The following is a 144179-nucleotide window of genomic DNA, read 5'->3' on the forward strand; positions in this document are numbered from 1 at the left end:
TGTCACCGAATAAGGTAACCATGGCTTGTTTTATTACAGCCACAAATATATTAATTTATAGTTATGGCCTTAAAGGGTATCTCCTGAACTTTTTGAAAATGTGCTAACCTACCTGCCTGTTGTGCTCCGCACCATTCTTCCCCAACACGAACCGGTCACAGACTGCTCTTGCCAACGATTCAGCTTCTTCTGTTGACGTCACGTCGACAGAGAGACAGATTCTTTTCCACTCCGCTCTGTCGACAGTGCGGGATTTCCGACATCATTCTGATTGACAGCCAGATTCCCTCTGTCTAATTGGGGAAGCCGGCTGTCAATCAGAATTACGTCAGAAGTCCCGCCCTGTCGACAGAGCAGGGCAGAAAAGAAGCCTCCGCTCTGTCTACGTCACATCAGCAGAGGCAGCTGAATCACTGGCAGGAGCGGTCTGTGACCGCTCTATGTTGGGGAAGAAAAGCATCGGGCACAACAGGCAGGTAATGTGCTTGGGCACATTTTTGTTTTTCAGAAAGGCCTGGATATACCCTTTAAAGGGATATTTCCATCTTTCTAAATGAATATTGTTAAAAACAAGCACTTTTGCAATTTACAGTTTATTAAAATTTTAAGTCGTTCTTCAGATATTGACGTTTTTTCTTTTTGTTTTTAGTTTGCTGCCTAGGAGACCGACCACCAGTGCTGTTTAGCTAGAACATAGCTCCACAAAATGCTTATAAGTTCCATAGAAAAGAGATCATAAGCAATGCGCTTGTTCTGATGTCTAGCCTTGATGGTCGGTCTCCAAAGCAACAAGCTGTAAACAAATGAAGTGTTAATATCTCAAGAACAGCTAAAAATTTTAACAAGCAGGAAATTGCAAAATTGCTTGTTTTAAAATGCTCTATCCGACAATGCCCATTCATGAAGTTGAGAATAACCTTCTGTCAAGAGTTAGGCAGCTGAACTAAGTCCTAGAGGGTAAGCTGGCCTACAGAAGATGCTTTATTGGGCCCACAAGACATCAAACACACTACAAACCCAACTCCCCTATCAGCTGATCTTTGACTGTGAAACGGCTGTCCAAACGCCAACAGACACCATCGACTGGCTCAGAAAACTACTGATCATCTAAGCCTTATGGTTATTGACAGACCAATGAGGATACTGTCATGAGGGAACCGATCAGCCAGTCAAATGAATGGTCACCCATGTAATAAATGGACAGGTGAGATCCACCAGAACGGGAATCACTTGCTGGTGTCTCTAGCTCTGGCCAAGTTGGGGCCTCTCGTGAATGACAGCCATATACTCTTTAAGGACATATGGACCTCATGTGTTCATGTCTGTGGTTGCTTCCTCTGGTCGCCCGCTTGCTCACTTTCTTCAACTCTTCCAAGTATCCTCCCTGGGTGTGCTCATAATATAAGTACGTCTGACTCTTTGGCTGTGACATGATCTCATCGTTTTTCCAAAATAATATAAAACGTTCCTGTCATTGGATCTTTCATAATTTACATAATTTGGTCAAGGATCCGCTTATTTCTTCTACTTGTTCTAAAAGGTGTTGAGTCAAAGCTCTTCAAGTCTGGCTTTTTTATTCTCATAATCCCCTTTTTAACATTTTTTTTTATGCTAAGATCTTGTCTGGTGTTCTGTGTCTCCAGGAAACGGCAGGATTAAAGGTTGGCGTCTCAAGCCGTATTAATGAATGGCTTACAAAAACTCCAGAGAACAACAAAACGCCTTCTTCGAAACCTTCAGTAAGTGCTAAAGCTCAATGTGATCTACAGCCATCTTACCTACCATATTTCCACGTGTGAATTCAGGTTAACACAGTGATTAAAGGGCTTGTCCAGGATTACAAAACGTGACTACTTTTTTTTCTAGTGATGCAGTCCCACAAACAACCTGTGTACAGGTGTGGCGCTATAGTTAGGGGAAAGCAGACATTCTAATCCCTTCAGTAGAGTTGTACAGGACTTAGATGTTGATGGTCATCAATATCAGATCAGTGGCGGTCCGATAACCATTTCCCCACCACTGCTCAGCTGTTCAGCTCCCATGTTGGCTAAGCCTAAACAGTCTATGGAGTTGAAACATCACTCCTCCATATATCATGTGGTTGCTATTCCCTAGTATCACGTCTTCGATCACATTAACTTCTATAGACGCCGAGCTGCAGTACCCAGCAATGGCGACTACGCAGTGTATGGAGCTGTGCGTTCCCAACTCTATAGACTATGCACTTCTGACCGCTGTGGGGCCTTCAACAGATGATCGGTGGGAGTGCAGGTGGTCGGATCCTCACCGGTCTGATTGAGTGATTACATTGCTAGGGATACACTATACCAGTGTTCCCCAACTCCAGTCCTCAAGAGCCACCAACAGGTCGTGTTTTCAGGATTTCCTTAGTATGGCCCAGGTGATGGAATTGTTGCCTGTCTAGATGATGGATTTCTCACCTGGGCCATACTAAGGAAATTCTGAAAACATGACCCGTTGGTGGCTCTTGAGGACCGAACTTGGGGAACACTGCACTATACTGTAAGTCAAGGAGTTTTCTTAGAAAACCAGGTTGTCTAAATCGGTACTGAGGTCTTTTTCTTTTATGATTACTCAATAATTCAGTATTTTAATATTTTTTTTCTCTTTTGTTATGTTCACCTTTTGACTCCTGTCTTTTTCTCGCTCGATCAGTTGATTTTCTTTCCTTGTTCGTCTATCCATCTGCCCCCTCTCGAAGAAATCTCCTCTCTGATGCCTTCTTCTTCCTTCTTCTTCTTACCTTATTGGATCTTTTCACTAAGCTGATCAGGTAACAGTGTGTTCATAACAATGGGATTGAAGGGCCAAAATCCATATTTTGAAAGCTTTGGGACACAACCATCCATGAAGAAAGAGTAGACTAAGCTACCTGATTCTCCTGGCCTATACCGATGGTCTTTCTTCAGGATGCGTTTGGCTTTATCTTCTTCTCCCTTCCATAGACCTATGGAAGTAATAGTAGATTTTGCTAGTTATAATTTGCCTAAGGCAGTCCCAAATTTTGGTCATTGTACTCTGACCCATGTAGAACAGAGCTAGTAGACTAAATTTCAAGAACACATGTCTGGTTTTGGACATCCTTACAAGGAATTGTTGCCAACATCTAGAAGGCTCCCAGAATAAGATGAGACCTCCCAAACTTCGGGGAGAGTAAGCAAATCTCCCACACCCCACCGAACCTGCCTGAAGCCAACCAGTAAGCAGGGATTCTGGGATGCTTCTTCATGGAGGGACCAGAGCTGGGAGAGGCAAGGATTAAGCAGAGGGATGCGACTATGGTCAAAATCTGCTGGTAGATGTTAGCGGTGAAAAGTTGCTAAGCATGACTATTGATAGTACATTTTTGGCATACTTGCCAACTTTTTGAAATGGTCTTACAGGAGATTATGGATTTCACCTCCCTTAACATGGAGGTAAAATTTTTCCACAGCCATGTCGACCACTCTCCTTAAATGCCTCTATTTCCCACCTCCTGAATGTGAATCTGGCCCCCAGGGCATCTTGCTACCATGCATTCAAGATCTGCTGCCACTTACAATGGGGTTCCAAGAGGATTTTAGTGCTCCTGGGAAATTTGCCAACTCTCCAGTAGTCAGGGAGGTCTCCCATTTTCCAGGAAAGTTGACAAGTATGCTTTTTGTAGATGGATGCCTTTTGTTTTGGGGAATCCAGCAATATTCAGTTCCCCACATGGAAAATTATGGATAACCGTTTCAACCAAAAATTAATGGGCGGTGAGACTGTCCATGTAGACTTTCACAGAAGATGGACTGCCTTCAAAGGGATTGTCTCACAAAAGACTTCTATGGCATATCCAAAGGATAAACATTACCATAAATGTTGGATAGATGCTCCTGTCTCCACAACGGAGATCCACCACACCTCACTGTCCGACCACCAGTGAATGGAGAGATGGTATTGTCTCCATTCATTGCTATAGTTGTTCTCTCATACTCCCCGTGCAATGAATGCAGAGAAAGCTCCCTCTCCACTCACAGGAGGTAAAACAATGACCAGAACAGGGGAATCAAGAAAGACCGCCATTCTGGAGATGGGTATGGGCATGGGTGTCAAACTGCATTTCTCGAGGGCCTCAAACCATGCGTGTTTTCAAGATTTCCTTAGCATTGCACAAGGTGCAGGAATCATTATCTGTGCAGGTGGTTAAATTATCACCTGTGCAATACAAGGAAATCCTGAAAACATGACCTGTTTGCGGCCCTCGAGGAATGCAGTTTGACACCCCTGGGTATGGGTCAAGATGGTGTATTAAATGTCTCTCGGGACAATCCCTTTAACTCAAAATACCAGGATATTTCGTTTATATGCCCCATTAGGACATACAGATATTATAGATTGGGGTCCCCCTTTCTGACCCCCTCAATCAGAACCATGATGGCTTTCATGACCTATGTAAGATCTGTAATAACTTTTATATTTTTCACCTTTTAGGATTTAAGACCTGGAGATGTATCCGGCAAGCGTAATATCTGGGAAAAGCAACAAACGGAGAAACCTGGGTCACCAACTAAGGTGATTGGTTGCTAGAGACATCAAACAGGATCTTTTTTTTTTTTTTTTAGACAAGATCTCCCCAATATTATGTATGCTGCAAAATAGCTGCCATATTAGCGCTGTGATAAATTTTTAACCGTCTAATTTTAAGACCATTTTAGTAAATCTGCCCCCGTTTTGTAATGGCTATGAATTGTCTTGCAAGTTCTCCTAATTCACTAGAATGGGGAAAAAAGCTGGCAGCGCTAGTCATGGCCACTATATGATGTATAGAGCTGTGCCATTTCCAGTGTACCACAGCAACTGTAACTACTTCAGGACCTATAGACAATAAACATCTGGGCAGTCCACGTTCTACTCTGCAGTGACGTTTTAGAATGTCACTGCAGAGTAAAACAGCTACACGCGATCGTGCAACAATGGGAGTAGGAAGCAAGCTTTCAGACTCAGCCTGACTCCTTATAGGGAAGGGAGAAAGGCTTTATTATTGTCTATGCATTCCCGATTACTGAGCAAGCGCCGTGTATAGAGTATAAGAAGAACTGACAGTGCTTCCGTCTCTGGACCCTGCAAACATGTGATCACCAGGTACAAGGAGGGAGCAGGAACTGCTTTGTCCCAGGAGACCCAGTCAGTTCTGCTATGCAGCTAGGATGTTCTCCTGTAACTGGGGCTAATATACCTGCCCCAGTTATAAGAGAATCAAGGTAGAAAAAGGTATTTACATGTTGATTAACCCTAACCCTGATAAAAAAATAAATAAAAAACGTAAACAAAAGCCGCTGCCAATTCAAATCCCTCTTACGAGACTCATCTCCGTGGAGAGAAAATAAACAACCAATCTTAAAACTGCATGAACAAAAAAAAAAGCAAATATGTGAAATGGTCAGGAATGGGGGAAAATAGTCTGGTCTTTAACTGGTTAATTAATTGATTGCTTGGGAGCTCTAAGATTCGGACCCTAGCAGTTGGACATTGATTACCTAAGGATGAACCTAGGGATGAACAATATTTCTAATATTTTTTAACAGATGACAACTGGAGGGAAAAAGTCTGACTCTAATGGTAAGTAACATTTCTCATCGTATTTTTGTTCTTGCTACAATGTAATTTGCCTTAGAGATTAACCGATGTTTTTATTTTTATTTTATAAATCAGTAGTACACATAAAAATATGAGACTTTGTAATATATCTTATCAGAGAAATCTGCTTCTTTCTCCCTCTGGACTGATTTTGTAACAACTGTATTAAGTGAAGACAGATTTCCCCATTACTGAGATAGGAGATGACAGTTGGTGCTTATAAAGTTCTATGGAAGAGGGAGGAGCTAGAGGCAGACACAGACATTCTAGGGAGGAGCTAGAGGCAGACAAAGACATTCTAGGGAGGAGCTAGAGGCAGACACAGACATTCTAGGGAGGAGCTAGAGGCAGACACAGACATTCTAGGGAGGAGCTAGAGGAGACACAGACATTCTAGGGAGGAGATAGAGGCAGATACAGACATTCTAGGGAGGAGCTGGAGGCAGACACAGACATTCTAGGGAGGAGCTAGAGGCAGACACAGACATTCTAGGGAGGAGCTAGAGGCAGACACAGACATTCTAGGGAGGAGCTAGAGGCAGACAAAGACATTCTAGGGAGGAGCTAGAGGAGACACAGACATTCTAGGGAGGAGATAGAGGCAGATACAGACATTCTAGGGAGGAGCTAGAGGCAGACACAGACATTCTAGGGAGGAGCTAGAGGCAGACAAAGACATTCTAGGGAGGAGCTAGAGGAGACACAGACATTCTAGGGAGGAGCTAGAGGCAGACAAAGACATTCTAGGGAGGAGCTAGAGGCAGACACAGACATTCTAGGGAGGAGCTAGAGGCAGACACAGACATTCTAGGGAGGAGCTAGAGGAGACACAGACATTCTAGGGAGGAGCTAGAGGCAGATACAGACATTCTAGGGAGGAGCTAGAGGCAGACACAGACATTCTAGGGAGGAGCTAGAGGCAGACACAGACATTCTAGGGAGGAGCTAGAGGCAGACACAGACATTCTAGGGAGGAGCTAGAGGCAGACAAAGACATTCTAGGGAGGAGCTAGAGGCAGACACAGACATTCTAGGGAGGAGCTAGAGGCATACACAGACATTCTAGGGAGGAGCTAGAGGCAGACAGACATTCTAGGGTGGAGCTAGAGGCAGACAGACATTCTAGGGAGGAGCTAGAGGAGACACAGACATTCTAGGGAGGAGATAGAGGCAGATACAGACATTCTAGGGAGGAGCTGGAGGCAGACACAGACATTCTAGGGAGGAGCTGGAGGCAGACACAGACATTCTAGGGAGGAGCTAGAGGCAGACACAGACATTCTAGGGAAGAGCTAGAGGCAGACACAGACATTCTAGGGTGGAGCTAGAGGCAGACACAGACATTCTAGGGAGGAGCTAGAGGCAGACACAGACATTCTAGGGTGGAGCTAGAGGCAGACACAGACATTCTAGGGAGGAGCTAGAGGCAGATACAGACATTCTAGGGAGGAGCTAGAGGCAGTCACAGGCATTCTAGGGAGGAGCTAGAGGCAGATACAGACATTCTAGGGAGGAGCTAGAGGCAGACACAGACATTCTAGGGAGGAGCTAGAGGCAGACATAGACATTCTAGGGTGGAGCTAGAGGCAGACACAGACATTCTAGGGAGGAGCTAGAAGAGACACAGACATTCTAGGGAGGAGCTAGAGGCAGACACAGACATTCTAGGGAGGAGCTAGAGGCAGACACAGACATTCTAGGGAGGAGCTAGAGGCAGACACATACATTCTAGGGAGGAGCTAGAGGCAGACACAGACATTCTAGGGAGGAGCTAGAGGCAGACAGACATTCTAGGGTGGAGCTAGAGGCAGACAGACATTCTAGGGAGGAGCTAGAGGAGACACAGACATTCTAGGGAGGAGATAGAGGCAGATACAGACATTCTAGGGAGGAGCTGGAGGCAGACACAGACATTCTAGGGAGGAGCTGGAGGCAGACACAGACATTCTAGGGAGGAGCTAGAGGCAGACACAGACATTCTAGGGAAGAGCTAGAGGCAGACACAGACATTCTAGGGTGGAGCTAGAGGCAGACACAGACATTCTAGGGAGGAGCTAGAGGCAGACACAGACATTCTAGGGTGGAGCTAGAGGCAGACACAGACATTCTAGGGAGGAGCTAGAGGCAGATACAGACATTCTAGGGAGGAGCTAGAGGCAGTCACAGGCATTCTAGGGAGGAGCTAGAGGCAGATACAGACATTCTAGGGAGGAGCTAGAGGCAGACACAGACATTCTAGGGAGGAGCTAGAGGCAGACATAGACATTCTAGGGTGGAGCTAGAGGCAGACACAGACATTCTAGGGAGGAGCTAGAAGAGACACAGACATTCTAGGGAGGAGCTAGAGGCAGACACAGACATTCTAGGGAGGAGCTAGAGGCAGACACAGACATTCTAGGGAGGAGCTAGAGGCAGACACATACATTCTAGGGAGGAGCTAGAGGCAGACACAGACATTCTAGGGAGGAGCTAGAGGCAGACACAGATATTCTTGGGAGGAGCTAGAGGCAGACACAGACATTCTAGGGAGGAGCTAGAGGCAGACAGACATTTTACTGCAAGTTATCCCAAAACGACGTTCTCCATGGAACTTTATAAGCACCAACTGTCAACTTGTCTCAGTATTGGAAGAATCTGTATTCACTGAAGACCTATTTTACAGGTGAGTTGTAAATTTTGAGAAGGAAAGATCAGTCCAGGACGATGTAATCAGTGAAGACAGATTTCCCCATTACTGAGATAGGAGATGACAGTTGGTGCTTATAAAGTTCTATGGAAGAGGGAGGAGCTAGAGGCAGACACAGACATTCTAGGGAGGAGCTAGAGGCAGACACAGACATTCTAGGGAGGAGCTAGAGGTAGATACAGGCATTCTAGGGAGGAGCTAGAGGCAGACACAGACATTCTAGGGAGGAGCTAGAGGCAGACACGGACATTCTAGAGAGGAGCCAGAGGCAGACACAGACATTCTAGGGAGGAGATAGAGGCAGACACAGACATTCTAGGGAGGAGCTAGAGGCAGATACAGACATTTCATAGAGGAGCTAGAGGCAGTCACAGGCATTCTAGGGAGGAGCTAGAGGCAGATACAGACATTCTAGGGAGGAGCTAGAGGCAGATAGACATTCTAGAGAGGAGCTAGAGGCAGACACAGACATTCTAAGGAGGAGCTAGAGGCAGACACATACATTCTAGGGAGGAGCTAGAGGCAGACAGACATTTTACTGCAAGTTATCCCAAAACGACGTTCTCCATGGAACTTTATAAGCACCAACTGTCAACTTGTCTCAGTATTGGAAGAATCTGTATTCACTGAAGACCTATTTTACAGGTGAGTTGTAAATTTTGAGAAGGAAAGATCAGTCCAGGAGGAAAAAGAAGCAGATTTACTTTGTAGCATTGGAAGTTCAGTCTTTCTAACAGAAAGCAAGTCCTCTAGGTACACATAACACTAAATTATTCAGTTCTTGCTGCCTGCACTCACCACTAGAGGGAGCCTTAGAGCCAGCTGCATACTGGTTTCTTATTGAATTCTATTTTATACACTGTATGCAGTAAGTTCCCTCTAGTGGTGGCTACAGATAACCAGAAAATGGATCTGGATATTTCTACCTCTGTATCACAATGAGCACCCCCTAGTGGTTTCCAGAAATGTTATTAAACACTAGATTCATTATTTATCTAGTTTTTATTGTTTTTTATCTGTACTTTAATTTTCTTTAAATGTGCACCTTTTTAAAGCATTTTATGTGTTCACTTGTGTTTTTTTATGGTTGTTATTGTCATCAGTGCTTGTGGTTCTCATGTAATTTTGTCTGATTTTTATCAATTGAAACTTTTAAAAAGTCAGCACATTTTTTTCAAATGTTGTCTAGTACCCATCTGGAGTGATTTTATAAACTTTTTTATTTTTTTGGCACATTTTTCGACCTTTAACCTTTTTTTGCAACTTTTAAGTAAAAAATAAAAAACATTTTTTATTTAATCTAAAACTCACGAGCCAGGCGCATTTTTCTCAGTATTTTCTTCTTTTTTTTTTTCCCGCAGGTTTAAGATTCGAAAAGGAGCCATAAAACGCTTTAGAAACCACCGGACCAACTCTGATATATAAAGTGCTAAAATTAAAAAAAGAAAAAAATTGTCATTTTTCTATTTATGTTTACCAAAAAAAAAAATGTGTTTCTCATTACGCTGAATCAAACCATGTATATTAGCACTGTATTTAATAGGCCACCTCTCCAGACGGCGAACCCTCCAGTACAGCACTGCCTTTGCACAAGATCTTCAGGAATCTCAGCTGTGAAACAAACCGATTTCTACTGATACAATTATATTTACGGAAATTTTTACGGAAATTTTTAGTGGCAGCAAAAGTAAAAAAAAGTTCATCATGAGATTATGCACCAGCAGAATCGCGCTGCACTTTAGAGTATTACACGGTTTACTTTTTTTTTTTTTCTTGTGTCCATTAAAAAAAATACTATTTTTTTTTTGTTTGTTTTTTTTTTGCTTTTTTAATTCTTATTATATTTTTTATTCTATTGCAAACTGCTTAGAAAAAAAAGAAAAATCATCCTCTTCATTCTGTTACAGGTATTGCCAAAAATTTTGGCTTTTATTAGCCAGCAGTGGTACTTTTATGGTTGACCTTATAGTGTTATAATAGTTCAACTGTTTGTTTTGTTTTGTTTTTTTTGTTTTTTATACACATTATATATTACCGGTAGCTTTAAATCTGACAACACTATTAAATGCAGAACGCTTTTATATGTGCTAAAATATATCTATATTTTTTTTCTTTACATACTAGCCAATATCACAGCTTTTATTATTTCACTTTTTTTAGTTTTAGACTTTTTTTTTTTTTTTTTATTTCGATAACCTATAAAAAAAAAATTTTTACACCTATAAGCCCAAAAAACATCCTGGAATTAAAAAGTAAAAATTAAAATATATATGTATAAAACAAAAAAAAAATCATAGGTACATTATATTAAAAAAAAAAAAAGTACAGATTAGCTCAGATTTGGGAGAGTGGGGTAACAAATTTTTAATTAATTTATAAAAACAGAATAAAAAAAAATATTTTAAAAAATTGGCATGAATTTGGAAATCCTGCCCATTGGGGATCACAGCACTCATTTAAATATATAGTATTATTATTATTTTTTTTTTCATTCTTTTATTAATCCGTCTTCAAAGTTTTTCGACAGGCAGGTTTCATTTTATTTGTATATAGTTTCCATGTGTCATCATTATAAGGAATAAATTTCGATATTTTTTGACAGTCTTGGTTATATACGCCAAATGTAATTTTTTTTTTCTACTGGCCGCAATAATGAGTCCACATTTTAGCGTCCATTGTACAGACACAAGCATCCCCCCTCCTTGGATTCAGGCTTAGTATAGTGGCGGTAATATGGACGCCATGGCTAAATCTGGCTGTTATTAATATCACCATATATCAACCTTAAAAAAAATTTAAAAAAAATATTAAAACCACTGCTTTGCCTAAATATTGTATGCTTTTAATAAATCCGTCAAATGCACTCAGTTATCTTCTGGGGTAAATGTCCCAATTGAAAATTGGCTTTTATTTCTTCAGAGCTATTAAATTTCAACATTTCAGCTGCTTAAGATATTTTTTTTTCCAACAATGTATTATGAAACTGCAACCACAATAAAATGATAAATGTAACATAATTGTCAGCGCCTGTCTCTTTAAAAAAAAAATTATGTTTATACTTGTAATACCACATTTGTCCACACGGAGTGCCGTGAATGGAAATCTTGTGTATGAGGATACATGAGCAGGTTTGTCCTGACATATCACCATAGAGACATATAAATCGATCAAATCATAGAGTTTGTAAGGTTGTTCTTGACCACAGCCCCTTAATTAATTCTGGAAATGAATGGTGGGCAAAGGTTATGGATCACACACATGCCCACCATAGATAGATGGCTGCTCACAGTTGAAAATGAATATGGTTACAACCGCACATTTTCTGCACCATTCTGGTCAGTCCGCTAAAAAAAAGCACGTTCCAAAAAGGGTGCGGGGCCTGGAGCCTCACAGCACCCATGCTTCAAGATTAAGTCCCATGGGTGGTGTGAGGCACCAGGCCACCCGCCGTGCTTATGCATTGTTGCTGCGATGTTGGTTAATGCACAATGCTGTTCCTTTAAGACTATAAAAGTTAGGACCCACTGAGAGTTTCGCCCTGACATAGCAGTCTGCTTCATACAGTCTGATCACAATGGTAAACTAAGAACCTCATGTTCAGTTATATATTTTTGCCTAGCGGCATTAGATCAATGTATGATTTTTTTGAGGTGCGGTCCATGTCACATCTCAAGGACAAGCCCTGAGGCAGAGAAGTCAAGGAGTCCGAGGACAAAAGCCAGGGGTGTACATCACAAACAGAGGGAAGAGACAAAGGCGTAGTCAGATCACAGTCCGGGGTCAGAATTCCAAAGTCAGAGTGCATCAAGGCAAAAGGGGTAATACAAATATTTAGTTAAAAGGCAAATCCAAGGTCTGACAACAAAAGATCAGAATGTAGACGAGCACAGAGCAAACACACTACTGAGCTGAAAGCTATGACTAGTAGAGGTCTCGAACAGACAGCTTAGCTAAATAGCTGGGTAATCACTAAGAAAAGGGAGCATATGAAGGAAGCTCAGCACCAGTCTCAGACTGAACAGCTGAGCTGTCAATCAAAATACTTGGCAGCCCAGCCAGCTCCTGCACTAGATTAGATGACTGAGCTGTCGATCAAAATACAGACCGCTCAGCACGCCCCTACAAAAGATTTGATGACTGAGCTGTCACTCACCAAACAGAGCTCAGCACAACCCTAATTCTATAAGGCAGCAAAACTGTCGCTCACTTCATCCAAGACTCACCAAGTGGAGGAATTGTGACACAATTACAACAAATTTGGGAGTATCCTAGGTCCAAAATGTTTTTGTAATCCATTCTTAAAATTGTCCATTCCCATCTGGTTTGGGTTGCTCAGGGGCGGGACATTTTATTTTATAAATATCCATATTTTGCTAACCTATATGGTGGTTAGAATGTCAGATCAAGCAGAAAAAATGTTGACGCTATCACTAAGGTGTCATTATGTAGTCATGCAGATTTGTTGCCCAGGACTATCCTGTCATTGCATTTTTATGTCCACTTGGGCACCTGGATATGGATACAATTATTACCTCTGCCCCCCCCCCTTAAAGTTCTACCTTTGACCATAACAACCTAGGCAGAGTTGGTGCACTTGTAAGAGAGTATTACATCCTCACTAGGGACGTTACTATGTTGGGATCCAGGGTTGCAGTTGCATCCAGGCACTGGAGTCTAGGGTGAAATTTTCCGTGACCAAGATGAGCAGAGCAACCCTGATAGTTGGGGCCCCATTGAAGATTTTACATTGGGGCCAACAAGCATTCAATTACACCAATGACTCTTATTAATTTAGGCACCACCCATGCTTAGTTATCTCCTTTATCCTTGTTATTCCTTGTAGTAGTATAACATTGATTCCTGGCTTTTGTCTGCGTGGACTAAAGGAGAGACCTGACATCAATGCTCTGCCATTTCAGGAAGCCAAGAGGGAAGTATTTTAAAGATGTGATGCCACGAAGTGCGGACAGTGCAACTCAAACAAAGGGTATAGTAACGAGCACCTAATAGTAGTGCCAGACCCCATTCTGCCCCATGAGACAAGCCAGAGCCTGGTAATCTGGGGCTGACCACAGGTCAGATGTAAAAGCCTGGTAATCTTGAGGATGACCACAGATAAGACTTATGGCTTTTGAGAAAAAGTCTCCTGAACAATGTATTTGGGACTTCAACCCTCAGGCAGGTGGGAAATGGGATGCTCTTTGTCCCTTACTCACTTCAAATCAATCCAACTCGTTGGGAACTCATGTGGAGTTGAGATCCTTCAAACCCAATGAGGACCACACTGAGATAAGCAAATTAATAAAGCTGTTGGACTCCAATGTCTATGGTGCACTCCATAAACCCATCTGAAATGTTTCCCAAGAACATGTCTCTCTGTTAATTCAGGGTACTGTTAAAGGTCCTCTCCACATTCGGGGACCATTAACAGTGGATTTCTTGTTCCTTACTCACTTCAACTCAACCCAACTTGGTGGGAACTCCAGTAGAGTTGAGATCTTCCAAGCCAAGAGGACCACACGGAGATTGGCAAATTAATAAAGTTGTTGGACTCCAATGTTTATGGTGCTCTCCAGAAACCCATCTCAAACACTACCTACATATGTCTCTCTGTTAATTCAGGGTACTCTTAAGGGTCCTCTACATATAAGAGAAAAATGTAATGCCTTTTCCAATCCAGATAGGATTAGTTGACTATCCAATGTGTCAGGAACCCCCTTCACAACTGTAGATGTGAGGAAGAGGAGGTTCAAACTAGAGATGAGCACATTGATTGCGCGACCACAGTCTATGGTCCAGATCAGTAGTCTCTGGCCATGGACAGGAGCGGCATGAATATTCTGAGCTTCTGGGTTGTCCGGCACAGCGTTTGATTTACCGGCCTATAACGATATCGTATGTGCTGCTCACAGGTGAGATCTCGACAGACCGGCTAATTATAAATCAAGACCAGGATTCCCGAGGGTAAGGAATTTAAAGCCAGCGCCAGCGACTACAGATGTGGACCACAGACCAGGGTCATGCGAAGCTATCCGCACAAATCAAGACATTTTGCATTTCAGCCAACAGTTGGGTGCCTTTAAGTATATGATGGGTGCCATAGCGCATGGAGGATCTAATATCTCAGCGACCATCATACACCAATTCTATTGGCCATACTACTTTTTGCAATCTGGATGCTACATTTGGATTTCTAAATTTCCTCTCTTTGGTTCCTTTTCAAAACTTTTTTTGACATTGTTGAAATTTTTAAGTATTAAGTATTTTTTTAAGTATTTTTTAAGTATTTTGTCTTCAAACGTACAAGTCATTTCAGCATTAATTATTACAGAATATTTTGTGTTGATCCAATAAATCCCAAGAAATTACACATTTTGTGATATTTCGTGCAATTTCTTTGGCACACAACCTCTAAAGATTACTGAACTGTTTTTATAGTAGGGATGGTTATTACACATGGGACCAATAGTTCTTTTTGTTTCTTGTAACAAATTGCTACATTTGACTAAATTAAATTATAAAAAGTAGAAACCAGCCCAACATAAATTATGACAAAATACAAGAATGTTTCTAAAAAGTTGTAAAGTAAATACTGACTGGGAATGGACAAATTTTGGAAGGATTTACAAAACATTTTTGGATCAGAACATTAACATCTGGTCTATATGGTAGGTATGGTTGTGCTTATAAGTTTACATACATATTTTTTTTTATTTATGGATCTCTTCTTTAACTCAGATGGATTGACATCCATTTTGTTTATGTTTACTATATACTATGTACAGAGTTCCTGTGTATAATGTAACTGGTGATCGCTGAATTACCTGTACACTGACACTATATACAGAGCTCCGGTGTATAATGTCACCAGTGAGCACTGCATTCCCTGTACACTGACAATATACACAGGGCTCCCGTATATAATGTAACTGGTGATCGTATTACCTGTACACTGACACTATATACAGAGCTCCTGTGTATAATGTCTCTTATGGTAATATTAGTATTGTGGGGGGTTTATTAATGATCATTACTGTAGTATTCCGTCACTATGTGGTGTAATATATAGTCTGGTCATGATGTGGTGCTATTTGTTCCTTGTATGTGACATTATTGGTCACTGTGTGGTAGTAATATGTGGTCTGGTCATAGTGTGACAGCAATTGTCCCCTGTATGTGGTATTATTCGATTACTATGTGGTGGTAATATGTGATCTTGTCATGATGTGACAGTATTTGTTCCTTGTATGTGGTATTATTCAGTTACTATGTGGTGGTAACATGTGGTCTGGTCATGGTGTGGTGGTATTTGTTCCTTTTATGCGGTGTTATTTGGTCATTATGTGGTGGTAATGTGCGATCTGGTCATAATGTGGCGGTATTTCTCCCTTGTACATGGTATTATTTGGTCACTATGTGGTGGTAATATGTGATCTGGTCATGATGTGACAGTATTTGCCCCTTGTATGTAGTATTATTTGGTCACTATGAGGTGGTAATATGTAGACTGGTCATGGTGTGGCTGTATTTGTTCCTGTATGTGGTATTATTTAGTCACTATGTGATGGTAACATGTGGTCCTGCCATTGTGTGATGGCATTTGTCCTTGTATGTGGTATTATTGGTCATTTTAAAAAATGCATGTGACACATTCCCTTAAAGAAAAAGAAATAAAAATATGCCTAAAAAGAGTATTGGATATTTTAACAACTATTTAATAGGTTAGATTAGAGTAGGGCTCAGTCAAATGAGTCTATTTTGTTGTGACGGCTTAAAAAATCTTTTGGCCAAAACAAAAGTTGATGGCTATGTATGTGATTTGTATGTGTTCGATGGGAACTATTAATGCGTGATTGGTGAGAACGTGGTGCAGAACTGGAGTTTCCAAGAGTGGGTGGTTGGACTGTGGAAGTTTTGCGGGGTGGAGGCAGAGCTAGGGTGGAGCCTGGGCGGAGTATCAAGGGGGCCAAAAAAATGTGCCAGCATAGGGTCCTGAAATTCCTGGTGCTAGCCCTGTGTATGAGATAGACAAGATGATTGTCTATAAAATGACGGTAGTCTCACGTTCGAAGCAGTAGTGGATGGTGAGATATGGAGCCAGAAAGTCAAAAGTTCAAAACATTGCTCCCCTTTTGCTCATCAATGTACCTTTGCACCCACCTGACACACTCCTGGCGCTCTCTTATGCAGTCCCGTAACATCACATTGTGACATACTGCAGCCTAAATTCATATCTTAAAGTCTAAGTGTCTTATGCCAAACAATAATTTAGCTTTGCTGCATTATGTATATGTAGGCATAACGTGTCGAAAAATGTACAGTAATCCAGGGAATGTTTTTTATCATCTTTTGTTCCATATGATTGTCGATTCTAAAAGTTGATGTCAATGCAAGAACCTAAAATGATTCCTATCAACCTGGGATTACCGATTTCCAAAATCAGATCCTTGGGGGTTGGTCCAGGACAAACATCAAAGCCAGTGTTAAGCAGGGGACGGATAGGTGATTTTTTAATTTTAAAATCTTCCTCCTTTCTTCAAGTTTTGGAAATACTAACTGAGGCAATGTTTTTGAAGCATCTTTTGTCGCATAGAGTTGGTGATCCTAAAAGTTGATGGCCATAAAGGAACCTACAAGAAGTCCTATCTACTCAGAGTTGCCCATTTCTGAAACCAGTACCTTGGGGGTAGTTTGGGACAAACAGCTAAGCCAGCGTTAAGCAGGGGTCAAGCAGGGTGTTTTAAAGCTTCCTCCTACCCCCCAATTTTGGACATAAATGACCTCCAGAAGTAAGACTCTAGTTGACCATAGTTGTCCAATCAAAACTGTAAAAAAAAGTCGTTGAGTCACTGAAAATTGAATTTGAATCTAATAAATATAATGGTGTCAGTGGTTCTTTAATACACAGTTATTTTCTTTCTATTTTCTTCTTCCACACAATTATTTTCTTCCTCCTTTGGGTATGAAGACAGCTGGATGACCTCTCAACACCCTCTCCGATTGTGCAACTTCTTGTTGAGTCAGGAGAATAACATGTAGAAAACTGTGGCCATGAAAAAGGAAAAATATTGCTTCTTTTATAACTTTTTTATCTGCTGGTCCAATTTAATTTTTTTCATTAAAATAGGAGGCAAAGTTGCAATATCAAGCCTGACCACTACCGAACGTAAAAAGCTGGACTTGGAAAACAACCACGTGGACGCTTTGCTTGATGGATCACTGCGGCACTTCAGCCAGCTACTCGTGGAGGTGGCAGGACTCCAACCAATCTAATTTATTTTTTTTTTACATTATTTTCACAAATAATTTATACATAAAGAAGAGTGATTAAATTAACAAACCCAGCAACCACTTCTAATCCGGGAAGAGGAGGGTAAAATAAAAGATTAATTTTCAGAGTCCATCAGTATCAAAGCCCTGTAAAACCACCTTGGCGCAATTATTCGCAAACTAATTTCCCTGCAGCACACCCGCAGGCGAACAGTGGTATTACACCGTTCCTTTTGGACAGCAGTGCAAGAGTCAACTCTTCTCCCTGGTTAACAGATGAAGTTTCTGATTTAGGGCCTCCTTTATTTAATATACTCTCTTATGCAATATTTTATTTTTTAATACAGTACGCCCACATTTACACGTAACCAGATTTTGAGGCCAACTTGATCCCCAAATCCATTTGCTTCATTATGGCTACTTTACCATAACACCCCATTTTTTTTTTTTTATTTGCAAATATAAATTATTTACAAATATTTTTTAATGCCTCCAAGTTATGTTTTTTTCAGTTTCACTTCTTTAGTGACACAATTCAAAAATAAAAAGTTCTTAGAATTTTATTCACTTTTTTTTTTTTTTTTTTTTCTGTTTGCCTAGTAAAAAAAAGGAAGCACAAACAATTTTATGGTACTTTTTTTTTTGCTGACTTGGCGTTTGAGGAAGTCAATATATCTGTGTAAAAGTGGCTGAGTCATTAAATATTACACTGACAAATTCCTCAACACTTTACAGAAGAGGCAGAAATGAAAATAACCTCTGATGAAGAAACAGGGTAGCTACAAAGAACAAACTATACCTAGAATCCAGCTGCGAAAAATCAGGAAGGTTAATTTCTATATTTACAATATTGGAAGCAATTTTTATGAAGATTTGCGCTGTAATGAACATTTCTAGTCAAAATAGTAGCTCGGGGGCGTATACAATTGAAAGAGGTGGGGCCAGCTCTAGACACCTGACTAGCCCACCCACGCAGAACTACAAACAGCAGAATCTTGACAAATTATATCACCTGAATGGCAAATATGGATTATTCGGATTCGGCGATTGTTTTCCTAACATATTCGCTCATCTCTACTCTTCACCTCCTGATATAAACTGTTATCTCCAAAGTCATCTCTCCAGCCCTAGACAATATCATTGATCTTCTCTTCTACGCCCTCATTTTTTTTGATTTTCTTATAAAACCAAACTCCAACTCATCCCATAAATTCAAAAACAGTGTCAGGAGGCTAGATGTACCATTACCAGGGGTCCATGATGGATTACCGCAGATTGCAAGGAGACCTTCTTCAGGACTGATGTTTCTATTGGCTCCTCTTTTCCTCCACTGATGACTGAGATGTTAGTCCTCATTTTCCTGATGCCCAATGTAGGCCACGTAATACACACATTTCACAACAGAAGGCGCTAATTAGACTAGAGCACATAGACATCTACTGTACCCACATTTTGGGGCTCAGTACAAGCACATTGTGAATTTTTTTTACGCACATGTCACATCAGAAGCTCAATTCCTCCAGTATGTTCTCATCCTGTAGCTCTTCCTGCACAGATTGGCCGCTGCGTATCCGCAGAAGCCCAGCACAAGCTCACCAGGAATGTGATGAATGATCCCCCAATAAAGAAGAATTAAAGGGGTGTTCCCTTCTCCAAGATACTATCCCAATATGTAGTTGGCGTAATAATATTAGCAAATACCTCCAATTAGAAATGTAGTATAGTTTTTCTGATTCGCTATGTCTCTTTCTTCATGTGCAGATTTTGCAGGACCTTAGGAATCCATGGTTACATCCACTAGGAACTAGCTAACTATCTATCACTATATTAGTGGTTGTAACCATGGATACCTAAGGTCCTGCAATGCCCTGCACATGGAGTAAGCGACATAGCTAATCAGAAGAACTATGCCACATTTATAATTGGAGGTATTGGCTAATATTATTATTACTGCACCTACTACATATTGGAATAGGATCTTGGAGATGGAAACACCCCTTATTTTCACATCAAATACTTTTATCACCATTCCACAGAATGTATCCCATTGCTTGGACATCCATTTATCAACAGATCCCCCATTCCAGTAGGCAGCGGAGATCCCAGACATGAGGCCACCAGTAAGCTTACACTTAATTGCTTTTTCTATGAACAGATGATAAATGTGTTTATTGGGAAAGCAACTTCAAAGTCAATGGGCGCATTTATATTTGTACAAATCGGACCGCAGTGCACAGACTGGACAGCGGGTCTCCCTACACGCTCGGGTAGGGAGACCCGCCGGCCAGTTCGATCTCGGACCGATTTGTATGGCCGTCTAAATGCACCCTAATCAATGATAAGACAGAGCGAGACATTTTTTTTTAGTAGTTCTCAACTCTGGCCAAAAGAATGAGGATCCTGAATAAGGACCCTACGCGGTTAAATCACAGTTCACTAAATGTGAAGTTGGTTTTCTAGACAACCTCGTTAATGTTGGTGCCAAAAAGGCCTAAAACCACTAAACAGATAATAAAGGAGAAAATACTAAAGCGAACATAAGACTATATGGTGCATACTAACAAAACCCAACACAAAAGGACTAAAACACATAAAACACAAAGGCAATAATAGCAGCTCAGTTTGATAATCGTGTTCTCTATGTACGGTACATAGTTTTTTTTCCTGGACTGGTTGAGATCACAAGAAAAACCAGCGAAGCAGCCACCTCATACTTCATAAATGTGAGTAACTCCGATGTAGGTGACATAAGACAGGAAGGAATCCACGCCCGTGCATCTGCACCCACAGAGCGCCATGTTCTCCGTAACAAGCATGCCGCACCGGCCTGGCCAGAGGACATGTGTTTTACATTATGCCGTATCCTGTCTGTGGTATGAGGCTGGACGCTTAGGCAATGCACTAAGTCTGCTGTTAACCCTTTAAATACTAATGAAATAAAACATTATTAAATATTTAAAGGGTTATCCATTATTTACATATTAATCACCTATCCTACAGCCTTGTTAGTTCTGATTTCACTGCAGAGCTGTGTGTGATTGAGAGCAAACTGTCAGTCATAACATGTCTCACACTGGTAACTCCCCCTTTCATGTATAATAAGCTCTGGAGGCACATTCTTCAAGAGATCTATGTCCGGCCCATAGATCTTAACAGCTCATTTACATATTAAGTAAAATGTGGGTTTCTCTGGAATAATTGTGTGATTGAGAATAGACAATGAGTCATTACATGTCTCACACTGGTAACTCTCCCTTTCATGTAAAATAAGCTTTGGAGGCAGATTCTTCAAGAGATCTATGCCCGGCCCATAGATCTTAACAGCTCATTTACATGTTAAGTAAAATGTGGGTTTCTCTGGAATAATTGTGTGATTGAGAATAGACAATCAGTCATTACATGTCTCACACTGGTAACTCTCCCCTTCATGTAAAATAAGCTCTGGAGGCAGATTCTTCAAGAGATCTATGCCTGGCCCATAGATCTTAACAGCTCATTTACATGTTAAGTAAAATGTGGATTTCTCTGGAATAATTGTGTGATTGAGAACAATTGTGGGTGATTGAGAACAGACTGTAGGTAATCACATGTCTCACACTGGTAACTCTCCCTTTCATGTAAAAATAAGCTCTGGAGGCAGATTCTTCAAGAGATCTATTTCCGACCCATAGATCTTAACAGCTCATTTACATATTAAGTAAAATGTGGGTTTCTCTGGAATAATTGTGTGATTGAGAATAGACAATGAGTCATTGCATGTCTCACACTGGTAACTCTCCCTTTCATGTAAAATAAGCTCTGGAGGCAGATTCTTCAAGAAATCTATGTAAGGCCCATAGATCGTAACAGCTCATTTACATATTAAGTAAAATGTGGGTTTCTCTGGAATAATTGTGTGATTGAGAATAGACAATGAGTCATTGCATGTCTCACACTGGTAACTCTCCCTTTCATGTAAAATAAGCTCTGGAGGCAGATTCTTCAAGAAATCTATGTAAGGCCCATAGATCGTAACAGCTCATTTACATGTTGAGTAAAATGTAAATTTCTCTGGAAAAATTGTGTGATTGAGAACAATTGTGGGTGATTGAGAACAGACTGTAGGTAATCACATGTCTCACACTGGTAACTCTCCCTTTCATGTAAAATAAGCTCTGGAGGCAGATTCTTTGAGAGATCTATGTCCGACCCATAGATCTTAGCAGCTCATGTACATGTTAAGTTAAATGTGGATTTCTCTGGAATAATTGTGTGATTGAGAACAATTGTGTGTTATTGAGAACAGACTAAGTAATCATGTCTCACACTGGTAACTCTCCCTTTCATGTAAAAATAAGCTCTGGAGGCAGATCTTCAAGAGATCTATTTCTGACCCATAGATCTTAACAGCTTATTTACATATTAACCCCTTTCTGACATCTGACGTACTATCCCGTCGAGCTGGGGTGGGCCCGTATGACCACCGACGGGATAGTACGTCATACACGATCGGCCGCGCTCACGGGGGGAGCACAGCCGATCGCGGCCGGGTGTCAGCTGCATATCGCAGCTGACATCTGGCACTATGTGCCGGGAGCGGTCACGGTACGCCCCCGGCACATTAACCCCCGGCACACCGCGATCAAACATGATCGCGGTGTACCGGCGGTATAGGGAAGCATCGCGCAGGGAGGGGGCTCCCTGCGGGCTTCCCTGAGACCCCCGCAGCAACGCGATGTGATCGCGTTGCTCTGAGGGTCTCCTACCTCCCTTCTCGCCGCAGGTCCCGGATCCAAGATGGCCGTGGCATCCGGGTCCTGCAGGGAGGGAGGTGGCTTACCGAGTGCCTGCTCAGAGCAGGCGCTGGTAAGCCTGCAGCCCTGCACAGCAGATCGCCGATCTGACAGAGTGCTGTGCACACTGTCAGATCAACGATCTGTAATGTCCCCCCCTGGGACAAAGTAAAAAAGTAAAAAGAAAAAATTTCCACATGTGTAAAAAAAATAAATAAAAAATAAATTCCTAAATAAAGAAAAAAAAAATATTATTCGCATAAATACATTTCTTTATCTAAATAAAAAAAAAAACAATAAAAGTACACATATTTAGTATTGCCGCGTCCATAACGACCCCACCTATAAAACTGTACCACTAGTTAACCCCTTCAGTAAACACCGTGAGAAAAAAAAAACCGAGGCAAAAAACAACGCTTTATTACCATACCGCCGAACAAAAAGTGGAATAACACGCGATCAAAAAGACAGATATAAATAACCATGGTACCGCTGAAAACGTCATCTTGTCCCGCAAAAAACAAGCCACCATACAGCATCATCAGCAAAAAAATAAAAAAGTTATAGTCCTGAGAATAAAGCGATACCAAAATGATTATTTTTTCTATAAAATAGCTTTTATCGTATAAAAGCGCCAAAACATAAAAAAATGATATAAATGATGTATTGCCGTAATCGTACTGACCCGACGAATAAAACTGCTTTATCAATTTTACCAAACGCGGAACTGTATAAACGCCTCCCCCAAAAGAAATTCATGAATAGCTGGTTTTTGATCATTCTGCCTCACAAAAATCGGAATAAAAAGCGATCAAAAAATGTCATATGCCCGAAAATGTTACCAATAAAAACGTCAACTCGTCCCGCAAAAAACAAAACCTCACATGACTCTGTGGACTCAAATATGGAAAAATTATAGCTCTCAAAATGTGGTAACGCAAAAAATATTTTTTGCAATAAAAAGCGTCTTTCAGTGTGTGACGGCTGCCAATCATAAAAATCCGCTAAATAACCCACTATAAAAGTAAATCAAACCCCCCTTCATCACCCCCTTAGTTAGGGAAAAATAAAAAAATAAAAAAAATGTATTTATTTCCATTTTCCCATTAGGGTTAGGGTTAGGGCTAGGGTTAGGGTTAGGGCTAGGGTTAGGGATAGGGTTATTGCTAGGGTTAGGGTTAGGGCTAGGTTTAGGGCTAAGGTTATTGCTAGGGTTATTGCTAGGGTTAGGGCTAGGGTTATTGCTAGAGTTAGGGCTAGGGTTAGGGCTAGGGTTAGGGCTAGGGTTAGGGTTATTGCTAGGGTTAGGGCTAGGGTTAGGGCTAGGGTTAGGGCTAGGGTTGGGGCTAGGGTTAAGGCTACAGATATTGTTGGGGCTAAAGTTAGGGTTAGGGTTTGGATTACATTTACGGTTGGGAATAGGGTTGTGATTAGGGTTTGGAGTGTGTCAGGGTTAGGGGTGTGGTTAGGGTTACCGTTGGTATTAGGGTAAGGGGTGTGTTTGGATTAGGGTTTCAGTTATAATTGGGGGGTTTCCACTGTTTAGGCACATCAGGGGCTCTCCAAACGGGACATGGCATCCGATCTCAATTCCAGACAATTCTGCGTTGAAAAAGTAAAACAGTGCTCCTTCCCTTCAGAGCTCTCCCGTGTACCCAAACAGGGGTTTACCCCAACATATGGGGTATCAGCATACTCAGGACAAATTGGACAACATCTTTTGGGGTCCAATTTCTCCTGTTACCCTTGGGAAAATACAAAACTGGGGGCTAAAAAATAAGTTTTGTGGGAAAAAAAGGATTTTTTATTTTCACGGCTCTGCGTTGTAAACTGTAGTGAAACACTTGGGGGTTCAAAGTTTTCACAACACATCTAGATAAGTTCCTTGGGGGGTCTAATTTCCAATATGGGGTCACTTGTGGGGGGTTTCTACTGTTTAGGTACATCAGGGGCTCTGCAAATGCAACGTGACGCCTGCAGACCAATCCATCTAAGTCTGCATTCCAAACGGCGCTCCTTCCCTTCCGAGCTCTGCCATGCACCCAAACAGTGGTTTACCCCCACATATGGGGTATCAGCGTACACAGGACAAATTGGACAACAACTTTTGTGGTCCAATTTATCCTGTTACCCTTGTGAAAATACAAAACTGGGGGCTAAAAAATCATTTTTGTGAAAAAAAAATAATTGTTATTTTCACTGCTCTGCGTTATAAACTGTAGTGAAACACTTGGGGGTTAAAAGTTCTCACAACACATCTAGATAAATTCCTTGGGAGGTCTAGTTTTTAATTTGGGGTCACTTGTGGGGGGTTTCTACTATTTGGGTACATCAGGGGCTCTGCAAATGCAACGTGACGCCTGCAGACCAATCCATTTAAGTCTGCATTCCAAATGGCGTTCCTTCCCTTCCGAGCTCTGTCATGCGCCCAAACAGTGGTTCCCCCCCACATATGGGGTATCAGCGTACTCAGGACAAATTGGACAACAACTTTTGGGGTCCAATTTATTATGTTACCCTTGTAAAAATACAAAGCTGGGGGCTAAAAAATAATTTCTGTGAAAAAAAAGAGGAATTTTTATTTTCACGGCTCTGCGTTATAAACTGTAGTGAAACACTTGGGGGTTCAAAGCTCTCAAAACACATCTAGATAAGTTCCTTAGGGGGTCTAATTTCCAAAATGGTGTCACTTGTGGGGGGTTTTAATGTTTAGGCACATCAGGGGCTCTCCAAACGCAACATGACGTCCCATCTTAATTCCAGTCAATTTTGCATTGAAAAGTAAAATAGCGCTCCTTCCCTTCCGAGCTCTGCTATGTGCCCAAACAGTGGTTTACCCCCACATATGGGGTATCGTCGTACTCAGGACAAATTGCACAACAACTTTTGTGGTCTAATTTCTTTTCTTACCCTTGGGAAAATAAAAAAATGGGGGCAAAAAGATCATTTTTGTGAAAAAATATGATTTTTTATTTTTACGGCTCTGCATTATAAACTTCTGAGAAGCACTTGTTGGGTCAAAGTGCTCAACACACATCTAGATAAGTTCCTTAGGGGGTCTACTTTCCAAAATGGTGTCACTTGTGGGGGGTTTCAATGTTTAGGCACATCAGGGGCTCTGCAAACGCAACATGGCGTCCCATCTCAATTCCAGTCAATTTTGCATTGAAAAGTCAAATGGCGCTCCTTCCCTTCCGAGCTCTGCCCTGCGCCCAAACAATGGTTTACACCAACATATGGGGTATCGTCGTACTCAGGACAAATTGCACAACAACTTTTGTGGTCTAATTTCTTCTCTTACCCTTGGGAAAATAAAAAAATGGGGGCAAAAAGATCATTTTTGTGAAAAAATATGATTTTTTATTTTTACGGCTCTGCATTATAAACTTCTGTGAAGCACTTGTTGGGTCAAAGTGCTCACCACACATCTAGATAAGTTCCTTAGGGGGTCTACTTTCCAAAATGGTGTCACATGTGGGGGGTTTCAATGTTTAGGCACATCAGGGGCTCTCCAAATGCAACATGGCGTCCCATCTCAATTCCAGTCAATTTTGCATTGAAAAGTCAAATGGCGCTCCTTTCCTTCCGAGCTCTGCCATGCGCCCAAACAGTGGTTTACCCCCACATATGGGGTATCAGCGTACTCAGGACAAATTGTACAACAACTTTTGGGGTCCATTTTCTCCTGTTACCCTTGGTAAAATAAAACAAATTGGAGCTGAAATAAATTTTGTGTGAAAAAAAAGTTAAATGTTCATTTTTATTTAAACATTCCAAAAATTCCTGTGAAACACCTGAAGGGTTAATAAATTTCTTGAATGTGGTTTTGAGCACCTTGACGGGTGCAGTTTTTAGAATGGTGTCACACTTGGGTATTTTCTGTCATATAGACCCCTCAAAATGACTTCAACTGAGATGTGGTCCCTAAAAAAAATGGTGTTGTGTTGTGAAATTGGATTCTGGGCTCCCCCTGTGGCCACTTGTGGAATTTAACTTGTGTGCATCATCCCCTCTGTTCACCTGCTCCTATCAGGATGTGGGAGTCGCTATATAACCTTGCTCCTCTGTCAGTTTCATGCCGGTCAACAATGTAATCAGTAGCCTTTCTGTGCATGTTCCTGCTACTAGACAACTCCCAGCTAAGTTGGACTTTTGTCCTTGTGTGTTTTTGCATTTTGTTCCTGTTCACAGCTGCTGTTTCGTTACTGTGTCTGGAATGCTCTTGTGAGCGGAAATTGCCACTCTGGTGTTATGAGTTAATGCTAGAGTCTTAAAGTAATTTCTGGATGGTGTTTTGATAGGGTTTTCTGCTGACCATGAAAGTGCCCTTTCTGTCTTCATGCTATCTAGTAAGCGGACCTCGATTTTGCTAGACCTGTTTTCATACTACGTTTGTCATTTCATCTTAAATCACCGCCAATATATGTGGGGGCCTCTGTCTGCCTTTTGGGAAAATTTCTCTAGAGGTGAGCCAGGACTGTCTTTTCCTCTGCTAGGATTAGGTAGTTCTCCGGCTGGCGCTGGGCATCTAGGGATAAAAAAACGTAGGCATGCTACCCGGCCACTTCTAGTTGTGCGGCAGGTTTAGTTCATGGTCAGTATAGTTTCCATCTTCCAAGAGCTAGTTCTCATATATGCTGGGCTATGTTCTCTCGCCATTGAGAATCATGACAGTGTTGTAAAAATGAGAAATTTCTGGTCAACTTTTAACCCTTATAACTCCCTAACAAAAAAAAATTTGGTTCCAAAATTGTGCTGATGTAAAGTAGACATGTGGGAAATGTTACTTATTAAGTATTTTGTGTGACATATGTCTGTGATTTAAGGGTATAAAAATTCAAAGTTGGAAAATTGCGAAATGTTCAAAATTTTCGCCAAATATCCGTTTTTTTCACAAATAAACGCAAGTTATATCGAAGAAATTTTACCACTACCATGAAGTACAATATGTCACGAGAAAACAATGTCAGAATCGCCAAGATCTGTTTAAGCGTTCCAGAGTTATAACCTCATAAAGGGACAGTGGTCAGAATTGTAAAAATTGGCCCGGTCATTAACGTGCAAACTACCCTTGGGGGTGAAGGGGTTAAGTAATATGTGGGTTTCTCTGGAATAATTGTGTGATTGAGAACAATTGTGTGTGATTGAGAACAGACAATCAGTCATTACATGTCTCACACTGGTAACTCTCCCTTTCATGTAAAATAAGCTCTGGAGGCAGATTCTTCAAGAGATCTATGCCCAGCCCATAGATCTTAACAGCTCATTTACATATTAAGTAATATGTGGGTTTCTCTGGAATAATTGTGTGATTGAGAACAATTGTGTGTGATTGACAACAGACAATCAGTCATTACGTGTCTCACACTGGTAACTCTCCCTTTCATGTAAAATAAGCTCTGGAGGCAGATTATTCAAGAGATCTATGCCCGGCCCATAGATCTTAACAGCTCATTTACATATTAAGTAATATGTGGGTTTCTCTGGAATAATTGTGTGATTGAGAACAATTGTGTGTGATTGACAACAGACAATCAGTCATTACGTGTCTCACACTGGTAACTCTCCCTTTCATGTAAAATAAGCTCTGGAGGCAGATTATTCAAGAGATCTATGTAAGGCCCATAGATCTTAACAGCTCATTTACATATTAAGAAAAATGTGGATTTCTCTGGAATAAGGCATCGGATCGCAGATATCAAAGTGTCATATTATTCAGTTTCCTATGACCTACATGCCTATATAGATGACTTTGTAGGGTTGATCTTAATGACACATTCTGTTTAAATGTGTTTACTTTATTTATTGAGGGCATTGCTTTAGTTTGAGTTTTTCTGTGATATATTTATTATTACCAGTTGACTTAAGAAGAGGTTGAAACGGTGTAACAGAGATGATGAAGCTATTTGATGCAGTTAATAAAGTTTTTAGAGGAAAAGCAATAAAGAGGGACACTAATTACAGTACACAGTAGGGATCACAGACAGTAAGGAGTTCCCAAGCTGGTCCTATGATTTGTCCTGAATGATGAATCAGTGGCTGTTCTGTGGGAGCAAAAATGTCCTCTAGCTTACTGCTATTTGGGGATCTAGCAAAATGCAAACTCTGTGAACCCAATGGCTTCGTGGTTAAAGGGGTTGTCTGGCCAAAGGCTACAAGTCTGCCGTCACTTTAGGTGATTGCAGACATGTCTATCCTCACTGCATGAATTGAGGATTCTTTGGTGGCAAGAGTGGGCAGGCGCGTGACCTGAAGTATGTGATTTGCATACACGCGGTCACTTGACGACTAGACGTCAAAGGAAATTAATTGAGTGGGTCTGGAAAAAGTCTAGTTGGAATGTGGCCGGCAGTATGCAAATCATAAAAAAAGTCTGCTCTCGGCATCGAAGAATCCTCACAGCTTACAGTGCTCGTAATGTGAGGATTTACAAGTTTGCAGTCATATAGAGTGACTGCAGACTCGTAACCTAAGGCTGTACAACACAGTGCACTAGGGACGTGGGTTCAAATCCCACCAATGATGACATCTGCCAGCAGATTGTATGTTCTCCATATTGTTCTTACTTGGGTCCTTTTTTCTTACACTACAAAAACTTACTTAGGCTACGTTCACATTTGCGTTGTGCGCCGCAGCGTCGACGCCGCAACGCACAACGCAAACAAAAACGCAGCAAAACGCATGCACAACGCTGCGTTTTGCGCCGCATGCGCCCTTTTTTTCATTGATTTTGGATGCAGCAAAAATGCAACTTGCTGCGTCCTCTGCGCCCGGACGCGGGCGCCGCAGTGACGCATGCGGCGCAAAACGCAAGTGCGACGCATGTCCATGCGCCCCCATGTTAAATATAGGGGCGCATGGCGCATGCGGCGACGCTGCGGCGCCCGACGCTGCGGCGCTGACCGCAAATGTGAACGTAGCCTTAGATATTTGGCATTTGACTATGTACATGACGTAGGGGAAATCAATTGTGACTTAGCCTGATAAGGGAGGACAATCTCCGTACAGCGCCGCCGAATTGGTTGACATCTGCTTTCTAACCACTAAAAATGTCCTCTTGCCAGGACTGAAGAGATTTACTTTAAAGAGCTGCCTAAATGTGAAAGTCTCGCAGAAACCAAAATCAACTCAAAACTAAAGGATCTGTTCCTGTTTTTCTGAAGTCCAGCTAATGGAGAATCACAAGACCAGAAATTTTGCTGATAACTGCAGGATATATACCAACCCCTAGAAAAGAAATAGGATCATTTATAAAGTTTTTTTTACTGGCCCCTTTCTGTAATAATGTCCCCCAAACTGGCCCCTTTCTGTAATAATGTCCCCCATACTGGTCTCTTTCTGTAATAATGTCCGCCATACTGGCACTTTCCTGTAATAATGTCCCCCATACTGGCTCCTTTCTGTAATAATGTCCCCCATACTGGCCCCTTTCTGTAATAATGTCCCACATACTGGCCCCTTTCTGTAATAATGTCCCCCATACTGGCCCCTTTCTGTAATAATGTCCCACATACTGGCCCCTTTCTGTAATAATGTCCCCCATACTGGCCCCTTTCTGTAATAATGTCCCACATACTGGCCCCTTTCTGTAATAATGTCCCCCATACTGGCCATTTCCTGTAATAATGTCCCCCATACTGGCCCCTTTCTGTAATAATGTCCCACATACTGGCCCCTTTCTGTAATAATGTCCCCCATACTGGCCCTTTCCTGTAATAATGTCCCCCATGCTGGCTCCTTTCTGCAATAATGTCCCCCATACTGGCCGCTTCCTGTAATAATGTCCGCCATACTGGCACTTTCCTGTAATAATGTCCCCCATACTGACCCCTTTCTTCAATAATGTCCCCAGTCTTGTAATACTGTCCCCCATTTTGTGATAATAACCCCTATCCTCTACTAATGTTATTATTAGTATTTATTTTTAGAGCACCACTGATTCCAGGCGCTGTCAATGTACATGTCTCCCATTCTGGGCCCATCCTATATAAATGTCCCCTCACTTGGGCCCCATCCTGTAATAGTGCCCTCTTCCTCCTCCATAATTGGTGCATGGTGGTAGGCACTTTGACTAGCTGCGCTTAGTTGCACACGTTACGTATTACCATCACTAAGCGCCTGACCATAAGGTGCTGTACAATATGCTTTTCATAGTTCAGATCTACCTCCACAAGTCTATCAAAACTGTGAATCCACTTAGTAAAAATTTTTGGGGCTGTCTCCTGTTGATTGCTAGGGGGCTGTGCATTCCTAATTGATCGATAGTTCAGACCAGTTACTCTGCGGCATCGGAGGCGCCCATGGACTATGAACCAGGCCGGATTGATCTTCAGAGATGCGCTTACAAGCTCCATTAGAAAAAGCTTGTAAGCGCTGCTCTCCTTGTCCGATAGACTGCAGAGATGGCCGGTAACCTAGGTAATGAGTAATTGTGCATGTTTTACACAAAGTGCCCAATGACTTAAAGGCTTTAAGGGCCAATATCCGCATTTCCACTTGAAGGACCACCGTCCATAACAAGCAAGCCCCTTTTTATGGTCATCGTCCCTAAGCACCTGGACACCCAGGAGGACAAGGGGCTAATATATTTATGATCTGAATAGTCTTATTATTTTAGAACACAACCTTTCTTCCCTCCTCTTCGGAGCTCAGTCCAGCAGCCCCTCCGAGCCCCAGAGCCAGCACTGATGTCATGGATGATGGAGGGACTAGAAGAAGCAGCTTTGGTCTCAGTGTAAAGTCACTCTGCTGCACATTTTCCCTTATAGGACACAATCATTTCCATATGTGCATATATATATGTCCCCTCCTATGTAGAGCATACATATATGTCTTATATGTTCCTGGCGATGACATGTGCTGCTGTGGGAGGAGGGACCTCCTCCATGTGAAGGCCATCAGGAGCTGTCAGCCCTGCAGAAGTCACCAGCGCTGCAACAGTCAGGATGAAGCTGTGCACAAGTTGGAGGAAGAGTCTACAAGTTTCCATCCTCCTCCTCCTCAGCTCAGGTAAGAGCAATGAACATTCTGCATTTCTACAATTCTCACCCTCCTTTTCTTCCAAGACATCTTTAAAAAAAAACTTTGTTTTTATGCATGATGAGACTGCTGGACCCTGGATCCTGCAAACAGGAAAACAGGCAAAAAAAAAATCAGCTCTGCTATGTCTGTATCCGCATTATTGTAATTTTATAATGTGTATAACTAAACCCTGCATGGATGTACCCCAATACGTAATGGCAAATAGGAGGTCGCAGCATGTACAGTATATGTTAGGGAGAGAGAGAGAGAGAAAGAAAGAAAGAAAGAAAGAAAGAAAGAAAGAAAGAGAGAGAAAGAGAGAAGAAAGAAAGAGAGAAAGAGAGAAGAAAGAAAGAGAGAAAGAGAGAGAAAGAAAGAAAGAAAGAAAGAAAGAGAGAAGAAAGAAAGAGAGAAAGAAAGAAAGAAAGAAAGAAAGAAAGAAAGAAAGAAAGAGAAAGAAAGAAAGAGAGAGAAAGAAAGAAAGAAAGAGAGAAAGAAAGAAAGAAAGAAAGAAAGAAAGAAAGAAAGAAAGAAAGAAAGAGAAAGAAACAATAGATACTGTATGTGGAATAGATAGTTGGAAAGAAAGAAAAAGGAAAGAAGAAATAACGAAAGGAAGGAAGGAACAATAGATAAGTGTTAGAAGATAGAAAATATATAGATAGATAGATAGATGATAGATAATAGATAGATAGATAATAGATAGATGGTAGATAGATAATAGATAGATGATAGATAGATGATAGATAATAGATAGATAATAGATAGACAATAGATAATAGATGATAGAGAGATAGATAATAGATAAATAATAGATAATCGATAGATAAATAAGTATTCTAAAATAGATACATAGATAAATAGAAAGAGAAAAAATGAAAAGTGGTAAGAAAAATTGATATGGAAAGAATAAAAATAAAAAAATGGAACATTAGATAAGTGCTAGAATATAGGTAGATGGATAAATATGAAAAGACAGACAAATAATAAATAGAAAGGTAATAGAATAGTTACAAAAATATGGAAGAGAAAAATATAAAAAGTAAAGAAAAGAAGGAGAAATGATATTATTAATAAATTAATAATAATAATAACAATAATGATAATTTCTGCTGTGCAGGAGAAAGATGCTAAATAACAAAAGGCTCTGTAAAGGAATGTGCCATTTACAAGGAGAAGGGGCCGCAGTGCGGGGTCTCCTCTTCTATGTGGAGGGATCTGGTAACAGCTTAACCTCATCACTGTCAGGGGTGCTGGAATGCATACTAACCATCTGGGAGCCTAAAGGTTAACGTGCTAGAATTTGGGAGATGATGTTGTCTAGTGGTCTGGGATATTTCCTTTACAGATACCCAAGTACCAGGGGGTCCGTGCCCAGGAAGTGTGACCATGACCAGCCTCGCACAGGAGGGGCCCACCGGTGGCCTCCACTATTCTCAACAGAAGATGTGTCCGAGGAGATACATCCAGTTTGTTGCGGAGCAGAGAGTCACTGATTTCTTCCCTAGTATCAGGGGCGGACATACCATTGGTGCAACCTGTTCAGCCACACAGGGGCCCAAGAAGTAAGGGGGCCACTGCCACCTCCAAAACAGGTGTAACTGTGCATTGGAAGGAGTCATGGGTCTGCACAGGGGCCCTCTCCTGTCTGTGTCCGCTCCTGCCTAATATTCCCTATTCAAGCCCAAAGAAGCATGATAGGGCGCCGGTGACCCCTCGTGGGCGGTACAATAAGGTCACGCCATTATGCCGCTTTCTCTGAGGGAAAAGGAAGATAGAGACACTTATGAAAGCAAGAAAAGGTGAAAGGCGTGGAATTTTTTTTTTCTTTTAGTTTGTTGTTACCGCTAATGGGGCCACAAATGGGGATATTAGTAATATATGGCTTCAAAAAAAGGGGCATTGTTACTGTATCGGTGCAAAAAAGATCAGTATTATTGATATACAGGAGCCACAATGCCACTATATGCTTCATGTAGAAGAGATGGGAAAAACTTGGGGAGAAGCGATATCTGTGTGTTATATTGTGCAGAGATGAGTTGTGGTCAGAAGTCATAGCGGTCTGTCCGAATGGAGAATAAAAGAGAAAATTGATAACTTCATTGGGTGTAGAGTGTTTTTTTATATTAATGATCAGTATGGTGGTAATGTGTTGTGGTTGTACTGTATGATCAAGGTGTGGTGGCATTATTTTGCCCATGTTTTATTTAGTCACCACTGTGTATGTTGGTACTCTGTGGTCATGGTGTGGTGGTACTGGTATAGTGGTATTATTATTGGTATATTGGTCTTGATACAGTGAATTTTGTTCAGTAACAGGATGATGGTTATAGTCAGAAACTATGTGGTAGAAATATATATGGTCATGGTGTGGCGGCATTATTTTGCCCATGTTTTATTTAGTCACCACTGCGTATGTTGGTACTCTGTGGTCATGGTGTGGTGGTACTGGCATAGTGGTATTATTATTGGTATATTGGTCTTGATACAGTGAATTTTGTTCAGTAACAGGATGATGGTTATAGTCAGAAACTATGTGGTAGAAATATATATGGTCATGGTGTGGCGGCATTATTTTGCCCATGTTTTATTCAGTCACTACTGTGTATGTTGGTACTCTGTGGTCATGGTGTGGTGGTACTGGCATAGTGGTATTATTGATATAGTAATCTTAGTATAGTGGGTTTTCCATAGTAACAGTATGGTGATAATATTTGTTATTTGGTATCTATGTCTGTATTATTTAGACCATTATCTTATTCCTGAGTTTTCTAAGTGATTTATATATATATAATATTTTAATTATTTTTTGCGGGGGCCGGACTTTGGCCTTTATTGACTCTAACAACACCCATAGGGCTCACAAATCTGAGCAATAGCTGGTGGGGTGGACGTAGACAGCCAGGTCCAAATTTACACAGGATTGTAGTCAGGTTCAGCTTAATATGACATGATCTGCCAGGATACTTCAGTTTCCACTAGTGGCCTTCAGTCCTTCAGATGTTCTCATGGGAGTTTCCATCATTTCTTGGACGAATTGTCACTGAAGAATTTTAATTGTCAGTTCTGTGAAGAAGAAGATAGATTGATATCACATAGCAGTTCTTTCTCTAATGCATCCCATCCGTGGAGCGCAGGCATGACTAATCTATCCTGCTGAGAAGGGCGATCGCTGCGATCTCACAGATTAGCGATCAGGAGCAGCAGCAGTTTTTCTGTTTTCTTCCTTCTATCTTTGCTGTTTTGTTATTCTTAATCCCCTTCTTACAAAATTTAGGGGAGACGTCATGAAGATCGGTATTTCATATGTCAGTCTTGCTCAAAAAGGCCGTTATAGTAAGGTCCGTCAAATTTTTTTAAGAGGCACAAGTCTCTCGATAAGTTTGACCGGTCTTTGCGCACATAGCCGAAAACGTTGCCTCTTCTGATGCAAATTATGGCAACTCTGTGTGGACACCTCTCCTGCTAAAGTCGCTCACTTTTTAGAACATTTTTTGAGGAGAAATCACAAAAAAAAAACCCTCAAATGTTGTGACTTCCTGTTTGCCTCATTTAAGGTTCTTTCAGGCATCTGTGATCATGGGTCAAATCTTGGATCTCAGTGCACGGACTGGCCTCTCTTTTCCCGAGCGTGACCGCCTCGTAGAAATATATGAAGCTGTCATGCTCGGGCCAGGAGAAGCGCGGCCAGTCAGAGCATTGTGATCCTCGACCGGACTGTTAATTATGGACGTCTGAAAAAACAGTTAAGGAGAGATATTGCCTCCCTGTTGTGATCCTAATGGCAGAGGATCTCAGGGTCTTCAGCAAAGTCTGCAAACATAAAAACTAGCTCTTAGGGAGGTGGTAACTGAGCTGACCACATACCTGATCCTAGCCCACAAATAATAGTAGCCGGGGAACGTGCCTACGTTGGTTCTAGACGTCTCGCGCCAGCCAGAGATCTAACTAACCCTTTCAGAGAAAATACAGACTTCACTTGCCTCCAGAGAAATACCCCAAAGTAGATACAGGCCCCCAACAAATAATAACGGTGAGGTAAGAGGAAAGGACAAACGTAAGTATGAACTAGATTCAGCAAAGAGAGGCCCACTAAATAATAGCAGAAATATAGAAAGCGGACTTATGTGGTCAGCGAAAAACCCTACTAAAATATCCACGCTGAATATCCAAGAACCCCCGTACCGACTAACGGTATGGGGGGAGAATATCAGCCCCCTAAGAGCTTCCAGCAAAATCAGGAATCACATTATGAACAAGCTGGACAAAAAACAGAATAATACAAATAAACAAAAAACAAGAAAGCAGGACTTAGCTTATGTTGCAAAAATCAGGACCAGTAGACAAGAGCAACCAGACAAGGACTGATTACATGGATGCCAGGCAATGGACTAAGACTCCAGGAAGTTTAAATAGAAACACCCAGAGTCTTAACGAACAGGTGACTACCAAGCTGAGGAAAGAGAATCCAAGAGCCATACCGCGAGTGACCACAAGAGGGAGCCAAAAGTATAGTTCATAACACCTCCCTATGTCTAAATTATAGGTAGTGTCAGACTGAAGAAAATGGGGCCCACCAGTGAATTTGATTCTGAGGGCCCATCTTTCTCCCACACTCTGCCCCTTTCACACTATGAACTCTCCTGAAGAAGAAGCCAGGGCCCGCCTGAGAAATCTCCGGTTCTCTGGTGGGCCAGTCTGACCCTGAAGTGTAGGAAATATTTCTTCAGAATGAGGCCTTTTTACAGTAATTCTACACCAATCCTTTGCAAATAATTAGCTTTAATCCCTTAAAATGTCAATGCAGATTAAGAAAAGATAATAATATGAATCGTAATACACGTAGTCGCGAAGGGATGACTTTTACGTTTTTTTAATCAAAACAATGTTAACTAAGTCCCCTATGTTATTTATATCTACTATTACTATTACTGCGTATTTGCTCATGTTGTATTTATCTTAGGTTCTGCTTGTTAAATGGCCACAGCTATGCATTGCACTTATACCAACATGTACACTGGCTCACATTTTCGAGGTTTAACATTCAGTAAAGATAGAGCGCAGTTCAACAGTTCAATACAGGTGGATGATGCACAAGAAGAGCAGTACTGTACATATAGTATAGATTAAAAGGAGTACAGTACATGTGGTGCAGGTAAAAAGCTGTACCATACATGTAGTATAAGGAGATAGCAGTACAGTAAATAACATATAGCATAGGTAAAGAGGACAACAGTACATGTAATACTTGTAGTGTGCAAATACACATTGTACTATATTTGCACACTACAAGAGAGATAGAGAGCAGTACAGCACATAACGTACAGGTAGACAGCAGCAGAGTACATATAGTACAGTTCTAGAGCTCTACAGCACATATCATGCAGGTAGAGACCAGTATAGTACATATAGTACAGTTCTAGAGTGCTACAGCCCACATATCGTTCAGGTAGAAGCAGCACAGCACATATAGTACATTTCTAGTACATATAGTACAGTTCTAGAGCTCTACAGCACATATCATGCAGGTAGAGACCAATATAGTACATATAGTACAGTTCTAGTACATATAGTACAGTTCTAGAGCCCTACAGCACATATCGTGCAGGTAGAATGCAGCACAGCACATATAGTACAGTTCTATTACATATAGTACAGTTCTAGAGCTCTACAGCACATATCGTGCAGGTAGAGAGCAGCACACTACATATTGTACAGGTGGAGAGCCTCTACAGCACATATTGTGCAGGTATAGAGCAGTACAGCACATATTGTACAGGTAGGGAGTAGTAGAGTACATGTAGTACAGGTGGAGGGAAGTACAGTTCAAGTGAAGCCAATTTTGTGAACATGCTATGAGTTTTGATGGCCCAGGAAACACTCTTGTAAGATGGAACTATTGTGATCCGAGGTCATCGTCGTCACTTGGGGAACTTGTGAATGATTAATAAAATTAATCGTCTTCAAGGTTCCATCCTGCTCTTTCTATTGTGGACAGGGCATATCTTTGATAACAGCATTTTACCCAATATCTTGGGTTCAGGACCCTCCCCCCCTGACCTTTATCCCAAAGATACAACCAAACTCCTAGCACGTGACGTGGTCAAACATTGTGGTTACTGTTTAGGTATATTTGGCAATTTTTATTATCAAGATTTGTGAAACTTCCTTAAATACGTGTAAGGAAGCGAATTTGCTGATTTCCACTTTCTCTTCTCCTGCAGTGTCCTCCTCAGGAAGTTACATTTTTCATATTACAGCCATTATGGAGCCAGGATTCAACTATCTCCTCAGACTTTGTCGCTTATGTTAGTTTCCTGTTTTTTTTTTATTTTTTGTTTTTGACTTTTGAGATAATGTTATTGACTCTCAATATCACTGTCATTTACTTCCTCCGCACATGTAATGATTTACATTCTTTGAATTCTGTTGACAGATGGACCCTGTTAAGGCATTCTACATAGAGCCTTAAAGAGTCCAAAAATTACACCCAAATTCCCCAAAAATTATCATAGTATCAACCAATGATAATAAGGACTAAATCAATATTTCAGACAACTTACTACAGTTAGCTATTGATTGCCCAGTCCATATACCATCAAGAAAATAAATCGTCTTGAATTTGGGCTCTAGACAGTTCTTGCTTTGACCTTTTACATTACTGCATAACATAAAACTTTGCTGTAACTGTTAGAGGGTCTGGTCACCTTATGAAGATTCATCACTGAATGACTCTCCATCATGGTGATTTTTCAAAAACTTGGCTAGACATACAAAGGTCTATAAAGATATTTCAGACATCTGACTGGACTAAGATGCCTACAACCTTGGCTGCACCCTACTAAAAGGGAACATTAGGTGGGAATACCATGGGGCTCATCAAGAGTTTGGAAGACAATCTGGTTCTGCTTTGACAGTTTATATAGATATATCACCTACATTTAGCATTTCCAAAAAACCTTTGGTCAAAATGTTGGTACGACTAGCACCTTATCAAGATTCACTTTTGTTTCCCTTGACGAAAGATACTTCAAGACCTCCAAGTCGGTGTTTTGCCAAAACCTTGCCCAACTTGCTTGCTGTCAGATGTCTACTGCCCAGGCCCTGAGTATCATGAGGCTCACTGAAAGTTTTGGCAGTGGGCATAGGGCACTATTTATCTCCAAGGTTAGCAAGCAAACAATGTGGAATCGTTAATGAATGACACCATTCGCTTCTGGAAGAGTTGGAGGTCAAACAAGGTATGGTCCTCAAGATAATACTGCTTATGTACAGTGATTTATTTCTCTTTGTTGCAGTGACGGTGCTATGCCAAAGAACAATAGTGGGAATCGAAGGACAATCGGTCACTTTGCCATGTTCATACAAAGTAAAACGAAGCAGTGACCTCACCAGCATGTGCTGGGGTAAAGGAAGTTGTCCGAATTCAAAGTGTAATCAAGAACTCATCTGGACTGACGGCAGCAAGGTCACTTTTCGATCATCTTCACGCTACCAACTGAATGGTAGAATCAGACAAGGAACGGTGTCTCTGACCATTGATGAAGCAAGTCTGAATGATGCCGGGACGTATTGCTGCCGAATTGAACATTCGGGGTGGTTCAATGACGAGAAGATCAACATTAGGCTAGTAGTTGAAGAAGGTGCCTGTATTTTATAAAAAAATATTCAATGTGATTGCGTAGATATTTTGACAAATTTGGGTAGCAACATTATTGGCTCCAAAATGCAGAACCTATAAAATTCCTTCTCAAGGGTCTTTTACATGAGGGAACAAATCGCCTGAACATTTCCTCGTATAAATGAGCATTCACCATGATTGCCCAGTTTCTACATGTCCAGTGATCAAGCGACCAACAATAATTCCCTTTTGTTTGACGTAGACTTTGATCCTGACAAAACTGAATAGGGGAGGACAATTAAATGATCATTTGTTTGAAATCCTCACCATCATTCAAACATAAACACAAGAAAACACGTGCCGATCAATCTTCTAAATCATCGATCGAAGATCATTATGGGCAATTTAACTTCCCATGTAAGAAAACAAAGACCAGCTTCTTAAGTAATAACTTGATAAATGAAAATGTAGAGCTCTTTCCCCTTGGGCAATTATGATTAATGTATCTACCCTAGGTCTTGAAATCTTGACCATCGATAAATTTCCCATAGACATGAATCTATACTATACACACTCATATTGATGCATGGCTTATCTGGCTGTAACTCTGGTAGACTAGGTTGCAATGAACCACTTTTGGATGGGCTTGTCAAAATTTTACGTTTTAAAGGTCTATAAGTAGACAACCCTATTAGGATCTCCGTTGCCAGTAGGTTATTCTTCATATGGGTCCATCCATAAATTAACTAGCAGATCTCAGCTGATATGTTTGACAACTTTATTTGACTGGTTATCTTTTGATCAATAGTCCTTGACGTAAAGGTATTTGCTCTTTTGTAGCACCTACAACAACAGTGAGAACTACTACTCCAGCACCCACCACTAAGAAGACAACTCAAGCACCTACCACTAAGAAGACAACTCAAGCACCCACCACTAAGAAGACAACTCAAGCACCCACCACTAAGAAGACAACTCAAGAACCCACCACTAAGAAGACAACTCAAGAACCCACCACTAAGAAGACAACTCAAGCAACTTCAACTAGGAAGACAACTCCAGAACCACCAGGTTTTACAACTACTCCAGAACCTTCCTATATTTGGACCAATTCATTTAATATACCTGCAGAAGAAACTACTCAATTACTTCCATCTGTTCTGAAAAATACTTCACCGGCACTTATCAGGCCAGATACTCTACCTTCTCGTACGGCAAAAACGATTGACTTGTCATCAAAGGTCTTCCCTCTTGGTTCGACAGAACATGCAGAACTGACAGCAAGGAGCACAGGTAAAATCAGCAATATTTATTTCATATATAAGTGAATTTTCAAACTCAACTTTTTCAAAAGGTTTTGGTTTCAGCCTTTAGGCAGAACTTCATCAGGAACAACATGATCATCTTACAAATCTTAAATATGATAGGTTACAGGTTGAACTCAATGGACTTATATCTACCTTCAACCTTAAAAACTATGAAGCTGAACGATTCTTATTTTTTTCTCTTAGAATTCCCAGCAGCGACAACTGAAAATGAATCTATTGTCGATGAGCCCTCAGGTAAATCACTGGCATTTCCCCTTTTTTCCAAAGACATGACTACATACCCTACTGATATAATTTTCATAAACCTGCAATATGTGTGAATATAGAAATTGTAATGTATTCTAAAATGCCTGTAGTCTTGGTAAATGTTCAGAAAACTTCTCAGCCAACAAAAAAATCCATCTAACGTACAAACAGTAGTCACTAGAAAAAAAGTGAGGGGAGAGGAGGGAGATGCAGCTGCACTTTCTATTTTAGTGAAATAAGAAGAAAACGATGGGGAGATATTCTACTTTTACTAAAAAATTAAAGATAGAATTACTGTTTACTTGGATAAAGAATATTATTACTTTTAATATTCTTATACCTTATACTGTTTTGCACTTTTTTTTTAGTTGTGCCCAATTTTATTCCTGATCATCATGAACTTCCCTCTTCTGAAGAATCGAAGGAAGAAGACCAGGAATATATACCTTTATTGACTGAGAGTGTTTCTCCAAATAATAATGGTAAGACTGCGACCAGATTATTTGGGGGGGGGGAGATTTTATTTTTTATGTTCAGTAAAGGAAAGTAAGTTGCAGCGAGAAAATAGACCCCCTAAAAAACAAACTATAGCTCTGTTGTATTATTGGATCCATCATCAAGGTTGTAATCTCATCTGATTGGCTTTGAATTCCTAAGAATTATATTAACTTATTATTTTGGGGATTTTTTGTTTAGTTTTATAGAAATATTTGGCTTATTCATTACTGCACACACCCAAAATTTCGGTCAAAACCCCAAACAGCTGAGCAGATCTTATGATATTTTTGTTTTGAGGCCAACATAATGCAATTTGGTGACTACTGGCTAATGATGGGGGGCTTGATCCTAAAGGGCTGAGGTCTCCTGTAACATAAGAAAAATGGCGCTGTACCTATCATCGGGGCCCTATTATTAATATAATCCCTTATGAACCAATTTAGTGAATAAGAACAGTAATTGGTTTAGGGATATTCATGCCATTGTTGTGTGAACTGTTACATTAATAATTTTTTTATTTGTAGGAATCTCAGACTTGTTTCAAGGAAATGTCACAAAATCACCAAAAAAGGTAAAAATTGAACAAATTTTGGCCAAATTTTATCCTGATAATCAACATTAGTCCCAACTTTATAGTATAAATTACCGGTAGCTGATGGGTCCTCTATCAGTAGTAACCGTACAGTATGGGGCTGGTACCGCTACTGTGATAAGGCCATTGTTGACCTGTTGTTGATCAACAGAGAATGTACCGCTGCCAATAAACCCCAAAGTACTGACTAATCTGTATACTGTGTATGCATGTGTCGGTATGTATGAGTATATATGTATGTATGGTTATGGTATTTAGCCCTTTCACGACATATGACGTACATTTACATCATATGTCATGTCAATGACTTTGATGGCGGGCTCGTACGCCGAGTCTGCATCTTTCCCCGCACCTGATGGCTGATTTAATCAGCCATCATGTGCCTTTAACAGTATTGGGTGGAGAATCGCTATTAACCTGTTAAATCCCACTCTCAATAACTGACAGCATAATTTAACGCGCGTCGACACGCGGGGGGCATCATTCTACTTTTTCATAGGCACGCCCCTGAGGGGAAGTCGAAGGGTTGCCATTACGGCCAGAGGTCTGCTGATGACCCCCGTGCCTGTATTGACGATCCTTCGGTAAAAGTCAACCCGTGGCTGCCGTTCATAGAAGATCGTGATTTTCTCTATACATAGCTCAAGCGATCAGTGCTTCAAGTCCCCTAAGGGGACTGATAAATACAGTAAAAAGTGAAATTTAAAAAAAAAATGAAAAAAATATATTTGGTATCGCTGCGTTCGAAAAAGTCCGATCTATCAAAATATAAAATATATTAATCTGATCGGTAAATGGCGTAATAAAAAAAATCAAACGTCAAAAGTTCGTTTTTTGGGGCCTCTGCATCATTGCAATAAAATACGATAAAAACATCGTATCTACCCCAAAATGGTATTTGTATAAACATCAGCTCAGAGTGAAAAAAAAATAACCCCTAATACAGGCCTATATTTTGGAGAATGAAAACATTAGAGGTCTCGAAAAATGGTGACAAAAGATAATTTTTTTATTTTTTTACAAATTTCATAATTCTTTTTCATCACTTAAATAAAAAAAAATATATATACATGTTTGGTATCTGCGTAATCGCACTGATCTCGAGAATCATATTACCAGGTCAGTTTTACCATATAGTGAACATGGTAAATGAAAAACCAAAACATTTTTTATTGTGGTATAACACTTTTTTTTTGCAATTTCACTGCACTTGGAATTTTTTTTTCACATTTTCCAGTACACTATATGATAGAGGGAGTGGTGTCGTTCAAAAGTACAACTCGTCCCGCAAAAAAAAAAAAACAAGCACTAATATGTCATTTTTATGGAAAAAAATTAAAAGAAAAAGTTATGGCTTTTCGAATAAGGGGAGGTAAAAAAAAAAAACGGAAACGGAAAAATGGAAAATCGCGTGTCGTGAAGGGGTTAAATGTCTTTTAACTTAGAAATTGTGATAAAAAAAATTCTCACGTCCTTCCCAATCTACAGATATCAGACACTGTATGGGATTTCAAACAGGTACAGGTCACTTGAATGAGGGGTTATGTTAAAATTTATGGTAAAGGAGGTTTCTATCCACTGAGATCAATGATTGCTAATTGATATATCATCAAATCACTTTGTAGAAAAAAAAAACTACATTGAAAAATTTGAAAATTTTTTGGAATTATTGGAGAGCATAGATCTAGTAAATCAGTGTTCTGACATTTCTTTCTTCTGCAGGATACAAGTATTGTCATCATTGCTATCAGCTTATCGGTAATTGCGCTGATAGTGATCTGTGTGATACTTCTACAATTGAAAGGTAAGCCAAAAAAATAAAAAAAATACTGTATATAAACACATTTAGGAAATCCATCCATTAGCCAGAGCATCTCTGAGTTGGAGGACTCAAAATGTCCACACGATGTAATACCTTGCTTTCCCTGCGGGGGTGCTGTAGGGAAATACAACAGTTCAAATGGAATTCAACTACACCTGATCACTAGGGTTCTAGTTTAGAACATGTTTTATGGGGGCTCTTCCAAGAAAAAGGATAGTTAAAAACGGATATTCTAAAACTTAAGAGGCTTTAGGCTCTTGATATCTAGAAAGTGGAGACAAAGTGTTCAGAATAAGGCAACGTGGGGTGAGGGAGTATGATTTTGCTTAGTTTTTGGAAGGATTGCGGCGCAAACCAAAAATCTTCCTACTGAAGTTTTTTTTTCTTCTATTAGGCCGGAAAAGAGTGCGTTACCTGTTAGGCTTTGATCTTCGGTAAGTAGGAGTTCAACTGATGATGTTCTATCCTGCAATCCTTCTTAAAGGGGATGACCACTATTTTTTACTATTGACCTACTGATCTAACAATGGAAAAAAAAAAGATTTTTCGAAATTAATTAATTAATTAATGATCCATTCCCAATGGTAATTTAGTTGTCACATGTTTTCGAGAGTGACCATCGTTTTCATTTTTATTTGATAACTTAATAGTAGATATAAAAATAAGCACATTTTGTAATAAATCTTATCAGATAAATTTGCTTCTTTCTCCTCCTGGACTGAACTTTCACTCAATTCGTGGGTAAAATCTGTAAAATATTTATTCAGTAATGTTATTGAAATAGGAGATGACAGTTGGTGCTTTTAAAATTCTATGCAGGAGGGAGGAGCTAGAATAATTCATGGATGTAAATGAGAATTGTGTAATGTTTAATTTCACCTGTGGAGGCGCCATAGAGAAATAGAGAAGTTCCTCCCCAGATTATGGGTGATTGCAGGGCTCCTAGCAGCAGGACACCCTGTATTCAGTTTAGAACAAGGGACTGTCTATTGTATTATGAATGGTGCTGGGATAGCGGGATATTGATACTATCAGGCAGTGCCTCCTCATAGCTTCAGGTGAGTTGAAGATCTAATTTGAAGGATTAAGAATTTGGAGATATCTTGGGTGTTTTGCACACATCCATATAATAGAACAGCCAATATGAATTAAGCAAAGGTCTAAATAAAACTATCTGTTCCAAATATAATATTTCAAAAAAATGACCTTGATATATATAAGTTTTTTTTACATGGTATAAATGCCGCTCTTCTCCTGAATCTGGCGATGTTTTTCTTTTCGTCCTGCGCCTCTCCGTTTCTGAGATATGGCCTCTTCTTTCCTGTATATAAATCTAGCCTTTTTAGGCAAATGGGAGTAGTTATCATAAACACACCCACAAGGAGCAGCTGAGGATCACGCCCACTTGGATTAAAAGATGAGATTGATATGCAATAAAAAGGAGGCCATATCTCAGGAATGGAGAGGCGCAGGACGAAAAGAAAAACATCGCCGGATTCAGGAGAACAGCGGCATTCATACCAGGTAAAGAAATTACAATTTTATGGCAAGTGACCGGTCCTTGTTAACAGGGTTCCCAATTATTATTCAGCAGAGGGATCTTTAGAACTTTAGGGCCCTGGTGTGACTGCAATCCTGTGCACCCCCGACAGCAGAGGCCAATGTAAAAATCTCACGTATAAAAACTACGTGGGTAGAGGAAGCAATTCAACATAATCACTACTAGATAATTAAAATAAAAAAGTCCCAGGTCTCAGAAAATGATGACATAAACTCATTACAATTCATCTTTTGCTTTTTATTAAGTTACGGTACCTATCTTCTTTTGTTCTCTAGTAATTTTTGACATTTCACACCAAATTCTTGCATTGGTTTTCTTGATTTTTTTTTTTTTTTGCAAAATCAAAATTGTTCTTTGTTTTTGTCTTTTTTTCAATTTTTGGGTGGCAAAATTTATGCAAAAAAATTCATGAATTTTTTTTTGCAAAATCATAACAGCTCATTATTTTTGTCTTTTTTTCTCTTTCTTTGTGACAAAGTTTGTGTAAAAAAAAGTCATGATTTTTTTGGAAAATTCAAAACGGCTCTTTACTGTTGTCCTTTTTTTATCCTTTTTGTGGCAAAATTTGGGCAAAAAATTCATGATTTTTTGCAAAATCATAACAGCTCTTTATTTTTGTCTTTTTTTCTCATTCTTTGTGACAAAGTTTGTGTAAAAAAGTCATGATTTTTTTTTTGCAAAATCAAAACGGCTCTTACTGTTGTCCTTTTTTTTTAAATCTTTTTTTTGTGGCAAAATTTGGCCAAAAAATTCATGATTTTTTGCAAAATCAAAATGGCTCTCTATTTTTGTCTTTTTTTCTTTTTTCGTGACGAAATTTGTGTGAAAAAAAAATCATGATTTTTTTTTTGCAAAATCAAAACGGCTCTTTATTTTTGTCTTTTTTTTTTTCACTTTTTTTTTATGACAAAATTTGAAAAAAAAAATCATGAGTACCAGTACATAAAATTACTCCGGGGACAGGAAGAAGTGAAGTACTTTTTGCACAAAGATTTAGGTTTATAAACAAAAGAGGAGCCCACATTGACGAAGATAAAAAAGCACAAAACAGAAAATAGACTTAAAAAGTGCAAAATACCATAAAAGAAGAATTTAGTGGAAATAAAAAAGGCGAAAAACAACAAAAACTATAAAAAAAAACCCCCACAAATATGTGCAAAGTTCTGAATTTTTCAAATTGCTAAAATATTTTTAAAAATCCTACCGCATATAAGCTTGGTATTGCCATAATTGTAGTGTTCTGAAGAATCATATTGTTGGATCTTGCAGAACCTGGAATGCTGAATTTGGAATGCTGAGCCTTGTATAACTCCGCCCACACCACTGATTGGCTGCTGTTTGTGAGCACTGTATATTGATATAAAACATATATTGGATTACTACATATGAAGTCTTGATTTACCTTTTACGGTGCACCGCCCTCACTTGCTGAAATCTCGGAAATGTGGAAGTCTGCTTATATATTGCCGAATGAAATTAACCTGTGAAGAGAAATTCACCTAGTGCCGCAGATTATTCTGAATCTCGTAGTTTTTCATTGACATAAAACAGCCAATCACTGGATGGGGCGTGGTTGGACTACGAGGCATAAGACACCTAGTCCTCTAGTGATAATCTCCTGCTGATAAAACACTGATTGTATTGAAACAAAAACAGCCTAGTAAGTGACACATCACTGGAATCAGGGTCTCAGCCCCTACATCATGCTACTCTCAGATTACATATCAAAATCCTCCCTTTAAGAAAAGCTTATTGGTCATATTTTTTTTGCCTCAGTACATTAGTTCCCATATAATGACCTCTTCATTTCTTGTCCCCAGTCTCGAACTTGTCACCCAACCATTGACCGAACTACCAACTGAAGAGAGGGACCCCGAAAAAGATGAGGAAGACAGAGCTGAAACCAATCACATAAGAAATATAAGTGAAGCTGCAGATGATTCATAACCAGCATGGAGATTTCTGTCTTTCCCATTTCCTTGGACCGTCCGTATATATCTTCTAGGAAAACCAAGAACATCTTGACCTCATGCTTCATTTCTCACGTCTGAGATGGATCATCTGGAACCATAAATCCTCTGGGGGCGTCCTATGTAAAAAAGTGTCTAAAGAGTAATTCTAATTAAATAAGGTCATTTTTCTACACGTTCTTGTCACTAGGTGGCAGTGTTGTAACATATAAGCATAAAATCATTAATATCACACAACTCCTCTCCCAGCAGGGGGCGACAAAGACCACAGGAGATTAAAGTACATAGGGAATAAATGCTGTAGCCCGATGCATGATGGGAGAGATATATATGCAAATACCTTCTTTTTTTTTTTTTATAAGAATTTATTATATAATTGTACACTTCAATGGAATTACACTTTAACCCCTTCCCGACCGGGCGATTTTGCATTTTTGTGCTTTTGTTTTTTTTTTTTCCCTCCCTTTGTTCCAAGAGCCGTCACTTTTTTATTTTTTCCATCGACATTTGTTTGTTTTTTTTGCAAAAGAAGTTAGACTTTTTTAAATGACATCATCCAATTGAACCAGGTGATGTACCGGAAAACAGGAACAAAAAAAATCCAAATGTGATGAAAATTGCAAAAAAAAAAACCCCTCTTTATGGCATTTATCGATCTGGTTAATTAATTTTATATTTTAATAGATCGGACTTTTACGGGTGTGGAATTACAACACATGTATATTTTTTTTATTTCTTTATTCTTAATAGAGGGAAAAAAAAGGTTCAGCCCTCATCAAAGCCAGGGGGGCGACACTGTACTAACGGGTGAAAGAGAAGAAAAAAACAATTTCCAATAAGGTCCCCTTGTTCCGAACCTCTATTTTGTATGGTAGAGGATGCACCTAGTCCATTTAATTGATTTTAATAGGAATTGTGTAATACTTTTTTTCCCCTCCGGGGGCGCTGTGGGGAAATTGGTTCTACCACAGATTGCAGCTGATTGCTTTGATTTCCAAAAGCAGAAAACAAGTGATCACCTAATTGTTCAGGAACCTAAGAAAAAGTTAATTCGCAAATCAGAGTATCCCTTTAAATTAGACCAGTGTCCACTTAAAGGGGACCTGTCAGCAAGTTTTTAAATATAAAAGTAATGATATAGCTGTGTAGGTCTGTGTCCCCCAATGAAAACAATACCTTTTTTGTATGGATCTGATGTACCAGTCATGAGAAATCTACTGTAAAAGCCATATGCAAATCAGGTTGGAAGTGCACTGGGGGCGTGTCAGTGCACTAGATTATCTTTTTCAAAATTAGTTCTCACACCCACAGTGCATTTACAGCTTCATTTGCATGTTGTTTCTACATTAGATTTCTCATGACTGGCAAATCGGATTTCTAAAAAAAAAAGACAGAATTTTTATTGGCGGACATACGGCTATACAGCCATGCCACGACTTCCACATGTAAAAACCTGCTGACAGGTTCCCTTTAAAAAAGCCTTGTCAAAAGAACCTAGACTCATATTTTGCTTTGATTTTATTTTATTCTAGGTACTAATATTTTTGAGATATGATTATTATATGCAATGTCTATGGTCTGGGCCTGTAGAGTGCTAAATTTAAAGGGGTTGTCTAGGCTGGGGGTTCAAGTTCTCTGGCGCCAGGAGCAGGCAGATGCAATTTGCATACATGCAGTCACATGTCGACTAGAGTGTATTGATTCGAGACTGGGCACGACTAGTTGGAATGTGTCCGGAAGTGTGCAAATCACATAATTGCAATCATATGACCGCCAGCACTGGAGAATCCTGACTGCGCGCTCTGTGACTTCAGACTTGTACCTCAAGTCTGAACAACCCCTTTAAAAACCATTACCTCAATTGTGGTTCTAAGATATGAAAATCACCAAAGAAAACCGAAAGCATTACAAAGCTCACTTACCTAAGTCTGTACAATGCACACAGTGATGTCATGACATAGATATAATACACTTGGTAATGCCACACAAAATAAATAATTCACTGAGCTGCTACAGGACAAGAAGCGTGCAAAGGTTTCACAATACAGAGATCATGCACACAGTGATACCACAGAACCAGAAACATGCACACAATAATAACAGCAGAAGAATGCACAAAGTGTAGTCACAACACAGGAATAATGCAAACAGTGATGTTAGTACATGGAGAATGCTCACAGTGATGTCACATGTAGAATGCACAAACTGATGTCACTATAGAGCAGATTGGGAATGATCACCATGATGTCACAGTACATGGAGAATGCTCAAGTGATGTCGCAGTCCATGGAAAATGCTCAGAGTGATGTCACAGTACAAGGAAGATACACACACTGATGTCACAGTACAGGGATAATGCACACAGTGATGTCACAGTACAGGGATAATGCACACAGTGATGTCACAGTACAGGGAGAATACACATTGATGTCACAGTACAGGGATAATATACACAGTGATGTCACAGTACATGGATAATGTACATAGTGATGCCATGGTCCATGAAAAATGCTCACAGTTATGTTATATTACATCTAGAATGCACAAAGTGATGTCACTGTATAGTACATGGAGAATGCTCACAGTGATGTCATAATACAGTAGATGGAGAATGCTCACAGCGATGTCAGAGTATAGTACATGGAGAATGCTCACAGAGATGTCATAATACAGTAGATGGAGAATGCTCACAGTGATGTCATAATACAGTAGATGGAGAATGCTCACAGTGATGTCATAATACAGTAGATGGAGAATGCTCACAGTGATGTCATAATACAGTAGATGGAGAATGCTCACAGTGATGTCACAATATAGTACATGGAGAATGCTCACAGAGATGTCATAATACAGTAGATGTAGAATGCTCACAGTGATGTCAGAGTATAGTACATGGAGAATGCTCACAGAGATGTCATAATACAGTAGATGGAGAATGCTCACAGAGATGTCATAATACAGTAGATGGAGAATGCTCACCGTGATGTCATAATACAGTAGATGGAGAATGCTCACAGTGATGTCAGATTACATGGAGAATGCTCACAGTGATGTCAGAGTGCATGGAAAATGCTCATAGTGATGTTACAATACAGTGATAATGCGCACAGTACATGAATACTGCACACAGTGATGTCATGGGACCAGGATAATGCACACAGTAGTGTTAGACGTGATGCTGTCAAAGTAGAGTAATGCACACAAAAGGGGTACAAAAACCGTGCAACCATGGTGCTCCATAACAAAACCTAAATATTCCACTCCATCTTTCATCATCCATCGTCATCACTGCCTGCACCTCACCCCTTAGTGGTTAGCAGTTGGGCCCGCATGCTCCGGCTCTGCTTCCCTACTCATAACCAGATGCACTGGTACCAGGAGGAGGACTACAGGGCGCCGCACTCATCTTCTAATTTACCATAGAAAATAATTGTACTAATTTCTTTGATTGCTGTTGTAATAATTAGGAGATATTTTTGCACCTTTTTAATTGTGGACCTTGTATTGTGATGTAAATGAATGGCATTGCCAATAAACAGGGTTAATTATATGTCATCGCCTCCTAAATTCAATCTTTTTGCTCAACTCTGCCCACAATCTAATATTTGACATTCCATCAATTTTCAAACCTTGAATAATCACCTTAATGGGAAACTAAATTCTTATGTGTCCAACTTTGAAGGATGTAGCAGACACAGAGAAACGCAGAACCTTTAGTGGGCCTCATATAAGAATAAGAAGAACGGCCACTGTTGGTAGCCCAAGAAGGACAAACAGGAGAAGTGCTGACAACGACTTGTACCATCACTCATAAGAAGCAGGAGCATTTCCAAGGTCAAGTGCCCTTGCATGTGGCAAAGCAAACCTAACCTGCCCATTGGGCATACTGCTTCCAAGACAAAGCTTGTTTAAACTATTAAATGCCTGATAAAATCTTTGATAGATTTATCAGTTGAAGGGGTTGTCCAAGATGGTAAAATGGGTCATCAATATGAGATTGTGAAGGTCCAACACTTGTGACCCCAAGCAATCAGCTTGTCACGCAGTGCCTTGGGATGTCCTAAGTTATCCCTGCCCCCCAGATTACTCCTGAAGGTGGAGACGCTGGGTTCACGTGCCTTGTGTATGCTCCTGTATCTACACTGATCTGTCCCCTCCCACACCCAGGGAGGTGCGAAGCTGAAGTGTATACAATAATACTAACCAGGCAAACAAGGAAAGACGGACAGAGATAAATGAAAATTACAATAATACACTCCCCAAACAACAGAGTGGAACACAAGGGAATTAAGGAAGGAGAAACCAAATAGGAGAGGATGAGGATATGCACACACACAAACAAAATTCCAAGCAACAATCTCCTGAGCAAATCTCCAAACGCCTACTCCAGCAACGAACTACACCTCCAACTTCAAACCAGGTGGTAAGAACTAACACTGGCAATTCATAATTGCCAGAGGTGAACATATATAACAGAGGGGAGTGTCCAACACTGAACAGCTGAGACAATCCAGGTAGGAAAGCTCCATGAGATTCAACTGAACAGATTAACCCTTGTACTGCCAGCAAAGAAAAAAACCCACAATATTTAATAAGATGGTGAAGTATTTCAAACCAGTGCTGGAGTTCATGAAAACAGATGCCGCTATCTTTAGGTCCCTCTCTGTCGCGGTATCCCCGTGACACAGGTATCTGATCCAGCAGTGGCCAGATGTAAGCACTGTCCTGAGATAAACTTTCACTAAAGGGGTTTTCTAGGACTAACACATTGTTGACCAATCCTTAGGGCTTCAATATGTTACCCCCAGAAAAACGTCTTTAATGCAGCTGTATCTGATCCCCATTTAATAAAGATCTTGAGGTGTATTGGGGATATTTGATATATTTTCTAAAAGTGATATCGCTGAAGTTTGCCGTGGCCTGTGACATGCTCCTGCACTGGGCACAAGCAATGAAAGAAAAACTAGATCATTTACTTTTTTTAACCACCAAGTAAAATTTATTTTGGGAACTTCCTTTCACTAATTTCCTGTAACGCAGAAACACTCTCCAAGATAAAATTTGCTTTCTGTTAGGCAGTTAACAAGATGATTTTCTTGGTTGTGTCCATATCTGGTCTTCTCGGGACTTTCTCTGGTGAGCATTCCTTGTGTTGTTTATCACTTCTGTGTCTTATGGTTTGGTGGGTGCCGACATATTATTATTTAACTCTTCATATCGTACTTTCTGCACCACAGTGCCACAGAGAGAATTGGGTCACACGTGTCCAATCTAGATTCTCAACTAAAACCTTCTGGGGTTGGTTCCACCTGAAGTTGTGTAGACCCCCAACACTCGGCGTAGACCAGGACTCTTCACACTCTCTAGTAGATGGGCCTCGTTCTAGGGGCAGCATCATTAAATTATCCAGAATTGATAAGAATTGTATACATCCTGATACAGTGTGTTCTGGTGTCTTTTTGTCTGAAGTTACGTCATGTTGTGAGACAATGTGAAGTAGAGTTACGAAGGAAAAATGGTGGTATCAATAAGAGATGAAGATGAAAGGAAGAGAACATTTCCGAGAGGTCTGAGTAAAGGTGTGTAAGTTCACCCCACAAAGCCGACTGCTGCTATTGGAGGGGAATATTTTTTTTTACATATGTAGGAACATTGCTTCTACCTCACTTTGGTGGGATCTGTCCAAGAGTTTGGCAAAGAAGAACGATAAACGAGACCTTTTTTAACCAAACTTTGTGATAGTTAGAACCTGTAACATTGTCCAGCCTCAGATGTTTCATAACTGTGTACCAACAATACATACCTCCAGAAAAGTGTGCCCAATAGAGATGTCACTAAGATGGCATGCCCATCACAGATAACCCAGAACATCATGTCTACCTAAGATGCCCTGAGAAGGACATGCCCACCACATATACTAAAGAACATCATGTCCATCATAGATGCCTCTAGAAGAGCATGTCTATCGCATATGCCCCAGAACATTATGTCGATCATAGATGCCTCTAGACAAGCATACCCACCGCATTTATTCTAAGGGTATCATGCTCATTTCAGATGCCCATGGAACAGCATGCCCACCACAGAACATCTAGTCCTCCTTAATTACCTCTTGAAGATCATGCCCTCCAAATATGTCCCCAAAACAGCCTGTCCAGCTTTGATGCCCCTGGAACAGCAAGCACAGATCATCATGTCTACCATCTTGAAAACCATGACCACCACATATTCTCTCAGAATAGCTGGTCCACCTCAAATGCCTGTAGAAGCGCTTGTCTACCACATATACCCTCAGACCGACAAGCATAACCAGCTCAGATGCCCCTGGAACAGCATACCTACCACAGGTATACCCAGTGCAGTGTAAAGAGGATGCTCTTGCATCAATAGTACTACTGCATATATAAAAAAGAATTGCTTGAGCATTCGAGTGACCTATATGCTTAGCAGCAGTACTCAATGCCAAACGGCAGCTGCAAAAGCCAATGATATATTGCAGCTTACAAATAGATTAAAACCTGTGACTCAAAATCAGGGCTGGTTCCAGGTTTATATCGGTCCTTAGGTGACGGACTACCTGTTGGACTTTCTTTACTTTGATATTTCCTTTTTCCCCCTCACTTCCAAAGAGCCATAACTTTTGCTATTTTTTAGGGGTTAATAGAACTATAAGAGGGCTCATTTTTTGCAATATGAGCTGTAGGTTTTATCATTACCATTTTGGAGTCCATACCACTTTCTGATTTCTTTTTGATCGCTTTTTTGTGGGGGACTGAACAAAAAACAGCAATTCTGCCATTTTGATTTTTTGGTTTTTTGTTTTGATGCTCACCCTAAGTGATTAATATTATGATATTGTATCAGTTCTGACAGGTACACATATGATAATGCTAAATATGTTTATTTTTTTATTTACATTCTGTGAAAAAGAGATGTTTAAATAGTCTTTTCATGTTTTTTAATATTTTTCTTTTTTTCACATTGTTTATTGGCCCATGTAGGGTACTTAACCTTATGATCACTTGATCAATACATTGTAATATATTAATATTAGAGAATATCGTACTGTAGCAATGCCACTTGGGAGCAATCTGAGGTATTACAGGAATCGTTTCTATTTAAAGTCCACAGCTGGTTTGTTGTAGTACTGATAAACCACATCACAGGAAACTCAAATAGAGCCCTTACATGGCTCAAAGTACAACATAAAGCATAAAGTCCATACAATAGTGCTGATTAGCCCGCCTGGCTAACAGTTAAGCTTCTAAGGGTACTGTCACACTCTGCAACTTTCCAACGATCACGACCAGCGATACGACCTGGCCGTGATCGTTGGAAAGTCGTGTGGTCGCTGGGGAGCTGTCACACAGACCGCTCTCCAGCGACCAACGATGCCGAGGTCCCGGGTAACCAGGGTAAACATCGGGTTACTAAGTGCAGGGCCGCGCTTAGTAGCCCGATGTTTACCCTGGTTACCAGCGTAAAAGTAAAAAAAAAAAAAAACGTACATACTCACATTCCGGTGTCCGCCAGGTCCCTCGCAGTCTGCTTCCCGCTCTGACTGAGTGCCGCCGTAAAGTGAAAGCAGATCACAGCGGCGATGTCACCGCTGTGCTCTGCTCTCACTTTCCGGCCGGCAGTCAGTCAGAGCGGGAAGCAGACTGCGAGGGACCTGGCGGACACCGGAATGTGAGTATGTACGTTTTTTGTTTTTTTTTACTTTTACGCTGGTAACCACGGTAAACATCGGGTTACTAAGCGCTTCCCTGCGCTTAGTAACCCGATGTTTACCCTGGTTACAAGCGAACGCATCGCTGGATCACTGTCACACACAACGATCCAGCGATGACAGCGTGAGATCCAGCGACGAAATAAAGTTCCAAACGATCTGCTACGACGTACGATTCTCAGCAGGGTCCCTGATCGCTGCTGCGTGTCAGACACAGCGATATCGTATGGATATCGCTGGAACGTCACGGATCGTACCGTCGTAGCGACCAAAGTGCCACTGTGTGACAGTACCCTTAGTCCTTTAGCAAAGGTATTCAATCCAGGAGATCTGCCCACCTCCATACACACAGACACCTGTGAGACAAACAGCTCTCAATTTACAAAGTAAACTGCACCTAGGGGTGGAGATATGGTGAGCAGCAGTCACTCCCAACTCATCAGCTGCTCACAATCAATCTGTCATGACCAATTAACCCGTTTTAGTTCCTATATGTACTAAACCATTACTTCAAGTTTATCTCACAACCACTAAGTCTCCGACAGCCACCTTACATAGCTCCCCCCTCTGTCTATAGCCATGTGCTTGGCACCTTCTACAACTAGACATGAGATTCTTGAAAGGGCATTGGCATTACCAAGTAAGTGTGGGCTCTATGTTCTATATGGAAGCAGAAATCCCGCTGGACTTGAAATTAGCGAGTAACACAAGTATTTTCCCAATTTTAGTCCTATATTTACTAAAGCATTACTTCAAGTTTATCTCCCCACTAGGTGTCAGACAGCCACCTTACATACCTCCCCCCTCTGCCAATAGCTGTGTGCTTGTCCCCTTCTACAACTAGACATGAGATTCTCAAGAGGGCATTGGCATTACCAAGTAACTGTGGGCTCTATGATCTATATGGAAGCAGAAATCCCTCTGGACTTGAAATCAGTGGGTAACACAAGCACTTTCCCCCTTTTTCTTCCTGATCCACTTGAGTGGGGGATGATCTGACACTAATTGAAATTTTCACCCTAGATCATAGTATTGCAATGTGTCCACCGCCCACTTTATGGCAAACATTCCTTTTCTACCAGGATGCTCCTCTCTGTGTATCTCCTGAGAAAGGACCGCTCCTAATCTGACTTCTCAGGCGTCCATCCGGAGTACAAATTGCTTCTTAAAGTTGGGGGCAACCTGTTTTGGGGAAATTACTGCATAAAATTAAGGCAATGATCAATGTTTATTTGTACTTTATGTCTAAATTCTTACAAATCTCTTTAATGTGCAGTTGTGAATGTATTGGCTAAACATGTGACCGTGACTGGATTAACTAATGGAACAGCAACGTTACCCTGCAATTATTCCACCAGCAAAGGGACCTACAACATGTGCTGGGGACGGGGCAGCTGTACCAATATTTATTGTAAGAATCAGATTATTGAGGCTGACAGCAGAAATGTGACTTGGAGGAAATGTAATAGATACCAATTACTGGGGAACATTAGTCAGGGGAACGTGTCCCTGACCATCACCGGGGCCACTGAAGATCATGAAGGAACCTACTGCTGCCGTGTGGAGATCCCTGGACCATTCAATGATAAGAAGGAACATGTGTCTTTGCAGATCAAAAAAAGTAAGTGTTCTCTCAGGTGACTATTAAAGGCACATAATACCAAGTAGAACAAACACTTCTCCCTTAAAGGAAATGTGTTATCAGAAAATGACCTATTGTTTGTCAAATGTTTTTTTTGTGCATGAAAATGAAGGTATCCAGCTCAGGAAATAAAATCGAAAGTCTTTATTTGGACAAATTTATAAAGTAAGCTGCTTGACAAACCAGTGCATACAGGGGGAAGGAATGTCTTGAATAACTGGACGCATTTCGAACACGTGTAGTGTTCTTAGTCCTCAGTTTTATAACTGGTGATGTCACAATAGGTGATGTCACAGCTCACCCCCTCCTCCTGTATAATGACAGATAACACCTCTATATACAGTAGATAACACAGGATCCACGATTCACAATAGGTGATGTCACAGCTCACCTTCTCCCCCTCCTGTACAATGACTGATAACACCTGTATATACAGTAGATAACACAGGATCCACCTTTCACAATAGGTAATATCACAGCTCACCTCCTCCTCCTGTACAATGACAGATAACACCTCTATATACAGTAGATAACACAGGATCCACCATTCACAATAGGTGATGTCACAGCTCACCTCCTCCTCCTGTACAATGACTGATAACACCTCTATATACAGTAGATACCACAGGATCCACCATTCACAATAGGTGATGTCACAGCTCACCTCCTCCTCCTGTATAATAACTGATAACACTTCTATATACAGTAGATAACATAGGATCCACCTTTCGCAATATGGGATGTCACAGCTCACCTCCTCCTGTACAATGACAGATAACACCTCTATATACTGTAGATAACACAGGATCCACCATTCACAATAGGTGATGTCACAGCTCACCTCCTCCTCCTGTACAATGACAGATAACACCTCTATATACAGTAGATAACACAGGATCCACCATTCACAATAGATGATGTCACAGCTCACCTCCTCCTCCTGTAGAATGACAGATAACACCTCTATATACAGTAGATAATACAGGATCCACCATTCACAATAGATGATGTCACAGCTCACCTCCTCCTCCTGTACAATGACAGATAACACCTCTATATACAGTAGATAACACAGGATCCACCATTCACAATAGGTGATATCACAGCTCACCTCCTCCTGTACTATGACTGACAACACCTCTATATACAGTAGATAACACAGGCTCCACCATTAACAATAGATGATGTCACAGCTCACCTCCTCCTCCTGTAGAATGACAGATAACACCTCTATATACAGTAAATAACACAGGATCCACCATACACAATAGGTGATGCCACAGCTCACCTTCTCCTCCTGTACAATGACTGATAACACCTCTATATACAGTAGATAACACAGGATCCACCATTCACAATAGGTGATGTCACAGCTCACCTCCTCCCCCTCCTGTGTTGTGAATTTGGATTCTGGGCTCCCCCGGTGGCCGCTTGTGGAATTGGACTTGTCATCCTCTTTCCTGTTTCACCTGGTTCCATCAGTAGTGGGTGTCGCTATTTAAGCTCATTTCTCTGGTGGTTTCTTGCCGGTCAACAATGTTATCTGATGCCTCTCAGTGCTTGTTCCTGCTTCTGACAACTACTAGATAAGTTGGACTTTTGTCCATGTTTCGTTTTGCCTATTTGTTCCAGTTCACAGCTGAAGTTTTGTTACTGTGTCTGGAAAGCTCTCGTTGATCAGGGATTGCTACTCTGGCGTTATGAGTTAATGCCAGAGTTTAAGGTAATCTCTGGATGGTGTTTTGTTAGTGTTTTTCTGCTGACCATGAAAGTATACTATCTGTCTTCTGCTATCTAGTAAGCGGACCTCAAATTTGCTAAGACTATTTTCCTGCTGCGTTTGTTGTTTCATCTGAACTCACCGTCATTATATGTGGGGGGCTACGGTCTTCTTTGGAATATTTCTCTAGAGGTGAGCCAGGTCTTATATTTCCCTCTGCTAGCTATTTAGGTCTTAGGCCAGAGCTGGGCATCTAGCAATAAATAGGAAATGCTACCTGGCTATTTCTAGTTGCGCGGCAGGCTTAGTTCATGGTCAGTATAGTTCCATCTTCCGAGAGCTTGTCCCTCTATAGGCTTGCTATGATCTCTGCTTGCAGAGATCATGACAGTTTGACCGGCCAATAAAGTGTTAAACACCCAGGTTGAGAAAGGAGAGTTATAAGAAGTCTGCTGGAATTTTTTTTTTTTTTTTTCCCTCCAGTTTGCCTTGCTGCAGTCTTTTTTCTCTCTCTCCTCCTAATCTCTGTATTGCTCTGTGTGCACCTGACAATAATGGATCTTCAGAGTGTAACTGCGGGTTTGAATAATCTCATCACGAAAGTACAAAATTTACAAGATTTTGTGGTACATGCTCCAGTATCTGAGCCGAGAATTCCTTTGCCGGAGTTCTTCACAGGGAATAGAGCTAGCTTCCAGAATTTCCGAAATAATTGTAAGCTTTATTTGTCCCTGAAGTCTCGTTCAGCTGGAGACCCTGCTCAGCAGGTTAGGATTGTGATTTCCTTGCTCAGGGGTGACCCTCAAGATTGGGCCTTCTCATTGCCAGCAGGGGATCCTGCGTTGCGCGATGTGGATGCGTTTTTTCTGGCCTTGGGCTTGCTTTATGAGGAACCTCATTTGGAACTTCAGGCAGAAAAAACTTTGATGGCACTATCTCAGGGGCAAGACGAAGCTGAGGTTTACTGCCAAAAATTCCGTAAATGGTCTGTGCTTACTCAGTGGAATGAGTGCGCCTTGGCGGCAACTTTCAGAGAAGGTCTCTCTGATGCCGTTAAGGATGTTATGGTGGGGTTCCCTGTGCCTGCAGGTCTGAATGAGTCCATGACAATGGCTATTCAGATTGATAGGCGTCTGCGGGAGCGCAAACCGGTGCACCATCTGGCGGTGTCTATGGAAAAGACGCCAGAAAGTATGCAGTGTGATAGAATTCTGTCCAGGAGCGAGCGACAGAATTTTAGACGGAAGAATGGATTGTGCTTCTATTGTGGGGATTCTACTCATGTTATATCAGCATGCTCTAGGCGTACAAAGAAGCTTGATAAGTCTGTTTCCATTGGCACCATTCAGTCTAAGTTTATTTTGTCTGTAACCCTGATTTGCTCTTTGTCATCCATTGCCACGGACGCCTATGTTGACTCTGGCGCCGCTCTGAGTCTTATGGATTGGTCCTTTGCCAATCGTTGTGGTTTTGATTTAGAGCCTTTGGAGACTCTTATTCCTCTGAAGGGGATTGACTCCACCCCATTGGCTAATAATAAACCACAATACTGGACACAAGTAACCATGCGTATCAATCCGGATCACCAGGAGATTATTCGTTTCCTGGTGCTGTATAATTTACATGACGATTTGGTACTGGGATTGCCATGGTTGCAGTCTCACAATCCAGTCTTGGACTGGAGAGCAATGTCTGTGTTGAGCTGGGGATGTAAGGGTATTCATGGAGACTTACCTTTGGTTTCTATTTCGTCGTCCATTCCCTCTGAAGTCCCTGAGTTCCTCTCTGATTATCAAGACGTCTTTGACGAACCCAAGCTTGGGTCGTTACCTCCGCACCGTGAGTGCGATTGTGCCATAGATTTGATACCGGGTTGCAAATATCCAAAGGGTCGTTTGTTTAATCTGTCTGTGCCGGAACATGCTGCTATGCGGGAATATATAAAGGAGTCTTTGGAAAAGGGACATATTCGTCCATCTTCTTCTCCCTTGGGAGCTGGGTTTTTCTTTGTCTCAAAAAAGGACGGCTCTTTGAGACCATGTATTGATTATCGGCTTCTGAATAAGATCACTGTTAAGTACCAATACCCATTGCCATTGCTTACTGATTTGTTTGCTCGTATAGAGGGTGCTAAGTGGTTCTCTAAAATTGATCTTCGTGGGGCGTATAATTTGGTGCGGATCAGGCAGGGGGATGAGTGGAAGACCGCATTTAATACGCCCGAGGGCCACTTTGAGTATTTGGTCATGCCTTTTGGTCTTTCTAATGCCCCTTCAGTTTTCCAGTCTTTTATGCATGATATTTTCCGCGATTTTCTGGATAAATTTATGATAATATATCTGGATGATATTCTGATTTTTTCTGATGACTGGGACTCTCATGTCCAGCAGGTCAGGAGAGTTTTTCAGGTTCTGCGGTCTAATTCTTTATGTGTGAAGGGGTCTAAGTGCGTTTTTGGGGTCCAGAAAATTTCCTTTTTGGGGTATATTTTTTCTCCCTCTTCCATTGAGATGGATCCCGTCAAGGTGCAAGCTATTTGTGACTGGACTCAGCCCTCCTCTCTAAAGGGTCTTCAGAGATTTTTGGGCTTTGCCAACTTTTACCGCCGATTTATTGCTGGTTTTTCGGATGTCGTTAAACCACTGACTGATTTGACCAGACATGGCGCTGATGTTGCTAATTGGTCCCCTCATGCTGTAGAGGCCTTTCAGGAGCTTAAGCACCGTTTTGCCTCTGCCCCTGTGTTACGTCAGCCTGATGTGAATCTGCCTTTTCAGGTTGAGGTTGACGCTTCGGAGATCGGAGCTGGGGCAGTGTTGTCGCAGAAAGGTTCCGACTGCTCCGTCATTAGGCCTTGTGCTTTCTTTTCTCGCAAATTTTCGCCCGCAGAGCGGAATTATGATGTTGGGAATAGGGAGCTTTTGGCCATGAAGTGGGCGTTTGAGGAGTGGCGCCATTGGCTAGAGGGGGCTAAGCATCAGGTGGTGGTATTGACTGACCACAAAAATTTGATTTATCTTGAGACTGCCAGGCGCCTGAATCCTAGACAGGCGCGCTGGTCTTTATTTTTTTCTCGCTTTAATTTTGTGGTGTCATACCTACCGGGTTCTAAGAATGTTAAGGCAGATGCCCTTTCTAGGAGTTTTGACCCGGACTCTCCTGGTAATGCTGAACCCACAGCTATCCTTAGGGAGGGAGTAATTTTGTCGGCCGTTTCTCCTGATCTGCGGCGGTCCTTGCAAGAGTTTCAGGCGGATAGACCGGATCGTTGTCCGCCTGATAGACTGTTTGTTCCGGAGGATTGGACCAGTAGAGTCATCTCTGAGGTACATTCTTCTGCATTGGCAGGTCATCCCGGAATTTTTGGTACCAGGGATTTGGTGGCAAGATCCTTCTGGTGGCCTTCCCTGTCACGAGATGTGCGAGTCTTTGTGCAGTCATGTGACATTTGTGCTCGGGCCAAGTCTTGTAGTTCTCGGGCTAGCGGACTGCTGTTGCCCTTGCCTATTCCTAAGAGGCCTTGGACACACATCTCGATGGATTTTATTTCAGATCTGCCTGTTTCCCAGAAGATGTCTGTCATCTGGGTGGTCTGTGACCGTTTCTCTAAAATGGTCCATTTGGTTCCTCTGCCCAAGTTGCCTTCTTCTTCTGAGTTGGTTCCTCTGTTTTTTCAGAATGTTGTCCGATTGCACGGTATTCCTGAGAATATTGTTTCTGACAGAGGTACCCAATTTGTGTCTAGATTTTGGCGGGCATTCTGTGCTAGGATGGGCATAGATTTGTCTTTTTCATCTGCTTTTCACCCTCAGACTAATGGCCAGACCGAGCGGACTAATCAGACCCTGGAGACATATCTGAGGTGTTTTGTCTCTGCTGACCAGGATGATTGGGTTGCTTTTTTGCCATTGGCAGAGTTCGCCCTCAATAATCGGGCCAGCTCTTCCACCTTGGTGTCCCCGTTTTTCTGTAATTCGGGGTTTCACCCTCGATTTTCCTCCGGTCAGGTGGAATCCTCGGATTGTCCTGGAGTGGATGCGGTGGTGGAGAGATTGCATCACATCTGGGGGCAGGTTATGGACAATTTGAAGTTGTCCCAGGAGAAGACTCAGCGTTTTGCCAACCGTCATCGTCGTGTTGGTTCTCGGCTTTGTGTTGGAGATTTGGTGTGGTTGTCTTCTCGTTTTGTCCCTATGAGGGTCTCTTCTCCTAAGTTTAAACCTCGGTTCATCGGCCCTTATAGAATATTGGAGATTCTTAATCCTGTTTCTTTCCGTTTGGACCTCCCTGCGTCCTTTTCTATTCATAACGTTTTTCATCGGTCGTTATTGCGCAGGTATGAGGTACCTGTTGTACCTTCAGTTGAGCCTCCTGCTCCGGTGTTGGTTGAGGGTGAGTTGGAGTACGTTGTGGAGAAAATTTTGGACTCTCGTGTTTCCAGACGGAGACTCCAGTATCTGGTCAACTGGAAGGGTTACGGCCAGGAGGATAATTCTTGGGTCAATGCATCTGATGTTCATGCTTCTGATCTTGTTCGTGCCTTCCATAGGGCTCATCCTGGTCGCCCTGGTGGATCTGGTGAGGGTTCGGTGCCCCCTCCTTGAGGGGGGGGTACTGTTGTGAATTTGGATTCTGGGCTCCCCCGGTGGCCGCTTGTGGAATTGGACTTGTCATCCTCTTTCCTGTTTCACCTGGTTCCATCAGTAGTGGGTGTCGCTATTTAAGCTCATTTCTCTGGTGGTTTCTTGCCGGTCAACAATGTTATCTGATGCCTCTCAGTGCTTGTTCCTGCTTCTGACAACTACTAGATAAGTTGGACTTTTGTCCATGTTTCGTTTTGCCTATTTGTTCCAGTTCACAGCTGAAGTTTTGTTACTGTGTCTGGAAAGCTCTCGTTGATCAGGGATTGCTACTCTGGCGTTATGAGTTAATGCCAGAGTTTAAGGTAATCTCTGGATGGTGTTTTGTTAGTGTTTTTCTGCTGACCATGAAAGTATACTATCTGTCTTCTGCTATCTAGTAAGCGGACCTCAAATTTGCTAAGACTATTTTCCTGCTGCGTTTGTTGTTTCATCTGAACTCACCGTCATTATATGTGGGGGGCTACGGTCTTCTTTGGAATATTTCTCTAGAGGTGAGCCAGGTCTTATATTTCCCTCTGCTAGCTATTTAGGTCTTAGGCCAGAGCTGGGCATCTAGCAATAAATAGGAAATGCTACCTGGCTATTTCTAGTTGCGCGGCAGGCTTAGTTCATGGTCAGTATAGTTCCATCTTCCGAGAGCTTGTCCCTCTATAGGCTTGCTATGATCTCTGCTTGCAGAGATCATGACACTCCTGTACAATGACTGATAACACCTCTATATACAGTAGATAACACAAGATCCACCATTCACAATAGGTGATGTCACAGCTCACCTCCCCCTCCTGTACAATGACTGATGATACCTCTATATACAGTAGATAACACAGAATCCACCATTCACAATAGATGTCACAGCTCACCTCCTCCCCCTCCTGTACAATGACTGATAACACCTCTATATACAGTAGATAACACAGGATCCACCATTCACAATAGGAGATGTCACAACTCACCTCCTCCTCCTGTACAATGACTGATAACACCTCTATATACAGTAGATAACACAGGATCCACCATTCACACTAGGAGATGTCACTGCTCACCTCCTCCCCCTCCTGTACAATGACTCATAACACCTCTATATACAGTAGATAACACAGGATCCACCATTCACAATAGGAGATGTCACAACTCACCTCCTCCTCCTGTACAATGACTGATAACACCTCTATATACATTAGATAACACAGGATCCACCATTCACAATAGGTGATGTCACAGCTCTCCTCCCCCTCCTGTACAATGACTGATAACACCTCTATATACAGTAGATAACACAGGATCCACCATTCACAATAGGAGATGTCACAACTCACCTCCTCCTCCTGTACAATGACTGATAACACCTCTATATACAGTAGATAACACAGGATCCACCATTCACACTAGGAGATGTCACTGCTCACCTCCTCCCCCTCCTGTACAATGACTCATAACACCTCTATATACAGTAGATAACACAGGATCCACCATTCACAATAGGAGATGTCACAACTCACCTCCTCCTCCTGTACAATGACTGATAACACCTCTATATACAGTAGATAACACAAGATCCACCATTCACAATAGGTGATGTCACAGCTCACCTCCCCCTCCTGTACAATGACTGATGATACCTCTATATACAGTAGATAACACAGAATCCACCATTCACAATAGATGTCACAGCTCACCTCCTCCCCCTCCTGTACAATGACTGATAACACCTCTATATACAGTAGATAACACAGGATCCACCATTCACAATAGGAGATGTCACAACTCACCTCCTCCTCCTGTACAATGACTGATAACACCTCTATATACAGTAGATAACACAGGATCCACCATTCACACTAGGAGATGTCACTGCTCACCTCCTCCCCCTCCTGTACAATGACTCATAACACCTCTATATACAGTAGATAACACAGGATCCACCATTCACAATAGGAGATGTCACAACTCACCTCCTCCTCCTGTACAATGACTGATAACACCTCTATATACATTAGATAACACAGGATCCACCATTCACAATAGGTGATGTCACAGCTCACCTCCTCCTCCTGTACAATGACTGATAACACCTCTATATACAGTAGATAACACAGGATCCACCATTCACAATAGGAGATGTCACAACTCACCTCCTCCTCCTGTACAATGACTGATAACACCTCTATATACAGTAGATAACACAGGATCCACCATTCACACTAGGAGATGTCACTGCTCACCTCCTCCCCCTCCTGTACAATGACTCATAACACCTCTATATACAGTAGATAACACAGGATCCACCATTCACAATAGGAGATGTCACAACTCACCTCCTCCTCCTGTACAATGACTGATAACACCTCTATATACAGTAGATAACACAGGATCCACCATTCACACTAGGAGATGTCACTGCTCACCTCCTCCCCCTCCTGTACAATGACTCATAACACCTCTATATACAGTAGATAACACAGGATCCACCATTCACAATAGGAGATGTCACAACTCACCTCCTCCTCCTGTACAATGACTGATAACACCTCTATATACAGTAGATAACACAGGATCCACCATTCACAATAGGAGATGTCACAGCTCACCTCCTCCTCCTTTACAATGACTGACAACACCTCTATATGCAGATGATAACACAGATGTTCTGAACTTGAAGATTAACCTTTTTAAACAGTATTATCTTGAGCAGAGGGTTTACCTTACTTGTGGAGGTGTCAGACTATTCATACTATGTTGTAATATACAGTATGTTTATCAGAGAAATCTGCTTCTTTGTCTTCTTGGACTGATCTTTCACTCTCAACTCACGGATCAAAAGTGTCTTCAGTGAATCCAGATTTTGATATTTCTGAGATAGGAAATGACAGTTGGTGCTCATGAAGTTCTATGGATAGGAAAGGAGGAGGAGCTAGAGGCAGACACAAAGTTCTTCTGAAGTGACAGTTACATGTTAAATATTATAGAAAATATTTTTAAAAATCTTGTTTTTCCTTTTCCAGAGAAAGATCATGAAGATGACGGGGAACCGCAAACCAGCCTGCCTATCCCCGAGACCTTCACCAACACGACTCAGGTTCTTAATTGACTAGTCAGGATTTATGTAATTGGTGCTTTTGTGAAAAATACTTTACACCCAGGGCTCCAGTCTACAAACAAGTGCAGACAGACAATATTACAGAGCTAAATTAGTGCAGAACTTCCAGACGTAGTTCCTCTTTCTCTGGCGGAGTCACTTTCACTCTGTGTATTGGCTAAATGATATACATTGGCTTCCTATAGCAGTGAACCTAATTTCTGAGAATGTATGTGTCTAAGACTTCGTTCAAACCTATGTTTGAGCATCTCTTAGGAGAATTCATCATCTATACGGGCATGTAGGTCATATGAAACTGAGTTCAATGATACCATGATATCTGTCATGTCTTATTCCAGAGAAATCCATGCTTTTTCTCAATATGTAAATGAGCTGTTAAGATCTATGAGCCGGACCTAGATCTCCCTGAGAATCTGCCCCCAAAACTAATTTTTAATGAAAGAAGCCAGTGATCAGTGTGAGACATGTAATGACTGACAGTTTGCTCTCTTGATCTCACAGCAGAACTGAGCTTGATTACAACTGACATAGAACAGTAGAGCTGACTTTGTCTCATTACAAACACATCTGCCGCTGCAGCTCTCATAGTGCTGTAAGCTCTGCTATACTGCCCCTCTTCCAAAGACTGACTACCTATGAGAAGGAAGCTGAAGCACAATGAGAAGACAACTTCAGCTGCCAATGTGTTTGTAATGAGACAAAGTTCAGCTCTGCTATACAGTGTTAGTTGTAATCACAAACAACTCTGCAGTGAGATCAGGAGAGCTGACTGTCAGACATTACGTCTCTCACTGGTAAAAACACCTCTCATTAAAAATAACCTCTGAAGGCAGATTCTCAAAAAGGTCTATGTCCGGCACATAAATCTCAACAGCTCATCTATATATTAAGAAAAATGTGTGTTTTTCTGAAATAAGACATCACCATATTAAACTTCCTATGACCTGTGTGCCCATACAGTGGGCTTAGGTGACTTGATCCTTCTGACAGATTCCCTTTAAAGAGTAATTGTCGTTTTATATATACTGTATTTTTCAGAAATCAATAGTTCATATGTAAATAAGAAAAATTGTACTACATCTTATCCAGGAAAACTGATTTTTTTCTGTTCCTTGATTGATCATTCATTTTACAAATTCTCAGTTCATGAGTCAACATCCCTTCAGTGAAGACCGATTTTCCCATTGCTGAGATAACAGATGATTGGTGCTTATAACATTCTATGGAAAACTGTAACTGTCTATTCAGGAGAATTTGCAGAAAAATGTCTGTGTCTGCCTCTAGCTCCTCCCTAGAATGTCTGTGTCTGTCTCTAGCTCCTGCCTAGAATGTCTGTGTCTGCCTCTAGCTCCTCCCTAGAATGTCTGTGTCTGCCTCTAGCTCCTCCCTAGAATGTCTGTGTCTGCCTCTAGCTCCTCCCTAGAATGTCTGTGTCTGCCTCTAGCTCCTCCCTAGAATGTCTGTCTGCCTCTAGCTCCTCGCTAGAATGCCTGTGTCTGCCTCTAGCTCCTCCCTAGAGTGTCTGTGTCTGCCTCTAGCTCCTCCCTAGAATGTGTGTGTCTGCCTCTAGCTCCTCCCTAGAATGTCTGTGTCTGCCTCTAGCTCCTCCCTAGAATGTCTGTGTCTGCCTCTAGCTCCTCCCTAGAATGTCTGTCTGCCTCTAGCTCCTCCCTAGAATGCCTGTGTCTGCCTCTAGCTCCTCCCTAGAATGTGTGTGTCTGCCTCTAGCTCCTCCCTAGAATGTCTGTGTCTGCCTCTAGCTCCTCCCTAGAATGTCTGTGTCTGCCTCTAGCTCCTACCTAGAATGTCTGTCTGCCTCTAGCTCCTCCCTAGAATGCCTGTGTCTGCCTCTAGCTCCTCCCTAGAGTGTCTGTGTCTGCCTCCAGCTCCTCCCTAGAATGTGTGTGTCTGCCTCTAGCTCCTCCCTAGAATGTCTGTGTCTGCCTATAGCTCCTCCCTAGAGTGTCTGTGTCTGCCTCCAGCTCCTCCCTAGAATGTCTGTGTCTACCTCCAGCTCCTCCCTAGAATGTCTGTGTCTGCCTCTAGCTCCTCCCTAGAATGTCTGTGTCTGTCTTTAGCTTCTCCCTAGAATCTGTGTCTACCTCTAGCTCCTCTCTAGAATCTCTGTGTCAGCCTCTAGCTCCTGCCTAGAATGTCTGTGCTTCTAGCTCCTCCCTAGAATGTCTGTGTCTGCCTTTAGCTCCTCCCTAGAATGTCTGTGTCTGCCTCTAGCTCCTCCCTAGAATGTCTGTGTCTACATCTAGCTCTTCCCTAGAATGTCTGTGTCTGCCTCTATGTCCTCCCTACAATGTCTGTGTCTACCTCTAGCTCCTCCCTAGAATGTCTGTGTCTGCCTTTAGCTCCTCCCTAGAATGTCTGTGTCTTCCTCTAGCTCCTCCCTAGAATGTCTGTGTCTGCCTCTAGCTCCTCCCTAGAATGTCTGTGTCTGCCTCTAGCTCCTCCCTAGAATGTCTATCTGCCTCTAGCTCCTCCCTAGAATGTGTCTGCCTCTGGCTCCTCCCTAGAATGTCTGTATCTACCTCTAGCTCCTCCCTAGAATGCCTGTGTCCGCCTCCAGCTCCTCCCTAAAATATGTGTGTCTGGCTCCTCCCTAGAATGTCTGTGTCTGCCTCTAGCTCCTCCCTAGAATGTCTGTGTCTGCCTCTAGCTCCTCCCTAGAATGTCTGTGTCTGCCTCTAGCTCCTCCCTAGAATGTGTATCTGACTCCTCCCTAGAATGTCTGTGTCTGCCTCTAGCTCCTCCCTAGAATGTCTGTGTCTGCCTCTAGCTCCTCCCTAGAATGTCTGTGTCTGCCTCTAGCTCCTCCCTAGAATGTGTATCTGGCTCCTCCCTAGAATGTCTGTGTCTGCCTCTAGCTCCTCCCTAGAATGTCTGTGTCTGCCTCTAGCTCCTCCCTAGAATGTCTGTGTCTGCCTCTAGCTCCTCCCTAGAATGTCTGTGTCTGCCTCTTGCTCCTCCCTAGAATGTCTGTGTCTGCCTCTAGCTCCTTCCTAGAATGTCTGTGTCTGCCTCTTGCTCCTCCCTAGAATGTCTGTGTCTGCCTCTAGCTCCTTCCTAGAATGTCTGTGTCTGCCTCTAGCTCCTCCCTAGAATGTCTGTGTCTGCCTCTAGCTCCTCCCTAGAATGTCTGTGTCTGCCTCTAGCTCCTCCCTGGAATGCCTGTCTGCCTCTAGCTCCTCCCCATGTCCATAGAATTTTATAAGCACCAACTGTCATCTCTTATCTCAGTAATGGATAAATCTGTCTACTCTTCACTTAATACAGATTTTACCCAGGAATTTACAGTAAAAGATCGGTCCAAGAGGAGAGAGAAGTCGATTTCTCTGATAAGATATATTACAAAATTGCTTATTGTTGATTTATGAAATAAAAATTAAAATGACGGTTACTCTTTAAAAAAAACACAATAGTGCTCATGAAAATAAATGGAGTCCAACAGGATTTTATGTGCCTGTCCTGTGACAGATTTGTTTCCTATTTGTATAACAGAACAGAAAAACGGAATTCATAATGCTAATGTCAACTACAGCATAAGCAGAACACAGGAATTAAATATTAAAGTGTCCCCCCAGAAGAAAAAAACCCATCCCTTATCCATGGATTAAGGGAGAACGTGCTGATTGTTGGCAGTACAACCATTGGGCCTCTAGATTTGGTCGTTGGGACCCTGAGAAAAAGCTCTGCAGCCCTGTCCTGACAAGCTCAACCTCCTCTCCACTCATTGTCTATGGGACCACCAAGAGCAGTGCTGTACTCAGCTTTTTACGAGAGTTCCATAGACAATGAATAGAGCAGAGGCCACGCATGAGCACCTCTGCTGCATTCAAAACAGATTTCCAAAGCCCTGATCTCGATCAGACCCCCATCAATCAATAACTTATTACCTATGCTATGCATAAGGGATAACTTGTTTTTTTTTTCGGAAACAACTGTTTAATTATCATTATCAATTGAGATGTCCAAAGATGGCAACGTGGCATGTGAAAGTATCGCCATCTAGTGGCATCAATACACTTGAAACCTAGCATTGAAGTGTATTCTATTGTCATTATGTTATTACATTTTTATTACAGGCATCATCACCAAGTTCTGATCCCCAGATTTGGAATAATGAGGCCTATTTCTATTTAATATGTCTTATATTGGCTGCCATACTTCTTACTACAGTTGTGTTATACATATGTAAGTAACAAAAAAGTCATAAAAAGTAATATCTAATACATTTAAAGGGGACGGGGAGTAGCAATAAGCAGGTGCAGAGATGGTGGTCACGTCTAGGCCATGGCAACTGAGGGGGCTCAAAATCCCTTCTACCAAATACAAGCTACCCGTCTCAAGGCAGATGGGGGCCTATTAGATATTTTACATTGCCCTTCCCGCTTACCATCTACCATGTGCTGCTGTGAAGCTATTTTCTCATAGATTATGTTTATATGTTGAAGGGGTTGTTTAGTTTGGACAATCCATATTTGTACGCTCTAACCACATGTGGTTGAATCCTGAAGAAGTGCTTGTAACTTCAAAATGCTTAGAATAATAAAACCGCAAACATATTGATTAAATACAATCTTGGACTAACGTTTGCAGTACCTCAGCAGTGCGGAGGATCTCTACAAAAAAACTCTTCTGACACTTGTGTCTGCACCTAGCTAATCCCTAGAATGTCTGTGTTTGCCTATTGCTCCTCCCTAGAATGTCTGTGCCTGCCTCTAGCTCCTCCCTAGAATGTCTGTGCCTGCCTCTAGCTCCTCCCTAGAATGTCTGTGCCTACCTCTAGCTCCTCCCTAGAATGTCTGTGTCTGCCTCTAGCTCCTCCCTAGAATGTCTGTGTCTGCCTCTAGCTCCTCCTTAGAATGTCTTTATCTGCCTCTTGCTCCTCCCTAGAATGTCTGTGTTTGCCTCTAGCTCCTCCCTAGAATGCCTGTGTCTGCCTCTAGCTCCTCCCTAGAATGTCTTTATCTGCCTCTTGCTCCTCCCTAGAATGTCTGTTTGCCTCTAGTTCCTCCACAGAAAGTCTGTGTCTGCCTCTAGCTCCTCCCTAGAATGTCTGTGTCTGCCTCTAGCTCCTCCCTAGAATGTCTGTGTCTGCCTCTAGCTCCTCCCTAGAATGTATGTGTCTGCCTCTAGTGCCTTCCCAGAATATCTGTGTTTGCCTCTAGCTCGTGCCTGAAATGTGTCTGCCTCTAGTTCCTCCTTAGAATGTCTGTGTCTGCCTCTAGTTCCTCCTTAGAATGTCTGTGTCTGCCTTTAGCTCCTCCCTAGAATGTCTGTGTCCACCTCTAGCTCCTCCCTAGAATGTCTGTATCTGCCTTTAGCTCCTTCCTAGAATATCTGTGTCTGCTTTTAGCTCCTCCCTAGAATATCTGTCTGCCTCTAGCTCCTTCCTAGAATATCTGTGTCTGCCTCTGGCTCCTCCCTAGAATGTCTGTGTCTGCCTCCAGCTCCTCCCTAGAATGTCTGTGTCTGCCTCTAGATCTGCCCTAGAATGTCTGTATCTACCCCTAGCACCTCCCCAGAATGTCTGTGTCTGCTTCTAGCTCCTCCCTAGAATGTCTGTGTCTGCTTCTAGCTCCTCCCTAAAATGTGTGTCTGCCTCTACCTCCTTCCTAGAATGTCTGTATCTGCCTCTACCTCCTCTCTAGAATGTCTGTGTCTGCCTCTATCTCCTCCCTAGAATGTCTGTGTCTGCCTTTATGTCTTCCCTAGAATGTGTGTCTGCCTCTACCTCCTTCCTAGAATGTCTGTGTCTGCCTCTATCTCCTCCCTAGAATGTCTGTGTCTGCCTCTAGCTCCTCCCTAGAATGTCTGTCTGCCTATAGCTCCTCCCTAGAATGTGTCTGCCTCTGGCTCCTCCCTAGAATGTCTCTATCTGTTATGATCCCAATGGTAGAGGATCTCAGGGTTTTCAGCAAAGTCTGCAAACATAAAAAACCAGCTCATAACTGAGCTGACCGCATACCTGATCCTAACCCACAACTAATAGCAGCCGGGGAACGTACCTACTTTGGTTCTAGACGTCTCGCGCCAGCCGGAGAACTAACTAACCCTTTCAGAGAAAATCAGACCTCACTTGCCTCAAGAGAAAGGTACCCCAAAGTAAAGACACGCCCCCAACAAATAATAATGGTGAGGTAAGAAGAAAGGACAAACGTAAGTATGAACTAGATTCAGCAAAGAGAGGCCCACTATATAATAGCAGAAATATAGAAAGCGGACTTATGCGGTCAGCGAAAAACCCTACAAAAATATCCACGCTGAATATCCAAGAACCCCCGCACCGACTAACGGTGTGGGGGGAGAATATCAGCCCCCTAAGAGCTTCCAGAACAATCAGGAATCACATTATGAACAAGCTGGACAAAAAACAGAACAATACAAATGAACAAAAATAAGAAAGCAGGACTTAGCTTATCTTGCAAGAATCAGGACCAGTAGACAGGAGCAACCAGACAAGGACTGATTACATTAATGCCAGGCAATGGACTAAGAATCCAGGAAGTTTAAATAGGAACACCCAGGGTCTAACGAACCAGGTGACTACCAACCTGGGGAAAGAATATCCAAGTGCCATACCGCTAGTGACCACAAGAGGGAGCCAAAAAGTATAGTTCACAACAGTACCCCCCCTTTAAGGAGGGGTCACCGAACCCTCACTACGACCACCAGGGCGATCAGGATGGGCAGCGTGAAAGGCACGAACCAAATCGGCCGCATGAACATCAGAAGCGACCACCCAGGAATTATCCTCCTGACCATAGCCCTTCCATTTGACCAGATACTGAAGCCTCCGTCTAGAGAGACGAGAATCTAAGATCTTCTCCACCACATACTCCAACTCGCCCTCAACCAAGACCGGAGCAGGAGGGTCAACAGCAGGAACCACAGGCACAATGTACCGCCGCAACAAAGACCTATGGAACACATTGTGAATGGCAAACGACACAGGAAGATCCAAACGAAAAGACACCGGATTAAGGACCTCCAATATTCTATAAGGACCAATAAAGCGAGGCTTAAACTTAGGAGAGGAAACCTTCAGAGGGACATACCGAGAAGACAACCAAACCAAATCCCCAACACGAAGTCGGGGACCCACACCGCGGCGGCGGTTGGCAAAACGCTGAGCCTTCTCCTGTGACAACTTCAAGTTGTCCACCACACGATTCCAAGTCCGCTGCAACCTATCAACCACGGAATCCACCCCAGGACAGTCAGAAGGCTCAACATGACCTGAGGAGAAACGAGGATGAAAACCAGAGTTGCAGAAAAATGGCGAAACCAAAGTAGCGGAACTAGCCCGATTATTGAGGGCAAACTCAGCCAATGGCAAAAAGGTCACCCAATCATCCTGATCCGCAGAAACAAAACATCTCAAATAAGCCTCCAGCGTCTGATTAGTTCGCTCCGTTTGGCCATTAGTCTGAGGATGAAAGGCAGACGAGAACGACAGATCAATGCCCATCTTAGCACAAAAAGATCGCCAGAATCTGGACACAAACTGGCATCCTCTGTCAGACACGATATTCTCAGGAATGCCGTGCAAACGAACCACATTCTGAAAAAACAAAGGAACCAGATCGGAAGAGGACGGCAACTTAGGCAAGGGCACCAAATGGACCATCTTGGAAAAACGATCACACACCACCCAGATGACAGACATTCCCTGAGACACCGGAAGATCTGAAATGAAATCCATGAAAATGTGTGTCCAAGGCCTCTTCGGGACAGGCAAGGGCAAAAGCAACCCGCTGGCACGAGAACAGCAAGGCTTAGCCCGAGCACAAGTCCCACAGGACTGCACAAAAGAACGCACATCCCGTGACAAGGAAGGCCACCAAAAGGACCTAGCCACCAAATCTCTGGTACCAAAAATCCCAGGATGCCCTGCCAACACCGAGGAATGAACCTCGGAAATAACTCTGCTGGTCCATTTATCAGGAACAAACAGTCTGTCAGGTGGACAAGGGTCAGGTCTACCAGCCTGAAATCTCTGCAACACACGTCGCAAATCAGGAGAAATGGCCGACAAGATTACTCCCTCTTTAAGAATACCAGCCGGCTCTGAGACTCCAGGAGAGTCAGGCACAAAGCTCCTAGAGAGAGCATCAGCCTTCACTAGGGTTGAGCGACTTTCATTTTTTTAAGATCGAGTCTGGTTTTGTGAAACCCGATTTAGTCCAGAGTCGAGTCGAGTGAAGTCGGCCGATTATCGCTAAAAGTCGGGGATCGACCGAAACACGAAACCCAATGCAAGTCAATGGGGAAGCATAGCCGGCAGTGAGTGGAGGCCAGGAAAACACCTACAGTGCACATTTTACTGCCAAAAACATCCATTCTTGTTTTCTGAAGCGTGTCAATCTTAATTAACTTTATAATAATAGTTGGGCACTGGAAATTGGGGGTCATTTGGCAAAAGTTGTGGGGGTAGGGCTGGTTCAAGGTTTTAGTGGGCCCAGGAAACATGGACTACGTGTCATGGCGGTGGAGCAGGGAGAGGTAAGTATTTCAACGTTGCAAGTGCTGTGATCCTGAGCAAGCAGGGGGGGGGCCACTCGTTCGCATTGGCACTGGCACATGGCCCCTCAAAGTACAGCGATGTGTGTTTGCATGGCGGGGGCGCCTCCCACCAGCAGCGACACTTTTGCGTACTCTGAGGGGCCCTGTGCCAGTGACGTCGCCAACGAGTATGCCCCCCCCACCTGATGAAGGAACCTGCACTTTCATCTGCACCTTCCTCTTTGTCCCTGTGTAAGGTGGTATAACATGCGGGAAGGGGAACCTTACTTTCAGCAGGGTCAGATTCTGGCTGTGTAGAGTGCAAGGGGAATGTAGTGGTCTAGGTCAATGTACCAGCAGACTCATCTAGCAGTGGCTGGGCAATGGGCAGGATGAAGAGGAAACAGATATAGGGCCAAAGAATAAAGTAGGCTAAATGCAGTTCAAAATTGGTTACAGGACTAAACAGGCGGCATTGCTTTGTTCAGTGGAGTAGCAAACCCAAGAGCAGCAGACACTGTTTCAAGGGCCCAACCACACTACTAGGCCAAATGCAGTTTAATATCTGATAGTATAGGCCGAAAGCCAGAAGATAGAAGCTCAGCTTTATTCAGTTGAGGACAACAGAAGGCAGGGGCAGACACCGTTAGTAGGCCGGAACCACCAATGTGTTTAAAAACTGCAGTTAATCAGAGCCGGAAGGTAGAAGCTCAGCTTTATTCAGTTGAGGACAACAGAAGGCAGGGGCAGACACCGTTAGTAGGCCGGAACCACCAATGTGTTTAAAAACTGCAGTTAATCAGAGCCGGAAGGTAGAAGCTCAGCTTTATTCAGTTGAGGACAACAGAAGGCAGGGGCAGACACCGTTAGTAGGCCGGAACCACCAATGTGTTTAAAAACTGCAGTTAATCAGAGCCGGAAGGTAGAAGCTCAGCTTTATTCAGTTGAGGACAACACCAGGGAGGGGCAGATACCGTTAGTAGGCCGGAACCACCATTTTTTTTTTAAAAACAGCAGTTAATCAAAGCCAGAAGGTAGAAGCTCAGCTTTATTCAGTTGAGGACAACAGAAGGCAGGGGCAGACACCGTTAGTAGGCCGGAACCACCAATGTGTTTAAAAACTGCAGTTAATCAGAGCCGGAAGGTAGAAGCTCAGCTTTATTCAGTTGAGGACAACAGAAGGCAGGGGCAGACACCGTTAGTAGGCCGGAACCACCAATGTGTTTAAAAACTGCAGTTAATCAGAGCCGGAAGGTAGAAGCTCAGCTTTATTCAGTTGAGGACAACACCAGGGAGGGGCAGATACCGTTAGTAGGCCGGAACCACCATTTTTTTTTTAAAAACAGCAGTTAATCAAAGCCAGAAGGTAGAAGCTCAGCTTTATTCAGTTGAGGACAACAGAAGGCAGGGGCAGACACCGTTAGTAGGCCGGAACCACCAATGTGTTTAAAAACTGCAGTTAATCAGAGCCGGAAGGTAGAAGCTCAGCTTTATTCAGTTGAGGACAACAGAAGGCAGGGGCAGACACCGTTAGTAGGCCGGAACCACCAATGTGTTTAAAAACTGCAGTTAATCAGAGCCGGAAGGTAGAAGCTCAGCTTTATTCAGTTGAGGACAACACCAGGGAGGGGCAGATACCGTTAGTAGGCCGGAACCACCATTTTTTTTTTTAAAAAACAGCAGTTAATCAAAGCCAGAAGGTAGAAGCTCAGCTTTATTCAGTTGAGGACAACAGAAGGCAGGGGCAGACACCGTTAGTAGGCCGGAACCACCAATGTGTTTAAAAACTGCAGTTAATCAGAGCCGGAAGGTAGAAGCTCAGCTTTATTCAGTTGAGGACAACACCAGGGAGGGGCAGACACCGTTAGTAGGCCGGAACCACCAATGTGTTTAAAAACTGCAGTTAATCAGAGCCGGAAGGTAGAAGCTCAGCTTTATTCAGTTGAGGACAACACCAGGGAGGGGCAGACACCGTTAGTAGGCCGGAACCACCAATGTGTTTAAAAACTGCAGTTAATCAGAGCCGGAAGGTAGAAGCTCAGCTTTATTCAGTTGAGGACAACACCAGGGAGGGGCAGACACCGTTAGTAGGCCGGAACCACCATTTTTTTTTAAAAAACAGCAGTTAATCAAAGCCAGAAGGTAAAAGCTCAGCTTTATTCAGTTGAGGACAACAGAAGGCAGGGGCAGACACCGTTAGTAGGCCGGAACCACCAATGTGTTTAAAAACTGCAGTTAATCAGAGCCGGAAGGTAGAAGCTCAGCTTTATTCAGTTGAGGACAACACCAGGCAGGGGCAGACACCGTTAGTAGGCCGGAACCACCAATGTGTTTAAAAACTGCAGTTAATCAGAGCCGGAAGGTAGAAGCTCAGCTTTATTCAGTTGAGGACAACACCAGGGAGGGGCAGATACCGTTAGTAGGCCGGAACCACCATTTTTTTTTTAAAAACAGCAGTTAATCAAAGCCAGAAGGTAGAAGCTCAGCTTTATTCAGTTGAGGACAACAGAAGGCAGGGGCAGACACCGTTAGTAGGCCGGAACCACCAATGTGTTTAAAAACTGCAGTTAATCAGAGCCGGAAGGTAGAAGCTCAGCTTTATTCAGTTGAGGACAACAGAAGGCAGGGGCAGACACCGTTAGTAGGCCGGAACCACCAATGTGTTTAAAAACTGCAGTTAATCAGAGCCGGAAGGTAGAAGCTCAGCTTTATTCAGTTGAGGACAACACCAGGGAGGGGCAGATACCGTTAGTAGGCCGGAACCACCATTTTTTTTTTTAAAAAACAGCAGTTAATCAAAGCCAGAAGGTAGAAGCTCAGCTTTATTCAGTTGAGGACAACAGAAGGCAGGGGCAGACACCGTTAGTAGGCCGGAACCACCAATGTGTTTAAAAACTGCAGTTAATCAGAGCCGGAAGGTAGAAGCTCAGCTTTATTCAGTTGAGGACAACACCAGGGAGGGGCAGACACCGTTAGTAGGCCGGAACCACCAATGTGTTTAAAAACTGCAGTTAATCAGAGCCGGAAGGTAGAAGCTCAGCTTTATTCAGTTGAGGACAACACCAGGGAGGGGCAGACACCGTTAGTAGGCCGGAACCACCAATGTGTTTAAAAACTGCAGTTAATCAGAGCCGGAAGGTAGAAGCTCAGCTTTATTCAGTTGAGGACAACACCAGGGAGGGGCAGACACCGTTAGTAGGCCGGAACCACCATTTTTTTTTAAAAAACAGCAGTTAATCAAAGCCAGAAGGTAAAAGCTCAGCTTTATTCAGTTGAGGACAACAGAAGGCAGGGGCAGACACCGTTAGTAGGCCGGAACCACCAATGTGTTTAAAAACTGCAGTTAATCAGAGCCGGAAGGTAGAAGCTCAGCTTTATTCAGTTGAGGACAACACCAGGCAGGGGCAGACACCGTTAGTAGGCCGGAACCACCAATGTGTTTAAAAACTGCAGTTAATCAGAGCCGGAAGGTAGAAGCTCAGCTTTATTCAGTTGAGGACAACACCAGGCAGGGGCAGACATTCACCTTTAGTAGGCCGGAACAGCCAATTTTATAAAAAAAAAGCAGTTAATAAGAGGCAGAAGGTAGAAGCTCAGCTTTATTCAGTTGCAGCTTCTTGGCAATAATATAAAGAAGACGCGACAGGACAACACTCGGTGGATGCCATATCTGTGTTTTCAATGGAAAAAAACCTTTCAGTTAACTACTTGCAGGAGAAAGTTTTTGTAGCTGGTGGCCAATTTTTGTACTGTACCAGTTTTTTGTTGTATGTGTTTTTGTTTTTAATGTTAAAATGTCTGCATTTGATATCTCTCCAGTATTTTCTTTTTTATAAGCAAAATACTGCAGTTTTACATCGGTTACATGGATACACAGGCAGCTTGGTGGTGAGTGGAGGAGTATTTAAAGTAGGGACCGCAGACAGGCTATCAAAGGCCTAAAATAACAAACAATAGGCTCATGGCAGTTTTACAGCGGTTACATGGATACACGGGCAGGCAGCTGGTGGTGAGTGGAGGAGTATTTAAAGTAGGGACCGCAGACAGGCTATCAAAGGCCTAAAATAACAAACAATAGGCTCATGGCTGTTTTACAGCGGTTACATGGATACACGGGCAGGCAGCTGGTGGTGAGTGGAGGAGTATTTCAAGTAGGGACCGCAGACAGGCTATCAAAGGCCTAAAATAACAAACAATAGGCTCATGGCTGTTTTACAGCGGTTACATGGATACACGGGCAGGCAGCTTGGTGGTGAGTGGAGGAGTATTTAAAGTAGGGACCGCAGACAGGCTATCAAAGGCCTAAAATAACAAACAATAGGCTCATGGCAGTTTTACAGCGGTTACATGGATACACGGGCAGGCAGCTTGGTGGTCAGTGGAGGAGTATTTCAAGTAGGGACCGCAGACAGGCTATCAAAGGCCTAAAATAACAAACAATAGGCTCATGGCTGTTTTACAGCGGTTACATGGATACACGGGCAGGCAGCTGGTGGTGAGTGGAGGAGTATTTCAAGTAGGGACCGCAGACAGGCTATCAAAGGCCTAAAATAACAAACAATAGGCTCATGGCTGTTTTACAGCGGTTACATGGATACACGGGCAGGCAGCTGGTGGTGAGTGGAGGAGTATTTCAAGTAGGGACCGCAGACAGGCTATCAAAGGCCTAAAATAACAAACAATAGGCTCATGGCTGTTTTACAGCGGTTACATGGATACACGGGCAGGCAGCTGGTGGTGAGTGGAGGAGTATTTCAAGTAGGGACCGCAGACAGGCTATCAAAGGCCTAAAATAACAAACAATAGGCTCATGGCAGTTTTACAGCGGTTACATGGATACACGGGCAGGCAGCTTGGTGGTGGTCAGTGGAGGAGTATTTAAAGTAGGGACCGCAGACAGGCTATCAAAGGCCTAAAATAACAAACAATAGGCTCATGGCTGTTTTACAGCGGTTACATGGATACACGGGCAGGCAGCTGGTGGTGAGTGGAGGAGTATTTAAAGTAGGGACCGCAGACAGGCTATCAAAGGCCTAAAATAACAAACAATAGGCTCATGGCAGCTTTACAGCGGTTACATGGATACACAGGCAGCTTGGTGGTGAGTGGAGGAGTAGTGCAAGGAGTGTCTGTCCCAGTACTCCCAAAATATAAATAGATGTTAATGTCTCGCAAAACAACCAAAACAAAAAAAAAGGTGGCATACTTAGGTACAGGGGTGGGCTCATCTACTGAGTTTCTGACATAGTAATTTGGCAGTAACTATTTAATGGTGCCAATATAGGACACAGACACAGACTACTTTAAGTTGCATCATAGATGTCTACAAATTTGTATTGTCAGTGCCAGACATTGAATGATGTCAGCGAATAGACTAAAGATTGGTGGAGCTGTGCGACATAATTTTGCACGTGGTAGAGCACATTTTGAGCTGGGGTAGGGGGGAACTCTCTTGAGGCCGGCGGGACCGCCCCAGGGCCTCTCATGTTACAACGGTGTGTCTGACGTTGGGTGCGCACCACCACCGCCAGAGACACTACATTGTACTATGAGGGACCCAGTAGCAATGCCGTCAACCAAAAGCGAGCACACCCACCTCTTCAGACAAACAGCAGTCTCACGGGTGCTTGCGCCAAGTCGCGATACCACGGCCCCGTGTGGGAAGTTTTGCCATTTAGGGAGGTGTAAACATGTCGTATGCTGTACAATCAGCTGCAGCAAATTAGACATTAGAAAAGTAATTCACAGGCAAGAGCTTTTCATAGGAAAGCTAGGTGTCGGCCGGGCAAGGTGGGGCAAAAGATTTCGAAATCCAGTTGTGGTTCATTTTAATGAATGTTAGATCGTCAACATTTTGGGTAGCCAGACGAGTCCTTTTTTCGGTTAATATTGATCCTGCAGCACTGAATACTCTTTCTGATAGGACACTTGCTGCCGGGCAAGCAAGCTCCTGCAATGCATATTCTGCCAATTCTGGCCAGGTGTCTAATTTGGAGGCCCAGTAATCAAATGGGAATGACGGTTGAGGGAGAACATCGATAAGGGATGAAAAATAGTTAGTAACCATACTGGACAAATGTTGTCTCCTGTCACTTTCAATTGATGCAGCAGTACCTGTCCTGTCTGCGGTCATAGCAAAATCACTCCACAACCTGGTCAGAAAACCCCTCTGTCCAACGCCACTTCTGATGTGTGCACCCCTAACACTCCTAGTCTGCTGCCCCCTGGAGCTCGTGTGAGAACGATCACGTGCGCTGTGTGCTGGGAATGCCTGAAGCAAACGGTCAACAAGAGTTGATTGTTTGGTTGCTAATATTAGTTCCAAGTTCTCATGTGGCATAATATTTTGCAATTTGCCTTTATAGCGTGGATCAAGGAGGCAGGCCAACCAGTAATCGTCATCGTTCATCATTTTCGTAATGCGTGTGTCCCTTTTTAGGATACGTAAGGCATAATCCGCCATGTGGGCCAAAGTTCCAGTTGTCAAATCTCCGGTTGTGATTGGTTGAGGGGCAGTTGCAGGCAAATCTACGTCACTTGTGTCCCTCAAAAAACCAGAACCCGGCCGTGACACGCAACCAATTTCCTGGGCCCCCGGGAAAGGTTCGGCATTAAAAATATACTCATCCCCATCATACTCCTCGTCCTCCACCTCCTCTTCGCCCGCTACCTCGTCCTGTACACTGCCCTGACCAGACAATGGCTGACTGTCATCAAGGCTTTCCTCTTCCTCTGGTGCAGACGCCTGCTCCTTTATGTGCGTCAAACTTTGCATCAGCAGACGCATTAGGGGGATGCTCATGCTTATTACGGCGTTGTCTGCACTAACCAGCCGTGTGCATTCCTCAAAACACTGAAGGACTTGACACATGTCTTGTATCTTAGACCACTGCACACCTGACAACTCCATGTCTGCCATCCTACTGCCTGCCCGTGTATCCTCCCACAAATAAATAACAGCACGCCTCTGTTCGCACAGTCTCTGAAGCATGTGCAGTGTTGAGTTCCACCTTGTTGCAACGTCTATGATTAGGCGATGCTGGGGAAGGTTCAAAGACCGCTGATAGGTCTGCATATGGCTGGCGTGTACAGGCGAACGTCGGATATGTGAGCAAAGTGCACGCACTTTGAGGAGCAGGTCGGAGAACCCAGGATAAGTTTTCAATAAGCACTGCACCACCAGGTTTAAGGTGTGAGCCAGGCAAGGAATGTGTTTCAGTTGGGAAAGGGAGATGGCAGCCATGAAATTCCTTCCGTTATCACTCACTACCTTGCCTGCCTCAAGATCTACTGTGCCCAGCCACGACTGCGTTTCTTGTTGCAAGAACTCGGACAGAACTTCCGCGGTGTGTCTGTTGTCGCCCAAACACTTCATAGCCAATACAGCCTGCTGACGCTTGGCAGTAGCTGGCCCATAATGGGACAACTGGTGTGCAACAGTGTCATCTGCCGATGGAGTGGTTGGCAGACTGCGTTCTGTGGAAGAGCTGTAGCTTCTGCAGGAGGACGAGGAGGAGGAGGAGGAGGAGGAGGGGGTGCGAACGCCTACAGCCAAGTGTTTCCTAGACCGTGGGCTAGGCACAACTGTCCCTAAATTGATGTCGCCTGTGGACCCTGCATCCACCACATTCACCCAGTGTGCCGTGATGGACACATAACGTCCCTGGCCATGCCTACTGGTCCATGCATCTGTAGTCAGGTGCACCTTTGTACTCACAGATTGCCTGAGTGCATGGACGATGCGCTGTTTAACATGCTGGTGCAGGGCTGGGATGGCTTTTCTGGAAAAAAAGTGTCGACTGGGTAGCTCGTATCGTGGTTCAGCGTACTCCATCAGGGCTTTGAAAGCTTCGCTTTCAACTAACCGGTAGGGCATCATCTCTAACGAGATTAGTCTAGCTATGTGGGCGTTAAAACCCTGTGTACGCGGATGCGAGGATAAGTACTTCCTTTTTCTAACCAGAGTCTCATGTAGGGTGAGCTGGACTGGAGAGCTGGAGATCGTGGAACTTTCGGGTGTGCCGGTGTACATGGCAGACTGAGAGACGGTTGGAGACGGTATTGTTTCCGCCGGTGCCCTAGATGCAATATTTCCTCCTACAAAACTGGTGGTTCCCTGACCCTGACTGCTTTTGGCTGGCAAAGAAACCTGCACAGATACTGCCGGTGGTGCGGAAAATGGTGGCCTTACAGTGACGGAAGGGATGTTGCGTTGCTGACTAGCTTCATTGGCCGAGGGTGCTACAACCTTAAGGGACGTTTGGTAGTTAGTCCAGGCTTGAAAATGCATGGTGGTTAAGTGTCTATGCATGCAACTAGTATTTAGACTTTTCAGATTCTGACCTCTGCTTAAGCTAGTTGAACATTTTTGACAGATGACTTTGCGCTGATCAGTTGGATGTTGTTTAAAAAAATGCCAGACTGCACTCTTCCTAGACTCGGATCCCTTTTCAGGGATTGCAGACTGAGCTTTAACCGGATGGCCACGCTGTCCTCCAACAGGTTTTGGCTTTGACACGCGTTTTGGGCCAGATACGGGCCCGGCAGATGGAACCTGTTGCGATGTTGATGCCTGCTGCGGCCCCTCCTCCACCTCCGCTTCTGAACTACTGCCGCCTGCACCCTGTTCCCCCAATGGCTGCCAATCGGGGTCAATAACTGGGTCATCTATTACCTCCTCTTCGAGCTCGTGTGCAACTTCGTCTGTGTCACTGTGTCGGTCGGTGGTATAGCGTTCGTGGCGGGGCAACATAGTCTCATCAGGGTCTGATTGTGGATCTGTACCCTGAGAGGGCAATGTGGTGGTCTGAGTCAAAGGAGCAGCATAGTACTCTGGCTGTGGCTGTGCATCAGTGCACTCCATGTCAGAATCTACTTGTAATGGGCATGGCCTGTTAAATGTTTCACTTTCTAAGCCAGGGACGGTATGTGTAAAGAGCTCCATGGAGTGACCCGTTGTGTCGCCTGCTGCATCCTTCTCTCTTGTTGTAGTTTTTGCTGAGGAGGACAAGGAAGCGACTTGTCCCTGACCGTGAACATCCACAAGCGACGCGCTGCTTTTACATTTAACAGTTTCGGAAGAGGAGGCAAAAGAGCTAGAGGCTGAGTCTGCAATGTAAGCCAAAACTTGCTGTTGCTGCTCCGCCTTTAAAAGCGGTTTTCCTACTCCCAGAAAAGAGAGCGTTCGAGGCCTTGTGTAGCCTGACGACGAAACTGGCTCCACAGCTCCAGACTTAGGTGGAATATTTTTATCCCCACGACCACCTGATGCTCCACTACCACTACCATCATTACCAGCTGACAATGAACGCCCACGACGACCTCTTGCACCAGACTTCCTCATTGTTTTAAAATCTTAACCAAAGTAACTTTATTTGTTGCTGTCAAACAACTTACACGGTGAGCTATAACTTCAGTATGATTTCAATATCCCTTAACAGGTTGGTGAGACCACAAGGAAAATCAGGCACAATGTTACACACTCTGTTTTCTGTGGCACAAAATCACAGAGATGACACACACGCAGGACTGTCACTCAAGCACTAATGTCAATATTAATCTCTCACCTAATTTATTTTTATTTTTTTCTCAGGGAGACTTTAGAAACCAAATAATATTTTTTTAAAAAAATAAATAGGCTTTCTATGGCCCACTGAATGAGAGAGGTGGCACACCCAGGAGTCAAGACTGGCACACAAGCTGAAAGGGCAATATTACTCTCCCACTGTTTTTTTATGTTTTTTTTTTTTTCAGGGAGACTTTAGAAACCAAATAATATTAAAAAAACCAAAAAAAAAAGGCTTTCTATGGCCCACAATTAGAGAGAGAGAGGTGGCACACCCAGGAGTCAAGACTGGCGCACAAGCTGAAAGGGCAATATTACTCTCCCACTGTTTTTTTATGTTTTTTTTTTTTCAGGGAGACTTTAGAAACCAAATAATATTAAAACCCCGCCCCAAAAAAATAGGCTTTCTATGGCCCACTGAATGAGAGAGAGAGGTGGCACACCCAGGAGTCAAGACTGGCACACAAGCTGAAAGGGCAATATTACTCTCCCACTGTTTTTTTATGTTTTTTTTTTTTCAGGGAGACTTTAGAAACCAAATAATATTTAAAAAAATAAATAAATAGGCTTTCTATGGCCCACTGAATGAGAGAGGTGGCACACCCAGGAGTCAAGACTGGCACACAAGCTGAAAGGGCAATATTACTCTCCCACTGTTTTTTTATGTTTGTTTTTTTTTCAGGGAGACTTTAGAAACCAAATAATATTAAAAAAAACAAAAAAAAAAAGGCTTTCTATGGCCCACAATTAGAGAGAGAGAGGTGGCACACCCAGGAGTCAAGACTGGCGCACAAGCTGAAAGGGCAATATTACTCTCCCACTGTTTTTTTATGTTTTTTTTTTTTTCAGGGAGACTTTAGAAACCAAATAATATTAAACCCCCCCCCCAAAAAAAATAGGCTTTCTATGGCCCACTGAATGAGAGAGAGAGGTGGCACACCCAGGAGTCAAGACTGGCACACAAGCTGAAAGGGCAATATTACTCTCCCACTGTTTTTTTATGTTTTTTTTTTTTTTTTCAGGGAGACTTTAGAAACCAAATAATATTAAAAAAACCCAAAAAAAAAAGGCTTTCTATGGCCCACAATTAGAGAGAGAGAGGTGGCACACCCAGGAGTCAAGACTGGCGCACAAGCTGAAAGGGCAATATTACTCTCCCACTGTTTTTTTAAGTTTTTTTTCTTTTATTTTCAGGGAGACTTTAGAAACCAAATAATATTAAAAAAACCAAAAAAATAAATAGCCTTTCTATGGCCCACTGAATGAGAGAGAGGTGGCACACCCAGGAGTCAAGACTGGCACACAAGCTGAAAGGGCAATATTACTCTCCCACTGTTTTTTTATTTATTTTTTTTTTTTCAGGGAGACTTTAGAAACCAAATAATAAGAAAAAAATAAATAAATAAATAGGCTTTCTATAGCCCACTGAATGAGAGATAGCACACACAGCAGTGGCACACAAGCCCTGACTGAGGCCAATATTTTTCTACCACTGATTGATGTAGTGTTTTTGTGTTGAGGTAGAATTTAGAACACAAATCACGGAAAAAATAAATAGGCTTTCTATGGCCCACTCAGTGAGAGATGGCACACACAGGGATGGCACTGTAGCAGAAATGCCAATCTTAATCTCCCACAAAAAAAAAAAAAAAAACCAGGGACTGTCCTACAATTACTATCTCCCTGCAGTAATCTAAGCCAGGTATGGCAGGCAGCAATAGGAGTGGACTGATGCACAAATTAAATAAAAAGTGTGGACAAACAAAAAAGATAGCTGTGCAGAAAGGAACAAGAGGATATGTGCTTTGAAAAAAGCAGTTGGTTTCCACAGTGGCGTACACACAGCAATACAGCTATCACGGAGCCTTCTAGGGCAGCCCAATGAGCTACAGCGCTGAGGAAAAAAAAAAAAAAAATAGCTTCCACTGTTCCTGCACACCGAAGGTGGTGTTGGACAGTGGAAATCGCTACAGCACAAGCGGTTTGGTGGTTAGTGGACCCTGCCTAACGCTATCCCTGCTTCTGACGAAGCGGCAGCAACCTCTCCCTAAGCTCAGATCAGCAGCAGTGAGATGGCGGTCGGCGGGAACGCCCCTTTATAGCCCCTGTGACGCCGCAGACAGCAAGCCAATCACTGCAATGCCCTTCTCTAAGATGGTGGGGACCAGGATCTATGTCATCACGCTGCCCACACTCTGCGTTCACCTTCATTGGCTGAGAAATGGCGCTTTTCGCGTCATTGAAACGCGACTTTGGCGCGAAAGTCGCGTACCGCATGGCCGACAAGCACAGGGGTCAGATCGGGTTTCATGAGACGCCGACTTAGCCAAAAGTCGGCGACTTTTGAAAATGATCGACCCGTTTCGCTCAACCCTAGCCTTCACATTTTTCGAACCAGGCAGGTATGAGACCACAAAGTCAAAACGGGAGAAAAACAATGACCAACGAGCCTGTCTAGGGTTCAGGCGTTTAGCAGACTCGAGATACATCAGATTCTTGTGATCAGTCAAGACCACCACACGATGCTTAGCTCCCTCGAGCCAATGACGCCACTCCTCAAATGCCCACTTCATGGCCAACAACTCCCGATTACCAACATCATAGTTCCGCTCAGCAGGCGAAAACTTCCTGGAAAAGAAAGCACATGATCTCATCACAGAGCAACCAGAGCATCTCTGCGACAAAACAGCCCCTGCACCAATCTCAGAAGCGTCTACTTCAACCTGAAAGGGAAGTGAGACATCAGGCTGGCACAAAACAGGCGCCGAAGTAAACCGGCGCTTCAGCTCCCGGAAGGCCTCCACGGCCGCAGGAGCCCAATTAGCAACATCAGAACCTTTCTTGGTCATATCCGTCAGAGGTTTAACAACGCTAGAAAAGTTAGCAATAAAACGACGGTAGAAATTAGCAAAACCCAAAAACTTCTGAAGACTCTTAACAGACGTGGGTTGAGTCCAATCATGAATAGCTCGGACCTTGACTGGGTCCATCTCCACAGCAGAAGGGGAAAAAATAAAACCCAAAAAGGAAACCTTCTGCACTCCAAAGAGACACTTTGAGCCCTTCACAAACAAAGCATTATCGCGCAAAACCTGAAACACCATCCTGACCTGCTTTACATGAGAATCCCAATCATCAGAAAAAACTAAAATGTCATCCAGATAAACAATCACAAATTTATCTAGATACTTCCGGAAGATGTCATGCATAAAGGACTGAAACACTGAAGGGGCATTAGAGAGCCCAGAAGGCATCACCAAGTACTCAAAATGACCTTCGGGCGTATTAAATGCAGTTTTCCATTCATCTCCCTGCTTAATGAGCACAAGGTTATACGCACCACGAAGATCTATCTTGGTGAACCAACAGGCACCCTTAATCCGAGCAAACAAGTCCGACAATAGTGGCAAAGGATATTGAAATTTAACCGTGATTTTATTCAGAAGCCGATAGTCTATACAAGGTCTCAAAGACCCGTCTTTCTTGGCCACAAAAAAGAATCCCGCACCAAGAGGGGAAGAGGATGGACGAATATGTCCTTTCTCCAAAGACTCCTTTATATAAGAACGCATCGCGGCATGCTCAGGTACCGACAGATTAAATAATCGTCCCTTAGGAAACTTACTACCAGGAATCAAATCTATAGCGCAGTCACAGTCCCTATGAGGAGGAAGAGCACTGGACCTGGACTCACTGAATACATCCTGATAGTCAAACAAATACTCAGGAACTTCTGAAGGAGTGGAGGAAGCAATAGACACCGACGGGGAATCACAATGAATTCCCTGACAACCCCAACTTGACACTGACATAGCCCTCCAATCCAAAACTGGATTATTGGCCTGTAACCATGGCAGACCCAAAACGACCAAATCATGCATCTTATGCAGAACAAGAAAACGAATCACCTCCCGATGTTCAGGAGTCATGCACATGGTCACTTGTGTCCAATACTGTGGTTTATTCTCCGCCAATGGCGTAGCATCAATTCCTCTAAGAGGAATAGGATTTTCTAAAGGCTCCAGGACAAAACCACAGCGCTTGGCAAACGACAAGTCCATAAGACTCAGGGCAGCACCTGAATCCACAAACGCCATAACAGGGTAGAAAGACAATGAACAAATTAACGTCACAGACAAAATAAATTTAGGCTGCAAGTTACCAATGGCGACAGGACTAACAAACTTTGTTAGGCGTTTAGAGCATGCTGATATAACATGTGTAGAATCACCACAGTAAAAACACAACCCATTCTGACGTCTATGATTTTGCCGTTCAGTTCTAGTCTGAATTCTATCACATTGCATTAAGTCCGGTGTCTGTTCAGACAACACCGCCAGAGGATTAGCGGATTTGCGCTCCCGCAAACGCCGATCAATCTGAATGGCCAGCGTCATAGAATCATTCAGACTTGTAGGAATGGGGAAGCCCACCATCACATTCTTAATGGCTTCAGAAACGCCATTTCTGAAATTTGCGGCCAGAGCGCACTCATTCCACTGAGTAAGCACGGACCATTTCCGAAATTTTTGGCAATACACTTCAGCTTCATCCTGGCCCTGAGAGATAGCCTGCAAAGCTTTCTCTGCCTGAATCTCAAGATTGGGCTCCTCATAAAGCAATCCGAGCGCCAGAAAAAACGCATCAATATTTGCCAATGCCGGATCTCCTGGCGCCAATGAGAAAGCCCAATCCTGAGGGTCGCCCCGCAAGAAGGAGATAACAATTTTAACTTGCTGAGCTGAGTCTCCAGACGAACGAGATCTCAAAGATAGAAACAATTTACAATTATTCCTAAAATTCCTAAATTTAAATCGATCTCCAGAGAACAGCTCAGGAATAGGTATCTTAGGCTCTGACATAGGACTGCTAAAAACAAAATCCTGAATGCCCTGCACACGTGCAGCAAGCTGATCCACACTAGTAATCAGAGTCTGAACATTCATGTCTGCAGCAGAGCTTCAAGCCACTTAGAGATAAAGGGGAGGAAGAAAAAAAAAAAAAAAACTCAGAACTTCTTTTCTTTTAATCCCACTTCTGCAATGCATTAACTATTCACTCGGCCTGGCATTCTGTTATGATCCCAATGGTAGAGGATCTCAGGGTTTTCAGCAAAGTCTGTAAACATAAAAAACCAGCTCATAGGGAGGTGGTAACTGAGCTGACCGCATACCTGATCCTAACCCACAACTAATAGCAGCCAGGGAACGTACCTACTTTGGTTCTAGACGTCTCGCGCCAGCCGGAGAACTAACTAACCCTTTCAGAGAAAATCAGACCTCACTTGCCTCAAGAGAAAGGTATCCCAAAGTAAAGACACGCCCCCAACAAATAATAACGGTGAGGTAAGAAGAAAGGACAAACGTAAGTATGAACTAGATTCAGCAAAGAGAGGCCCACTATATAATAGCAGAAATATAGAAAGCGGACTTATGCGGTCAGCGAAAAACCCTACAAAAATATCCACGCTGAATATCCAAGAGCCCCCGCACTGACTAACGGTGTGGGGGGAGAATATCAGCCCCCTAAGAGCTTCCAGCAAAATCAGGAATCACATTATGAACAAGCTGGACAAAAAACAGAACAATACAAATGAACAAAAATAAGAAAGCAGGACTTAGCTTATCTTGCAAGAATCAGGACCAGTAGACAGGAGCAACCAGACAAGGACTGATTACATTAATGCCAGGCAATGGACTAAGAATCCAGGAAGTTTAAATAGGAACACCCAGGGTCTAATGAACCAGGTGACTACCAACCTGGGGAAAGAATATCCAAGTGCCATACCGCTAGTGACCACAAGAGGGAGCCAAAAAGTATATTTCACAACATCTATCTACCTCTAGCTCCTCCCTAGAATGTCTGTTTTTGCCTCTAGCTCCTCCCTAGAATGTCTGTGTCTGTCTCTTGCTCCTCCCTAGAATGTCTGTGTGCCTCTAGCTCCTCCCTAGAATGCCTGTGTCTGCCTCTAGCTCCTCCCTAGAATGTGTGTCTGCCTCTAGCTCCACCCTAGAATGTCTGTTTTTGCCTCTAGCTCCTCCCTAGAATGTCTGTGTCTGTCTCTTGCTCCTCCCTAGAATGTATGTGTGCCTCTAGCTCCTCCCTAGAATGCCTGTGTCTGCCTCTAGCTCCTCCCTAGAATGTCTGTGTCTGTCTCTTGCTCCTCCCTAGAATGTCTGTGTGCCTCTAGCTCCTCCCTAGAATGTCTGTGTCTGCCTCTAGCTCCTTCCTAGAATGTCTGTGTCTGCCTCTACCTCCTTCCTAAAATGTCTGTGTCTGCTTCTAGCTCCTCTCTAGAATATCTGTGTCTGCCTCTCGCTCCTCCCTAGAATGTCTGTCTGCCTCCAGCTCCTCTCTAGGATATCTGTGTCTGCCTTTAGCTCCTCCCTAGAATATCTGTGTCTACCTCTAGCTCCTCCCTAGAATGTCTGTGTCTTCCTCTGGCTCCTCCCTAGAATGTCTGTGTCTGCTACTAGCTCCTCCTTAGAATGTCTGTCTCTGCCTCTGGCTCCTCCCTAGAATGTCTGTGTCTGCCTCTAGCTCCTCCTTAGAATGTCTGTCTCTGCCTCTAGCTCCTCCCTATAATGTCTGTGCTTCTAGCTCCTCCCTAGAATGTCTGTGTCTGCCTCTAGCTCCTGCCTAGAATGTCTGTGCTTCTAGCTCCTCCCTAGAATGTCTGTGTCTGCCTTTAGCTCCTCCCTAGAATGTCTGTGCCTTCCTCTAGCTCCTCCCTAAAATGTCTGTGTCTGCCTCTAGCTCCTCCCTAGAATGTCTGTGTCTGCCTCTAGCTCCTCCCTAGAATGTCTGTGTCTACCTCTAGCTCCTCCCTAGAATGTCTGTGTCTGCCTCTATCTCCTCCCTACAATGTCTGTGTCTACCTCTAGCTCCTCCCTAGAATGTCTGTGTCTACCTCTAGCTCCTCCCTAGAATGTCTGTCTGCCTCTAGCTCCTCCCTAGAATGTGTCTGCCTCTGGCTCCTCCCTAGAATGTCTGTATCTACCTCTAGCTCCTCCCTAGAATGTCTGTGTCTGCCACTAGCTCCCCCCTAGAATGTCTGTGTCTGCCACTAGCTCCTCCCTAGAATGTCTGTGCTTCTAGCTCCTCCCTAGAATGTCTGTGTCTGACTCTAGCTCCTCCCTCTTCCATAGAACCTTATAAGCACCAATTGTGATCTCCTATCTCAGCAATGGAAAAATCTGTCTTTGCTAAATACAGATTTTACAGATTTTACCAACAAATTGAGAGTCAAAGATCCATACAGGAGGATAAATGTGCAGATTTCTCTGATGTGATATGTTACAAAATTCCTTATTTTCACATGTGCTATTGAATTATGCAATAAAAATTATAACGACGGTTATGTTTTACTAAAAAAGGGTCTGTGTAACCCATACAACCTTTTTAACTAGAGGTGCCATATGTCAGATCGTTAGTGTCCAATGCCCAGTGTCTTTCCACTAAACTGAGAGTCACAGAAATCTAAAAAAGTCTGATTTGTTTTTTAAAAAAAACACAGCGCCACTCTTGTCCATAGGCTTTGTCTCGTATTTCAGGTTTTTTTTTAATTATTTTTATTTAATTATTTTTTAATGTTTTTTAGATAAATTCAAAAAAAGGAAAGCTTCTATTATGTAAGTAGAAGAATACGTAATACCAAAGGGGTTGTTTTTGTCTGTTTGCCCTCACTTTAGTAATCATATATTGCTGCTATATAGGTAGTATGGCGCCCCATGGTGTTCTTCTCATTTATTATGACGTCCACCCAATAATGGCAACTTACTGATCTCTTAGACTATCAACGATCTTAAAATTGGGGCTTTAAGGTGCCCGTCTTTTGAGTAGCTATGATTATGGGATTCTCTATATTCGGCAGCCCCATAGACAATAATTGGGGTATTTTACTTTCTTATTTCTTCTCTATTTCCCTCAAATAATCTTTGCAAAATGTCACATCCATTACTTGCTTTAGACGCAGCTACCTGGCATTGAGTGCTACAGTCCATTTTCCTTTCCACTAATGTCTCTATATAAGTTTTTTCCTATATATACATTTTTTGTGTGTAAACTTGACATTTTCTTTCCTTTTCTGTAAGTATAACTGTACATTTAATATAATTTTTTTATTAAAAAATATTTAATGTTTTTTTCTTCTAATTATAGGACTGGACAAGCGGCAGAGTTGAATAATTTAAGCAGTCCTGTCAATCAGACGGGGGAAAACTTTTATATCATGGATTAATAACATTTGCCATTACTCGGTACAATCTCGGAAAAGGAAAAAAAATCTCTTTTTCTGGAAGTGCTAATTGTGCCCCCCCCCCCCCCCCGAAAAAAAAAAAAAAACACTTTATAATCCTAGAATATCATTGATCATAGAGTTATTGCTGTAAACTGGTAAACTTGACACCTAAAAATGTAGAAACTACTATAATGTTTCTCAGTCCAAAGAAACCACAACAATCACGTTCCTTTAAGGTGAAACAAGTGAGGTAGCATGGGGGCGGAGGTCGGGCAGGGACACCAAATTTTGTGATGGTGGGAAATTTTGGCCCTTCCTTGCCCATGCTATCAAATGACCCAGCAGCAAGCACTGCTTCTTATTAGGGCATCAAGGCTCCGCAGCTTCTCTTTAAATCTCCTCTTTTGTGTCATTTTATGAAAGGAACAAGGGAGCTCTGACCCCCAAAAGTGTCTTCTGCTGAAACGTAGGGTTATGGCTAGGGATACGTTGGGGTAAGGGTTGGGGCTAGGGTTAGTGCTAATGTTAGGGCTAGGGTTAGGAATAGGGTTGGTGCTAGTGTTAAGGATAGGGTTGGGGTTAGGGTTGTTGCTAGGGTTAGGGCTAATGATACGGATGAGGTTAGGGATAGAGTTGGTGCTACTGTTATGGCTAGGTGGTTGACGCTAAGGTTGGTCCTAGTGTTAGGGCTAGTATGTTGGGGCTAGGTTTGGTTCTAGTTTTAGGGCTAGGGTTAGGGCTATACTTAGGGCTAATGCTAGAGTTATTGTTGGGACTAGGGTTAGGGCTAATGCTAGGGCTAGGGTTAGGATAGGGGCTAGGGTTAGTGCTAGGGTTAGTGCTAGTGTTAGGGCTAGGGATCAGGTTGGTGCTAGTGTTAGGGTTAGGGTTGTTGCTAGCATTCAGACTAGGGCCGGGGTTTAGGGTTGTGGCGAGGGTTATGGCTAATGAGAGGGCTAGGGTTAGGGTTGGGGTTAGAGATAGGGTTGATGCTAGTTTTAGGGCTAATGCTAGGGCTACAGTTGGGGCAAGGGTTAGGGCTAGGGATAGGTTGGTGCTAGTGTTAGGGACAGGGGATTGGGGCTAGGATTGATTCTAGTGTTAGGGCTAAGGTTAGGGATAAGGTTTTGGCTAAGGTTATGGCTAATGTTAGGGCTAGGGTTAGGGCTACAGTTAGGGCTAAGGAATTGGGGCTAGGGTCGGTGTTAGGGCTAACATTAGGGCTAGGGTTAGGATTTGGGGAAGGGTTAGGATTATAGTAATAGTTATATAGAAAAAAAGGAATTAAAATAAAAAATAAAACATGTAACAATGCTGGAACCACTAACTACATCACTGCTCCACCCCAACATCAGTGCATTGCTCTCTGTGGTCACAAAACCAACAGAATTCTGGATTCAGCTTTGGATGTGACTAGAGAAAGAAAATGGAAGGTGATATAATAGATAATTATTGGTCTTTGTGTAAATGATATAATGGCTCCTACTACTTCCTTTTTCTCATCACATTTCCTGTTTTATTTTGTTTATAACATTTATTAATTTATTGTTTTACCATTAAAGGGTTAATTACAATTTTAACTGCCGTTTAGGAAGTTAATTTATCACTGTGATTTTAAGAACTAGTCGTGCGTGTGCTGGCATGTAAGTTGGCGATGAGCTTGGGCTTAGAAATAGAAGCTTGTCAGAGCAGGTAGAGCTGCAGTGTAAAGTATGGTGGCGTGCAGGAGCTTTTATATAGACAATAAAGATTAGCCGGAGCTGGAAACGAAAAAAATCTAAAAGACTAAATAAAAAGAAACTTTTAGATCACCTTAAGAAAGCAAGTAAACTACAAGTTAGTAAGCAGACCTCTTCACCAAAAAATAGGGACTTCTTGAGTCATACACTGCCCTATATTTATTATTATATTTTTGCATGGGGGGCCCCATTAACTGGATGGAGCAAAAATGTACAAATATTCTAGGATGTGGACTCCTTTATATTACTTTAATCTTTGCTTTTTGGGCTATAATTTAGTTTTGCAATTGGGTTGCATTAAAAACATAGCACCGTTTGGCTTTTACAGGCTTTTTCCACACTGCAGGCTGCGGAATGAGTTAACTGAAAATCCATCAGTGAGCTAATTGTAGCAGGCGTTTAACTTTTTATGTATCTGTCTTTTTCAGAGTTAATTGTGATCATAAATTAACACAAAGGAGTTCAGAAAGCAAAAAAGATATAAGCGTTACAAACTCTCCATCACAGCGAGCTCACTCATCGCTTCTCAGTTAACTCATTCTGCAGCCAATAAGCCTGTAAAAGCTAAACGGTGCAAAATTTTTAATGAAATCCAATGATAAGATTTATTTTGTGGACAAATTACATGCATTTAAGTAAAAAAAAAAAAAGTTATCTCTACTTTGTAATAAACATTAAAGATGTGACAACCTGCATCGACCCGTGTTCTGTCCGTCCACACATAAGTCAGTTCCTCGGTCTTACTTACTTAAGGACGTACGATTCTACAAGAGTCACGAGATTTTCTTTAAAGAAGTTTTTGTAAAGCAGAAGTTTCCACTAATTTCCTTCTGCGGTAAATATCAGGCACAGGAAGAGCTCTAAACCCATCACCTCCTCTGCATGCAAAGGACATAAGACAGGAACGTGTCCTTAATCGCAAAAATGAGGGTGAAAATGCAGTGGAATCTTCATTCTTCATCATCATTCATTCATTCAATCTTCATTAGTGCCGGACTGGAGAGCCAAGAACCCACCTGACTCTGGTGGCCCCACTGCTCAGCTGTGCCAACTATTTCTCATATAGGTGCGGCCCACCAGGGGATTCTCCTGTTCTCCGACCGGCCAGTCAGTTCTTCATCATTGAGTTTGTAGATCCTTTTAAAGAGTCAATATTATTTAGGAGCCCAAAGACCACCTCTGACAGTGCTGACAACCCAAAACACGATTTTGCTGCTTCATTGGTTGTCACAGAGAAGAAGGTGACATCTCATAAAAATTGGGAGATATAGAGGCCGGCCAGAAAGAAAACTGGTGTGCAGTCATCTATGAAGTTGATGAGTTTTCGGCACAGTTTTTGATGCAATTTGCTTTTTCTTAAACTTTCCAGACTTTGGAGGTCCATGCACATCTTACATCGTATGGATCTCCACACAGCAGTCACTTACTCCTAACGGCAGGGATCTGAGCTACCTCCGATCACTGCTGTTTGTCATTTTAGGTGCCCACTGTCAATATCTGACCACAGCATTTAAAGTGTGTCTGGAATTTCACAATGTCTGCTTCTACCTTAGCTCCTCCCTCCATAGAATCTTATAAACACCAACTGTCACCTCCTATCTCAGTAATAGAAACATCTGTCTTCTCTGAAAACAGATTTTTTTCCCCCCATGTATTGAAAGTGAAAGTTCAGTCTAGGAGGAGAAAGAAGCAGATTACTCTGATAAGCTATATCACAAAGTTACTTATTTTCATGTGTACTATTGATTTATGTAGTAAAAATGAAAACGACCGATCCACTTTAAATGGCTTTAAATGATGCAGGCTTCAATTTGTCCCCCCCCCTTGATGCAATAATTCGGTGTTGATGGGTTACCATTCAGTTGGGGGCCGTAGGTGGCCCAAAGTTTTCACAAATAAAGCCTGTTTGGTATCGCGAGGTCAATAAGTCTGATGTATCCAAATATCAACTATCCAGACAGTAAACAGTAAGTCATTATTTTTTAATCGCTCCACCTACATCCCACCTTGTCCCTGACCTCTCTAGAAAGCTCTTTGGTCTTGCCCATGTTGGAGAGGTTAGAGTCTGACTGATTAATTGAGTCTGTGGACAGGAGTCTTTTATAAAGATGACTATGTCATTGATTGTGAATACTTCACACTAGACCTTGGAAATCAAGGTCCCAGAGTCTGGAGGAAGAGTGGAGAGGCCACAACCCAAGCTGCTGGAGGTCTAGTGTGAAGTTTCCACAATCAGTGATGGTTTGGGGAGCCATGTCATCTGCTGGTGTAGGTCCACTGTGTTTTATCAAGACCAAAGTCAGCGCAGCCGTCTACCAGGAAATATTAGAGCACTTCTTGCTTCCCTCTGCCGACAAGCTTTTTGGAGATGGAAATGTCATTCTAGAGCAGGACTTGGCCCCTGTCCACACGGCCAAAAGTACCAATATCTGGTGTAAAAACAACAGTATCACTGTGCTTGATTGGCAGCAAACTCGCCTGACCTTAACCCCATAGAGAATCTACAGAGTATTGTCAGGAGGAAGATGAGACACCAGACCAACAATGCAGACGAGCTGAAGGCTGCTATCAAAGCAACCTGGGCTTCCATAACCCCTCAGCAGTGCCACAGGCTGATCGCCTCCATGCCACGCCGCATGGATGCAGTAATTGATGCAAAAGGAGCCCGGACCGAGTACTGAGTGCATTTACTGAACATTCATTTCAGTAGGCCTACATTTCAGATTTTTAAAACATTTTTTCAAGCTGGTGTTATAAAGTATTCTAATTTACTGAGATAATGACTTTTGGGTTTTCATTGGCTGTAAGCCATAATCATCAACATTAGCAGAAATGAGTTTCATTTTTTGTATTGAAGAGAAAAAAAGAAGGAAAAAATGCTGGTCATGAAGGGGTTAAACTTCTTGACCATCAAGATTTTGCTAAAAATCTAAAAAGGGAGGAAACAAGTTTTTTATTTTCACACATTAAAAAACCTCCCTTCTATTTTCCATCTTCAGCAGTTTTGCATAGTAATTTCCCTAATTATCTAGAACAAGACGATTGTGCAACAATTATTTTCGAAAAGAAGAACTATCTCACCCACAATGTGTACCGTAAGGAGTGAAAAAGTATTTGCCCCCGCCCACCCCCAATTTCTGATTTCTTATCTGTATGCACATTTATCACCGTCAGGAGGTGAGCGGGGCCGGTGACGTCATGTCTGCTGTTTTTTCTAGGGTCATGTGACCTATTAATTTGGTTTTATGGGATTAGATTTTGCTTTTTTTTTAAAAAAAACTACCTTGACGATATTCAGATTGCAGAAAGTCCTACTACTGTAAGTTGCTGCGATCAGTTATAACCTGTAGGAAACCTGGCAGCAAATGCAATGTTTCCCCACAGCACTTCCGCAGGCAGAAGTAGGTATTACATCAAGCTCATTGAAATGGACTAACTGTGAGTCAGAGATGATCAAAAACATTTGCAGGATGATTGGCTGAAGAATCGTTCATCCGACAGCCATTTCATTTGTATGGCAGTAAAGGTTATTACCATTACTGGGATACCAAATATGTCCTCGTAATTTTATGATTTGTGGCGTTTAATTTTTGAAAAGTGTTCCAAAAATGTTTTATTTTCACTGTTTTTTAGTATTTTTTAAGGAAAAATCTCTGACTTTTATTTTATTCTTCGCATATAGATATGTAGAGATGCACTTATATATAGAGATGTATTTCAATGTACCAGCGCAATATGCTTGCAAAAAAAGGAGAGAACCATTTAGATCTTTAGGCTGAGAAAATCCTTCTGCACTTAGAAGCATAGACTGTGGCTCACAAATGCAAATAATTTATTAGCTATATATGAAGTGATCTACTGAGCCTAGACTGATTTTGGAGGCCTTTTGCACAACTTCTTTAGATGGAGGAACCACTACAGCAGCGTTTGTAACAAGTATAACGCTGTATGACTGCCCACGGTTAATTGGTTTTCAGACCTATTCTGCTACAGTCCGGCACTGGTTTGCTTTCCTTGGATAAGAGTAGACAAAGTCGAGGCCGTGCATTTCTAGGAAACCTGGATGACTATGTGACTAAAAGTCTAGTTAGCAAAGTGAACAGTAGAAGAGCACAAAAAAACATCTCAAACAAAGATCTAATATAAAAGTTCAAGAAAATACTCTTATATTGAGGTTAAGGATTTCTGGTGAAAAAAGTCAGGTTCATATGTTGAGAAAGGTCACGGTTATATGAGCAGCTGCAGGAGCGATCTAGTGAACTTTATACACAGCAGATTCATGTGGGTGGATGGAGCAGAGTCAGGTCGGTACAGGAGGTTGAGTAATTTTGCTTTAATATTGTCTGAATTTTGAATTATTTCTATAAGTTGCCATTAGACACAGACTACAGGTCAGCGGTACCCCGTTGTCAGACATGTGACCTAACAGCCTTGTTCTGTGCCATCTGAGATTCCACAATGCAAAAGTCTCAGGAAACAGGAAAATCTAAACAATGAAATGATAGGATACGAAAGGAAAAGGAAGGAAGGAAGGAAAGAAGGAAAGAAGGAAGGAAAGAAGGAGGGAAGGAAGGAAGGAAGAAAGGAAGAAAGGAAGAAAGGAAGGAAGGGAAGGAAGGGAAGGAAGGGAAGGAAGGAAGGGAAGGAAGGAAGGAAGGAAGAAAGGAAGAAAGGAAGAAAGGAAGGAAGGGAAGGAAGGGAAGGAAGGAAGGGAAGGAAGGAAGGAAGGGAAGGAAGGAAGGAAGGGAAGGAAGGAAGGAAGGAAGGGAAGGAAGGAAGGAAGAAAGGAAGAAAGGAAGAAAGGAAGGAAGGGAAGGAAGGGAAGGAAGGGAAGGAAGGAAGGGAAGGAAGGAAGGGAAGGAAGGAAGGAAGGGAAGGAAGGAAGGAAGGAAGGGAAGGAAGGAAGGAAGGAAGGAAGGAAGGAAGGAAGGAAGGAAGGAAGGTTGGTTAACCTGGAAGAAAATTTGCTGTCATGAATATCTCAGATGCCCTCGAGAGCGCCGGCTACCGATGTCTCTGTGGACAGTAGTAAAAGACAGTTGTGAGGGACTCTGTGGAGGGAGACCGGGGTTAAAGACCAGATAACAGTGACTCAGTATGGGGAGCATGAGACACTGTCGGGGGGCAAGAGATGGCAGTCAGGGGTTCTGTCAAGGGGCATACTGTGGAAGTCAAATTTCTATCAGGGAGCTCAAGGCCGTAGATTGGAATTCTGTCAAGGAAGCACATAGTAGTCAATGGGGATTCTGTATGGGACACAAAGTGGCATGCTGGGGCTCTGTCAGGTGGACACAAAGTGGCAGACTGGGGCTCTGTCAGGCGGACACAAAGTGGCAGACTGGGGCTCTGTCAGGCAGACAGAATGTGGAAGGCTGGGGCTCTGTCAGGCGGACACAAAGTGGCAGACTGGGGCTCTGTCAGGCAGACACAAAGTGGCAGACTGGGGCTCTGTGAGGCGGACAGAATGTGGCAGGCTGGGGCTCTGTCAGGCGGACACAAAGTGGCATGCTGGGGCTCTGTCAGGTGGACACAAAGTGGCAGACTGGGGCTCTGTCAGGCAGACACAAAGTGGCAGACTGGGGCTCTGTGAGGCGGACAGAATGTGGCAGGCTGGGGCTCTGTCAGGCGGACACAAAGTGGCATGCTGGGGTTCTATCAGGCGGACACATAGTGGCAGACTGGGGCTCTGTCAGGCAGACACAAAGTGGCAGACTGGTGCTCTGTGAGGCGGACAGAATGTGGCAGGCTGGGGCTCTGTCAGGCGGACACAAAGTGGCATGCTGGGGCTCTGTCACGTGGACACAAAGTGGCAGACTGGGGCTCTGTGAGGCGGACAGAATGTGGCAGGCTGGAGCTCTGACAGGTGGACAGAAAGTGGCAGGCTGGGGCTCTGTCAGGCGGACACAAAGTGGCAGGCTGGGGCTCTGTGGGGAGAATGAAACACGCAAAGACTCATTGACTCATCGGAGGACTGTATGAGTTAGACACGAGGTGTCAGGGGCTCTGAGAGTGGCAGACACTGGAGGGGGCACATAAACTTCGCCCTCCCCACCTGTGTAGATGTCAGATCCTGGAGTGGAGTAGCGGTCACTTAGGTGAAAAGAACAGAACCTGTGACGTTACGTGGAAAGGCCCCATTGCATCAACAGTTTTTTGCTCTACATTAAGGCTGCGGATGTCACCCCGGATTATTTCTGAGTCGCTTTTCATGTGTTCACCAAAAGTTTACAGCTTCCTAGAAAGAATTAACTCTCATTATCGTGTCAGCAAATCTGAGTCATCCACAATATACGGTGCACAATGTCTGCTCAGGGCGGCAGTGGCGGAGCAGAAATATCAGGCTCGTGGTCCGATGGTTTTCACACTGTGAAGCCGACAGTCTGCGTGAGTCATCACCACACGGGGAGCTTCTCGTTTCTAGAAGAACCAAGAAATGTGTGATCACAAATGTACGAGAACAGCACAGCGATCAGAAGGGTGGCTGCAGAGAAGAAATGTCACCGCGGGGCCTAACAATCCGCGTACTGGTGATACTGGTGATACTGGCCACAGGTAAGGAACTGCCATCTGCAAAATGTAGCAATATTTATCTATCTGTTATCTATCTATTATCTATCTATTATCTATCTATTATCTATTATCTATCTATTATCTATCTATTATCTATTATCTATCTATCTATTATCTATTATCTATCTATTATCTATCTATTATCTATCTATTATCTATCTATCTATCTATCTATCTATCTATCTATCTATCTATCTATCTTTCTCCCCATGTCATATTTGACTTCTCCCATTACTGAGATGTCTGGTGTCACTGCTTTCTTTGCTTAGTACGGTCAGTGTTGGGCCTCATTTCTATAATGAGCATTAGAGCAGCACCGGAGGACACTGGTGACTGATCAGGGGCTAATAACCTCCCTCCAGGTTCCCTATAATTATTTTCTGACAGTCCTAACACTCCTTTAGTTGAAGATAAATTATTCCTATTTTGGCCTCCATTTTATACTGTCTTCTCGCTTTTCAGGTCCGGTGGCTGCAGCCGCTCTGGTGGTGGCCGTATCACTGAATGGCACTGCTGTATTACCCTGCACATACACCGCCGACACAACCACAATGTGCTGGGGACGAGGCGGATGTCCAAATTCTTGGTGCAATAATGAGATTATCAGGACTGATGGCCGAATAGTGACCGGGAGGAAATCTAACCGATATAAACTGCTGGGGAACATTAGTCGGGGGGACGTGTCCCTGACCATCCCCGGGGTCACTAAAGAAGATGAAGGAACCTACTGCTGCCGTGTGGAGATCCCTGGACCATTCAATGACATAAAATTGGAGAGAACAGTGCAGATTCGTCAGGGTGAGGAGACAGCTGTGATCCCGAGCTGTCCTGTCTGTATACCCTCTTTTGCTTCCTCCTCTGCCCAGGAGCTGTGGTGCAATCAGACCATGTTCAGACTATTCTCTTCATGGGTCTTTTTTTCACAAGGGGGTCACATATTTTTACTAACGTATCACTATTTTTATTTCAGCCGCTCCGAAGCCTCCAGAACCTACTCACACGACTGTCCACACTACTCATGGTAAGTCTGAGATGCCTACTGACGACGCGGGCACCTGCACATTGGCTTAGGCCTAACTATCATGTTACTCATGCTCAGCATCTACTGTGTTTCCCATCCGGCATAGACGGGACAAAAGGCACAATGCCTGGTAAAGCAGCTGTCCTACAAAGCCATCCCACTCCAGTTCCCTATTAGCATACATGGAGATTATGGAGTCGGGGAGTCCTGATGCTTATAGCTTCCGCAAGGAGTAAAACCCACCGTATTGTATTTAGTTAACAGCCATTAATTCCACAACTCTTTCCAGAAATCATCTCTCACAATCTAAAATTACCTATCAGTACGTCTTTGGGAAGAAACCGGAGAACCCAGAAGAACCCACGCAAACACATGCAAACCCTAACCCTAACCCTAACCGCAAACACATGCAAACCCTAACCCTAACCCTAACCCCAACCCTAACCCTAACCCTAACCCTAACCACAAACTCCTTGTACATGTTGTCCTTGGTGGGAATTGAACCCAGAACCCCAATACTGCAAAACAACAGTGCTAACCACTGAGCCACTGTACAGTGCTAACCACTGAGCCTCCGTGCTGCCCTATAGCACCAATGTATTTAAATAGACACAGTGGCTAGACTATTTTAAGAAAAGGCTCGTACCTACCACTGACTGCTATGGGGTTGGGCATTTTTGCTATTTATTATAACACTGCAATTACCTACAGTCACCACTAGATGGAGCTGTTCTATAGTTCTCAATGAGTTCAGTTCAACACTAGCTGTATAAATCCACATGTACCACATGTAGTGAGCTCCCTCTAGTGGTGACTGCATGTGGTTACAATTCTATCATTTACCAAGTCACAAAACTATCTCCCCAGTACAGATATATTATTAAATCAATCCACAAATATTTTTGGGAGATAAAATAGTACTGACTGCAGGTGTAGATCATAACTTTCTTTGAGTGTATCTTTTAAAACGTTCTTTTTTATCCACAGACCATGAGCCTCCTTATGCTACCCCAAAGACAACCTCTGCTGACACTCCTCCCTTTAACGTGAAGCGAGCAAGCCAGGTAGACTTTAATTAATAAAATATAAGATGTGATATGACGTGCATGCAGTAAATAGAAAGCACATGGTACCAGGTGCAGAATTGCTCCTATATGAGCATTTTCCTGCAGCCACCACTAGGGGGAGCTCCAGCCATACAAATTGTTACCCTTCCCAGTGATAACTGTATAACCTATGTGCAGTGAGCTCCCTCTAGTGGTGATATTTGAAATTACACATATGAAAAAAAATCATTTATGATCAGATGCCGGCATCTAGGAGCTGCCAGGATGACGACAATGTCTTATTTTCTACCTGATCATTTGTCTTTTTGCAGGAGAGCGAAATCGAAAACACCCTAATGGCGGATAATGCTTTCCCTCATATTATCACTATCGTCGTCATCGTTCTCATCATCCTGATTTCACTGGCTGCGCTATTATTTACCTGTAAGTTACTGTTATAGATTCTTTGGCAAATTTTCAAAGTCTTAAAACAGAAAAAAAAAATTCTGATAATCCAGAAAGTCTGATAACCCGGCGTAGAACATTAGTATGGAATTGGTGGGAATTTCCCAAGACCGAGAGGAGATGACTAAAATATCTGATAATCTGGCACCTGTCAGGCCCCACTGATACATTTTAGAATTTAAAAAAAAATCAGAATTTTGTAAAAAAAAAAAAAATTCTCTTCAAATTCTAAGACCTATAATTTTTTATTTTCCCATTTATAGATTTGTTTTTTACATCCCAAACTGTTGTTTTCATTAATACTTTGTTGAGTTGCCGGCAATTATTTGATGGCTTCTTATTGCTTATTTTCTGGGTGGTGCGATAACCAAAAAACAGCAATTCTGACATTTTTTTTTTATTATTTGCTTTTATTAATTTGATATTTTCCTAGATCAGACTTTTACAGATGTCACAATACCAAATGTTAGTTTTTATTTAAAAAAAAAAAAAAAAAAAAACTTTTTTAATTAGTTGATTTAAACTTTTTATATAAATATTTCAATTTTTTTTTATTAAGATCGGACGTTTGATTGCTTGCGCTATAAAAGATTTTAGTATATTGTTAAGGAAATATGAGTTAATTCAGGGGGTTCCCTCATTGAGGACCCTCGTCTCTGATCTTTTCACTGATGACACTTTGAATTGTGTAATGCTCCATTTCACCTTTGGAGGCGCTGCAGGGAAATTGAGCACTTGCTGATGATTGTGGCTTGTCGCTGATGATCTCCTCTTAGGAGGACACAGCAGTAATAAATCTCAATCTTCTTTTTTTCTTTTCAGACAGATATCGTAAAAGGAAAAATAAAAAGTCATCTTCAAGGTCAGTGATAAATTAAATTAATTTGTACAACGCTTCTATCTATGGAGCCGCAATAAGATTAGGAAGCTCGCTGTCCCAGTCCCTTCGTTTTCTCTGTGCTCGAAAGTAGTTATCACACCGTGACATGCATTATCATCATGGGGCAGTAAGTACACCAGTAACATCAGGAGCAGGGTGAGATCGCACAGCGGTGCACCTGACACAAATTCTGGGATCAGAGATAATTCTGATCCCCACAGATTCACTTCCTGGACGTTGCAGTCAGTGGCGGACTGTGACGTGGCTCAGCTTAACGCCACCAACATTTGTGGATGGTGCTTATGTACAGTCTATCCCTTTTTAGGCCTGAGATGCCACAAATTTGCCAGACATGTTTCTAAAAAAAATCAAGTAGGACCTGGCAAATTATTGCGCATGAACGCAATGTCTCTGTTGCCTGGACATGGGAAATACACTCATATTTACTGTGCATGCTGAGGCAGGAAAAACATTGCGTGAATGCGCAAGCAGAAAAAACATTGCATAAATGCGCAGGAAGGAAAGACATTGTGCTCATGCGCAAGAAGCAAAAACATTGCGCTCATGCGCAGGAAGGAAACAGATTATGAGCATGCGCAGGAATTCAATACCTGTAAAATTGCTGCTTTTTGCTTGCAAAATTGTCATTTATTGCCTGCAAAATTGCTGCTTTTCATTTCATTCTTCCCATTCAATACCTGCAAAAAAATTTTTTATCCAATTCTTCCCATTTAGTGCCTGCAAAATTGCTATTTTTTCATCAAATTCTTACCATCTATTGCCTGCAAAAATCCTGTTTTCTATCCAATTCTTCCCATTCAATACATGTATAAAATAAAAATTTAGTCAAAGTCTTCCCATTCAATACCTGAAAAATTGCTTTTTTTATCCAATTTTGCCCATTCACTATATGCAATATTGCTGTTTTATCCAATTCTGCTACTTCCCTATTCAGTACCTGCAAAATTGCTGTTTTTTTAACCAATTCTTCCCATTCAATACCTGCAAAATTTTGTTTTTTTTATCCAATTTTGCCCATTCACTATCTGCAATATTGCTGTTTTATCCAATTCTGCTACTTGCCTATTCAGTACCTGCAAAATTGCTGTTTTTTTTAATCCAATTCTTCCTATTTAATACCTGAAAATTTGCTGATTTTTATCCAATTCTTCCCATTCAATACCTGCAAAATTGATGTTTTTATCCAATTCTGCTACTTGCATATTCAGTACTTACAAAACTGCTGTTTTTTATCTAGTTCTATCCATTTATTACCTGCAAAATACTCTTTTTATGAAATTCTTCTCATTCAATACCTGCAACATTGCTGTTTTTTATCCAAGTCTTCCCAGTTATTGCCTTCAAAATTGATGCTTTTTATCCAGTTCTTCCCATTCAATAACTGTAAAATTGTTTTTTTATCCAATTCTTCCCATTCAGTACCTGCAAAATTGCTTTTTTTTACCAAATTCTTCCCATTCATTGCCTGCAAAAATCCTGGTTTGTATTCAATTCTTCTCATTCAATACATGCAAAAATGTTTTTTTTTATCCAATTTGTCCCATTCAATACCTGCGTAATTGCGGTTTATTTTTCAATTTTACCCATTTATTACCTGCAATATTGCTGTTTTTAGCCAATTCTGCTACTTGCCTATTCAGTACCTGGAAAATTGCTGTTTTTTTTAATCCAATTCTTCCCATTTAATACCTGCAAACTTGCTGCTTTTTATCCATTTTTCCCATTCAATGCCTGCAATATTGCTGTTGTTAGTCAATGCTGCTACTTGCCTATCAAGTACCTGCAAAATTGTTGTTTTTTATCCAATTCTTTCCAGTCAATACCTGCAAAATTGTTTTTTTTAATCCAATTCTTCTCATTTATTGCCTGCAAAATGTATGCTTTTTATCCGGTTGCTCCCATTCAATAACTGCAAAATTGTTTTTTTGATCCAATTCTTCACATTCAATACCTGTAAAATTGCTGTTTTTTAATCCAATTTTTCACATTTAATACCAGTAAAACAGTTTTTATCCAATTTTCCCTATTCAATAGCTGCAAAATTTCTTTTTTTCATCCAATTCTTTAAAAAAAAATGTAATAAAAGTCAAATAATAAATTATAAACAGCACCACTCTTGCGCACGGGTTCAGTGTTGTATTGCAGCTCAGCCATATTTAATTGGATGTAATACCAATAACAGCCTTTGGACAAGAGGGGCGCTGTTCCTGGAAGAAAGTAGTCAGAGCAAGTTTTTTCTAATTTTATCAAACTCCTTTAAAAAACTCTATGATCTATGTACTTCTATATCCCATATAACATGACCTTTTTTTTGTAGGATTCCAGCAATCTTATCACTGGAGGGCCTGGAAAGAACACAGGACCAAACCGAACAAAATATTTATATGATAAATTAATTTTTTTTTTATGTGTACATATGTAAATATCATCTATAAATGCTCAATAAATCAAACACTTTGTGAACGCATTGATTATTTTTGCAGGGCAAACACCCTCCAGCTGTACATGACTTTTCCTGTGTACTGGCCAATAGGATGCAGCCGGCTGTACCTGCTTCCTGCGCCGCTGCTGCATGCGGAGCTCCAGGTTCAGAGTTCTGTGGGTGTTTCCCGTGAAGCCTTGATTCTCCCTATCTCTACCATTACTTAATCTGAGTCTCCCTCTTACATAATGATCCACTGCGAATTATGTGATTACAGCAAATCATAGGCCTCCTCGGAAATAATCGCATAAGTTTGCAGAACAGCTGCGTACAGAAAACGGTAGATTTGTTTTTTTATATTTTTTTTATGATTTTTAAAGTTTTTTGATTTTTTTATTTTAGATACAGTGAAGCAAAGAAAAATTTTCTCAAACTTTATACATATCCATTGAGTAGCACATCTTTTCAATCCATCATCCCTTTCAGAATCATCTCCTGGGTTGGTCAATAGTCAAGACACAAAGAGAGCTGGTCAGCCAGAAAGACGCTAATTGGCAACCATCTTGTATATGGTCAATTTTCCCAGAGCTTTTAATTAGCGACTCTCCATTTTGCCTACTAAAGGAGGGTCTAAATATGGGAGGGGATATTGACAAGGCCTGTCCTCATAGGACAAAAACTTTAAGACGTATTTATTGCATTCTGTAAGTTCTCCAGTTTCTTCTGGTCAGTAGGATTATAAGCTGCAACCTACAAAAGACATAATAAAAGATGGAGTGAAAATAATGACACCACATACACTTAAATACTTCTTATAGAAACAATCGTAAATATATATTACAGTGAGATTCGGCCATTTATCAACTTATCTTAAGGTACAAAAGTCTAAATTTATTACTTTCTTAACTAATGTTTATAGCTTCATTATCCTGATATAAAGCTCCAAATTCAGGGCCAGTTTTAGACAAAGTGGGGCCCTGTGCAAAGGTTTAACCTGGGGCCCTAAATGCCCTAAACATTTCAGACCATTAAACGATTGACAACAATGAAGTTGTTCGGCGCTTGTTTCACGGTCTCTTAACTCCGGCTGAGGAAGAATGATGGGGACAGAACGATCACTAATAGATTAATCTGTTCTCATACAGCATCAGGTTATCGGCAGCACATCTGCAGTTTACACCGGCGATGTGCTGCCGAGAACAAGGATTTTTGTTCCACCATAAACAATCCAGTGACCCGAAGAATGAGCTGCATTTTGCTTGATTGCTGAGCGATTACCCACATGTTTACACTTATGAACGCTCGTCTGTGCAGTCGAGATTTATAAATGGATGCTACATACATACACCGTATGTTACACAAGCACTGTATGTTACACACATAGCGCACATGAAAGTATACACAGAGCACATACACATATATATACTGTACACAAAGCATATACACACATATATACACAGAGCACAAACATACATACACATATACACAGAGCACATCTAATATATAATTGCCTAGAATACTACTTCCTGCAATTTGTGCCAACTTCCGTGGCTTTGTCCGGAGCTAATGTCCGGAGCTAATGTCCGGAGCTAATGTCCGGAGGTAATGTCCGGAGATAAGTGACGTCACCAGTGTCCTACACCCAGGCAGAGCACAGGGGCCCCAGGCAGCATATGGGGCCCCAGGCACAGCACAGTGGCCCCAGGCAGAGCACAGGGGCCCCAGGCAGCATATGGGGCCCCAGGCAGAGCACAGTGGTCCCAGGCAGAGCACAGGGGCCCCAGGCAGCCTATGGGGCCCCAGGCAGAGCACAGTGGCCGCAGGCAGAGCACAGGGGCCCCAGGCAGCATATGGGGCCCCAGGCAGAGCATAGTGGCCCCAGGCAGAGCACAGGGGCCCCAGGCAGAACATGGGGCCCCAGGCAGAGCACAGGGGCCCCAGGCAGAGCACAGGGGCCCCAGGCAGCATATGGGGCCCCAGGCAGAGCACAGGGGCCACAGGCAGAACATGGGGCCCCAGGCAGAGCACAGGGGCCCCAGGCAGAGCACAGGGGCCCCAGGCAGCATATGGGGCCCCAGGCAGAGCACAGTGGCCCCAGGCAGAGCACAGGGGCCCCAGGCAGCATATGGGGCCCCAGGCAGAGCACAGTGGCCCCAGGCAGCATATGGGGCCCCAGGCAGAGCACAGTGGCCCCAGGCAGAGCACAGGGGCCCCAGGCAGCATATGGGGCCCCAGGCAGAGCACAGTGGCCCCAGGCAGAGCACACACCAAATCGGAGGCCGAGGGGCCCCGCCAACCAAATCAGAGGCCGAGGGGCCCCGACCACCACATCGGAGGCCGAGGGGCCCCGCCCACCAAATCGGAGGCCGAGGGTCCCCGCCCACCAAATCGGAGGCCGAGGGGCCCCGCCCACCAAATCGGAGGCCGAGGGTCCCCGCCCACCAAATCGGAGGCCGAGAGTCCCCGCCCACCAAATCGGAGGATAAGGGGCCCCGCCAACCAAATCGGAGTCCGAGGGGCCCCGCCAACCAAATCGGAGGCCGAGGAGCCCCGCCCAACAAATCGAAGGCCGAGCGGCCCCGCCCACCAAAGCGGAGGCCGAGGGGCCCGGCCCCGCCCACCAATTCGGAGGCCGAGGGGCCCCGACCACCACATCGGAGGCCGAGGGGCCCCGCCCACCAAATTGCAGGCCGAGGGTCCCCGCCCACCAAAGCGGAGGCCGAGGGTCCCTGCACACCAAATCGGAGGCAGAGGGACCCCGCCCACCAAATCGGAGGCCGAGGGGCCCCGCCCACCAAAGCGGAGGCCGAGGGTCCCCAACCACCAAATCGGAGGCCGAGGGTCCCTGCCCACCAAATCGGAGGCCGAGGGTCCCCGCCCACCAAATCGGAGGCAGAGGGTCCCCGCCCACCAAATCGGAGGCCGAGAGTCCCCGCCCACCAAATCGGAGGCCGAGGGGCCCCGCCAACCAAATCGGAGGCCGAGGGGCCCCGCCCACCAAATCGGAGGCCGAGGGTCCACACCATCCAAATCGGAGGCCGAGGGGCCCCGCCCACCAAATCGGAGGCCGACAGGCCCCACCCACCAAAGCGGAGGCCGAGGGTCCCCGCCCACCAAATCGGAGGCCGAGGGTCCCCTCCCACCAAATCGGAGGCCGAGGGTCCCCGCCCACCAAATTGGAGGCCGAGGGGCCCCACCAACCAAATCGAAGGCCGAGCAGCCCCGCCCACCACATCGGAGGCCGAGGGGCCCCGCCCACCAAATCGGAGGCCGAGGGTCCCCACCCACCAAATCGGAGGCCGAGGGTCCCCGCCCACCAAATCGGAGGCCGAGGGTCCCCGCCCACCAAATTGGAGGCCTAGGGTCCCCGCCCACCAAATCGGAGGCCGAGGGGCCCCACCAACCAAATCGGCGGTTGAGGGGCCCCGCCCACCAAATCGGAGGCCGAGGGTCCCTGCCCACCAAATCGGAGGCCGAGGGTCCCCGCCCACCAAATCGGAGGCCGAGGGTCCCCGCCCACCAAATCGGAGGCCTAGGGTCCCCGCCCACCAAATCGGAGGCCGAGGGGCCCCACCAACCAAATCGGCGGTTGAGGGGCCCCGCCCACCAAATCGGAGGCCGAGGGTCCCTGCCCACCAAATCGGAGGCCGAGGGGCCCCGCCAACCAAATCGGAGGCCGAGGGGCCCCGCCCACCAAATCGGAGGCCGAGGGTCCCCGCGCACCAAATCGGAGGATAAGGGGCCCCGCCCACCAAATCGGAGGCCGAGGGGCCCCACCAACCAAATCGGAGGCCGAGGAGCCCCGCCCACCAAATCGAAGGCCGAGCGTCCCCGCCCACCAAAGCGGAGGCAGAGGGACCCCACCCACCAAATCGGAGGCCGTGGGGCCCCGCCAACCAAAGCGGAGGCCGAGGGTCCCCGCCCACCAAATCGGAGGCAGAGGGACCCCGCCCACCAAATCGGAGGTCGAGGGTCCCCGCCCACCAAATCGGAGGCCGAGGGTCCCCACCCACCAAATCGGAGGCCGGTCCCCGCCCACCAAATCGGAGGCCGAGGGTCCCCACCCACCAAATCGGAGGACGAGGGGCCCCACCAACCAAATCGGAGGCCGAGGAGCCCCGCCCACCAAAAGTAAGTGCGGCCCCAAAAGTAAGTGCGCCCCCGGGTGCAAAAGTAAGCGCTCCCCAGTCCCGTGTGTGAAAAGTGCTGCTGTAAAGCTGGTAGCGCTGTTCAAGCACCATGTATTTCCTTCAGGAAATGCCCATCTAATATATAATTGCCTAGAATACTACTTCCTGCAATTTGTGCCAAGAAAGAACATACCAATATACATAGTTATTGATACATATTATTTATTATTTACATTATTGTTCTTAAGCAAAGAACCGTTGTTGTGGCATTTGCCACAACACGCAAAGTTGTCGTCTGATGTCTTTCATCCCTCTCCTCATAAGCATGTTCATGGATCCTGTGTAACTGTACCTTAAATAACAAGAATTGTCAAGAGCTGGTGAGTGCAGCCATTTTTTGTTCTTTCTTACTATTATTTATTAATTGTATTATTCTTACATTTGAATAAATAAAGTATATATGGATTCTAGACTCCCGATTCTTTAGAATCGGGCTGCCATCTAGTACATACATATACCGTATTTTTCGCTTTGTAAGACGCTCCGGATTATAAGACGCACCCCAAATTTTGAGGAGAAAAATAGGAAAAAACTTTTTTTAATAAATTGAGGGGGCTTCTTATAATCCATGCGTCTTATTGCTTACCAGGGGTTGTGGCTGCGGTGGATCAGGGTCCCAGGGTCGTTGCTGGAGGCAGGAGTGGAGCATTGCTGCAGGCTGGGATGATGGGGTCTGCAGGGGGGCTTCGGTGCTGCATGGGGGCTGCTGTGCTGCAGGCTGGGATGAGGGGTGCTGCAGGGGGCTCTGGTGCTGCAGGGGGCTCTGGTGCTGCAGGGGGCTCTGGTGCTGCAGGGGGCTCTGGTGCTGCAGGGGGCTCTGGTGCTACAGGGGGCTGTGGTGCTGCAGGGCTGTCTCCAGGGCTGTCTCCGGTGCTGCGGGGGGGCTCTGGCAACATTTTGTGAAAGACCAGAGCCCCCAGCAGTTCGTCCATGCGTTCCTGTATGACTGACTCCGGGAAAATGGCCGCCGGAATCTCGAGAGATGAGATCTCAGTGCTGAAATCTCATCTCCCGAGATTCCGGCGGCCATTTTCCAGGAGTTAGTCATACTAGAACGCATGGACGAACTGCCGGGGGGCTCTGGTCTTTCACAAAATGTCGCCAGAGCCCCTCGCAGCACCAGAGCCTCCAGCATCACCCGGGGCAGCAGCGGACAACCCCGGCAGTGGCGGCGGGTGACAGCGGCGGCGGGCGACAGCGGCGGCGGGCGGTAGCAGCGGCGGACACCCTCTCATCCCAGCCTGTAATGGTAAGCGGTATATCCGCTTTGTTAGACGCACCCACATTTCCCCCCCAAATTTGTGGGAAATAAAGTGCGTCTTACAAAGCGTAAAATACGGTACACACAGAGCACATACACACATATATATACACAGAGCACATACACACATATACACACAGAGCACATACACATATGTATACACAGAGCACATACATACATATACACAGAGCACATACACACACATACACACACATATATACAGAGCACATACACACATATATACACAGAGCACATACACACATATATACACAGAGCACATAAATACATATACACAGAGCACAAACATACATATACTGTATACACAGAGCACATACACATATATATACACAGAGCACATACACACACATATATATACAGAGTACATTCACACATATACACAGAGCACATATGCACATACTATATATATACAGATCAGATACACACATATACTTAAGGCACATACATATATACACAGAACACATACACACATATATACACAGAGCACAAACATACATATATACACAGAGCACATATGCACATACTGTATATATACAGATCACATACACACATATACACAAAGCACATACTTATATACACAGAACACATACACACATATACAGTATATACAGAGCCCATACACACATGTATATAGAGCACTTACATACATATATACACCAATCACATACACACATATATAGAGAGCACATACATACATACATATATACACAGAGCACATGCATCCATATAGACACATCGGTAGACACAGATACAGAGCACATACATACAGGCACATATTTACCTATAAGGAGCCCAGACATTCTAATGTCTTCTTCACTAACATATACTTTGACCTAGCGCCATTCCAGCAGGAGATGACCACAGGTTTGAATACTTACCACATATCTATTATTTCTCCTATTTTGTATTAATCATTGTTTGGACATCTACACTGTGACTATTATAGCACTTTATCCATCACATATATATCCTGCATATTGTGATCATACAATACCGTTCAAAAGTTTAGGGTCACTTAGAAATTTCCTTATTTTTTTAAAGAAAAGCACAGTTTTTTCCAATGATTCTAACATTAAATGATTCAGAAATACACTCTATACATTGTTAATGTGGTAAATGACTATTCTACTGCAAACGTCTGGTTTGTAATGCAATATCTTCATAGGTATATAGAGGCCCATTTCCAACAACCATCACTCCAGTGTTCTTATGGTACTTTGTGTTTGCTAACTGTGTAAGAAGACTAATGGATGGTTAGAATACCTTTGAAAACCCTTGTGCAAATATGTTAGCACAGCTGAAAACAGTTTAGCTGATTAGAGAACCTATAAACCTGACCTTCCTATGAGCTAGTTGAGAATCTGGAGCATTACATTTGTTGGTTCCATTAAACTCTCAAAATGGCCAGAAAAAAAGAACTTTCATGTGAAACTTGACTGTCTATTCCATGCGAGAAATTGCCAAGAAACTGAAGATTTCCTACAACGGTGTGTACTACTCCCTTCAGAGGAGAGCACAAACAGGCTCTAACCAGAGTAGAAAGAGAAGTGGGAGGCCGCGCTGCACAACTGAGCAACAAGACAAGTACATTAGAGTCTGTAAATTGAGAAATCGACGCCTCACAGGTCCTCAACTGGCAGCTTCATTAAATGGTACACGCAAAATGCCAGTGTCAACATCTACAGTGAAGAGGCGACTCCGGGATGCTGGCCTTCAGGGCAGAGTTGGAAAGAAAAAGCCATATCTGAGACTGGCTAATAAAAGGAAAAGATGAATATGGGCAAAAGAACACAGACATTGGACAGAGGAAGATTGGAAAAAAGTGTTATGGACAGACGAATCCAAGTTTGAGGTGTTTGGATCACACAGAAGAACATTTGTGAGATGCAGAACAACTGAAAAGATGCTGGAAGAGTGCATGATGCCATCTGTCAAGCATGGTGGCGGTAATGTGATGGTCTGGGGTTGCTTTGGTGCTGGTAAAGTGGGAGATTTGTACAAGGTAAAAGGGATTTTGAATAAGGAAGGCTATCACTCCATCTTGCAACACCATGTCATACCTTGTGGACAGCGCGTGATTGGAGCCAATTTCATCCTACAACAGGACAATGACCCAAAGCACATCTCCAAATTATACAAGAACTATTTAGGGAAGAAGCAGCAGCTGGTGTTCTATCTATAATGGAGTGGCCAGCGCAGTCACCAGATCTCAGCCCCATTGAGCTGTTGTGGGAGCAGCTTGACCGTATGGTCCAAAAAGTGCCCATCAAGCCAAACCAACTTGTGGAGGGGCTTCTGGAAGCATGGGGGGGAATTTCTCCAGATTACCTCAGCAAATTAACTGCTAGAATGCCAAAGGTCTGCAATGCTGGAATTGCTGCAAAGGGAGCAAAGATTGAAGGAGAAAATTATTATTTCAAATAAAAATATTTTTTTCCAACCTTGTCAATGTCTGGACTAGATTTTTAATTCATTTGGCAACTCATTTGATTAATAAAAGTATGAGTTTTCATGGAAAACACAAAATTGTCTGGGTGTCCCTAAACTTTTGATCGGTAGTGTATACTGGCTTTTATTCATCTCATCTCCTCCAGCTGTCATGTGCTGCCCCCCCTCTTAAATTTAGTCTTTTATGTTATTTAATCTAACTAGTAAATTTACAACTTTTTTATACCTCTGTCTTGGCTACATTTTTTGTGTATAGGTTTTGGCTTAGCTATTTATTTATGGCCAGATGTACCTCCAGTATCCAAACATTCTTAAGGCACTTCTACTGACATTATGTATTCTAAATATTGGGACTTTTTGATCTACATATAAAAAAAATTTAAGTCCCTTTTCTCAGTCACCCATTTATTGGCTGAAATTTTGTTTTACTAATATACACCACCAGGAGCCCATACATTCTAAGATCAACCAGGCACACACAATAATGTATAATAATGCTTTTATCAGTGTAGCGCCTGTTGTAGACACTGAAGACCCTCATGTTAGCGGGGGCCCTGGGCAATTGCCCAGTTTGCTCCCCCAAGCCAGTACTGGCTGCAGTCACCACCAGAGGGAGCTCAGGAGCTAACTGCTTTGAGGACTATGTATAACAGTATGCTGAGAGCGCCCTCTAGTGATGGCTACAGGTAGACAGAATGATATCATACAAATCTATGACTGCTCACAGGGTTTGGAGTTCTGGATCATTACCTCCTCCACATAGACGACCTACAGGTCTCACCACATAATGAGTACATTCTGCACACAATCAATGAGTAAATCATACTTACGTTTACAGATGAGCAGGACCATGGCAGGTACCAAGAGGACTAAAATCCCTCTAATCACATTTCCAAGTGTTCCCAAGAGGAGTTTCTCACCATCTACTTATAAATTACATTTAGATTAATAATACAGACGTCTGTCATTATGCAGCTTGATTTTGACACCACCAACAAGAAATTGCTTTCCAAGGAACTGCATTATGTCTTATTAAAGATGACCTTTCACTGGATTATTTAATTTAAACTATGGACCGCCTATAATTGCCTCTTCTCCGCTGATTCTGGAACAGTTTTTCTTTTTCTTGTGTGTCACTCCGTTCCAGAATTATGCCCCCTGGAATTACTAGTGCAAGTTTTCCCCTCTTTCCCCCCTTGCTTTTGCTCCTCTGACTCTGGCCAATCAGAACACAGCCACGCCCACAGAGAAGTTCTGTTGTATATGTCCAGTTGGTTGAAGGGTAATTTTGCGTCATTATTTCTAGGCATAACTTTGGAACAGAAGGGCTCAGGAGGAAAAGAGATACGGTTTCAGAATCAGTGGAGCCGTGGTAATTGGAGGAGGTACTTTGTTTAAATTAAAAAATTCAAGTGAAAATCCCTTTTAATATCATTGAGGTCCCCTCTTTATTGGATATAGAGTGGTGGCATTACAAATAACACCTTTCCCCATTGGAGGACTCAAAATTAAGGATTAGATCGCTAAGGCGGTCTACCCTCCTCTGACAGATATATAAAGCACAGCTGCTACTTTTATATTGTGGAGGATTTGGGAAACAATAGACCTATTGAAATTCATATAGAAATTCTCCTTACTTGTCACTATCTGCAGGTTTATTTCTCTTCTCACGTCATTGGATGGCCCCTGGATATACACTTTGCAGCAGTACGTTCCTTCATCTTCTACAGTCAGGCTGGTGATGGTCAGAGACGCAACTCCTTGCGGGATCTTTCCCAAAAGCTCATATCTGTAAGATTGCCGGATTACTTTGCTGCTGTTACTCCGGAGGATTGCATCAGGACACCTAAATGTAGAGCAGCGTCCTCTTCCCCAGCACACACCAGTCACCCCGTTACTGGCAGAATACGTGCAGGGTAACGTCACTGTGCCGTTTACTGATCCCGTCATATTTGAGGCTGTCCATGGAAAAAAATAATAGTAAAACAATTACTCAACAGGCTCAAAGGGCTATTCTGACCATTGAATGGCTGGAAGTCTTCAGCTGGCCATACATGCGAGTCACACCTGAAGATTGGGTGGGACCAGAAGACTATGGTGTATGAGGGCCTCTTCCCCCTCACAAGAGATGGTGATGAAGGAAAAAGATTAGGCAGATGGAATTCAACATGCCAGATCTTATTATTCGCAGAGGAACCAAGTGTGCACAACTGTGGGGAAATCGACAAAGCAGCCTACTGGCCAAACGAGTGATCGGAGTCAGCTAACTGATCAGCTTTAACCAAAAAGTACATTCCTCACCACCCTAAGGTATTGTTTTGAAGTTGGGGCCTAGAGACAATTTAAATCAGACCTTGAATTCACCTGAATACCTCTGTTCATGGCAGTTCTTAAGTTCCATTCACAGGTCATGATATAATTATATTCCATAGACTGGTGCAAGCAGCACCCATGATAGTTCCCATGAGCTGACCATAATTATTTCACCCATGTCATACTAAGGAAATAGCAGAAACATGGCTCATTGAGGGTTCTTGAGGCCTGGAGTATTCTTTGCTTTCTCTAAATTCTGTATTCATATATTGGAACAACACAAAAAAACTGAGAAAATAAGGCAAATTGGACATAATTTCACACAAAGCCCCAGAAATGGGCCAGACAAAAGCGTTGGCACCTTCAACTTAATCTTTGGTTTCCCACCCTTTGGAATAAATAACTGCAGTCTATCACTTCCTATAACCAGTAACTGAACAATATATATATATATATGTATATAAATAATATGTAACCAAAAAAATTCAAATACAAAAATAGATCAATGGTTACATTAGTATGTGCTAAAAACTAAGGAAAATGTGAAATATGTGAAATAGGAAATAGCATACTGGCTTATGAACTTTATGAACAAACACATGAGATTTTTAGCACAAAATTTGCAAATATTGTGAGCCCATTCACCAAAACGTCAAGGTAATCTCAGATCGAATGGGTAACTACACTGACTGGTGTGAACACTTACTTGTGGTATCTGAGCTGACTGCCTAATGTGAACACTTACCTATGGCTAGTAACAGGATAAAGCCTACTTATATAGGAGGCTCAGAACCAACTGTGTTGAGATGTAATTAAAACCTGGAGAAGGGCGGGACGTTCAAGTCAGAAAATAATATATAGTAAATAGATCAACTGACTGAACAATATATATATATATATGTATATAAATAATATGTAACCAAAAAAATTCAAATACAAAAATAGATCAATGGTTACATTAGTATGTGCTAAAAACTAAGGAAAATGTGAAATATGTGAAATAGGAAATAGCATACTGGCTTATGAACTTTATGAACAAACACATGAGATTTTTAGCACAAAATTTGCAAATATTGTGAGCCCATTCACCAAAACGTCAAGGTAATCTCAGATCGAATGGGTAACTACACTGACTGGTGTGAACACTTACTTGTGGTATCTGAGCTTGGTTACATATTATTTATATACATATATATATATATATTGTTCAGTCAGTTGATCTATTTACTATATATTATTTTCTGACTTGAACGTCCCGCCCTTCTCCAGGTTTTAATTACATCTCAACACAGTTGGTTCTGAGCCTCCTATATAAGTAGGCTTTATCCTGTTACTAGCCATAGGTAAGTGTTCACATTAGGCAGTCAGCTCAGATACCACAAGTAAGTGTTCACACCAGTCAGTGTAGTTACCCATTCGATCTGAGATTACCTTGACGTTTTGGTGAATGGGCTCACAATATTTGCAAATTTTGTGCTAAAAATCTCATGTGTTTGTTCATAAAGTTCATAAGCCAGTATGCTATTTCCTATTTCACATATTTCACATTTTCCTTAGTTTTTAGCACATACTAATGTAACCATTGATCTATTTTTGTATTTGAATTTTTTTGGTTACATATTATTTATATACATATATATATATATATTGTTCAGTCAGTTGATCTATTTACTATATATTATTTTCTGACTTGAACGTCCCGCCCTTCTCCAGGTTTTAATTACATCTCAACACAGTTGGTTCTGAGCCTCCTATATAAGTAGGCTTTATCCTGTTACTAGCCATAGGTAAGTGTTCACATTAGGCAGTCAGCTCAGATACCACAAGTAAGTGTTCACACCAGTCAGTGTAGTTACCCATTCGATCTGAGATTACCTTGACGTTTTGGTGAATGGGCTCACAATATTTGCAAATTTTGTGCTAAAAATCTCATGTGTTTGTTCATAAAGTTCATAAGCCAGTATGCTATTTCCTATTTCACATATTTCACATTTTCCTTAGTTTTTAGCACATACTAATGTAACCATTGATCTATTTTTGTATTTGAATTTTTTTGGTTACATATTATTTATATACATATATATATATATATTGTTCAGTCAGTTGATCTATTTACTATATATTATTTTCTGACTTGAACGTCCCGCCCTTCTCCAGGTTTTAATTACATCTCAACACAGTTGGTTCTGAGCCTCCTATATAAGTAGGCTTTATCCTGTTACTAGCCATAGGTAAGTGTTCACATTAGGCAGTCAGCTCAGATACCACAAGTAAGTGTTCACACCAGTCAGTGTAGTTACCCATTCGATCTGAGATTACCTTGACGTTTTGGTGAATGGGCTCACAATATTTGCAAATTTTGTGCTAAAAATCTCATGTGTTTGTTCATAAAGTTCATAAGCCAGTATGCTATTTCCTATTTCACATATTTCACATTTTCCTTAGTTTTTAGCACATACTTATGTAACCATTGATCTATTTTTGTTTTGGACTTCCTATAACCATCCACAATCTTCTTACACCTTTCAACTGGAATTTTGGAGCACTCTTCCTTTGTAAACTGCTCCAGGTCTCTCATATGTGAAGGTGTCTTCTCCCAACAGCAATTGTATGATCTCTCCACTGGTGTTCAATGGTATTTAGATCCGGACTCTTTGCTCCATCTATTTCTGATGCCTCTTGAAGTATGTTTGGGGTCATTGTCCTGCCGGAAGACCCATGACCTAGGATGCAAACCCAGCTTTCTGACACTTGACACTACATTGTATCCCAAAATCCATTCATAATCTTCAGAGTTCATGATGCCTTGCCCACAGTGAAACATCTTTGAACTTCCGCCATATTTGACTGTAGGTACTGTGTACTTTTCCTTGTAGGCTTTATACCGTTTTCGGTAAATAGAAAAATGATGTGCTTTACCGAAAAGCTTAATCACTTTTGGATTACTCACACACATTTTGGCAAACTGCAGTCTAGCTTTTTTATGTCACTGGTGTCATCCTGGGTCTCCTGCCATAGCGTTTCAGTTCATTCAAATGTTGATGGATAGTTCGCGCTAACACTAATGCACCCTGAGCCTGCAGGACAGCTTGAATTTCTTTGGAACTTGATTGGGGCTGCTTATCCACCATCCGGAATATCTTGCGTTGCAACCTTTCATCAATTTTTCTCTGTCGTCCACATCTAGGGTTATATCTACAGTGCCATGGGTTGTAAACCTCTTGATTATGTTGCGCACCATGGACAAAGGAACATCAATATCTCTGGAGATGGACTTGTAACCTTCAGATTGTTGATATGTTTCAACAGTTTTGGTTCTGAATTCCTCAGACAGTTATGTTCTCCTATTTCTGTTCACACAATGCAAAGATTGATGTTGAATTCTCCCTTTTTTATCTGATTTCAGGAGTGATTTTCATATTGCTCTCTCTCACCTGTTGCTTGCCACAGGTGAGTTTGAATGAGCACCACATGCTTGAAACAAAAGACTTTTACTCACAATTTTGGAAAGGTGCCAACAATTTTGTCCCAACCATTTTGTGGGTTTTGCCTGAATTTATGTCCAGTTTGACTTTTTTCCTCTGTTTTTTTTGTGTTGTTCCAAGACACACAAAGGAAAGAAACATGCGTATAAGAAAACATGTGTAATTGAAATAATTTCCTGGAGAAATACTTCATTTTCTGGAACAATTTCAAGGGTGCCAACTCTTTTGGCCATGAATGAATAATGCATGAAAAAAATGTTTCCTTACGTTCCTTGATCCGTAAATGTACTTCTCTTTTCACGTCATTGAATGGTCCTGGGATTGACACTTTACAGCAGTAAGCTCCTTTATCTTTCCTAGTCAACTTGGTGATGGTCAAGGACACGTCGCCCCACTTGACATTCCCCAGTAGCTCATATCTTTCAGATGTCCTCTTGGTTATGCTGCTGCCATTAGTGTGGAGGATCGTAGAAGAGCATGTAGTTTTAGCACAGCTGGCTCTTCTCCAGCACACCCCAATAGCTGCCATCCTGGGAGAATATGCACAAGGTAAGGTGACCGTGTCATTTACCCATCCGGTTATATCTCCTGTGGTCACACCTGTCCGTAAAAAAAAAAGACTCGATTTTGGTACTACGGCAAAAGATGCCAAAAATGACAACACAAAGAAAAAATGTGTTCGGGAAGCACGGTTCAATTTGAGGCTTGAATCAAAGGAGTATAACAAGTTATCACTTATCTAGAGAGATTGTGGTACCCCAAGTGATCACCAGAGAAGATGTCCCACATGGAGCACATGTGTGAGGACTGAGCTCTAAGACTTCCCATCTACAGTATCTCCGACCATCCCATAGACTCTGAATGGAGTTACGTACACACCTGCTCATCCATTTTAACGGGACACTGGACTTTCGTGCTCTAAATTGGGGCAAGTCCCACTTTTCCGTAGCTCCCACCAATCCATCAGTTACTGTATTATCTACCAAGTGGTAGGTGATTACTTGATAGAACCAGGGATAACCCTGTAGAGGGGGTGTTCCATGATATTGACGACCTATCCTGAGGTGTTCCATAATATTGATGACCTATCCTGAGGAAGTGTAAATACTATCAAGTCATTGAGGGTCCTACACCTGGTATGCTCACCAATCAGATTTGGTGGTGACTGGATGTAAACAATTGCAGACCTGAATAGCACAGCTGTCAACTGTTTAGTGGCTACTGTAATACCTGGCATCGGCTACTAAACAGTTGACTGAGCTGTGCTGTTAGGTGCCAGAACTGTTAACATCTAGTGATGAGCCAGCGTCATTGCATAAGGTGATACCCAAGCATGTTCGGGTGCTAACTGAGTGTCTTCGGCGTAGTCGAAAAATATGTTCGAGTCCCCGCAGCTGCATGTCTCACGGCTGGGGACTCGAGCACGCCGAAGACACTCGGTTAGCACTTGAGCATGCTCCGATAACACCTTATCCCAGCACGTATGCTCATCATTATTAACGTCCACTCGCCACCAGAGCTTAAAACAGCCCATTGGTCTGGGTTTTGGGACGACCGCCCTTTTTCGGGAATGCCACAGTTCCAGATTCCCCCTCTCTTATTCTGCCAAGACCCAAAAGGACCAATAACCGGGAGAAACTTTAAGACCGAACACAATCAAGAAAATGTTCTCACTTACCCGAGGAGCTGAGAATGATCACAGATGTCACCAGGGTAATCAGGAAGATCATCTTATATCGGTTTCTTACTAAAGTATAACAAAAATGTTCTTAACTAATGGAGATCGGGGGATAAAAAAGGGAAGCCCCAACCAAACTGCTTCCAGAGTAAAAAAAAAGTGAAATTGACTTTTGATTGTATCTGCGATTCTGTGCATGGTATTTTTTTTTTTCAACTTCCTCTTAAAACTATAAATAAAATGACCATATACGATCACAGCTTATTACGGACAGGAAGTTTCCTCTTTGAAGAAATAATTCAAGTTTTTACTGATAACTCCGAGCACCAATCACAAGCAATAAATTCATTTTTTATTTAATTAATCAAGGTATAATTTAATTAATAAAATTGCTTTAGTTTGGAGTCTGCAATCTTCTTTTTTGCCTTCGTTTTCAGACCTCCAGATATGCGGTTTGCTGCCCGTTTCAGGTTTTCGATTCTTCTCTTGTTTCTCTTGTGTTTCTCCAAAATAGCAAAATACTGATGGAGCGACCACTCACAGACCTACCAAGTCATGGAGCGGGTGGTTGCCTAGTATTAAAAATGCACACAGATGAGCAGATGAGGCTTCCATAGGGCGCCAGTTACAGGTACAGTGGGGCAAAAAAGTATTTAGTCAGTCAGCAATAGTGCAAGTTCCACCACTTAAAAAGATGAGAGGCGTCTGTAATTTACATCATAGGTAGACCTCAACTATGGGAGACAAACTGAGAAAAAAAAATCCAGAAAATCACATTGTCTGTTTTTTGATCATTTTATTTGCATTTTATGGTGGAAAATAAGTATTTGGTCAGAAACAAAATTTCATCTCAATACTTTGTAATAAATCCTTTGTGGGCAATGACAGAGGTCAAACGTTTTCTGTAAGTCTTCACAAGGTTGCCACACACTGTTGTTGGTATTTTGGCCCATTCCTCCATGCAGATCTCCTCTAGAGCAGTGATGTTTTTGGCTTTTCGCTTGGCAACACGGACTTTCAACTCCCTCCAAAGGTTTTCTATAGGGTTGAGATCTGGAGACTGGCTCGGCCACTCCAGGACCTTGAAATGCTTCTTACGAAGCCACTCCTTCGTTGCCCTGGCGGTGTGCTTTGGATCATTGTCATGTTGAAAGACCCAGCCACGTTTCAACTTCAATGCCCTTGCTGATGGAAGGAGATTTGCACTCAAAATCTCACGATACATGGCCCCATTCATTCTTTCATGTACCCGGATCAGTCGTCCTGGCCCCTTTGCAGAGAAACAGCCCCAAAGCATGATGTTTCCACCACCATGCTTTACAGTAGGTATGGTGTTTGATGGATGCAACTCAGTATTCTTTTTCCTCCAAACACGACAAGTTGTGTTTCTACCAAACAGTTCCAGTTTGGTTTCATCAGACCATAGGACATTCTCCCAAAACTCCTTTGGATCATCCAAATGCTCTCTAGCAAACTTCAGATGGGCCCGGACATGTACTGGCTTAAGCAGTGGGACACGTCTGGCACTGCAGGATCTGAGTCCATGGTGGCGTAGTGTGTTGTGATTTTGCTTTTTGCTCCCTCTAGTGGTCATTAGTGATTTGACTCTGGAGCTTCTGTCTTTTCCTATATCCTCACCTGGGCCGTTAGTTCAGGGGCGTTGCTATATAAGCTCCCTGGACCTTCAGTTCAATGCCTGGCATCGTTGAAATCAGAGCTAATCTGTTGTGCTCTTGTCCTATGATCCGGGTTCCTGCATTTCAAGCTAAGTCTGCTTCCTTGCTTTTTGCTTTTGTTTTGTTTGGTATTTTTGTCCAGCTTGTTCCAATCTGTATCCTGACCTTTGCTGGAAGCTCTAGGGGGCTGGTGTTCTCCCCCCGGACCGTTAGACGGTTCGGGGGTTCTTGAATCTCCAGCGTGGATTTTTATAGGGTTTTTGTTGACCAGATAAGTTATCTTGCTATATTCTGCTATTAGTAAGCTGGCCTCTCTTTGCTGAACCTGGTTCATTTCTGTGTTTGTCATTTCCTCTTACCTCACCGTTATTATTTGTGGGGGGCTTGTATCTTGCTTTGGGGTCCCTTTCTCTGGAGGCAAGAGAGGTCTTTGTTTTCTTCTCCTAGGGGTAGTTAGATTCTCCGGCTGGCGCGAGTCATCTAGCGATCACCGTAGGCATGATCCCCGGCTACTTCTAGTGTTGGCGTTAGGAGTAGCTATTTGGTCAACCCAGTTACCACAGCCCTATGAGCTGGATTTTTGAATCTCGCAGACTTACACGTTCCTCTGAGACCCTGTCCACTGGGGTCATAACAGTAGTGTGTTACTTATGGTAGGCCTTGTTACATTGGTCCCAGCTCTCTGAAGTTCATTCACTAGGTCCCCCCGCGTGGTTCTGGGATTTTTGCTCACCGTTCTTGTGATCATTCTGACCCCAAGGGGTGGAATTTTGCGTGGAGCCCCAGATCGAAGGAGATTATCAGTGGTCTTGAATGTCTTCCATTTTCTAATTATTGCTCCCACTGTTGATTTCTTCACTCCAAGCTGGTTGGCTATTGCAGTTTCAGTCTTCCCAGCCTGGTGCAGGGCTACAATTTTGTTTCTGGTGTCCTTTGACAGCTCTTTGGTCTTCACCATAGTGGAGTTTGGAGTCAGACTGTTTGAGGGTGTGCACAGGTGTCTTTTTATACTGATAACAAGTTTAAACAGGTGCCATTACTACAGGTAATGAGTGGAGGAAAGAGGAGACTCTTAAAGAAGAAGTTACAGGTCTGTGAGAGCCAGAAATCTTGATTGTTTGTTTCTGACCAAATACTTATTTTCCACCATAAAATGCAAATAAAATGATCAAAAAACAGACAATGTGATTTTCTGGATTTTTTTTTCTCAGTTTGTCTCCCATAGTTGAGGTCTACCTATGATGTAAATTACAGACGCCTCTCATCTTTTTAAGTGGTGGAACTTGCACTATTGCTGACTGACTAAATACTTTTTTGCCCCACTGTATGTGTGATGCCCAGCGCTATATAAGTGCACCCCACAAGACAGGCACCCCAATCCACCCATCCAACACTAAAGGGCCTGGCTGCATCTTACAAAAAATGGAAAAATTTGCTATAAAAAAGATGAAAAATTATGTATAAATATAAGAGGTATTAGTCGATATTTTGGCCAAAATACTAAAGCTTGCGACCCACATCAAGTGTCCTCATATTTCTGAGTCCTAACGCTAAAATCCAAAACAAGGCTCACATAGGACATACGGTAAATTGAAAAATTCCATCTTTATCATGGGGGTCTTCTGCATCCCGGTGGTGCATTGGTAATCTGCCAGATTTTTTTTATTGAATTTGTGTCCTATGTGAGCCATTTTTGGCAGTGTTTCTCCTAGTAATATAGGCCTGGACATGAGGACGATTTGTCCCTCCATTAATTTAGACTGGATGTGAGGTCTGCATGTCTCTTTCAGTAATATAGGCTGGATGTGAGCTCTGTTATGGTTCTCAATGGCAAGAGAACATAGCCCAGCATACATAGGAACTAGCTCTTGGAAGGATGGAAACTTAAACTGACCATGAACTAAACCTGCCGCACAACTAACAGTAGCCGGGTAGCGTAGCCTGCGTTTTATCCCTAGACGCCCAGCGCCGGCCGGAGGACTAACTAATCCTGGCAGAGGAAAATATAGTCCTGGCTCACCTCTAGAGAAATTTCCCCGAAAGGCAGACAGAGGCCCCCACATATATTGGCGGTGATTTAAGATGAAAAATGACAAACGTAGTATGAAAATAGGTTTAGCAAAATCGAGGTCCGCTTACTAGATAGCAGGAAGACAGAAAGGGTACTTTCATGGTCAGCTGAAAACCCTATCAATACACCATCCTGAAATTACTTTAAGACTCTAGTATTAACTCATAACATCAGAGTGGCAATTTCAGATCACAAGAGCTTTCCAGACACAGAAACGAAACTGCAGCTGTGAACTGGAACAAAATGCAAAAAACAAACAAGGACAAAAGTCCGACTTAGCTGGAAGTTGTCTGGTAGCAGGAACATGCACAGAAAGGCTGCTGATTACAATGTTGACCGGCATGGAAGTGACAGAGGAGCAAGGTTAAATAGCGACTCCCACATCCTGATGGGAACAGGTGAACAGAGGGGATGATGCACACAAGTTCAATTCCACCAGTGGCCACCGGGGGAGCCCAAAATCCAATTTCACAACAGTACCCCCCCCTCAAGGAGGGGGCACCGAACCCTCACCAGAACCACCAGGGCGATCAGGATGAGCCCTATGAAAGGCACGGACCAGATCGGAGGCATGAACATCAGAGGCAGTCACCCAAGAATTATCCTCCTGACCGTATCCCTTCCATTTGACCAGATACTGGAGTTTCCATCTGGAAACACGGGAGTCCAAGATTTTTTCCACAACGTACTCCAACTCGCCCTCAACCAACACCGGAGCAGGAGGCTCAACGGAAGGCACAACCGGTACCTCATACCTGCGCAACAATGACCGATGAAAAACATTATGAATAGAAAAAGATGCAGGGAGGTCCAAACGGAAGGACACAGGGTTAAGAATCTCCAATATCTTGTACGGGCCGATGAACCGAGGCTTAAACTTAGGAGAAGAAACCCTCATAGGGACAAAACGAGAAGACAACCACACCAAGTCCCCGACACAAAGCCGAGGACCAACCCGACGCCGGCGGTTGGCAAAAAGCTGAGTCTTCTCCTGGGACAACTTCAAATTGTCCACCACCTGCCCCCAAATCTGATGCAACCTCTCCACCACAGCATCCACTCCAGGACAATCCGAAGATTCCACCTGACCGGAGGAAAATCGAGGATGAAACCCCGAATTACAGAAAAAAGGAGACACCAAGGTGGCAGAGCTGGCCCGATTATTGAGGGCAAACTCCGCTAAAGGCAAAAAAGCAACCCAATCATCCTGATCTGCAGACACAAAACACCTCAAATATGTCTCCAAAGTCTGATTCGTCCGCTCGGTCTGGCCATTAGTCTGAGGATGGAAAGCAGACGAGAAAGACAAATCTATGCCCATCCTAGCACAGAATGCCCGCCAAAATCTAGACACGAATTGGGTTCTGTTATGGTTCTCAATGGCAAGAGAACATAGCCCAGCATACATAGGAACTAGCTCTTGGAAGGATGGAAACTCAAACTGACCATGAACTAAACCTGCCGCACAACTAACAGCAGCCGGGCAGCGTAGCCTGCGTTTTATCCCTAGACGCCCAGCGCCGGCCGGAGGACTAACTAATCCTGACAGAGGAAAAATATAGTCCTGGCTCACCTCTAGAGAAATTTCCCCGAAAGGCAGACAGAGGCCCCCACATATATTGGCGGTGATTTAAGATGAAATGACAAACGTAGTATGAAAAATAGGTTTAGCAAAATCGAGGTCCGCTTACTAGATAGCAGGAAGACAGAAAGGGCACTTTCATGGTCAGCTGAAAACCCCATCAATACACCATCCTGAAATTACTTTAAGACTCTAGTATTAACTCATAACATCAGAGTGGCAATCTCAGATCACAAGAGCCTTCCAGACACAGAAACGAAACTGCAGCTGTGAACTGGAACAAAATGCAAAAAACAAACAAGGACAAAAGTCCGACTTAGCTGGAAGTTGTCTGGTAGCAGGAACATGCACAGAAAGGCTTCCGATCACAATGTTGACCGGCATGGAAGTGACAGAGGAGCAAGGTTAAATAGCGACTCCCACATCCTGATGGGAACAGGTGAACAGAGGGGATGATGCACACAAGTTCAATTCCACCAGTGGCCACCGGGGGAGCCCAAAATCCAATTTCACAACAGTACCCCCCCCTCAAGGAGGGGGCACCGAACCCTCACCAGAACCACCAGGGCGATCAGGATGAGCCCTATGAAAAGCACGGACCAGATCGGAGGCATGAACATCAGAGGCAGTCACCCAAGAATTATCCTCCTGACCGTATCCCTTCCATTTGACCAGATACTGGAGTTTCCGTCTGGAAACACGGGAGTCCAAGATTTTTTCCACAACGTACTCCAACTCGCCCTCAACCAACACCGGAGCAGGAGGCTCAACGGAAGGCACAACCGGTACCTCATACCTGCGCAACAATGACCGATGAAAAACATTATGAATAGAAAAAGATGCAGGGAGGTCCAAACGGAAGGACACAGGGTTAAGAATCTCCAATATCTTGTACGGGCCGATGAACCGAGGCTTAAACTTAGGAGAAGAAACCCTCATAGGGACAAAACGAGAAGACAACCACACCAAGTCCCCGACACAAAGCCGAGGACCAACCCGACGCCGGCGGTTGGCAAAAAGCTGAGTCTTCTCCTGGGACAACTTCAAATTGTCCACCACCTGCCCCCAAATCTGATGCAACCTCTCCACCACAGCATCCACTCCAGGACAATCCGAAGATTCCACCTGACCGGAGGAAAATCGAGGATGAAACCCCGAATTACAGAAAAAAGGAGATACCAAGGTGGCAGAGCTGGCCCGATTATTGAGGGCAAACTCCGCTAAAGGCAAAAAAGCAACCCAATCATCCTGATCTGCAGACACAAAACACCTCAAATATGTCTCCAAAGTCTGATTCGTCCGCTCGGTCTGGCCATTAGTCTGAGGATGGAAAGCAGACGAGAAAGACAAATCTATGCCCATCCTAGCACAGAATGCCCGCCAAAATCTAGACACGAATTGGGTTCCTCTGTCAGAAACGATATTCTCCGGAATACCATGCAAACGAACCACATTTTGAAAAAGCAGAGGAACCAACTCGGAAGAAGAAGGCAACTTAGGCAGGGGAACCAAATGGACCATCTTAGAGAAACGGTCACACACCACCCAGATGACAGACATCTTCTGAGAAACAGGAAGATCCGAAATAAAATCCATCGAGATGTGCGTCCAAGGCCTCTTCGGGATAGGCAAGGGCAACAACAATCCACTAGCCCGAGAACAACAAGGCTTGGCCCGAGCACAAACGTCACAAGACTGCACAAAGCCTCGTACATCTCGTGACAGGGAAGGCCACCAGAAGGACCTTGCCACCAAATCCCTGGTACCAAAGATTCCAGGATGACCTGCCAACGCAGAAGAATGAACCTCAGAAATGACTTTACTGGTCCAATCATCAGGAACAAACAGTCTACCAGGTGGGCAACGATCAGGTCTATCCGCCTGAAAATCCTGCAAGGCCCGCCGCAGGTCTGGAGAAACGGCAGACAATATCACTCCATCCTTAAGGATACCTGTAGGTTCAGAATTACCAGGGGAGTCAGGCTCAAAACTCCTAGAAAGGGCATCAGCCTTAACATTCTTAGAACCCGGTAGGTATGACACCACAAAATTAAACCGAGAGAAAAACAACGACCAGCGCGCCTGTCTAGGATTCAGGCGTCTGGCGGACTCAAGATAAATTAAATTTTTGTGGTCGGTCAATACCACCACCTGATGTCTAGCCCCCTCAAGCCAATGACGCCACTCCTCAAAAGCCCACTTCATGGCCAAATGCTCCCGATTCCCAATATCATAATTCCGCTCGGCGGGCGAAAATTTACGAGAAAAAAAAGCACAAGGTTTCATCACGGAGCAGTCGGAACTTCTTTGCGACAAAACCGCCCCAGCTCCGATTTCAGAAGCGTCGACCTCAACCTGAAAAGGAAGAGCAACATCAGGCTGACGCAACACAGGGGCGGAAGAAAAGTGGCGCTTAAGCTCCCGAAAGGCCTCCACAGCAGCAGGGGACCAATCAGCAACATCAGCACCCTTCTTAGTCAAATCAGTCAATGGTTTAACAACATCAGAAAAACCAGCAATAAATCGACGATAAAAGTTAGCAAAGCCCAAAAATTTCTGAAGACTCTTAAGAGAAGAGGGTTGCGTCCAATCACAAATAGCCCGAACCTTGACAGGATCCATCTCGATGGAAGAGGGGGAAAAAATGTATCCCAAGAAGGAAATCTTTTGAACCCCAAAAACGCACTTAGAACCCTTCACACACAAGGAATTAGACCGCAAAACCTGAAAAACCCTCCTGACCTGCTGGACATGAGAGTCCCAGTCATCCGAAAAAATCAGAATATCATCCAGATACACGATCATAAATTTATCCAAATGATCACGGAAAATGTCATGCATAAAGGACTGAAAGACTGAAGGGGCATTTGAAAGGCCAAAAGGCATCACCAAATACTCAAAGTGGCCCTCGGGCGTATTAAATGCGGTTTTCCACTCATCCCCCTGCTTAATTCGCACCAAATTATACGCCCCACGAAGATCTATCTTAGAGAACCACTTGGCCCCCTTTATGCGAGCAAACAAATCAGTCAGCAGTGGCAACGGATATTGATATTTAACCGTGATTTTATTCAAAAGCCGATAATCAATGCACGGCCTCAAAGAGCCATCTTTCTTAGACACAAAGAAAAAACCGGCTCCTAAGGGAGATGACGAAGGACGAATATGTCCCTTTTCCAAGGACTCCTTTATATATTCTCGCATGGCAGCATGTTCAGGCACAGACAGATTAAATAAACGACCCTTAGGGTATTTACTACCCGGAATCAAATCTATGGCACAATCGCACTCCCGGTGCGGAGGTAATGAACCAAGCTTAGGTTCTTCAAAAACGTCACGATAGTCAGACAAGAATTCAGGAATCTCAGAGGGAATAGATGACGAAATGGAAACCAAAGGTACGTCCCCATGCATCCCCTTACATCCCCAGCTTAACACAGACATAGCGTTCCAGTCGAGGACTGGGTTATGAGATTGCAGCCATGGCAATCCAAGCACCAACACATCATGTAGATTATACAGCACAAGAAAGCGAATAATGTCCTGATGATCCGGATTAATTCGCATAGTTACTTGTGTCCAGTATTGTGGTTTATTACTAGCCAATGGGGTGGAGTCAATCCCCTTCAGAGGTATAGGAGTTTCAAGAGGCTCTAAATCATACCCACAGCGTTTGGCAAAGGACCAATCCATAAGACTCAAAGCGGCGCCAGAGTCGACATAGGCATCCACGGTAATAGATGATAAAGAACAAATCAGGGTCACAGATAGAATAAACTTAGACTGAAAAGTGCCAATTGAAACTGACTTATCAAGCTTCTTAGTACGCTTAGAGCATGCTGATATAACATGAGTTGAATCACCACAATAAAAGCACAACCCATTTTTTCATCTAAAATTCTGCCGTTCGCTTCTGGACAGAATTCTATCACATTGCATATTCTCTGGCGTCTTCTCAGTAGACACCGCCAAATGGTGCACAGGTTTGCGCTCCCGCAGACGTCTATCGATCTGGATAGCCATTGTCATGGACTCATTCAGACCCGCAGGCACAGGGAACCCCACCATAACATCCTTAACGGCATCAGAGAGACCCTCTCTGAAATTCGCCGCCAGGGCGCACTCATTCCACTGAGTAAGCACAGACCATTTACGGAATTTTTGGCAGTATATTTCAACTTCATCTTGCCCCTGAGATAGGGACATCAAGGCTTTTTCCGCCTGAAGCTCTAAATGAGGTTCCTCATAAAGCAACCCCAAGGCCAGAAAAAACGCATCCACATTGAGCAACGCAGGATCCCCTGGAGCCAATGCAAAAGCCCAATCTTGAGGGTCGCCCCGGAGCAAGGAAATCACAATCCTGACCTGCTGAGCAGGATCTCCAGCAGAGCGAGATTTCAGGGACAAAAACGACTTGCAATTATTTTTGAAATTTTGAAAGCAAGATCTATTCCCCGAGAAAAATTCAGGCAAAGGAATTCTAGGTTCAGATATAGGAACATGAACAACAAAATCTTGTAAATTTTGAACTTTCGTGGTGAGATTATTCAAACCTGCAGCTAAACTCTGAATATTCATTTTAAACAGGTGAACACAGAGCCATTCCAGGATTAGAAGGAGAGAGAGAGAGGAAGGCTGCAATATAGGCAGACTTGCAAGTGATTCAATTGAAAGCACACTCAGAACTGAAGGAAAAAAAAAAAAAAAAAAAAATTTTTCAGTAGACTTCTTTTTTCTCTCCTTTCTCTGCCAATTAATTTAACCCTTTGTGGGCCGGTCAAACTGTTATGGTTCTCAATGGCAAGAGAACATAGCCCAGCATACATAGGAACTAGCTCTTGGAAGGATGGAAACTCAAACTGACCATGAACTAAACCTGCCGCACAACTAACAGCAGCCGGGCAGCGTAGCCTGCGTTTTATCCCTAGACGCCCAGCGCCGGCCGGAGGACTAACTAATCCTGACAGAGGAAAAATATAGTCCTGGCTAACCTCTAGAGAAATTTCCCCGAAAGGCAGACAGAGGCCCCCACATATATTGGCGGTGATTTAAGATGAAATGACAAACGTAGTATGAAAAATAGGTTTAGCAAAATCGAGGTCCGCTTACTAGATAGCAGGAAGACAGAAAGGGCACTTTCATGGTCAGCTGAAAACCCCATCAATACACCATCCTGAAATTACTTTAAGACTCTAGTATTAACTCATAACATCAGAGTGGCAATCTCAGATCACAAGAGCCTTCCAGACACAGAAACGAAACTGCAGCTGTGAACTGGAACAAAATGCAAAAAACAAACAAGGACAAAAGTCCGACTTAGCTGGAAGTTGTCTGGTAGCAGGAACATGCACAGAAAGGCTTCCGATCACAATGTTGACCGGCATGGAAGTGACAGAGGAGCAAGGTTAAATAGCGACTCCCACATCCTGATGGGAACAGGTGAACAGAGGGGATGATGCACACAAGTTCAATTCCACCAGTGGCCACCGGGGGAGCCCAAAATCCAATTTCACAACAGGGTTCCTCTGTCAGAAACGATATTCTCCGGAATACCATGCAAACGAACCACATTTTGAAAAAACAGAGGAACCAACTCGGAAGAAGAAGGCAACTTAGGCAGGGGAACCAAATGGACCATCTTAGAGAAACGGTCACACACCACCCAGATGACAGACATCTTCTGAGAAACAGGAAGATCCGAAATAAAATCCATCGAGATGTGCGTCCAAGGCCTCTTCGGGATAGGCAAGGGCAACAACAATCCACTAGCCCGAGAACAACAAGGCTTGGCCCGAGCACAAACGTCACAAGACTGCACAAAGCCTCGTACATCTCGTGACAGGGAAGGCCACCAGAAGGACCTTGCCACCAAATTCCAAAAAACGCACTTAGAACCCTTCACACACAAGGAATTAGACCGCAAAACCTGAAAAACCCTCCTGACCTGCTGGACATGAGAGTCCCAGTCATCCGAAAAAATCAGAATATCATCCAGATACACGATCATAAATTTATCCAAATAATCACGGAAAATGTCATGCATAAAGGACTGAAAGACTGAAGGGGCATTTGAAAGGCCAAAAGGCATCACCAAATACTCAAAGTGGCCCTCGGGCGTATTAAATGCGGTTTTCCACTCATCCCCCTGCTTAATTCGCACCAAATTATACGCCCCACGGAGATCTATCTTAGAGAACCACTTGGCCCCCTTTATGCGAGCAAACAAATCAGTCAGCAGTGGCAACGGATATTGATATTTAACCGTGATTTTATTCAAAAGCCGATAATCAATACACGGCCTCAAAGAGCCATCTTTCTTAGACACAAAGAAAAAACCGGCTCCTAAGGGAGATGACGAAGGACGAATATGTCCCTTTTCCAAGGACTCCTTTATATATTCTCGCATAGCAGCATGTTCAGGCACAGACAGATTAAATAAACGACCCTTAGGGTATTTACTACCCGGAATCAAATCTATGGCACAATCGCACTCCCGGTGCGGAGGTAATGAACCAAGCTTAGGCTCTTCAAAAACGTCACGATAGTCAGACAAGAATTCAGGAATCTCAGAGGGAATAGATGACGAAATGGAAACCAAAGGTACGTCCCCATGCATCCCCTTACATCCCCAGCTTAACACAGACATAGCGTTTGGCAAAGGACCAATCCATAAGACTCAAAGCGGCGCCAGAGTCGACATAGGCATCCGCGGTAATAGATGATAAAGAACAAATCAGGGTCACAGATAGAATAAACTTAGACTGAAAAGTGCCAATTGAAACTGACTTATCAAGCTTCTTAGTACGCTTAGAGCATGCTGATATAACATGAGTTGAATCACCACAATAAAAGCACAACCCATTTTTTCGTCTAAAATTCTGCCGTTCGCTTCTGGACAGAATTCTATCACATTGCATATTCTCTGGCGTCTTCTCAGTAGACACCGCCAAATGGTGCACAGGTTTGCGCTCCCGCAGACGTCTATCGATCTGGATAGCCATTGTCATGGACTCATTCAGACCCGCAGGCACAGGGAACCCCACCATAACATCCTTAACGGCATCAGAGAGACCCTCTCTGAAATTCGCCGCCAGGGCGCACTCATTCCACTGAGTAAGCACAGACCATTTACGGAATTTTTGGCAGTATATTTCAACTTCATCTTGCCCCTGAGATAGGGACATCAAGGCTTTTTCCGCCTGAAGCTCTAAATGAGGTTCCTCATAAAGCAACCCCAAGGCCAGAAAAAACGCATCCACATTGAGCAACGCAGGATCCCCTGGAGCCAATGCAAAAGCCCAATCTTGAGGGTCGCCCCGGAGCAAGGAAATCACAATCCTGACCTGCTGAGCAGGATCTCCAGCAGAGCGAGATTTCAGGGACAAAAACAACTTGCAATTATTTTTGAAATTTTGAAAGCAAGATCTATTCCCCGAGAAAAATTCAGGCAAAGGAATTCTAGGTTCAGATATAGGAACATGAACAACAAAATCTTGTAAATTTTGAACTTTCGTGGTGAGATTATTCAAACCTGCAGCTAAACTCTGAATATCCATTTTAAACAGGTGAACACAGAGCCATTCCAGGATTAGAAGGAGAGAGAGAGAGGAAGGCTGCAATATAGGCAGACTTGCAAGTGATTCAATTGAAAGCACACTCAGAACTGAAGGAAAAAAACTGGAACTGGAACAAAATGCAAAAAACAAACAAGGACAAAAGTCCGACTTAGCTGGAAGTTGTCTGGTAGCAGGAACATGCACAGAAAGGCTGCTGATTACAATGTTGACCGGCATGGAAGTGACCGAGGAGCAAGGTTAAATAGCGACTCCCACATCCTGATGGGAACAGATGAACAGAGGGGATGATGCACACAAGTTCAATTCCACCAGTGGCCACCGGGGGAGCCCAAAATCCAATTTCACAACAGAGCTCTGTGTCTCCCAGTAATATAGGCTGGATATGAGCTCCATGTGTCTGAGTCGCCCACCAGGGCAGTGGGGTACACAGTACTGGGTCCAGTCGCAGTTAAATGGGATGTCACGGTGGCAGGGACCTAGTCCGTGGCCCTGGGTGCTCAAGTAAAGGGATTTAATTAAGTTTGTGTTCGTGACGCCACCTGTGGTTCTCGGTCAGTAGGGACCGACGCTGCTTAAAGGGGTACTCTGGGGCGATGTTACTGCAGCAAGATGGTGACACTTCTCACAGGTGACGCGGGGTTCCCAGGGCTCCCGGTCTGCTGGGCAGGGATGGTGTATGCCGGCAAATAAAAGGGAGGACACAGAGTTGCATGTTATGACCCCAATGGCGAGGGTCTCAGAGAAACAAGTAAGTCTGCGACGTACAAAAATCCAGCTCATAGGGCAGTGGTAACTGGGTTGACCATATATCTACTCCTAACGCCAACACTAGCAGTAGCCGGGGAACATGCCTACGTTGGTCGCTAGATGTCTCGCGCCAGCCGGAGGACTAACTACCCCTAGAAGAGGAAAACAAAGACCTCTCTTGCCTCCAGAGAATAGACCCCAAAAGTTGGATAGTAGCCCCCCACAAATAATAACGGTGAGGTAAGAGGAAATGACAAACACAGAGATGAACTAGATTTTAGCAAAGAGAGGCCCACTTACTAATAGCAGAATGTAGTAAGATAACTTATATGGTCAACAAAAACCCTATCAAAATCCACGCTGGAGATTCAAGAACCCCCGAACCGTCTAACGGCCCGGGGGGAGAACACCAGCCACCCTAGAGCTTCCAGCAAGGTCAGGAAACAGATTATATACAAGCTGGACAAAAATGCAAACCAAAACAAATAGCAAAAAGCAAGAAAGCAGACTTAGCTTAATCAAGCAGGAACCAGGAACAGTAGACAAGAGCACTACAGATTAGCTCTGATATCAACGTTGCCAGGCATTGAACTGAAGGTCCAGGGAGCTTATATAGCAACACCCCTGACCTAACGACCCAGGTGAGCATACAAGGGATGAATGACATACCCAGAGTCAAATCACTAGTAGCCACTAGAGGGAGCCAAAAGGTAAATTCACAACAGTACCCCCCCCTTAGTGAGGGGTCACCGAACCCTCACCAAAACCACCAGGGCGATCAGGATGAGCGGCATGAAAGGCACGAACTAAATCGGCCGCATGCACATCAGAGGCGACCACCCAGGAATTATCCTCCTGACCATAGCCCTTCCACTTGACCAGGTACTGAAGCCTCCGCCTGGAGAGACGAGAATCTAAGATCTTCTCCACCACGTACTCCAACTCGCCCTCAACCAACACCGGAGCAGGAGGCTCAGCAGAAGGAACCACAGGCACAACGTACCGCCGCAACAAGGACCTATGAAATACGTTGTGGATGGCAAACGACACCGGAAGATCCAGGCGAAAGGATACAGGATTAATGATTTCCAATATCTTGTAAGGACCAATGAAGCGAGGCTTAAATTTGGGAGAGGAGACCTTCATAGGAACAAATCGAGAAGACAGCCATACCAAATCCCCAACGCGAAGTCGGGGACGCACACCGCGGCGGCGGTTGGCAAAACGCTGAGCCCTCTCCTGTGACAACTTCAAGTTGTCCACCACATGCCCCCAGATCCGCTGCAACCTATCCACCACGGAATCCACCCCAGGACAGTCAGAAGGCTCCACATGTCCCGAGGAAAAACGAGGATGGAAACCAGAGTTGCAGAAAAATGGCGAAACCAAGGTGGCGGAACTAGCCCGATTATTAAGGGCAAATTCAGCCAACGGCAAGAAGGTCACCCAATCATCCTGATCAGAAGAGACAAAACACCTCAAATAAGCCTCCAGAGTCTGATTAGTTCGCTCCGTTTGTCCGTTAGTCTGGGGATGGAAAGCGGATGAAAATGACAACTCAATGCCCATCCTACCACAAAAGGATCGCCAGAACCTGGAAACAAACTGGGATCCTCTGTCCGACACAATATTCTCAGGAATGCCGTGCAAACGAACCACGTTCTGGAAGAACACAGGAACCAGATCAGAAGAGGAGGGCAGCTTAGGCAAAGGAACCAAATGGACCATCTTGGAGAAACGATCACATATCACCCAGATGACAGACATGCCCTGAGACACCGGAAGATCAGAAATGAAATCCATAGAGATGTGTGTCCAAGGTCTCTTCGGGACAGGCAAGGGCAAGAGCAACCCGCTGGCGCGAGAGCAGCAAGGCTTAGCTCGAGCACAAGTACCACAGGACTGTACAAATGACCGCACATCCCTTGACAAGGAAGGCCACCAAAAGGACCTGGCCACCAGATCTCTGGTGCCAAAAATTCCCGGGTGCCCTGCCAACACCGAGGAATGAACCTCGGAAATGACTCTGCTGGTCCATCTAGCAGGCACAAACAATCTGTCAGGTGGACAAGAGTCAGGCCTACCAGCCTGAAATCTCTGCAACACACGTCGCAGATCTGGAGAAATAGCAGACACGATAACCCCTTCCTTAAGAATACCCACAGGTTCAGCGACTCCAGGAGCATCAGGCACAAAGCTCCTAGACAGAGCATCGGCCTTCACATTCTTAGAACCTGGTAAATACGAGACCACAAAGTCAAAACGGGAGAAAAACAATGACCAGCGGGCCTGTCTAGGATTCAGGCGTTTAGCAGACTCGAGATACATCAGATTTTTGTGATCAGTCAAGACCACCACACGATGCTTAGCACCCTCGAGCCAATGACGCCACTCCTCAAATGCCCACTTCATGGCCAACAACTCCCGATTGCCCACATCATAATTTCGCTCTGCCGGCGAAAACTTCCTAGAGAAAAAGGCACAAGGTCTCATAGTAGAGCAACCAGGGCCTCTCTGCGACAAAACGGCCCCTGCCCCAATCTCCGAAGCATCCACCTCAACCTGAAAGGGAAGTGAGATGTCAGGCTGGCACAAAACAGGCGCCGAAGTAAACCGGCGTTTTAACTCCTGGAAAGCCTCCACGGCAGCAGGAGCCCAGTTAGCTACATCAGAGCCTTTCTTGGTCATATCCGTCAGCGGTTTAACAACGCTAGAGAAATTTGCGATAAAACGACGGTAGAAGTTAGCAAAACCCAAGAACTTCTGAAGACTCTTAACTGACGAGGGTTGAGTCCAATCATGAATAGCTCGGACCTTGACTGGATCCATCTCCACAGCAGAAGGGGAAAAAATGAACCCCAAAAAGGGAACCTTCTGTACACCAAAGAGACACTTTGAGCCTTTTACAAACAAAGAATTTTCACGCAGAATCTCAAAAACCATCCTGACCTGCTCCACATGCGAGTCCCAATCATCAGAAAAAAACAGAATATCATCCAGATAAACAATCAAAAATGTATCCAGATACTTCCGGAAAATGTCATGCATGAAGGACTGAAAAACTGAAGGTGCATTAGAGAGACCGAATGGCATCACCAAGTACTCAAAATGACCTTCGGGCGTATTGAATGCGGTTTTCCATTCATCGCCCTGCCTAATGCGCACAAGGTTGTACGCACCACGAAGGTCTATCTTGGTGAACCACTTGGCACCTTTAATCCGGGCAAACAAATCTGACAACAGCGGCAAAGGATACTGAAATTTGACAGTGATCTTATTTAAAAGCTGATAGTCAATACAAGGCCTCAAAGATCCGTCCTTTTTGGCCACAAAAAAGAATCCCGCACCAAGAGGGGAAGAAGAAGGACGGATATACCCCTTCTCAAGAGACTCCTTGATATATGAACGCATCGCGGTATGTTCTGGTACCGATAGATTAAACAGTCTCCCCTTAGGAAACTTACTGCCAGGAATCAAATCTATTGCACAGTCACATTCCCTATGAGGAGGCAGTGCACTGGACTTGGACTCGCTGAAGACATCCTGATAATCAGACAAATACGCCGGAACTTCCGAAGGCGTAGAAGAAGCAATAGACAAGGGCAGGGAATCTCCATGAATTCCATGGCAGCCCCAACTTGACACTGACATAGCCTTCCAGTCCAAGACTGGATTATGGGTCTGTAATAGTGTTGAGCATTCCGATGCTGCAAGTATCGGGTATCGGCCGATACTTGCTGTATCGGAATTCCGATACCGGGATTCCGATACTCTTGTGGTATCGGGTATCGGGTATCGCAACAACATTAATGTTAAAATGTGTAAAAGAGAGAATTAAAATAAAAAATATCGCTATACTCACCTCTCCGACGCAGCCGGGACTTCAGCGAGGGAACCGGCAGCGTTGTTTGTTTAAAATTCGCGCTATTACTTGGTTACGTGAATTCCCGGCTTGTGATTGGTCAGGTCGGCCATGTTGCCGGGACGCGGACCAATCACAGCAAGCCGTGACGAAATTACGTCACGGCTTGCTGTGATTGGTCCGCGTCCCGGCAATATGGCCGCCCTGACCAATCACAAGCCGTGACGTCACGGGAGGCTGGACACGCGCCCATTTTAAAATGAGCGCGTCCAGCCTCCCGGCTTGTGATTGGTTGACCGCGGCGCAACCAATCACAAGCCGTGACGTCACGGGAGGCTGGACACGCGCCCATTTTAAAATGAGCGCGTCCAGCCTCCCGGCTTGTGATTGGTTGACCGCGGCGCAACCAATCACAAGCCGTGACGTCACGGGAGGCTGGACACGCGCCCATTTTAAAATGAGCGCGTCCAGCCTCCCGGCTTGTGATTGGTTGACCGCGGCGCAACCAATCACAAGCCGTGACGTCACGGGAGGCTGGACACGCGCCCATTTTAAAATGAGCGCGTGTCCAGCCTCCCGTGACGTCACGGCTTGTGATTGGTCAGGGCGGCCATATTGCCGGGACGCGGACCAATCACAGCAAGCCGTGACGTAATTTCGTCACGGCTTGCTGTGATTGGTCCGCGTCCCGGCAACATGGCCGACCTGACCAATCACAAGCCGGGAATTCACGTAACCAAGTAATAGCGCGAATTTTAAACAAACAACGCTGCCGGTTCCCTCGCTGAAGTCCCGGCTGCGTCGGAGAGGTGAGTATAGCGATATTTTTTATTTTAATTCTTTCTTTTACACATTTATATGGTTCCCAGGGCCTGAAGGAGAGTTTCCTCTCCTTCAGACCCTGGGAACCATCAGGAATACCGTCCGATACATGAGTCCCATTGACTTGTATTGGTATCGGGTATCGGTATCGGATTGGATCCGATATTTTGCCGGTATCGGCCGATACTTTCCGATACCGATACTTTCAAGTATCGGACGGTATCGCTCAACACTAGTCTGTAACCATGGCAAACCTGTTGTGAAATTGGATTTTTGGCTCCCCCTGTGGCCACTGGTGGAATTGAACTGGTGTGCATCATCCTCTCTGTTCACCTGTTTCCATCAGGATGTGGGAGTCGCTATTTAGCCTTGCTCCTCTGTCACTTCCATGCCGGTCAACATTGTAATCAGAAGCCTTTCTGTGCATGTTCCTGCTGCTAGACAACTCCCAGCTAAGTTGGACTTTAGTCCTTGTTTGTTTTTGCATTTTGTTACAGTTCACAGCTGTAGTTTCGTTTCTGTGTCTGGAAAGCTCTTGTGATCTGAAATTGCCACTCTGATGTTATGAGTTAATACTAGAGTCTTAAAGTAATTTCAGGATGGTGTTTTGATAGGGTTTTCAGCTGACCATGAAAGTGCCCTTTCTGTCTTCCTGCTATCTAGTAAGCGGACCTCAATTTTGCTAAACCTATTTTCATACTACGTTTGTCTTTTCATCTAAAATCACCGCCAATATTTGTGGGGGCCTCTGTCTGCCTTTCGGGGAAATTTCTCTAGAGGTGAGCCAGGACTATATTTTCCTCTGCCAGGATTAGTTAGTCCTCCGGCCGGCGCTGGGCGTCTAGGGATAAACGCAGGCTACGCTACCCGGCTACTGTTAGTTGTGCGGCAGGTTTAGTTCATGGTCAGTTTAGTTTCCATCCTTCCAAGAGCTAGTTCTTATGTTTGCTGGGCTATGTTCTCTTGCCATTGAGAACCATAACAGTTTGACCGGCCGGAAAAAAAGGGTTAAATTAATTGACAGAGAAAGGAGAGAAAAGAGAAGTCTGCTGAAGATTTTTTTTTTTTTTTCCTCAGTTCTGAGTGTGCTTGTAATTGAATCTCTTGCAAGTCTGCCTATATTGCAGCCTTTCTCTCTCTCTCTCCTTCTAATCCTGGAATGGCTCTGTGTTCACCTGTTTAAAATGGATATTCAGAGTTTAGCTGCAGGTTTGAATAATCTCACCACGAAAGTTCAAAATTTACAAGATTTTGTTGTTCATGTTCCTATATCTGAACCTAGAATTCCTTTGCCTGAATTTTTCTCCGGGGATAGATCTCGCTTTCAAAATTTCAAAAATAATTGCAAGTTGTTTTTGTCCCTGAAATCTCGCTCTGCTGGAGATCCTGCTCAGCAGGTCAGGATTGTGATTTCCTTGCTCCGGGGCGACCCTCAGGATTGGGCTTTTGCATTGGCTCCAGGGGATCCTGCGTTGCTCAGTGTGGATGCGTTTTTTCTGGCCTTGGGGTTGCTTTATGAGGAACCTCAGTTAGAACTTCAGGCGGAAAAGGCCTTGATGTCCCTATCTCAGGGGCAAGACGAAGCTGAAATATACTGCCAGAAATTCCGTAAATGGGCTGTGCTTACTCAGTGGAATGAGTGCGCCCTGGCGGCGAATTTCAGAGAGGGTCTCTCTGATGCCATTAAGGATGTTATGGTGGGGTTCCCTGTGCCTGCGGGTCTGAATGAGTCCATGACAATGGCTATCCAGATCGATAGGCGTCTGCGGGAGCGCAAACCTGTGCACCATTTGGCGGTGTCTACTGAGAAGACGCCAGAGAATATGCAATGTGATAGAATTCTGTCCAGAAGTGAACGGCAGAATTTTAGACGAAAAAATGGGTTGTGCTTCTATTGCGGTGATTCAACTCATGTTATATCAGCATGCTCTAAGCGTACTAAGAAGCTTGATAAGTCTGTTTCAATTGGCACTTTACAGTCTAAGTTTATTCTTTCTGTGACCCTGATTTGTTCTTTATCATCTATTACCGCGGATGCCTATGTCGACTCTGGCGCCGCTTTGAGTCTTATGGATTGGTCCTTTGCCAAACGCTGTGGGTATGATTTGGAGCCTCTTGAAACTCCTATACCCCTGAAGGGGATTGACTCCACCCCATTGGCTAGCAATAAACCACAATACTGGACACAAGTAACTATGCGGATTAATCCGGATCACCAGGAGATTATTCGCTTTCTTGTGCTGTATAACCTACATGATGTGTTGGTGCTTGGATTGCCATGGCTGCAATCTCATAACCCAGTCCTTGACTGGAAAGCTATGTCTGTGTTAAGCTGGGGATGTAAGGGGACGCATGGGGACGTACCTGTGGTTTCCATTTCATCATCTATTCCCTCTGAGATTCCTGAATTCTTGACTGAATATCGTGACGTTTTTGAAGAACCTAAGCTTGGTTCATTACCTCCGCACCGGGAGTGCGATTGTGCCATAGATTTGATTCCGGGTAGTAAGTACCCTAAGGGTCGTTTATTTAATCTGTCTGTGCCTGAGCATGCTGCTATGCGAGAATATATAAAGGAGTCCTTGGAAAAGGGACATATTCGTCCTTCGTCATCTCCCTTAGGAGCCGGTTTTTTCTTTGTGGCTAAGAAAGATGGCTCTTTGAGGCCGTGCATTGATTATCGGCTTTTGAATAAAATCACGGTTAAATATCAATATCCGTTGCCACTGCTGACTGATTTGTTTGCTCGCATAAAGGGGGCCAAGTGGTTCTCTAAGATAGATCTCCGTGGGGCGTCTAGTTTGGTGCGAATTAAGCAGGGGGATGAGTGGAAAACCGCATTTAATACGCCCGAGGGCCACTTTGAGTATTTGGTGATGCCTTTTGGTCTTTCAAATGCCCCTTCAGTCTTTCAGTCCTTTATGCATGACATTTTCCGTGATTGTTTGGATAAATTTATGATTCTGTATCTGGATGATATTTTGATTTTTTCGGATGACTGGGACTCTCATGTCCAGCAGGTCAGGAGGGTTTTTCAGGTTTTGCGGTCTAATTCCTTGTGTGTGAAGGGTTCTAAGTGCGTTTTTGGGGTTCAAAAGATTTCCTTTTTGGGATATATTTTTTCCCCCTCTTCCATCGAGATGGATCCTGTCAAGGTTCAGGCTATTTGTGATTGGACGCAGCCCTCTTCTCTTAAGAGTCTTCAGAAATTTTTGGGCTTTGCTAACTTTTATCGTCGATTTATTGCTGGTTTTTCTGATGTTGTTAAGCCATTGACTGATTTGACTAAGAAGGGTGCTGATGTTGCTGATTGATCCCCTGCTGCTGTGGAGGCCTTTCGGGAGCTTAAGCGCCGCTTTTCTTCCGCCCCTGTGTTGCGTCAGCCTGATGTTGCTCTTCCTTTTCAGGTTGAGGTCGACGCTTCTGAAATCGGAGCTGGGGCGGTTTTGTCGCAGAGAAGTTCCGATTGCTCCGTGATGAGACCTTGTGCTTTTTTCTCGCGTAAATTTTCGCCCGCCGAGCGGAATTATGATGTTGGGAATCGGGAGCTTTTGGCCATGAAGTGGGCTTTTGAGGAGTGGCGTCATTGGCTTGAGGGGGCTAGACATCAGGTGGTGGTATTGACTGACCACAAAAAATCTAATTTATCTTGAGTCCGCCAGACGCCTGAATCCTAGACAGGCGCGCTGGTCGTTGTTTTTCTCTCGGTTTAATTTTGTGGTGTCCTACCTGCCGGGTTCTAGGAATGTTAAGGCGGATGCCCTTTCTAGGAGTTTTGAGCCTGACTCCCCTGGTAATTCTGAACCTACAGGTATCCTTAAGGATGGAGTGATATTGTCTGCCGTTTCTCCAGACCTGCGGCGGGCCTTGCAGGAGTTTCAGGCGGATAGACCTGATCGTTGCCCACCTGGTAGACTGTTTGTTCCTGATGATTGGACCAGTAAAGTCATTTCTGAGGTTCATTCTTCTGCGTTGGCAGGTCATCCTGGAATCTTTGGTACCAGGGATTTGGTGGCAAGGTCCTTCTGGTGGCCTTCCCTGTCTCGAGATGTGCGAGGCTTCGTGCAGTCTTGTGACGTTTGCGCTCGGGCCAAGCCTTGTTGTTCTCGGGCTAGTGGATTGTT

At 43.4% G+C, this 144179-nt stretch overlaps 5 protein-coding genes across 11 annotated transcripts in view; 4 read left to right on the plus strand and 1 right to left on the minus strand.

Moving 5' to 3' along the window:
- Positions 1-11323, plus strand: part of CALD1 (caldesmon 1) — a 146141-nt gene extending 134818 nt beyond the window's left edge. For all 7 annotated transcript variants that reach the window (XM_077266541.1, XM_077266536.1, XM_077266543.1 and 4 more), the window contains 5 exons: positions 1-14; positions 1644-1739; positions 4477-4557; positions 5571-5604; positions 9670-11323. The exon at positions 1-14 is cut by the window's left edge and continues 124 nt beyond it. In XM_077266541.1, the coding sequence (XP_077122656.1) occupies positions 1-14; positions 1644-1739; positions 4477-4557; positions 5571-5604; positions 9670-9695 (251 nt within the window). In that variant the 3' untranslated portion in view covers positions 9696-11323. The remainder of the gene's footprint in view (positions 15-1643; positions 1740-4476; positions 4558-5570; positions 5605-9669) is intronic.
- A 19814-nt stretch (positions 11324-31137) lies between these two features.
- On the plus strand, positions 31138-47793 carry LOC143776790 (uncharacterized). Its single transcript, XM_077266535.1, has 9 exons — positions 31138-31359; positions 38670-39014; positions 39833-40285; positions 40504-40554; positions 40935-41048; positions 41589-41635; positions 43379-43460; positions 43873-43912; positions 46860-47793. Exons 1-9 carry the CDS (start codon positions 31296-31298, stop codon positions 46984-46986), a joined length of 1323 nt encoding a protein of 440 aa, XP_077122650.1. The 5' UTR covers positions 31138-31295; the 3' UTR covers positions 46987-47793.
- A 5289-nt stretch (positions 47794-53082) lies between these two features.
- Positions 53083-92244, plus strand: LOC143775147 (uncharacterized). Its single transcript, XM_077262991.1, has 6 exons — positions 53083-53356; positions 56015-56359; positions 65746-65819; positions 69935-70043; positions 91523-91553; positions 92083-92244. Exons 1-6 carry the CDS (start codon positions 53083-53085, stop codon positions 92159-92161), a joined length of 912 nt encoding a protein of 303 aa, XP_077119106.1. The 3' UTR covers positions 92162-92244.
- Positions 92245-100218: 7974 nt separating this feature from the next.
- On the plus strand, positions 100219-106360 carry LOC143774012 (uncharacterized). The gene is made up of 7 exons (XM_077261304.1): positions 100219-100452; positions 100933-101268; positions 101441-101491; positions 102479-102555; positions 102870-102981; positions 103825-103864; positions 106221-106360. Exons 1-7 carry the CDS (start codon positions 100395-100397, stop codon positions 106297-106299), a joined length of 753 nt encoding a protein of 250 aa, XP_077117419.1. The 5' UTR covers positions 100219-100394; the 3' UTR covers positions 106300-106360.
- Positions 106361-107006: 646 nt separating this feature from the next.
- LOC143775148 (uncharacterized) lies at positions 107007-121848 on the minus strand. The gene is made up of 5 exons (XM_077262992.1): positions 121719-121848; positions 120308-120640; positions 115880-116200; positions 115024-115040; positions 107007-107075 (listed from the first exon to the last, which is right to left on the minus strand). Exons 1-5 carry the CDS (start codon positions 121768-121770, stop codon positions 107007-107009), a joined length of 792 nt encoding a protein of 263 aa, XP_077119107.1. The 5' UTR covers positions 121771-121848.
- Between the last annotated feature and the right edge of the window lie 22331 nt (positions 121849-144179).

The sequence above is a fragment of the Ranitomeya variabilis genome, chromosome 5 (genome assembly GCF_051348905.1).
Source record: "Ranitomeya variabilis isolate aRanVar5 chromosome 5, aRanVar5.hap1, whole genome shotgun sequence".
Lineage (NCBI taxonomy): Eukaryota > Metazoa > Chordata > Amphibia > Anura > Dendrobatidae > Ranitomeya > Ranitomeya variabilis.

Coding starts and splice junctions, on each gene's coding strand:
- LOC143776790 (XM_077266535.1), top strand. CDS start 31,296: ATGAAGCTGTGCACAAGTTGGAGGAAGAGTCTACAAGTTTCCATCCTC. Junction 31,360..38,669: donor CCTCCTCCTCCTCAGCTCAG/GTAAGAGCAATG, acceptor TCTTTGTTGCAG/TGACGGTGCTATGCCAAAGA. Junction 43,461..43,872: donor GATACTTCTACAATTGAAAG/GTAAGCCAAAAA, acceptor TTCTTCTATTAG/GCCGGAAAAGAGTGCGTTAC.
- LOC143775147 (XM_077262991.1), top strand. CDS start 53,083: ATGCCCACCACAGAACATCTAGTCCTCCTTAATTACCTCTTGAAGATC. Junction 53,357..56,014: donor GAACAGCATACCTACCACAG/GTATACCCAGTG, acceptor TTTAATGTGCAG/TTGTGAATGTATTGGCTAAA. Junction 70,044..91,522: donor TACAGTTGTGTTATACATAT/GTAAGTAACAAA, acceptor AATGTTTTTTAG/ATAAATTCAAAAAAAGGAAA.
- LOC143774012 (XM_077261304.1), top strand. CDS start 100,395: ATGTCACCGCGGGGCCTAACAATCCGCGTACTGGTGATACTGGTGATA. Junction 100,453..100,932: donor ACTGGTGATACTGGCCACAG/GTAAGGAACTGC, acceptor CTCGCTTTTCAG/GTCCGGTGGCTGCAGCCGCT. Junction 101,269..101,440: donor AACAGTGCAGATTCGTCAGG/GTGAGGAGACAG, acceptor TTTTTATTTCAG/CCGCTCCGAAGCCTCCAGAA.
- LOC143775148 (XM_077262992.1), bottom strand. CDS start 121,770: ATGATCTTCCTGATTACCCTGGTGACATCTGTGATCATTCTCAGCTCC. Junction 120,641..121,718: donor GATCATTCTCAGCTCCTCGG/GTAAGTGAGAAC, acceptor TTTTACGGACAG/GTGTGACCACAGGAGATATA. Junction 116,201..120,307: donor ACATTTACGGATCAAGGAAC/GTAAGGAAACAT, acceptor TTCCATGGACAG/CCTCAAATATGACGGGATCA.